Raw genomic sequence first — 118,080 nt, 5'->3', positions numbered from 1 at the left:
AGGCTTATTGAGAGAATATGGTAATATGCTCTCTTTTTTTCCTAATGCTATTTACATCCTTTCACTGTAGGTATTTGCTGTGCTGGTTTGCATCTTAAACCTTCGAATACTCTTTCCAGTTGTTTTGTGTTTCAAAATACTGTCTGCCCTCCACATCCTAAAATGAAGTACGCTGGGGCTGTACAGAAAATCATCCACTGCTTTTATAACTTAAGTGAGCACAGGGGGAGCCTGGGTATAATGTTGTATTAATGAATCAAAGGAATTTGTACTTTTTCCCCCTGTGTTAAGCTGTACTTTTTCTATCTTGTGTTTCTCCTTTTCCTTCTCAACCTTTTGGAGCAGAAGGGAAGATACATGGACAAAGTAATTCATTTTTGTCTGGATCAGGATAATAGCACAATATTTGCTACACTTTCCTTTTGCAAAGTGAAACGTAGTTATTTCTATAAAATATGAAATATATTGTGTCATTATATTTCAACCACTTTTGGGTATGTAAGAAACATAGTATTTTAACTGTGTAAGAAAATTAATGGTAGAATCTGAAGGGCCTCTACAAGGGACTGGAATAGATCTGGCTATTGGTGGAGCAGGCTTGTTTGCAGTCATGATGTTCTGTGCTGGTATATCTCAATCTGTTAAACTCTAAACTTTAAGTTTTAAAAATATAAAATAATCCTGCCCTGTGCATACTGACCACTAGCAGAACTTCCAGCATTTATAATCACTCATTTCTTTCAATGACTCTTAATAGTCTTTTCCTCAATGTATTATTTTCATGTTAGGTGGGAGAAGGAGCTATTCGAATTCACAATGAAGGGCTTCTACGCTTGCAGGTTTTATCTTCCCCCTTCCCTACTCTCCTTCCACTCCTTCCCACCAAAGAGTTTTTATATTAACTGAGTGGTGTTGACTAGGAAACACTTCAGACCTTAAGCTGTGTTTTATTTTTTTAATTATGAAGCTACTGATGAGTGTTTTACTGGTTTTGTTTGTACTCATACATGTTGATATGTCATTTTTTTTTTTAAAAAAAAAGACTAGAGGGTAGTGTTTCTGAAAATTAGATTATCAGGAGATCCTTGTCATGAGCAGCATGCTGAAAGAAGCTAGTGGTTTCAAATCATCCTGATAAGAAATTCACCTTGAAGTGTTTAGAGAAGATGCTGAAGCAATTGTGGTGTCAGTAGTGGCTGTTGTTGAGAAATGGGTGATGAGTAATATTTGCTTTTTTCCTGGTCTTTCAAACATAGTGTCTGTCTTTACAAACAGAGGGAAAGCCAAGGCAGCACCTTAACATCTTAAGCGCAAGAAGATACCTGTAACTAACTAGAAGGACTTTAATAAATAGGTGAGTATCAGCAAAGATGATTTGCATGTTAGATCAATGAACTGCTTTTTCTGACAGTGCAAACATACTGCACTGAATGGAATATGCCCTCTAAAAATGTTTGAGCAATATTCTTCTAAGCAAGCTTGAGAAACACATCAGTAAAATTATTCAAAGATAGTGATTATCAAGCTGGAGGATGTGGCAAATACATGCCAGCTATTTGGAAATACTTAATATTTTTGTAAAGTCAGCATGCTGTTTACATCATCTATTTCACTCCTAGCTGACAGAAACTGAGAGCAAGCTGAACAACTGGATTAAGTTAACCCATCCTGTTTTCCTTCTTGTTTTCCTTCTTGTGTGTGATTCAGATTTACAATGCTAGGGACTGAGCTTTCCCTTTCAAAAAATTTCTTGTGAAGAAGTAGATCAATGTTTAAGAAAAGAGTATCACTTAACTACTTGCAACAGAAAATTGTAATCACAACATTTAGTATACTCTGTAATGTTAGAAAGTTGGACTCTCATTATATTAAATACCCCTTCATACCAAAGATTATTTTCTTTATAGTGGAGTTATAAACCACGTTTGTCTCAGTAGCCATACCAGATTAAGATGTCCCCATTTCTCAGCCTTCTAGTTGTGTCTATCCCTATATCACGGCTCAGCAGCAGAGCTGTACTGATGGAGGGGCGTGAGCAACTGCACTGTACACCCATCAGTGGGGAGGGGGGGGGGTGGCGAAAGCCTGCTTGAAAATAACTTTAAAAGTGCCTCCTTAATTCAGATTTCTTTCAGTGATTTTATTGGTACAGTTGCTGGGCAGCAGATTGCATGAACGTGAAGGAGCAAAAGGCTGGAGGTCGTGAAGGAGAGGAGAGAGAGGAACTTAATCCGATTTATTTGCAAGATTTTGTTATGGTTATTTGAGCCAACAAGAAAAGAATATCTAGGCTCAGTTTCCTACAGCTTTAACCACAAAAGGGCTTTTATTTTAGAACAATAAAGCTACTTGTTAGCCTGACTAGCTAGTAACTCATCATGTTACACTTCACTGGAAGCTGGAGAAGTCTATCAGGGAGGTATCCCTGTATCACTTTTTCTGCTTTTTATATTTATCTGTAGGCATTCACTGTTGACTGCTTTTGGAAAAAAAGGACATTGGGCTAAACAGATTTTGGATCTGGACCTGTATAGCAATTTTTATGGTTCCTTTTTAACAGGTTATTAGCAAGAAGTGTGTTTAGCTAAATCTTGTGAACAGAAGTAACAGGACAGAGTAGGGAAAGGAAATTGCTGATCCAGATGACAAGTTCTATGTCATGGCAATGATTTAGTAAAATGATTATCAAATGGGTTTAAGAACACATTATAAATAATGGCTAAAAGATAAAACTGGATGAGAAGTGTGGGTTCATCAGGACAGTTGTATATTACGGTTTTATCCAATAACAGTGTATCTTGTAATGGAGAAACAACAATTTATTTCAAAGTAAATGTAATACTAGCTTTTTTTGCATAGCTTTATGTCAATTTGTAATGACATGGTTATAGTTCCAGCTTACTTGAATTTAAGTGTGCTGCCAGTGTTTATAAAAAACTGGAGGAGAGACAAAGAGATTGAGGTTAGAAAAACACCTCTGAGGGCATGCTGCTTATTTTTCTTGCAATATTTACTAGGGAAAATGATGTGGCTGATGGAATTTCAAGACTGATTTGAGTAAAAGCTGTGAGAAAGAAGTTGCTGTTAGGCTTAGGGGTCCAGGCCAGATGACATACAGCCTCTGACTTTCACAGAAAGATCAGACTGAATTTCTAGTCTTTCCAAAGCAACATCTTTAAACTTTCACTGTTATTTAATGAAGTCTCTTACCTGTGTATAATACATCTCTCTTGTCATACTTTCAATTCGTTAAAAAAATCAGCATAGTTGCCTAGATAGGAAATAGGTAGAGAATTTGATTTTTACATTATTTGCCTCCAAAATTTTGTCTATGTAGTATTACTGGAGTATTTATTTTTGTAATGTGATCGTCATATTGTTCTTCAGATATTTTTAATTTTATATCTGTAACTGATACTGTGTGTAGTATCTGCCCGTTGCTCAGGTTAAACTTTTGAAATACTTCAAATTCTTGCCTATTTAAGGGATCTCTTTACAACATACTGAACATAATTTCTAACCATTTCAGAAAGATAAAACATAAAGCACCCTGAAGAAATGAATCTTTAATAACAGGATTTCTATTGAACATCAATTTGAAAGGTGTAATGTCTCCTGAGAAGCTCTGCAAGCTTGGAACCTCTCAGCCTGAGCAGGCTGTGTGGCAAGGAACCCCAAACACCCACCAGATGAGCCAGCGAAGAGCATGCTGTTTTTCACAAGGGTTCTCTGGCTGTATTTAATTTAAATACAGTCACCCTAGGAGTCTTCCCTTTGGAAATCTGAGTTTGACAAACTGGCTTTCTCTGATTCCCCTCCCCCTTTCCCCCCCCCCCCCCAAATCAAAAATTACTCAGCTAGCTCTAATCAGTGCTGAAGAGGGCTGAAAGAGCCTACAGTGATATTTATAGTTTGTGTACCTTTCTTACTCTTATTTAGGAGTAAGACAACAGTACATTCCTTTTAACATAAATGCACACTATTGTTATTTTGATGGAAAAGTCAATGAACTAGAAAATGTGCATTAAAAATATTTAACTTGCCTAACATTTCCATTCTTTTAAGCTTTAATTGTCTCTTATTTCTGTTTTGATGCTTATAATGTCAAACATTAACCTTTTAGGTCAAAATTTTCCAATCTAGGTGTCTGCCTCAGGCATATTTTCTGTGCAGTTTCAGTTTAAATAGTACTGTTTTTCCAGGAATAAGAGCAGGGGGAAAACTGTTTATTTGTTTATGCTTAAATAAAACCACACAGCCAGAAAATTCCAGCTATCCCTGCACCATGCTTTGGAGCAGTTTGGCAGGATCAGCTGGTGTTATGTCAGGCATGTTTTCAACTCTCCTGCGAAAGTGAGCTGAAATATGGCTGAGTTACAAGACAGAAAAAAACTCACCTATGTGTTCTTAGCAGATGTTTGGTAGAAGGAGTCAGCTAAAAATCTCAGAAGATCTGTTTTATACTGGATGTCTGTTTTCTTCGATTGGTCAGATTGGTACCTTCATTCTGGAGGTGCAGGAAATACATGTGGCTTTCCCATAACTCCTCCTTCTACCGTACCTGAAAGAAGAGAAGGACTGCCTCCTCCATTACTGCAGACTATTTTGTTGGCAATGGGGCAACATGAAGGAAGAAAAAAAAGTAACAAGGAGTGTCAGGGTGAAGAAGCAGCCGGGGAGGGGGATAGTGATACAAAAACATAAGCAGAAAACACAGTCTGCGAGAGTCAGACCAAGGAGTAGGAAAAGAGGAAATCACACTATAGGAAATGAGGAAGAAATGCCTAATAATTTCTGAACGACATTAAATTCTGCTTAAATCAACCTTTACACAGACTGCTACTTTTTTATTTTTTTGTGTAGTATGCCTTTTGGCATAATATCTATTCCACAGAGGATTGCAGCATCCCTGAGAAGATGTTTTTAATACTCCCAATCATTATCTACCTGACCTCACAGCAAAAGGATGAGGATGGAGAGAACCTGGGCTACGAGCTCGTAGTCTGGGCTTAAGCTTTGATACTGCCACTGTCTGCATCAATCTCTCCTGTGTCAGGTAATGGGAGCTGGAAGACCTGTAGAAGCAAGACATCCCTCCCTGAGATCAAGAGCATATCGGTGATCCCCACAAGTTTGTCCATCAGCACTGTCCTCTGTGACCTTGGAGTTCCTGGCAGAAATGCCCTGAGCTTGACAGCACCCAGGGACATCCTGCGTGTCACAAGAAAGGTGGAGACAATGTAAACCTCAAAGTTAAATCCACCCCCAAAGGGCCAAAGCAACTAAGAAATAGGAACTAGAAGGGCAATCTTAATTTTTGCTTGTTTAAAGTTATAAATGAGTAAATGTCATTTACGAAGTTGTTGCATTTAGTGTTATAATGAGATGGTCTAAACTGGACACTAGGAAGCTAAAGTAGCTAAGCAAAATTGTTAAAAAATGCATGGATGGTACAGAACAAAAAAAACCATCAGTGCCTGCTACAAAATAGCTTAGATTTTCCTCAGAGATCTGGGTTTCACAAAAAAAAAAAAGTTTTTCATCATTGTTATGCATTAATCGAAGTTGGTTTGCAGTCAGCCCTCTTTACCTGCCCTAACACGTTTTATGAAATACTCATCACTGTAAGCATCACTGTGTACCTACAGTCTTATACAGTGCTAACACGAGAGCTGTCCTCAAATTTATGAATTTTATTCTACTTAGAAAAACACTAAAGTGGTCTCATTTACATATTGCTGAGCAGAACAGATGCTGTAGGTTTCCTGAAAAATCGTTAGAATCTGCATTTCTATTCAAAATACTCCCAGTTTTGTTTAAAAATGCTCAGTCACTGGTGTCAGAGGTGATGCGCAATAGACTTCATTGACTGGTAGGCTTGCAGCAAATTAACACCTTTTGTGACTGTTAGTGAAAAGCAGACACAACCTTACAAATGGGGTTTTCTTTCCAAATTTGGAAAATACAATGTAGCAGCTATTATTGCTAATAAAACCTCAGATGTACAAACATACTATAATTTACTTTGCAAAGGCAGAAATCACAGTCATAAGACACTAAATAGTTCTGGTATTACACCTACGGCAGGAAGCTTAACAAGAATGCTTTTTCCCAATCACCAAAGTAAAATTTAGTGACAATAAATCTTTTTTTCTTCATGTTTGTTTTAAAGTAAAAAGCAGAAAATGTAATCTGTTGAATACGTTGTGATTTTTAAACCTATTTTATTAAACCAGAACAAAAAAAAAATTCTGCAGCCCTTCTGTTTCAACTTAGTTTAAAACAAAAAGTTCCCACAAATTAGTGCAATTGGCTTAAAAAAAAATTAAGTAAATGCTTTTTTATTTAAAGAAATCCAAACTGAAAGCTTGGGATATATCTCATTCTGTGAGGGAGTAAATAAAGCTTTCCAAGTCATAGTTTCCTACCTGATGAATTATAGAAAGAATATTGTTGCCTCCTCTAAGTCAGGCTTTGTCAAATGAATTATTGAATTTTCCTACGCTTTTAGCGTTAAGAAGACAGAGGAGGTCAAGAGTGTGGACAGCTCAACGTCGTGCTTCGCTGCATGTGGGAAAAGCCATGTTTCTGTCACACACAGACAGCGTGGCACTGTGTTGGGTGTGACACTGCCCTCCTCTACACCAGAGAAGTATCCTGGCTGTAACAGCAGCCGGCCATTAGCACAGTGACAGGAGCAAGAACTTCAAGCACTGACAGAAAAGACGGTATTACCATAGCACAATTTATAACCTTGTTATGCCCAAACCAGCTCATGTGTTTTTAATACAGCATTAAGTGTATTGGGCTGTTGCTAATAATGATTTGATTTCTGAGAGTAGGCAGAAAAAGAAGAAAATTATAAAATTTACAATTTTAAATACGTTTATATTTGTGAAATTTAATTTACTTCCCCAGCAGGATTATCTGCATTTATTTTCACACTTGTAAGCGCACAGGCTGGCTGAGCTAGAAAGCTTGAACAGAATTTTCAAATAGCAGCAGATCCTAATCTTGGCTTGAAGGAAAGCCTTGGTGTGAGCTGATTTAATGAGATATTTATGTGAGCTGACTGAACCCTAAGTTTCCTATTTCATTATTATTTATGGAATCTCTGTCATTCTTCTAAGTCTATAATCTTTTCTAAATGGATGAGGAATATATGCGTGAATGCATATAACCATTTCTTTCTCTTTGATATCTTTGACTATGATATAACATTTTCTGATTAGTACAGCTATCTATCATACAGGTTCAACGATGGCCATTTGCTTGGATTCAAGACATCGTTTAGATTTACTTATCCTGCAAAAATGGTGTTGCTGGTAAGGGACTGATACCACTGGAGTCCTTGGAAGTCACTTTCCAGGAGCAAGACCAGACTGAACAACAAATTCCTGACGCAGAGCAGCACATGCTTACTGTTCAGAATGGGATACTGACATCCGTATTTAATGCTCAAAATATGTGTACCAACCCCCAGTTGTGGGGGGGAGTGGAGAGAGGGTGGCAGCAGCTCACTAGCTGTTTCGTTTCTCATTGAAACTGATTTCCTAAGAGTAGTAATAGACTTCTGTGAAGAATGGCTGAGAAGACTCCCTTCACAATCCCAACTTCCTAAATGCTTTCATGCTCAATTAAAAACTTTGGATTAAAAACTAAATAAATCTGAAAATGGGCTGTATTTATTGATTAAACTGCAGTTAATATGTTATTAAGAAGACTATTTCAGAAAAGTTCAGGTTTCTCAAAACCTTGGTTTTAATTGGTCGTAGCAGTTAAAAGACAGCATGAAAAGTGAAATACTTGCCTAAAAAACTTTTTTATATTTACAACCTTTGAGGAAAAATGTAATTTTTTTGCTACATCTTATATAAACAGAGACTTTTTTTTTTTGCAAATTTCTTTCACTACACTTGTATGATAAACATTAAATTAGATTAAAGCTCTTCGTAAAAATATTTATCCCAAAGTATTTTTTTAAAAACTTGTAATATAAGCTGTGGCAGAATAATATAAAATAGAGAGCTATGATATACTGGTATAAATTTGTTCCAGACCAAGACTTATTGTTAGTGTAATACTTTTAAAGCCCTAGAAAATAAGATTTAGAAATTAAAACAAAGGAATACCTGTAACTACCTTGTGGGGCCAAATGCCTCTGTAAGCATATGCTCAGAGACTGCTTAACACACAGTATTTCCTACATAGAAATGAGAATTTTATCTGGTTTTTTTATGTTTCCTTTTTAATTTTAGCAAGATGAATCTAAAATCCTTTAGTTTTTGCCAGTTAGGGGGCCACATTCTGTGCTTATTCTCAATGATGTCAAAGACTTCAACTGTTCATTTTGCAGGAAGTTAATTTCTTTTTCCAATTCATATACTGAAAAAGAGACTTTTGCATATTCAAAAAATCAGATTAATTTTGATTCCTGTGGTGCTGGTATGAGTTCAATTCCAGAATAGGGTTTCTAGGCACTATTTTTGCTTTTTTGTGTTTTTTTAATTAATTCTATGTTTGATTAATGACAGCAACAATTCTTTTGTTTATAGCCTGCCCCTGTTCCTTATTCTCATTTGCTGTTTGGTGACCTTTGCTTTTTCCCTACCTTTGTCAGTGTTTAAGAAGCACACAGTAAATTACAGGATAAGGTCCAGAGCATCTGGGTGAGAAAAAACACCGTCTTGGCCAGAACAACCTCCTGCCCCGAGTTACGTCAACAGCTGAAATTTGATGGGTCCGTGCATTGCTACAATGAAGTCGCAAGCTGAGTAAGTAAACTTAAAGTAAATGCTGAGTGTATTGGAGCATAAACTGTACAGCATCTGGCTTCTGTTAGCAGGGTAGTCTCCAGCAGGCAATGCCAAGCCAAGCCCCACAATGCATTAATTTTCCCTCGGTGCACCCCACTGCAAGTCTTCACTCGCCAGAGCCTTCCTGCTTCTGGCAATCAGTTTCCATTGCAAGGAGTCCCTGCCCAGGCAGGAGTTACTTCACTAACTCTATCAAATTGCTGTTTCTGGCAGAGGAAAGGCAGCTGCTAAGTGGACAGATGAAACTTCCAGTGCTAGACTTTCTTTTCTATTCCTCTTAACTGCTATTTCTCAAATCACTTCAATGCACTATCTTGGCTCTCTTACGCAGGTCTGCATGGCAAGAGATCGCAGTTCCACGCAGTGAAGCACAGAATGATATTCGTACATTTTCACCGTCTTCAACACCACACACAGCAGCCAGCTGATCTCTTATGCTCTAGGTAGGTGTACGCTTCAGACTGTTTTAGGGCAAGACTAAGGCTCTTCCCCTGCCTCTTTCTTGTCCTGCTTCCAGAGGGAATGGGGAGTGTGAACTGCAAAGAAGCAGCGGTAGTTCTCCCTGTCCTTTTCCACAATCAGAATGTCTGCTGGATGTTACATGAAGCATTATCTGTCCTGCAGTATATATACAGGTGAAAAGACAGAAAGGGCTGGAAAGCATGTTTGCTGTACAAAGCTTTTAAACCCCTGATACACATGCACATAGAAGAACACAGAAATGGAGACGACGCATAATGCAGACATAATGCAGAAAGATCAGTACATGCTAAAGTTATACTGACTGCTGTCTTGATAGCTCATTGTTACAAGCTATTAGATATACACTACCACCTAGAAGAACAGTGAACTGACTTAAGACAGATACTAACTTAAAAGCTATATAAATATTAGTATTTTTCTCTTGTAAGTAAATGAAAATTTAAATGGCAATATAAGTGAGAAACTTTATTCTGATTCCTTATAAATCAGCCATACCTTGCATGTAGAAAAAGCTGAACAAGGTCAGAGTTGTTCCGTTCCAATATGTGGTAATTTGCATTTACTAATTTTACAATAATATATTTCAAAGTGATAAAGCAAATATGATTTCCCAGGGTGCAAGACAATGGATTAATTTACAAAGGATTAATTTTCACTTAGGTCATTTTTACCTTCATATGTATATACCCACATCTGAACACATAACTGGTTTATTATCTTAAAATCTTATTTCCTATTTGGCATGTAAACTAAAATTGTCAACAATTTTGATAACCATTTTTCCCCACAGCTGTGACATAAACATATTATCTCAATCCAGAGAAACAAGAATACATGTGTGTAATACCTGTGTGTAATTTTTAATATCACTACTCTTTTGCACAGCTAGTATGTGTCTCCTTGTGTCACATTCCAAATGTTGGTCTTTTTTTTCCTGTTACGCTCTTGGTCCTGACTCTTGTATCCCCATTTTAGTGTATCTTTATTTAACGGTATGGGTTTTGGTGGCATTTGCTGAATCATGCTGACTTAGTCTGAATCTAAAGGTAGCAATGTCTTAGTCATAAGACACTATATGTACTCCTGGTATTAAAAGCTATGACAACAATCTCAATCAGCCTAAGAACGAAACCCAATCCTCATCACTGAAATACTGGAAAGCAAAATTCTGCATTCCATTGGAGCATGAGCTGATTTCTCTTGAAGTTTCTTTTCAGATTCAGGGACTAACTCCAGCATATATATAAAGATTTTTAGGTCTTATAATTCAGCTATGATAGCTATATCAGATGTAAGCATTCAGAGTAAAGGAGTCTATACAAATAACAGGTGAAATTCTGGCCCAAATACAGAAAAAAAAGTGCAAAACTTGTACTAAATTCATTAAGCCACCATTTCAGAATTCCAGTCTCCCAAAGCAAATTGAGCTCTTCCAGGATATTATTTTCAACTATTAAATGCATGAGTTTCCCTGTGCATATATAAAAACACAAGAGAAATATATGTGTGGTTTTTTTTTTAAATCTGGCTACTACTAAATGTATGTGTGCATAGATTATAAAACTTTGTTGTTCTGGATAATGATAGATGTGGATGCATTTTTGTTGATTGATTGATGTAGGACCACAAATCTTTCCTAACTTCTTTCTCTTATGCTTTTGTTAATACAAAAAGATAAGCAAACAGCGGATATCTGGATACATTCTGATATCCTCCTTCATATACAAAGTTAGTTCATCAAGCTGTTAGCTAGTCTAGCAGCTTTCCTTCTCTAGGGATCAACGGTCCCATGGCATCTTCTTCCACTATCCAATGCAATCATAGCAGAACAAAGCTCTGCAGCTGAGATGTGCCCTCCACATGCTAGTTCCTTCAACAGAGGCATAGGTTAGCCTACCAAAACCAAAAGGGCAACTCTAAGAAGAGTGCAGCGCCTGTGCTGGTCCAGGCAGTAAGAGCAGACCCTTCTACCAGGGTAGAATCCCTGTGACACAACAGAACCTACAGGTTCCGTGGGCATTTCCACCTGTTAATCCTCCTGCCAGTAGCTTCGGGGATCCCCTTCGAGAAGCAGGACGTGCAGGTGGTTTTTCAGAGCCTACGAAATAAGGTCAGTAGAAATTTTCATGTTCAGTGTCTGCAGTTATTGAGAATATTCAGTTCATACAACCTGAATGCACTGTTCAGTTTAGGTGCGGTAATTAACCTCTGCAATTCAATATTACCATCTTCACTGATGAGAGACGAGCAAGGCAGTCCTCCCCCAAGATAAAGAATGTTTAATTTTGATATGTCTTTTATATATTTATTTATACAATTCTTTTTATTTGCCATTTGGTGATTTTTTGGTACTGGTACTATGACTTTGATCCATGTTGTCAAGATTTTTCTCCACATTCATAGAAATCAGAAATTTTGAAGAAAAATGTTGAGAATTTGTTACAATTAATGATCCCAGAAAATTAACTTTAAAGAAAAATACAAAATCCTAATCCAAGAGAAGCATGACAGTTAACAGAAGAAGTTTTGTATGTGAAGAAAATATATTTGCATATATTAATGTACATAGTATTAGATGCTGATCATACACATTCAAACTTCTTTTTAGTTACACATGGTAAGCGCTAAATACAGCAATAGCTTTCTACTTTTAACCTAACAGTTTCTCTAGTCAAAAAGAACAAAGAACAAGATTAATACTTATGAGTAATATTCTGAATTCTCAAATCTATTGAAAAAAAAGCATCAGTATAGTAAATAGCTCAACTTCAGCAACAGGCAGGGGGTAAAAAAGCTTTTGCATTCTTTCCCTGTGCTGCTGTCACAGGACTAGTTACTAGTTTAGCTGAGGGAGCCACTTCACAAATGTACAACTAACATATTCTGTGTGCACACATACACATTTACACGTAGCTTCTTGTCTCGCAGTGTTTGTTCTATTGACTGACTAATAAAGCATAAAACATTGGAAATAACGCTTATTTTGCTTTGTGATGAAATTACATTGAAAGGGGTTTTAGGAAAAAAAATTCTCCCAAAAAAGTACTGCTAAATAAATCACAATTACATATGCAAATAGGCTGTTTACATTTGGCTGCACAACAGAATAACAAATTACACTGAAAATGGTTTTCTAAGCTTGCAACTACAAGTCTGCCCCCAGGCTGACCCAAGAGTCCTTTCATTTCAGCACAAAGCCATTACTTTGCTATTAAGTGCCATCCATTACAAAACTAATAACATGTGCAATTACAATTACACGCTCATTTAGATGTGCAATTGCTCATTTTTGCACGTGCAATATTGATATTGTCTTTCATAAATGCTTTATGCTTTCCTGAACCATATCTAGTAAAGGAAGCAGGTGTGACAGTGCAGCTTTCTGCAATCTACAGCCTTTAGGAGCACAAGCAGTATGTTTAAAAAAAGGGAATAATCTCTCTGATTAGTTCTTCATGTGGAAAAAGCCAGTTGGTTTTGGGGTGGGTTTTTTCTACATATATGCATTTTGTTCACACAGCAATAAAACCTTTAATATTTATACTTTGCTATATATAATAAATCTCTCTTGGCTGGACCAGTCATTAGCTCTTTAAATTAATTATTGTATATATCAGGTATTTGAGAGAACACTAGATTATCATCATGTAATGTATGAACATAAACAATACCAAATGAAGTAGACATTTCCAGTAGGGTAATTACCAGCACCAGGAAAACTGGGAGACAATTGATAAAGTGGAAAAAACATTAGCTTATGTTTTTATTTCCCACAATCAGAAGCAGGATTCTCTCTAGGCACAGGCAAAGTTGCTTAAGGCAGCAGGTTGCTGGGATCTGCGAAATGGCTGCGGTCCAGCGCTCCCTCTGCCTACGCCAGACTGCTGCAAAGCTGGCCTCACTGCTACTGCTGGTACTGCCAGCTCCTGGGTCGCAGCGTGTGAGGTGATAACTATTCCTGCTGGGATGGTCAGTGCCTCAAAAAACAGCCATTACCAGCCTTAATATTCCCATCTTCGCAGCAGGCCCTGGAGCAACAAGCTTTCAAAATATCTGGCACACTCCATTTCTTTCCTCTTGCCCTGTTTCTGCTCCTGCCCCTTTTCCTTCCCTTACATATCAAAAGCAGCGGCCCAGTCTACTGCCCCTAGGAAATATACAAGTGAGGTTTTTTACTGTTTAATACATAGAATCAGAGAATCATAGAATGGTTTGGGTTGGAAGGGACCTTAAAGATCAGCTAGTTTCAACCACCCTGCCACGGGCAGGGACAACTTTCCACTAGACCAGATTGCTCAAAGCCCCATCCGACCTGGCCTTGAACACTGCCAGGGAGGGGGCAGCCACAACTTCTCTGGGCAACCTGTTGCAGTGTCTCACCACCCTCACAGGAAAGAATTTCTTCCTAATATCTAATCTAAATCTACTCTCAGTTTAAAACCGTTCCTTCTCGTCCTATCACTACATGCCCTTGTAAAAAGGCCCTCTCCCGCTTTCCTGTAGGCCCCCTTCAGGTACTGGAAGGCTGCTAGAAGGTCTCCCCAGAGCCTTCTCTTCTCCAGGCTGAACAGCCCCAACTCTCTCAGCCCATCTTCATAGGAGAGGTGCTCCAGCCCTCTCACCATCTTCGTGGCCCTCCTCTGGACTCGTTCCAACAGCTCCATGTCCTTCTCATGTTGGGGGCCCCAGAGCTGGATGCAGTACTCCAGGTGGGGTTTCACGAGAGCGGAGTAAAGGGGCAGAATCACCTCCCTTGACCTGCTGGCCACGCTGCTTTTGATGCAGCCCAGGATACGGTTGGCCTTCTGGGCTGCAAGCGCACATTGCCGGCTCATGTTCAGCTTCTCATCAACCATCACCTCCAAGTCCTTCTCCTCAGGGCTGCTCTCAATCCATTCTCCGACCAGCCTGTATTTGTGCTTGAGATTGCCCTGACCCACATGCAGGACCTTGCACTTGGCCTTGTTGAACTTCACGTGGTTTGCACAGACCCACCTCTCAAGCCTGTCAAGGTCCCTCTGGATGGCATCCCTTCCATCCAGCATGTCGAACGCACCACACAGCTTGGTGTCATTGGCAAACTTGCTGAGGGCGCACTCAATCCCACTGTCCATGTCACCGACAAAGATGTTGAACAGGACCGGTCCCAGTACAAACCCCTGAGGAACGCCACTGGTCACTGGTGTCCACTTGGACATCAAGCAGTTGACCGTAACTCTTTGAGTGTGACCATCCAGCCAATTCTTTATCCATTGAGTGGTCCATCCATCAAGTCCATGTCTCTCCAATTTAGAGACAAGGATGTCATGCGGGACAGCGTCAAGGAATTCATCCTTAGCATATTTAAATCTGCAAAAATACCAGAAAGATATGTAATTCTACATCACTGTACATGATACCATTTCGATATGTCAACCACAGAAAGGGCTGTGCTGATCTTATGCAAATCTGGTTCACAGCACCTGGCACACTTCTTTCAAAAACCACAACAGCCCCATGAAAAACTGTACCTTTATCTTGGTTGTCCCATTGACTTTCCCGTCAGTAACTGTTCTGGAGTAGCAGCAGACATTTAATATTTGTGTGCACGCACTTATTAATAATTGACAATCAGTTCTGACTTAGCTAAGGGAAATGGTTGAAATGAATAGGGGAGTAACTGTTTTACATGATAATCTTGCAAGAATAGATGACAGGTCAGAAGAAACATGGTATGTCTGAATAAACTTGTGAGAAATTTCTTCAAACCAAACTTTAAGTGGCAGCAAGTGGGCTAGCAAGTATACAAATGTACTGCATCAGTGTCTGCAAATAGAATGTGAGGGTACACCATGCGTGAACAGTTCAGGATGCTAACTGGAAGATGATGTGTTATGAGAGAAGACTACAGGAGCATGACATCTATGTATTAGCCTCTATTTCAGGGAGAGTATACAACTCTGCATACCTGACTTAAGAAAATATTTAGATTGCAGCAAAGATGAACGAAGATGCTTGGTGGAACAAAAAAGTCTTTCTATAAAACAAACCAGGACTGTAAATCTTAACATTGTATATCAATAATTAAATACCTGTTATTTAAATACTTGCTATCTATATGAATAAGTTACATATTTGATGTTACCTACCTATTCTGAACCTCTGGAGTCAGAGTTAGTAGGTGCTATGAAATGCTAAAAAAAAAAAAATAAAATAAAAATAGAACAAAAAATTTAACAAAACTTAAGGACTTTTCATTAACATTTTGTACTGACGTAATGTAAGTAAGGTGACTACCTGGAATCTAGCAAATTAACATCAGGGAATTTTAGCCTGCCTCTTTCGGAGTTAGCAGGGTTAATTACATGTTGTAAGAAACAATATATTTTAATTTCCAAAACATGCAGGATGCTATCACTTACATAGAAGAAAAGCCGGTGGCCATTCTCTGTTCGCTCATACCCGTGTAACTGGTTGGTGCAATAGAGCAGGTTGGCAAGGGCTGTTCTCTGAATCACAAACCACACGTGACAGCTTTCCTGTGGATTTTCCTTTTCTTTCTGGACGAGACTAGTTGTGGAGGCCTCACAGTTGTGTTTGGAGGTCACTTATTTTCTCCTAATTTCCACTGTAAGGCCCTGACCAAACATGACTACACTTTGTAGGGATGAGGAGTAGTTCTAAGGATAAACAGACTTAATTTTTGAAAGAGTGGAGAAACCTCATTAACTACCAACAAAGGTAGGGAGGAAGAGTATGTGGAGAAGTGCTTCCTGTTCAGCCAGTAAATCACCCAGATGCAAGCTGACTCCCAAATTGCACTTTTCATGGACATTGGAGCCGTTGAAATCAGAAATCACCCTCAGGGATGCCTCAGAGTAAGAGCACAGGCTGTACCACCCCTTCCTCATACAGCCCCCGGGCTTCTCCCTCGAAGCAGAGGAAGGGGCTCTGCCCCTGACCCACAGCAGGGTTTCCTGGTGGTTTTATGCTGGTGGTGCACTAGTTACTATAAGGTAACATACATTTTAATTATTAACAAAAAATATTTAAAAAAAAACAGCAAAAAAAAAGCCTTCGCAAAAAAACATAACCACAAAGCACCCGGGACCTTGAAATCACAAAACTTCGAAGGCAAGCGTGAAAGAATCAACTAAAGCTCGCTTTAGAAACGACGTTTGTCAAGCATTGGAACAGGCTGCACAGGGAAGTGGTGGAGTCACCATGCCTGGAGGTATTTAAAAGACGTGTAGACGTGGTGCTCAGGGACATGGTTTAGTGGTGGACTTGGCAGTGTTAGGTTAATGGTTGGACTCCACGATCTTAAAGGTCCTTTCCAACCAAAACTATTCTGTGGTTCTGTGACATCAACTTTATTCCCAGCCTCTCTCAGTCCTGACACAAGAGGGAACTGGCGGCGACACCTCATCTTGCCTTTCCTCCCACCGCGGCAGGGCCGCCAAAACCCGCCGCGCCGCGGACGGCACCCTTCCAGTCCGCACCCCCTCTCCGAAACGCAGCAGGTAGCGGGAAGGAGCCCCAGCAGCCCCCGAGGGCCGCCGCCGCCCGCCCCGGGGCTGTTGGCGCCGCCGCCGCCCCGCCACACCCACCCGCTCGCGGCACGGCCGTTACGCGGCCGGCGGCGCCCGAGCCCGCCTGGCACGCGGCTGTGCCGAGAGGCGCCACGCGAAGGCCGGCCCGCCCGCCGCTGAGGGGAGCGCGGTGCGGGGGTAGAGGCGCGGCCGGCGGCGCCCGAGCCCGCCTGGCACGCGGCTGTGCCGAGAGGGGCCACGCGAAGGCCGGCCCGCCCGCCGCTGAGGGGAGCGCGGTGCGGGGGCAGAGGCGCGGCCGGCGGCGCCCGAGCCCGCCTGGCACGCGGCTGTGCCCAGAGGCGCCACGCGAAGGCCGGCCCGCCCGCCGCTGAGGGGAGCGCGGTGCGGGGGCAGAGGCGCTGCCGGCGGCTGCGGAGAGGCGGTTAGAGGTGGGCTGGGGCAGCCCCGGGGTTCCTCGGCCCAGAGCGGGGCGGGAGGGGCTGGCTAGCGGCGAGGTGACGGGCCGGGAGCGGCGGGTTGCTAGGAACCGGGCAGGGGGGAGGCGGCTTCTGTCAGGCGGGAGGAGAGCTGCTTTGTTGTCTTGTGGGTTGTGGTAGGCGTTGTGGGGCTCTGAAACAGTGCTATGCCTCTGTGGGCAGAGGGAGATGGTCAGTTTCTAGTTGCTCGTGGGCCTGCTGGGCTTGGGGGATTTTTCACAAAAATGGTGTGAATTCTCTTTCAGGTGTTTATGAAAGGGTCTTCCAAAGAACATTTCTGATGGGCCCTCGTAAGCTCTCTGCTGTGAATGTCCAACTTGTTAAGATGCATACAGAAATCCTGATGGGCCTGATTGCTAGTGCAGTGCAGAGGGCCTCATGTCTGGTGGGCGGGTCACCAGTTGGAGTAACTCCTGAGAAGCAATGTGGTCTTTGTAAGGGGGAGGCCGTGGGGTGCAAGAGGTGCCCCTGCATCAGTAGTCTCTCCTGGAAGCAGTTTGTGTCTCATCTATTAAAACTAATTTTTCTCCACCTTGTATTAGATAGAACACTGTATTAATCTGGAAGGTTGGGCTGGGTAACTTGTTGAGATCTTTTCTAGCCTCTTCTTTCAACTTAAGGGAGGAAATAGAGCTGTTACAACACTGTACTTAGTTTCACTCCTGGCAAAGCACCCCTCTTTCTCTCATATTCTCTTCTGTTTTGCTTTCATCGGGAGTATGTGGTTTCTTAAACATCCTCCTCATGGAAATTGGGGGTGGGGAGGGGGGGCAAAATGTGTTGTTTTGCCATCACCACAAGTCATCTTGTTTTCATTGATAGGACAATGCTTTAAAAAATACAGGTGTGCTACACTCTAGAAGCTAGCCAGCCTCTTAAACACTTTTTCCTGTTTTTAAAAAGTGTGCGTGTATCATTTGCAATCAGGGTGTGGAGGAAAACTTGCTTTTTTTTTTTATCTTCCAATGCAGATATCATTACTGCATTGCTTTATGCAGAAATTTAGTATGTATGGTTTAATAATATATAAAATGGTTTCAATATGGTTTATATATATGTGGTTTAAACAAGCATTCCTGATCTGGATAAAATGAAATATGTCATCTATGTCAGTAGTCTCAGTTCATTCACCTGCAGGAATTTTCATTGTTGTTTTTGACTACAGCTTTCAAGTTTTTCTTTTTTAAGTTGAGAAGGTAGGAAAACCAGGGAATCAAACTTTTTTCCTAGCTTTAGCTCAACTGTTCCAATTCAGACAGTAACCTTTTAACAATTGGTTTCTAGATCTGAATAGGTTCAGACTGGCTATGTTGGAAAATTGCTACTTGAATATAGTAGAAGTTCAGTGTTTAAGTTCAAAAGACTGTAACGTAGTAAATTGTCAGATGATTTTTTTTTTCTATAATGCAGACACCAATTAAAGTGGGGAGTGATACTGGATCATATTTTAAATAGCCTAACTTCTCTTTTCCTGTTCCATACTGGAATTAGATAATAATTGCTATAGTTTTAACTCTTGAAATGTGATAGTTTCTTTTGAACCTTTTTTGTTACAACAATTCTTCCCTTGTCGTGTGAAGTCTCTTAGAGAAAACAGAATTTTAGTACCATTATTATTGTGTTGATTGTTGTTTCTGCTATTCTTTTCTCTAAACAAAGCAGAAGTTCCTTCAAATCATGAAATCTCCCAGTTGACAAAGGGGATGAGGGTGGGAAGGAGAAGAATTTAGATATAGATATTATGAATTAAGATATTTGGCTTTGATAATGGCTGGTTTTATAAGACAACCGGCGTGACTGTAATACATGGGAAAGGTTTATGTCGTAGGGGCAAAAGGGTTCTGGGACAGGAATTAGCAGGGCGCATTCGGAGAGCTTTAAACTAGATTCGAAGGGGGATGGGGTTGTAGCTGGGCTTGCACCACTGGGGCAACGCTCTAGTGTTGAGGTAGACCAGGAGGCCCCCCATCCCCCTGGGGTGAAATCGGTGTGCTCAGCTCGCTCCCTGAAATGCCTGTACACCAATGCACGCAGCATGGGGAATAAACAGGAGGAGCTGGAAATCCGTGTTCGGTCGGGGGGCTATGATCTAGTGGCAATTACAGAGAGTTGGTGGGACGCCTCGCATGACTGGAATGTGGTCATGGATGGCTATGTCCTGTTCAGGAAAGACAGGCCAGTAAGGAGAGGTGGTGGAGTTGCTCTTTATGTGAGTGAGCAGCTAGAATGTATTGAGTTCTGTCCAGGGGCAGATCAGGAGCGAGCTGAGAGTTTGAGTATGAATTAAGGGGCAGGCTGGCAGGGGTGATACTGTTGTGGGTGTCTATTACAGGCCACCGGATCAGGATGAGGAGGGTGATGAGGCCTTATACAGGCAGCTGAGAGCAGTCTCGCAATTACAGGGCCTGGTTGTTGTGGGGGATTTCAACTACCCTGATATTTGCTGGGAGGCCTACTCAGCCAGCCATCCTCAGTCCAGGAGGTTCCTCCAGTGCATTGATGATAACTTTCTGATGCAAATGGTGGATGAGCCAACTAGGAGAGGAGCACTGCTGGATCTTGTTCTCACTAACAAGGAGGGTCTGGTTGAAGAGGTGATGGTTGAGGGCAGCCTTGGTTGTAGTGACCATGAGATGGTGGAGTTCAGGATCTCATATGGCAGGAACAGAATATCTAGCAAAATCACAACCGTGGACTTCAGGAGGGCCAACTTTGGCCTTTTCAAGCAATTGCTAGTGGAAATCCCATGGGACAGGGTACTAGAAGGTAAGGGGGCCCAAGATAGTTGGTTAGCATTCAAGGACTGCTTCTTCTGAGCTCAAGATCAGAGCATCCCAGCAGGTAGGAAGTCAAGAAAGGGTAGCAGGAGACCTGCATGGTTGAACAGGGAACTGCTGGGCAAACTCAAGTGGAAGAAGATAGTGTAGAGATCATGGAAGGAGGGTCTGGCCACTTGGGAGGAATATAAGTCTGTTGTCAGAGGATGTAGGGAGGCAACTAGGAAAGCTAAGGCCTCCTTGGAATTAAACCTTGCAAGAGAGGTCAAGGACAACAGAAAGGGCTTCTTCAAATGCATTGCAGGTAAAGCCAACACTAGAGGCAATGTAGGCCCACTGATGAATGAGGTGGGGGTCCTGGAGACAGAGGATAAAAAGAAGGCGGAGTTACTGAATGCCTTCTTTGCCTCTGTCTATACTGCTGGAGACTGCCCTGAGGAGCCCCGGACCCCTGAGGCCCCACAGGAAGTCAGGATAGAGGAGGAATCTGTCTTAGTAGATGAGGGCTGGGTCAGGGACCAATTAAGCAATCTGGACATCCATAAATCCATGGGCCCTGATGGGATGCATCCGCGGGTGCTGAGGGAGCTGGCGGAAGTCGTTGCTAGGCCACTCTCCATCATCTTTGCTAAGTCGTGGGCAATGGGAGAGGTGCCTGAGGACTGGAGGAAAGCGAATGTCACTCCAGTCTTCAAAAAGGGCAAGAAGGAGGACCCGGGTAACTATAGACCAGTTAGCCTCACGTCCATCCCCGGAAAGGTAATGGAACAACTTGTCCTTGGTGCTGTCTCCAGGCACATCGAGGACAGGAGAATAATTAGGGGCACTCAACATGGCTTCACCAAGGGGAAGTCATGCTTAACCAACTTGATAGCCTTTTATGAGGACATAAGCCGGTGGATAGATAATGGTAAAGCTGTGGATGTGGTCTATCTCGATTTCAGTAAGGCGTTTGACACGGTCTCCCACAGCATCCTCGCAGCTAAACTGAGGAAGTGTGGTCTGGATGATCGGGTAGTGAGGTGGATTGTGAACTGGCTGAAGGAAAGAAGCCAGAGAGTGGTGGTCAATGGGACAGAGTCCAGTTGGAGGCCTGTATCTAGTGGAGTCCCTCAAGGGTCGGTTCTGGGACCAGTACTATTCAATATATTCATTAATGACTTGGATGAGGGAATAGAGTGCACTGTCAGCAAGTTCGCTGATGACACCAAACTGGGAGGAGTGGCTGACACACCGGAAGGCTGCGCAGCCATTCAGAGAGACCTGGACAGGCTGGAGAGTTGGGCGGGTAGAAATTTAATGAAATATAACAAGGGCAAGTGTAGAGTCCTGCATCTGGGAAGAACAACCCCATGTATGAGTACAAGTTGGGGACAGACCTGTTGGAGAGCAGCGTAGGGGAAAGGGACCTGGGGGTCCTAGTGGACAGCAGGATGACCATGAGCCAGCAATGTGCCCTTGTGGCCAAGAAGGCCAATGGCATCCTGGGGTGTATTAGAAGAGGTGTGCTTAGTAGGTCAAGAGAGGTTCTCCTCCCCCTCTACTCTGCCCTGGTGAGGCCGCATCTGGAATATTGTGTCCAGTTCTGGGCCCCTCAGTTCAAGAAGGACAGGGAACTGCTGGAGAGAGTCCAGCGCAGAGCCACGAAGATGATTAAGGGAGTGGAACATCTCCCTTCTGAGGAGAGGCTGAGGGAGCTGGGTCTCTTTAGCTTGGAGAAGAGGAGACTGAGGGGGGACCTCATTAATGTTTATAAATATGTAAAGGGCAAGTGTCACGAGGATGGAGCCAGGCTCTTCTCAGTGACATCCCTTGACAGGACAAGGGGCAATGGGTGCAAGCTGGAACACAGGAGGTTCCACTTAAATATGAGGAAAAACTTCTTTACGGTGAGGGTGACCGAACACTGGAACAGGCTGCCCAGAGAGGTTGTGGCGTCTCCTTCTCTGGAGACATTCAAAACCCGCCTGGACGCGTTCCTGTGTGACATGATCTAGGTGATCCTGCTCTGGCAGGGGGATTGGACTAGATGATCTTTCGAGGTCCCTTCCAATCCCTAACATTCTGTGATTCTGTGATATTATGATTGATGATTTACTTATAGTAGGAGATTTGTCAGCCCACCTTAGCAGCTGTTGGTGCTTCTGTAGCAGCTAAACTGAGTGCGAAGATGCAAAACTGTATTAATTTAACTAAAGTAGATATTAAAAAACAATTATGCAAGTTCCTTCATTTCCATCATGTGTTCCCATCTCCTTTCTTCAAGTGTACAGACATACATACAGGAAAAAAAGTCTTTTTTAGAAGAAGCTAGGGTAGCTTGATTGGAACGAGAAATGAGAGAGATGTCTGCTTCTGTCTTTATTTAAATTTTATGAAGCATATACTAACATCTCAGAAAACTTGTGGTTTAGGCCTTTCTCCTTTTTCCTGCCGAGACGCTAAAAAATAGTATATCCTCTTGTCAAATGCAACTAACAAGTCGTAGGTAGACTGCTGTTCTCACTTAACATCTGTATGTGAAACTGAATGGTCTGTATTGATTTTTGCTGCTTTTTTAAAGTGTGATGCTTCAAAATGTCAAGGGAAACTGAAGAGTTTGTTGGTAAATCCCTTCAGCCAGCACGACCTGTGCATAATCTGTCTTCTAAACAAGGTGAGTAGCATGGCTAAGATACAGTTCACTTTGCCAAAGCTTCAGTTGCTTTTAAGGAAATAACAAGGATGTGTAAGGTGACTTGGATTTTTTTTTAATGACTTTGTTCACACTACAGTGATGCATAAATATCATGCTGTGTGGTGATCTTACTGCATCATCTCTGTGATAAAATGTGAATTTAAACTACATTAGGTTATGCAGAACTCTTTTTGGTGGTGTTCTAGCTTGGCATCTGAAATTCCTGCTTCAGAAAGCTGGATCAGGCTTCTCTTAAATTTGAATTTCTTGGGTTAGTTGACTCCTGCTATTGAAAACATAAAATACACATAATTTAACAAATAGATTATTGTTTAGGTTTTATTGCAAGTACGATATACTGCACTGTACCATTCTTATCTAGCCTTTGTACAAGTTTAAAACAAACCAAAAAAAGTCTAAGAAAAAATGATGCAGTATTTGTATCAGGTGTGTATATTTTGTTTTTAAATCTCTGTATGCCTTCTAGATATTGTGGTATTACAGATATTATTATTGTAAAGTTAGAAATTTTTGGTGGCCAGAGAAATAGTGACAGCCGTGATGATGTGGACAGAAGCTAAGTACATGATAAATTTCTATTTTGTTTAAAATTCATGGAAGGAATGGAAAAATGGTTCTATGGTGATTTAGAGCTTTTAAGTTGTGAGTAAATGCCCATATAATCCCTTTGCAGTTGGATTTCAGTAGTGTTCTTGTGGCAAGTACCACAAAATAAAAATGTGGAGTCTATTTAAAATATTTTTTCTTAATGTTTTCTCATATTTTCACCAGCATCAGCCATTGCATTAGACTTTCAGACTGAATTACCTAGCAACACTGAAGTGTGTTTGAAGAGTAAGGATGACTTGGTGAGTATGGAGTAAATAGTAGATGACAAAGTTGATAGAGTGTGTTCTAGAGTGCTATGAATTGAAGGTTAGCTGATCCCTTATGTTACCAAATGAGAAGTAAACTGTATTTTCAGCTAGGAGTCTCCTTGAATCTGTATGTTATAAACCAGCAGTGTTAGAAGTGTTAAAAAGAAGTCTGAGTTTCAGGAATGCCTTTCCCTGATACTTGCATGCACTAGTAGCTGAAAAATACATCATATGAGTTACTTATTTAAGAATCTTACAAAAGTTTGTGGGGGGTTTCTTTAGTCTTGAATTTGACAGCTATTTTAAAGTACACATATTCAGTCTTTGCTTATTATGTGTAAAGAATAACATTAGAAATATTTTTTTTTTTAAGTTTTGTTAAGACATGCACAAATTCATTTGAGGCAGCAAACTTCACAAAACTAGATAATTAAACAGTTCCAGTGCATTCTGTAGTTCTGTTTCATTGACTCTGCTGGACTGGGCAATAAATAGGCCTTAGCATTCAAAACAACTGAACCACTCTAGGGCTTTATTGCCAGAAATACTTGTTTTTAGACATGGTACAATGTGTCTTTTAAACTTGAAATTGTTTGTCGCTGTTTTCTGCAAAATGAAGTTTGTAGTGTTCCAACTGGAATGCTTAATGTTTCATAGTCTGAGTTTGATTTTCTGTTGATACTGATTTGAATGTTCTTCAGAGTGTATTGGAAGTTTTTATTTTTTTTTGTTAGGCCAAGTGTCCCTTCATTTTTTGTTTTAGAAGAGGTCTAATAATCCTGTAGTCCTTAATTTATTGTATGAAGCTTCTGGAAGCTACCTTTGACTTTTAATTTTAAAAGTCAAAATGTTGGCCACCTATCCTTGATCACATATAGGGAAATTAACAGTTACACTTGTCTCTTGAGCAATGTGTATTGAGAAGAACAAACTATTCTCTTTTAGAATAGGCCTGTGGTCAGCAATGTTGTAGTACTCAGTTTCATCACTTTGGCTACATGTAGCTAGATACTGCATTTCTTTGATGTTCGTATAGCTGTATTTATTTTTTTAACTTTTTCTTTGGCATAAGGTATTGAGAAGGCTTTTTAATACTTTTGGCTGTCAGCTGTTTCATGAGTACCTCCAAATACCAGCTAATTAGTACTCTGTGAACTTGTTGGTTTTAGTTGATGGGCAGCATTGGCCTGGAGGCTGGCATAGCAGCTTCACAGAATATTTTTCTAAGCAGGAACATTCAGTAGCTAGTTCTGAAGATACTAAGACCTGAATCTGATGATGCAAAGTTGTGTATTATCACTCTTTAATGAATCTTGCCGAATATTCTCTGTGTATAAAAAAGCATCAGTGATGATCTGAGAAAGCTGTGCATTGTTATCCATTTGCTCTTTGGCTCCTGATAAAGGTGAAATAATGTCCCAATTCCTAGAATAATATATATATTTCACTTCAAGAACCTGTTCTTCAAAATTGCAATTGTATCTCAGTTCTTTAAATCTTACTGCCTTTTTGGCAAGACAGTAATAGTGCTCTGTATGTACAATCATAAAACTTATCCCCTTTTCTTCTTCCTCCAATATATTTCCTTTTATAGAAGATAAATGATCACAACACTAAGCACACTGTAAGGTGAAAAAACAGAACAACTCTTGACATAAAAGTATAGCTAAAGGAAAACCAACTTGTTACAAGTTTTTATAAGTCATGGTCTTATGTAGCGATGGTCTATTAAAGAGAATAAGTATTCAAGTTGATATAGGTTAGGATACAGGAAATGCAGGTTACTTTTTGGAAAGCTTGGTGAATGGTGAAGACTTAAAAGTAAAGCAGATTATATTTGCCACTAACTTTAAAAAATAAAATAGTCTTTAAAAACAAAAAAAAAAGCCAACTCTGCCAAACCAGGTTCTTAAAGCAGTGAAAGAACTGGAGGAGAATCTGGCAACTGAATTCTCCAAACTGCTTCCCTTTAGGATATTTAGTATGCATACTTAAAGCTGCTTAGACTTCTGCCAGGAAAAAATAATCATCATTATGGCACATCAGGAGTGCTGGTCAGTGTTAGATTCAACTCTCAGTAATCTAAAGAACAGTGAACAGTATTAAAACTACTATCTGATGAACTTATAGTCTGAAACTTCTGGTCTTAAGTCTTAGAGGAAGTGGAGAAGAGCTACTGTTAATAGTGAGCACAGTGATAGTGCTTATGTCTAAGATGTTAGCCTTTGTTCTAGGGAATTTCCACCAAACTGGTGTTCAGACTGAAAGTGCCTAAATACTCACTGTGCCCTAACTGGATAATTTACAGCAAAGAATCATTTTTATTCCTTCATGGTATGCAAAGAATTTTCAGAAGATCTGGAGAGTGTTGAGTCTACTACCTCACATCTGTTTAGGTAGAGAGGCTTGAAAAGTCTCCATCAGTCAGTATTTTTTAGTTTACTACTTCTTAACTATCATTTAAAAATAATGTTGAGCTTCAGAAATACATGCCCTGCTTTAGGGATATTCTTTACAGACTGATTCCATTCTTTGTAGATGGATTTCAAATAGGAACATGTATGAGAGTATTGTGAGTGGTGATACTCAAATATTAAGTTTTGGACCAAAACCCAAGCATAATAGAACTCTTGGTATTATAAAGCAGTTGCCAGGATGATGTGATGGGAGATGGTGCAGGAAGAAATGTAAAAATACTGTGGTAACATTGTCTGGCACATTGCTGTAAATTCTACTTTATCATGTATGTCTTTTTCTTGTGGATTTGAGAATGTGTTAAATCCTTGTTTGTACTTGGAAAGAGTCTTGCATAGCTAAGACTTGTGAAGGCTAGTTGAACATCACAAAGCAGTTAGAATTAGCAGTATGGCTCTCTGTTAACTTCATTCTCTGAAATACCTAGACTTTTTTCCCCAAAATTTTTAGACAAATCAGGAAAAGAAAACTAAATTTCAACCACAGAAAATGGACGTGCGAGCAGAGTGGATAATATGCTAGAAATATTTTGCCATTTCCCAGTTTCTAGTCTTAGCGCACCATGAAAGCTGGTGGTGCAGTTGCAGTACAAAGTGTTAACTGCTCTCTATGTCCAGAAAATACAATCTCTTCCACTTTTGACAAATGCTTCCCAAAATTTTCAGTTTTTCTTGCCCCGTCCTCCCACCCACAAATATCTGTCTCAGAATGAGATTAAAATTCCTCAGCCAAACTTGTAGAGCCTTTTGGGAGCCAAGACAAACTGTTGAGGGTAAACTGCTTTCCTGCTTTCCAAAACACTCACTTCAAGGTTTTGGCAACTGGAAGGAACTCAATGTTATACTGTAAATGTTGGGTCTTGGTGCTTATGAAACCCTTTGCTAAGTGAGAGAATCCAACTCTCTCTTTTGGTATTAAGGAAAGTCCTTCCTGCTTTTATTATTCCACAGTGCAGCAGCTTCTGGCTGTGTTCTGGGTGAGATAAGAGAAAAGGAGGAGATAATTTTGTTCTTTTCAAAAACTAGCAGTAGCACTGTAAAATTCTGTCTAAAAGATTGCTGTCTCAAATGTGCTTTTCCTATACTGCTTTGTAGGTCGTTGAACTATTCCTTTATTATATATAATGAAGAGTAACAGACATTCTACAGGTTCAAATTAAACTTCTCAGCCATTTTACACTACCAGTATTCCTATTTACAGTTTTCTGGAGTTACTTTGCACGACCTTCATCTTTCCAGTTAGAGATGCATCAACTGTTATAAATAGCTACAGTTCTGACTACAGTTTAATTTGTGCAAGACTGTTTCTTTTCAGACTGTTCTTGTACTGTAAAGAAGATGGTGATTCAAGTGCAAGGAGTGGAAAAAAAGAACAGAATCCAGTTTTCTTTGTGCAAAGAAAGTATTAATTGTCCAAAATCTTGGTGACTGGTGAAAGCAAAATGGATTATTGAAACTGTGCTACAACTGTTGTTTTTAACTAAGAAACCCAGAAACATACGCCCTTGTTTTAATATGTTTAAAGGAAAAAAGCTTCATAACTTAATTTTGTGAAGTGTGTCAAAAAATGTTTAACTCTTTCCTCCCTATTTCAGCTATCTGAAATGACTGAAGTGAAGATCTTAACTCAAACTACGAAGCCTTGTCAACCAAAACAGTATGAATCTGGAGAAAAAAAAGGTAAAATATTGCATGGACATCTGTGTCAGAATTGTATTTTCTGGATGGAAGACAGTTGAATTTTGAAGAGATATGGGCTGCATGTTATTTTTTCTGATTAGCCAGTGTTTTGAGAGTTTGGCTTCCTTCTGCACCACAATTTGAGAGCACTATGAAACCTTCCTGTTTTTCACATAACACTCTAGAGAAAGTGTAAAATTTGACCATATCTGAGATGGGAAACCTCCACTGGTAGACTTGCTTGCATATAAAATAGTGTACCTGTCCTTTAAAACAAACAGACAAACAAACAAAAACCAAAACAAAACCAAGAAAAAACAAACCCCAAGCATAAAAAAAATTCTTCTCACAAAATCCTGGTTTTTTTATAAATTGCTTCGGTGTGTAGAAGTACAGGTTTGAGTTGCATCCTTTAACCTGTTGCAAGGGTCAGTCATGGCATACAATCTTTAAGACTATTGCATGCAACCCATTTAAGAATTTAGTAGTTTGACTTCCTTTTCCTGCTCTTACTGCAGTGCTTTTGAAATACTAATTTTCTGATGGCTAGAAATCCATTCATTTCTTTTATGATTAGTCCTGGACAGTTTGTTCTTGTGTAAACACTGTCCTTAAGGTTTGTTCCTTATGCTTTTCTTTCTGTACTGCCTGTCGCTCAGTACTCATAAAGCATAATAGTGTTTTTGTCATGGTTTGGTAGTTTAAACAAGCCAAACTTTCACCCTTTTTTTCATTAAGGGATAATATCAGATTCCAAACGTATTCTCGCAGTCCTTCTCTGCACTGCAGGATGCTGTTGGCCTTCTTGGCCACCTGGGCACACTGCTGGCTCATATTCAGCCGCCCATCGATCCACACCCCCAAGGTCCTTTTCCATCAGGCAGCTTTCCAGCTACTCCTCCCCAAGCCTGTAGCATTGCATGGGGTTGTTGTGCCCAAGTGCAGGACCTGACACACTGTCATGTGTTACTGACTTGAAAGTGTCTTCCATGTATCCCCTTTCAGACTCAGGTTAGTTTCTTTTATTCTTGATCTTGGTAAATAGAGTAATGTTCTGTTCTTTGGATCTAGTTTGTTGTCAGGCTTGTCACTTTCTGTCTGGTGATGGCTTTCTGATCTTTTCTCATTGATTCTGCTTGTGGTGTGTAGAGACTACTGTGTTCTACAAGATCTTAAATGGCTTATCATCAGATCCTAGTCTCTTGTATAAGCCATCACTTTGGATCTTTTTTAGTGGTTAATTGCTCTGTGATGCCTTCCTAAATCTACTCCACATTTGTCCATAATGTCAAACTTTTTCCAACAATTGTTTTCAAAGGGATTTTGTTTCTTTGCTGATTGTTGTAATCATTCCCTTCAGAGGATTTAGAGGTCCTGTTGTTCAGCTACTGCCTACAAATAAGTTTCTTTTTTTATTTTCCTTTCTCTCTTCCATTGCACTGTGACATTTCCACTGGAACTCCATTTTTATCTCCAGCTATGCATTAAGTTCTAGATAATAATTTCAATTTGGTGTCTGTTCATTGGTAGTTTGCCTTCAGTTATTTTTCTCTGAAGTTTGTAAGTGCTTTTTACTGCTCAGTCACTTCCTTACTTTCTCTCAAAATCATAGAATGGTTTGGGTTCGAAGAGACCTTTAAAGGTTATCTTGTCCAACCCCCCTACAATGAGCAGGGTCATCTTCAACTAGACCAGGTTGCTCAAAGCCCCGTCCAGCCTGACCTTGAACACTTCCAGAGAGCGTGCATTTACCACCTCTCTGGGCAACCTGTACCACGCTTCACCACCCTCATCATAAAAAATTCTTCCTTATACCTATTCTAAATCTACCCTCTTTTCATTTAAAAGCGTTACCCCTTGTCCCATCGCATCAGGCCCTACTAAAAATTCTGTCCCCCAAATTCCCCTCCCTTTGTCCAACACGCCGCCTCCAATTCCCTCTGGAGAGGTGTTCCACCCCTCTGATCATTTTTGTGGCCCTTCTCTGGACCTGCTCCAACAGGTCCATGTCTTTCCTGTGCTGAAGACTCCAGAGATGAACACAGTACTGCAGGTGGGGTCTCACCAGCGCAGAGCAGAGGGACAGAATCACCTCCCTTGACCTGCTGGCCATGCTTCTTTTGATGCAGCCCAGGATATGGTTGGCCTTCTGGGCTGAAAGTGCACATTGTCAGCTCATGTCCAGCTTTTCATCCACCAGTACCCTCAAGTCCTTCTCCTCAGGGCTGCTCTCAATCCCTTCATCCGCCAGTCTATATTGATACAAGGGGTTCCACCGATCCAAGTGCCAGACCTTGCACTTGTCCTTGTTGAACCTCATGAGGTTTCAGGGGCCCACTTCTTGAGCTTGTCCAGGTCCCTCTCAATGGCATCCTATCCCTGAGGCATATCAGCTGCACCACTCAGCTCGGTGTCATCTGCAAACTTGCTGAGGGTGCACTCAATCCCACTGCCTGTCGTTGATGAAGATATTAAACAGTACTGGTCCCAATACAGACCCCTGAAGGATGCCATTTGTCACCAATCTCCACCCGGATGTTGAGCCATTGACCACTACTGTCTGGATGCTACCATCCAATAAATTGCTCATCCACCGAACAGTCCATGCATCAAATCCATATCTCTCCAATTTAGAGAGAAGGACGTTGTGGGGGGACCTTGTCATCATCTTCATATGTTTTTAAACAAGGGGAAAAAAACAAGCCATAAGTTTTCAAGTATGCTTATGTTCTTTAAACTATCCTTTTTAAAGCTATCCTTATGCCCTCACATAGGTTCAGCAGTTATTACAATCAGTTGTGGTCAAAGGCAGGAAAAAAATCCCATTCATAGTTGACTTTGTGGCTTCTCTTGTCAACATCCTACAGCCTGAGAAACAGAAAGTGTAGTCAATCAAGTGACTGTCTAACAGTCTTACAGTAGGCCCATTATTCCTAAAGGAACAAACTTCTTTGTGATCAAGCACCAGAGAGAAAGTTTGTCCCTTCTTTGCCTAATTCCTTTCCACTTGTTTCTGCTCTTGTTTAAGAATATCAGCTTAAAATACGGACATGGGTAGACATATCTGAGGCGATGCTAGGGTAGAGATAGTGATACAAACTTGAATAATAACATGCATGTTCTAAGCAAAGGCCCTGACTCTTGTTGCTTCAGTCTGAAACGCTCAAAACTATTTCACTGGTATTAATCCATTTGCCAGTTTACTTGCAGCAGATCTCATAATTACTTTTCCCTGTTGAAAGACGACAACTTAATAGCTCCAAGAAAAGACACACTCATTTTTTGTTATCTGTCCCATAGAAACATGTGCCCCTTTGGTGTGAGTTATGAACAGATTTGCTTCTAGGGTTTCAAGACCAGTTTGTGGTGTTTCTGTTAGTTAGAACAAAATGTCTGTAGTGTAAGGTTGGATTCACCTTTTTGTGTTCTTTTATATTAAAACAACAAATCCTTATTAGCTTGGAATAGTCCTCAATATTTACTAAGTCGATTTGATAGAATTAAAGTGAAATACTGTGTAATATACTGTGAATTTTCAGACTTAAGTTACTGCTGGTTTTTATATTGATTTTTATATTCCACATGCAGCATTTCCACCCTTCTATGAGAAACCAAATCAGTTCTCTGAATTCCCAACCTTAATGCCTTAAACAACAATGTTGAACTTAGTAATTTTGTATATTCACAGAAAGGATCATATACAGCAGAGATTTCCTTCTGAAACTTTCAAGGGTTTCTCTGTCTCAGAAGAAGCCAAAGTTTCTTCCTGATCATCCAATTGTACTTGAAAAGCCAGTAAGTACATTTTTCATATTAAGTGAAGTTGTAAGAACAGTCATGGAGGCTTTGATAACCCATTTGATAGGAAACATTTTTCTTCAGACTAGCCTGCCAAATTGATAAAACCTTCAAAAGACAGATTGTGCCATTCAGCTCTTTTACTTTTGTACGTAAATTCCCCAGTCGGTATTTGGCATCTTACCATGGCAAGTACCATACAAAGGAAAAGGGTTTTTTTTCTTTGTTTTCAGGAAAAAGATCAGGTATGTTTCCAAATTTAAAATCATATTAAAGCTTTCTACTATGAAATCACAGTGCAGAGCTTTGGTATTCTATGTGAATTCCACCTCTGTCTTTTCAAAATAAAGAAAACAATCTTGATAAATTTCTGGCTTGGTGAAAGTCTGATTCCGGTGTTTAAGTTGTCCATGCATCAGTGTCCCCTACAAAACTATTAATGAGCTCACTGCAGTTTGTGTTGTCATTATCTCTGTTCTGTGTTGTTGGGGAGAAACGAATAGATACGAATAATGAATATGAAGGGTATCCAGGAGTGCCACCTTAACCTTTGAGATGAAATAATCCTCAAATACTTCGTATGCTAAGAGAAAAAAATCTAATAGTTCACATTCCACATACCAAGTGTAGGAAAGTGTTCTTGGGTGTAAACATTCTAATATCAAATCAGGCTACATTCTAGGCTGCTTTTGAGGCCGTCAGGGTGTAGTTCTTCTCGAAACAGAATTCCTATCCTGGAGAAGTATGTCCAGATGACTACTGTGTTGGCCACAATTTGAGGCAGTTTTAAACTTTTAAAATTTCTATTCTTTGGAAAAACAAAGTTAAACTAATATATGACAGTAATCAGCCTTCCCTGATCTTACTTTTTGCATCTTTCTATTTGTCCTCAAGATGAAAGCTTTGTTTGAAAACCTGCCTGCAGATAGGGATGTTTCAACTCTTGAATTTCCTCACTTTACCTCCCCCCTTCCTGTCACTTGAGTTTCTAAGGGGGGCAAATTTTGACAGTATATACACTTTCACATGGTTATGTTCACAGGTAAAGGAGGACCCCTGCAGAAATGGAATCGGTGGACAAATGAACTTTAAAATTGCTCATGACATGGCTAAATTGCAAATAATTTTGGTAGAGGAAAAGAAGGATAGTAAAAACTGGTGCAAGCCAACATGGGTTGCATGTGTTTTAAGAAATTGTTTTGGGCATGGAGGATCTATGTCTGTAGGCTGATGTCTTAAGTGTATCCAGTTATATATAGTCTTGTCTTTAGAAATTAGAGTATCTCCCTGTGAGGCCTGCTCTTACAGTCTTTCCTCTGCTTTGTGTTAGTCATATGTATGTAAGCCCCTACCTGCGTATGCTAGTTTATCACACAGATAAAAAAACAGTGACTTTTCTGATTCTATTCAGCTGCAGAAGGGGATGGGTAAATGACAAACCGTTATTAGTCAGGATGTTGTGTTAGAATAACATGAAGTATATCACTTAGCTATTATTATTGGTGCCTTAAGCACAAAGTAAGGATGGTTGAGTAGGAAGCTAAAGGAAAAAAATCCTGTTCTCATTAAAAGACAGCAAAATTGGGTGAATTTGCTGTGTGATCTTGGAGACGGTTGAAAAGGGTAGTGCAAGTATACTCATCTCATTAGTGTATAAAGGTGATTTTATTAGCTTGCCAGTCATACTTCAGAAGTTAGTTCCACATTATAAGTATGAAACTTGGTCAGGGATAGTCTGTATTTTTTTTTCTGAATTGACTAGAATAAGTGTTTTGGTGTTAATATAGGATAAAACTACCCACTGTTGTATTCTAGTGTGGAATTTTAGTGTGGAGTTTGAATTTTTAGTGATTTGGGAGTTTGTTTGGAGGCATATTAACATGAATTAAACATACAAGTTCTTTGAATGTGGGCTGTCTGAAGATGTATATTGTATACCAGCTTGATTTTCATTAAGCAGTTTTCTTATTGGCAAGGAAGAGGAAAAAATTACCATTGTTTCCAAGACCATTGTAAGATCTCAGTTAAAGTATATGAACCTTGTTAGAAATCCCATTGCCATACACTGCAATAAAACAGTTATTTGTGGGACACATGTACCCTGCCCAGCTAGTCACTTTCTATGAGAAGATTGAAGCACTTGGAGATGTTATGTTTTTCTGTTTGGGAATCCAATTATAAGAATCTGTGAATAGAATAGAATAGACGCTGAATCTTACCCAGGAATGCCTTAGACTTGACTTGGTCTGTCAAATGATGGATCTTACTTTCACGTCTCATATCTTAGTGTGAAAAGATACATGTTGAATTTCAAGAATGAGTAGTGATAAAACACACTTCAAAATCAGAAAAAAAAAACCCGCTAACTATAAACATTTTAAGGGACAAAAACCTGCATTGTTTCCTCTTCTGAGTTAGCTGCATCTCTTGGAAAACATTACTAGTGAGACTGTCATGAAATAGAGGACTGATTAGTCAATGTGGAAATAGGAGAGGCCTCTGCTCAAAATGTGAGGCTCATTGGTGTATAGCTCCTCTGAAAACAGTGACATTGAATAAGCAATTTTTCTGTCCAGGAGAGGGTTTATCTCAAATGAGTATAGTCTGAGCACAATATCCCATAAAAAGATTGAGCCTGTTACAGATTTTTCTTAACACTTTTTATAATAATATAGATTGGAGGAAAAGCATTTGATAATTCTTGACCATGTAATCTGAGATAGCACCTAGAATCAAATAAAAAGGGAAGATAAGTTCAAAACTAGTTTATTCAGAAAAGGCAGTGATTTCAGGCTCCTTCTGGTGCAGTACGGTGACATCAGTCTGTCATGTTAAATTGCCTGCTTTGTGTGACACCTTGCTTATTGAGACTGATGTCAGAGTTTGAGCATTCCACACTGAAGTAGAGACCAAGTTGATTACTAGTAGAAAGCCTATAGGACAAGTACAAACAGCTTTAGTTTTGACGCAAACAGTGTTTTCTGGATGCTGTTTCTCTGTTTAGTGATGAGACAGAATTATAATCTACAACATTGTTTTGGGTTTGTGGGGGTTTTTTTTGCTTGTTTGGTTTTGGTTTTCTTTCCTAAGCATGTTTTTGTTAGCTTTTAATGAATTTTCCCAGAATCATTTAGTTTAGAAGGGACCTCTTGAGATCACCTAGTCCAACTCCCCTGTTCAAGCAGAGTCAGCTAGAGCAGGTTGCCTAAGATCGTGTCCAGTCAAGTTTTGAATATCTCCAGAGGCAGAGACTTCACAACCTCTCTGTGGAGAGATTGCACAGCCTTTTGCAGTGCTTCACCCTCACAGTGAAAAAACAATTGATATGGGGGGCTGTGAAAGCTGTGTCTCTCAGCGGATCTCAGTGGATGTTCCAATTAGTTAAAAAGAAAAAATAAATCAAAAAATCTTCCTCATAGCCTTTGTGGTTTCTAGAAGGGTGGGAGAGATACAGTCTAATTTTAAGGACATCTGGTAGCAGAGCTGACATTATAGTGAGAACTATCTGAATGTTGCTGTTCCTGAGATCTCTAAGGTAAGTGCTGAGGTGGATTTCTGTGCAGATTTGCTTGTGGCGTCCTGGTAACAAGTCACCTAAAGACGGTGCTCTTTTGGTAGAGCAGTACCAGAAATGATAGTAGAAAGTTTGTATCCTGATAATACCATTATTCGGGACTTGTTTTCAGTGGAGTGTGCAAAACCACTTAATTTACTTACACTGAACAGTAGGTGGTGTTCAGTTGTCCCATTATCCATCCTCTTTCCTCTGCACTTTAGTTTCCTTCATGCCGCAGATTCTGTAGTTACATGGGAAAATTCCAGTGTGTTGACTGATCCCATGTCAGCCATTTTTCTGCACAGAAACCAGAGGGATTGATGAGATGCATGTGAAAATTAAATGAATGATGCTTAAAAGGGGCAGAAGGAGGACTCCAAATAAATTTCTAATGAGGAACAGACAATTCCACAGCATGTCAGTGAGCTTGTATTTAGGAGCAGGTGGTTGTCAACAGTTTACTGCTGAATTGAGTATTCAGGCAGTTCTTGCCCATCTTAAGATTTCCCTAGTTCTGAATTTTTGAAGTCACTGCTGAAATATATGCCCATCTATGAGTGAAAGCCGTACTTTCAGATGGAGAAAGCTTCCTAGAGTGACTTGCACAAGGGAGATGCTGTTGTTACAGTTAGTGGGTTGTGGGTTGCATTTGTCCTGAAAGAAATAGCATTTTTTTGAGATGTGGGGGTCAGGCCTACCTATACATAGCTCAGCATTTGAACTGAACTGATGTTACTGTGTTGACAAAGTCTGCCTGGAAGATTTCAGATTAAGTCTCTATGATTAATGAAAGTACAACTGTTTGCATTAATCAAAAAATACCAAATTGTTAAATGTGCATGGAGTAGAAAGGGTTATAAAGAGACCCATGAAAACTTGGTTTAAATGACCTCTTATAACTGAAGTAATTTGAGAATTTGTGTGTCTTACAGGAAAAGAGCAACCCTTTTATTGACATATGCAAGAACTGACAAGTTGTTTGGAAGATGAGAAATCCATCAATGAAGGAGCTACGTATGATGTAGATCTTTAAAATTTTTGAATGTTCTTTGGTGCCTACAGATGAAAGTAGGACCCTGTGAAACGTATGGAAATGCCTGTTTCTTCCTGTAATTGCCTGAATGCTTTAAAAGTCAAACCTTTAATTTCTAATGCCTGAGATGGTAATACAATTGCAGTGAAAATAAATAATTTTACATTTTTCTGTGACAGAATTTTGTCCTTGAATTGTCTGTGTTATGTAGCCATATAATTTGTCTGACCATAAATTCTAAACCAATACTTGACTGGGGCTTTTTGCTTGCTCCCACCTCCTTTTCTTAGCAGTAATAGTAAAACAGCAAATACTAGCTATCTCAAATCTCAGATGTCTTAGGATATGTAGTCTAGCTTAATTTTTTTTCTTTGCCCCCAAAAACTTCACTTGCTTGCTTTCTTCAGTTGAAATCTCCATCTTGGCACAAGAGATTCCTTAATATTTTGTGCATACATACCTTCTTTCAAGGTACAAAGTCTTGTTACTAACAGTTTCACTAAAATGAGAAGTCTTCTCTCATCATGGATCAGAGCAAGAGAAATGTCTACTCATTGCATTCCTTGAAGCTCTTTGTAAATAATCGTCCAGTGTTTTTGACTTTGAAATGTGGAAGTAATGGGCAAAACTGAGAAACAAGACAGATTTTAATCACATATCTAATATGGGTAAATAGGTATACCAATACGTACTTAATTCTATAACTTTTTTTCTTAAATTAGAATAGTCTTTAATAGTGAAGTGGAAAGCGGTAGTTTGAGTATTTCCTGAAAGTATCCTTCAGCTAACAAGCATCAATAATAATTATTTTGTATGAATATAATCACCTTCAAAACCTGTATTCAGATCTACAATAACGTCATTTGGGCACTGAAGGCAATTTTTTAACCTCTGTCACAAATGTTGATGGAAGGTAAATGAGAATGTGTTGAACGGTAATCGCAATAGTGCAGAAAACTTTCAAGTTAATTTGATAAGACACTAGATTTCTTTCCCTGAACTATGCAAATAAACTTGTTTGAATTCAGTTTTTTTTGTTTAGCAGCAGTTAGTCAATTAAATAAACTTCCAATTGTATTCTATTTGTATGTTGTTTACAAGTAATGTTACAAAGAACTGAAACCTTTTTTGTTTGTTTGTTTTTTAATCACTGAGAGTTTTTTAGAGTGAGTCCTATGGATCTTTTTTCCCAGCATGTGTTGAAGGCAATTTCTGTGTGTAGCTCTCACAACTCTTAAGTGAAACTTCTCAAACTGGTTCTTGTGTATGATTCATCAAAGTGTTTGTTTACTAGTAAATATACAAAGGAGAATAACTGTTAGAAGGACATATGACCTACTAGAATTTTTTCCCCCCTCCAGCACCTAATTGACAGGTTATTTGAAGAATAATTTTAATATAGCTTATCCAGTGAAAAGGAAAAATGTCATAAACCTCAGTGCAGTGTGTCAGTTTTCACTTAAGGATTTATGCTGTAGCAGTGTCACCCGTCTCTCTATTTCCTTTGTCGGTAGATCACTAGTGACAAAAAAAAATATGCCATACACTAGCCTGACATCTTTGCATAGGAAAAAAGCCAGCCATATCTTCAGGAATATGTGTAGTTTTACTTCTACTTTGCTAAAGACAAGAAACCTTTAAACTTTCACTGATGTCATTTGTGAGTGTAATATGGCTATTTGGGTGCCTTCTTAAGAATGAACAGGTCTGTAGTTGGATTATGTCAATATGGGAAAGCTTTGGACTTCAGTATTAAAAGTATTCACTTTTGCTGAGTTACTGTAAGAAGACTTAAAGGTGAAATTTGTCTCTAATGTGGGCACCTAAATTAAGATGTGTAGTCATCACTTTCTTACATCCACATTTGCTTAGAGAACCTAAGCTCCATTGGCTCTATTGGCAGAGCATTTGATTCAGTTGCCTAAAGGTAGGCATCTGCTGTCATCTGAGACACGTAGGATATCTGAAGCAGCTGCTTGGGGCTGGCGTAAATGACACACAACCTATAGGTAACTCATGTCCTTCTCAGCTGGGAGCTGGAGACCAGTTGGGGTACCCTAGAGCATCTCACACATACGAGATGCCTTTGTTCGGGCAACTAATTTTGCCTCAGAACTCCATTGATACAATAGGAGCTAAGATGTCTTGGTCACATGCAGGTACCTAAATGTGACACCTTTCTTAATCTTGAGCTCAGTCCTGGTCATGGAATATGGAACCTTACTGCAATGAAGATTGCTCGGTTTTAGTCTAAATTTCCCACTTTTAATTACGTATGGTAATGTGCTGGTTGAGTTGAAATAAAAATAGAGAAATCTTACAGTGAAGAAGATATTTTATTGAATATGACTTCCAAGTTATTTTTGGGTAATGTTTGTAACCTTGGACTGCTAGATGAGTGGAAAGAGTGGTTATTCAGCATGTAGAGCTTGTCAACCTGTCATGGAGGTGTGAAGTTACAGTAGTCACTTGCCTTTCATTCTTGGGCTGGAGGACACACCTACTACTCAGATGCAGGGGACAACAGCAAGACTTCTTAGGGAAGAAAGTATTCCTATTTCCAGGTTTATGGCTATTCGTGTTCTAAACAGCGTTTTCTCTAATGACTTTTCAGTGAGCTGCCACTGATCTAATGAAAATATTTTCCGAGTGTTCAGGACATAGAGTTCAAAGCAAATTGGTTGTGAAATGTCTGTGGATCCAAAGCGGCTTGGCAGACAGACAGACATGTTTTCTCTTGGGAGGGTATGGGCTAGAGGCTATGAAGAGAAAATGGTACTGCCTTGTCTTCTCGTGGGCAGCAAATTTACTGTAGGAGTGAAGTTCTGCATTGACACAAAAAGTTGTCCCTATGGGTTTTTTTCCTAATGAATTACTTACAGCTTCTCAAAAGTGTAAGACATTTATGAAAAAGTGTGTTCATGTTCATACCTGTTTCTTCTGTAAAAGGAGAGAACAACAGCATTAAATAACAATCTTTTATTAACGTAAGACTAAAACTTTTCACAAATGTTTAGTCATACCAATCAAGATGCACTTTCCTGGGACCGTTTGGACTGAATATGCACAATAAACAGTTTAGCAGAGTTGTCTTATTTCAGCTTTTAGAATGCATTCACTGTACTAGTCACAAGAAGAGAAGGTAGTAAATGTGCAGTTTTCCATATTTTAAAATGGAAAAGATCATATCCTTAATGACAAACAGCATCACATCATAAATTCATAACCCAGCACACCTGTACACTGATATATGAAAGTTACTGTAATGAAAAACAATGCAACATTAACATTACTTGGAACCACAGCTTCTAGTTGTTATTGAGGACCCACCACGATGCTGAAAGAGAGGAAAATTTATTTATTTATTTGTTAATATAAACGGTATTTTTTTTTTACCTCTTGTAAAAAACCTAAATAAAATAGCTATAACGTATATAAAGAAATGTTCATATATATATGCAGCTAATACTACTATTTGAAAGCTGCATGCTTTCAGGGACAAAACCTCTCCAGGCAAGGGAAGAATACTTAAAATACTAGGAGAATTGAGTATAACTGGTAGTCGGGTGGCTTTAGCACAAGAATTTATATCTCTTTTTGATAACATCCAAAGAAGCATTAAAGTGTCATAGGTGCAGTTGCATAGAATTAAGCACCCAGATCCCAGAGAGCAAACCACATAAATCCTCGCTCCTGTTCTGCTGCGTGTGTCAGTATTTTAGCTGAGCACTGTGTCCCCTGGGTGGCTGTCCTGCCTTTAATTACTTTCTTTCCTGGTGACATTATTAAAACCTGGTGCTCTTCTTTTTAAACAACTCTACAAATTAAGAGCATTTTGCCCCAAAAGTAAGAGAATTTATGGACTTGTAAAATGTCATTCCCATAAAAGAAGATCTATAATCACCACTCCATAGACAGGGCTGGAGTGAAACACACTGGTACTTGTTCCCCACAGTTCCTACCGTTTGCCCTTTTGAAGTTGAACATTATGCAGAGAGGAACTACTCTTGTTTATGGAGAGAGATGGGAAGGAAGGAAAGGAATTGTGACTGTATGTGAGATGCCAAGCCCCCTTAGCGGGGGGGTGTCCTAAACTCAGTAGGTTTCGCGCTGCACAGTTTGGGGATTAAATCCATTAACACAACTTGTTTCTGTGAATGCGTCCATAAATCCTCAATTTATGGCATTTTTCTGAAAAATGTTATTCTTGAGGAAGAATGTTGAGAAGATACTTAAGAATCCTACCTGAATTTGGGCTATGAAAGCCTAGTAGTCTGACACATCAGTGGATTAATGAATTTTGGCCAAAAAATGCTAATTTAACAGTTAATTTCATTGATTACAGTGTCATAAGTGTTCAGTGGTTTTCCCCTAGCTTTTGTTTTCTTCACCAAAAGGTTCTCCAGTGTCCTCATGTTCAGATTTTATATAATGATTAGGCATTCACTGAAGATGAACTGAGTGATTCATGCCACCCTGGTAGATTGGCCTGAAGCAAACTGGTAGGTTAACAGGTGTGCAAGTGATTGTAATAGGTTGTGGTTCCTATTAACTGATGGTAAATGAATTTGCTTTAGGATAATATTGGATCTAACAGTCTTGAAATCCCACGTCTTCCTGAATCATTCATAGCCAGGTAAGTGTATCCTTATTAATTTTAATTCATCAGCTGAGTGAAGACTCTTGGGTTGTAATCTTTGAATCAGATTCAGTTTACGATTTAGAATTGTTTCAGTTCTTAGTTAACCAGATGTGTAAAAACTGTAGATGTGTCTGAGCTAGGAAATTTGTTTTTAAAATAGAACCTATCTATGTGCTAGTTGCAGAAGGTTAGTTTTTTTCCTGGTTTTACAGTGGTATCACTTTATGGTGTCTAAAACTCTTTCATAAAGTATACTGGTAGCATTGCAGTCATCGTTTTTTACTTCATGAACATTTTCTGTCTTTCAAATACAAATATGATTTGTATAGCTCAAACATGGGAAGTACTTTCCATGAAACAAAAGTTCGAATGTCTGCACAGATTTCTGAATTATAGATAATCTATAAAATTGTAAAAATAACTGTGAATGAATTACTTCCCATTGCCCCTCCCAGCAAGGAGTGCAGGTTGAGAAATGCTGTTTCTATGGCAACTGTGCTGCAGGCTGAAATCCTTCTTAGCAGACAGAGTCGGTGCTTTAACGAGCATTTTGAATCCAATTTCACATGCTTCTATATTTAGGCATTTATAAATGACGTTTACATTTTATTTTATGTTAATTGTACTTTAACTGTGAGTGAACCCCTCTGAACGCTCCTGGGTCATACCCAGTGTAGCTCTTTGACACAAAGACATTTGGGAAAAGGCCATGTTGTTTCCTACAGACAAGTTTGTCTTAATTCCAGGAATTTCCCCAGTAAGATACAAGATTTGAAGGGATTCTTGGTTCATTAAGTGCAATCTCCTGATACTGGAGGAATCCCTGGCATATAATTGTGTGTTCAGATCAGGCTCATGAGGTCTGAAACTGTCTTGGCTGGTGTCCTTTAAGGAGAAACCCCAGCTATAGGACTATGTAATTTTTTTTTTTTACTAGGTGGGGTTTTATCATTTTAAATGCAGTCTGTACTCAGACATAAGGGAAATTAGGGTTTCGTTGTAGTACATTTGTGTTGCCCAAGATAAAAATTTTCCTGTCCTCCCTATGTGAATGCTGGACTGATACTTGCTTTGCTTCATCCTCCACTGTCTCTTTAACTATCACTTCTCTGAGGAAGATGATGTTGCACGTTTATTGGTTTGTATTAGAAATAGTAATTTGGAATCATTAACACCTTGCTGTTTCAAAAATTAGTTTGTTTTAACATAGTAGGAAGCATGTACAATAAATTGGTTAGTAAATATAAATTATTAGTAATCAAGACTCGTGTCAGTCAGTGTAAATATGATTAAGTTGAAGTCTTCATCAGCAAGCAGTTTTTTTCCTGAAAAATCTTAAACAGGGTCTATTTTACTAATCACAAATAGTACTGTTTATTCTAGATGTTTTCTTAAATAGTATAAGGTAGTGTAACTTTGTACTATATAAAATAAAGCATTGCGGGTCTTATTCTTGCTGATGCATTTCACATTTCTGTGCTTAAAATGAAAACATTTGGAGTCCCTTTCTCCTCCATACTTTACCAAAGAAAATCTCACTAAGGGTGATATTATGCAATGGATAATAAGTGCATATGGAACGGACTAATACAGCAGAACTCTTCACATGGAACAAACAAAATATTGTGAAAATTTGATACTTACCAGGGACTAGCATTGTTGTGATGAGCTCTGGAGTTTTCAAGAAGTCCACGTTACTTCTTTGTAATGTCTTGCTGTAATTCATTTGAAGGTGGCTAAATAATTGTAAAAAAAAAGAGTATAACAAGGTTTTTAAAGGCGCTAAATATAATGCTATAAGACACATTTTGTGCTTCAAAACTTAGACAATGATGATAGTGGGAGAGGAGACTAGATAAGCTGTGAAGTGCTTTTATGTTATATTAAACATACTTTTTTCTGTATGGTTGCCTGTTACTGTGATGTGTATCTCTTGGTTGTAACACAGTACAGCAATTCTTGTTCCAAATGTGTTGACGTGTGTTACCAGCCTTTTTTCGTCTGCCTGAAAGTAAACGTACCTCCTTTGAACTGGGCTTTGTTCAAAAGGAAAGATAGTACGCTTCAGGAGACTTCTCAGTCTTCCTTCAAAACAGTTTCTGTATACAGATTTAGGATTGTAGGGTTTGTTTGGTTGTTTTAAATAGTAGAAGTAGTTAAGAAAAACATTTTTGTCTCAATTTTTTAGCCATTTGCCTGCTGCAGGTTAGAACTCAGTTGGTAGGACTTCTAATCACTGTAACTTCTGTTTTGGGCCCAAAAGAGACATTCTGTGTACCTCTCAGATGGGTGTTTGTGATGTGGATTTAGGAAGCTTTGGGAGAATTCCCCGTGGCTGCTTGCATGCTTAAGTGTGTTGCTGGATGGCGCACCTCCTGTCTCACTCATTGCCTCCTGTTCGTTCTTTCTTTATCATTAAACTGTGGTAATATTGCTGTTGACCTGTTCTTTTGTCTCTGATCAGCTAACATCCATCTGATGCCAAACCCTTCTCCATTCACTTTCAGACTTTCTGTGTTCTGTTTGAAATAGCTGTCTGACATTTTTATTTATAGATTTCAATACATGTTAGTCTTTAGCAGTGAAGTATTGTTCTGAAGTATTAATTGTGATATATTAGCAAGAGATCGATTAGCAGTATTGACAGTAATTTGTATTCAGTCCTTCTACACAATTGCATTCTAACCTTCAAAACTTTCTATATTACAAAAAAACCCTCATCCCCAAACCCCGAAACTTACCTGTTCCAGGCATTGCTGTTCTCCCAGAACTCATAAACAATGAAGCGGGAATCACTTGGAAGCTTCTCTACGGAAACACTAAGAATTGTAGGATAGAACTAATTTAATCAAACATGACAAAGTTATAGGACATACACATCTGATTCCAAATTGCTTATGAGTAGGAATCAAATGCAGTGACTTTTGGGAAAAAAGCAACACAAAATCAAAAAGCAACCCAGAAAATAAATTTAACAAATTATTTTTGGGAAACATACTGCAAATTATCTGAGCTTTTTTTTTTTTAAAACTCTTGGAGTATTTTCATGGCTATTTATTAATATTTTATATTACTACACTTATGATGGACTCTTATTTATGAAACTCATTTTTTATATTGCTCCAACAGTGTCACTTATCTAAAGAAGTGCTTATCAGTAATACAGAAAATTAAACAACTGTGGTTCAGGAAAAATCAGCTAGTATAGCATGTGGCACACAGAGAACAGCTCAAATACATTTATAGAGTAACTTGTGCTGTTTAATTGAAGAATTACACTGTGAGAAGTCATCCTTTTGTATGAGAGGTGCATCAAAGTTGCATAGAGTTTACGTGCTTTGAAAGCAAATATTAATGGAGTCTAAAGACAGATAGACTGACATCTGCTGCAGATAGATAGACTTTTTAAATAATACCTTTGGGTACTCTTTACTTGTTCTTATGCTATTCAGCTAACAATTTATCATGAGTGAGAAATGACTCTATGCTGATCCTCTACACAGAATCCTCTACACATGCTGATCCTCTACACAGAATCATCCCTCTTATTATCCTGAGCATAAAAGCTTTATAGCATGTAGGGTACTTATGCATTTGGGTACTCAAATTGATGTCTAGACGTATAGCACAAAAAGTATACATGGGTATTTCTCCGAGTGCCCAAGTGTGAGATTGCTATGTTACTACGGATGTGCTTGAAAACTGGTCTCAGATTGTATTTCATGCTATAATAAGCAATGTCATATGATTTATTGGGTTTCTCCTGCTGTATGTGAAAGTACATTGTAAAATAGCAAAAATACCAAGAACTTGAAAAAAACAAAGTTGTAAACCGCTACAGTGAGAAACAACCGGTAGGTGGCATTACAGACCGACCAAATGCCTGGAAACTTGGGAAAGTAACTTTTTGCCATCATTTGTTAAATTGCATTCTGAAGTCATGTAAGCTCTCTCCCTGACCCGTTTGTAGTCACTGCAGCGTTCTGCTGGATGTTCGTTTTTGGCAAGGGGCCGGGTGGCTTCTCTTTGTTTTTTCCAGCTCTCAGCCCACAAGACAATTTTATTTTCATCAGTCTGTCTTTACAAGTGGACCACTGCAAAAAGGTCACTCTCATCTTCTTCCAGCTTAACTTACTCTTTCTGGCCTGTGTGAACACTACTTATATGATCGTAAGTATGACTATCTCATAGCAACAAGGCTCATAAATTAGGGGTGTGATAGGCAGCCTTTGAAGCCTTTGAATATAAGGGAAGATCCTGTATTGTGTACACATTATAAAAGTATTTATTTCATAATGGTCTGTAGTGTGTACTGTAGTAGCTTTCTCAAGTATGTTAAATTAAGAAATTCAGTACAGTGGTGAGTACTAAAATTTATTCTTAACCCTGTTCTAATGTTTTATTTAATTCTAAAAGGAGCAAAGCAGAAATACACACTGTTTCATTCAAAATTTGTCTTTTTAATTTTTCTCATTCTTTATTATGAATAAAAATTTTAAAATGATGGCCTAAAGGGAAGATTTTGAAAGCTTCCAAGCAGAGAATGGGCAAACAAGTTGATTAGTTGCTCACTTGCCAGGTGAGCACAAATGAAGGATGAAATTAGACTACACAGAATCACAGAATCAATCAGGTTGGAAGAGACCTCTGGGATCATCGAGTCCAACTGTTGCCCTTACACCACTCTGTCAACTAGACCATGGCACTAAGTGCCATGTCCAGTCTTTTCTTAAACACATCCAGAGATGGTGACTCCACCACCTCCCTGGGCAGCCCATTCCAATGTCTAATAACCCTTTCTGAAAAGAAATTCTTCCTGATGTCCAACCTGAACCTCCCCTGGAGAAGCTTGAGGCTGTGTCCTCTTGTCCTATCGCTAGTTGCCAGGGAGAAGAGGCCGACTCCCACTTCACTGCAACCTCCCTTCAGGTAGTTGTAGACTGCACTAAGGTCACCTCTGAGCCTCCTCTTCTCCAGGCTAAACAGCCCCAGCTCCCTCAGCCGTTCCTCGTAGGTCAGACCCTCCAGACCCTTCACCAGCTTGGTCACCCTCCTCTGGACTCACTCCAACACCTCAACATCTTTCTTGAAGTGCGGGGCCCAGAACTGGACACAGTACTCAAGATGCGGCCTCACCAGCACCGAGTAGAGAGGGACGATCACTTCCCTAGACCGGCTGGCTACACTATTCCTAATAGAGGCCAGGATGCCATTGGCCTTCTTGGCCACCTGGGCACACTGCTGGCTCATGTTTAGCCGGCTGTCGATCAGCACCCCCAGGTCTCTTTCCACCGGGCCGCTTTCTAACCACTCTTCCCCCAGCCTGTAGAGCTGCATGGGGTTGTTGTGGCTGAACTGTAAGACCCGGCACTTGTTCTTGTTGAACCTCATGCCGTTGGTCTCAGCCCATCTATCTAACCTGTCCAGACTACATTCCTTCCTTCAGCCCAAGGAGAATAACATTATACTTACTGCAAGCAGCCACCCTGAGTAGAAGCAGATTTCACATATTGCTTCAGAGCAAGGCGGAATTCCTCAGTTTCTTCTTCTATCACAGACATTTGGCGTTGAACAATCATTATGTGCTGATACAAAAACATGACAACATTATTGCTGTATCACCTTCTGAATTCCTTGTACTTTAAACTCAGAAAAGTCTACCATAAAACAATAAAAAACACAATCATTGAAGAAAACCCACAAAAGTTCCTTCGAAGTTTGCAGTCCCTGTTGTAGCGCTCTGGAGTGGAGAAGTAGAAATGTTTGAGTGTGGCTTTTAGGTCTAGGCAGGCTGAGGCATAGAATGGAAACACACAAAATGAGTGTCCACCTTAGAGAAAGAAAGAGTTGTCTGAAGCCGGGATAAGAGGGTCTTTTTGTAAGAGCACGAAGCAAATTTTGATCTTTAAAATGTTCAGTAATAAAGTCAGCATCTTTCCTTGGATGAATCTTGATGCAAGCAGGTGCGAGGTTTGAGATAAGAGCATATTCCCACAGTCTGCACTGGATGCAGTGTTACATTTGATTGAGGTGCTCTCGTAGTCTTTTACCTTTTAGAGCTCTGACTCATACCTGAATGCGATGCCTAAGGTAGCCCATGTTAAAGGATCAATAGAGAGGGGTTTTTTCCCTCCACCTTTCTGGAAAAAATGAATAATCTTTATAAACAGGTCTATGGAAACACTTGCCAGTACAGAAGACCTGTTTATCCTGAATTATTATGATTATCATTTAGCTAATGTAAGTTGTTTAGATATTGATTCATCCATTGATGCTTTTCAACTTTAGTAATACAATATTTAAAGAAACACCATGTGCTTCTTAATTAATACACCTTAATCTCTTGTACAGGTGTTTGACTCATTTCTACCTTGATTATTGATACTGTTATCTCATGGATTATCCCTCAGTCATAAGCAGCCTGTCTAGAAATATTGTATAATCTAATTTAAAAAAAAGAAAAAAATCTAATCCAGCTCCTGTGATGAAATAAGGAATTTGATAGAACATCTATTTTGGTTATTTTTTCATGTGTATTTGATTTGCATTTTGTTAGGTTCAAAGCCCTGAATTTAGGAATGCTAGTGTATTTGAAAAATTGAGCTCAATTTTGGGACATAAACTTACTTAACAGTAAGTTTATTTCTGGCCATGATTTTAGGTTTGTAAGTTGTAATACGAATTATTGCTTAGCACTGGATGCTCTCCCATCTTTCTTAATAAGGTTTCCTATAGCGGTTTTGGGAAGGAGGGAGGGAGGAAGGCTGTACAACTATGATTTAAGGCATGCGTGCAGCATTAGGTGATCGGGAGCAGAGAAGCTACCACCCCATAAACACTGCTGCCAAATTTGGTAAATCTTATTAATGATACTGTCGTGTTTTCAGCTGGGATAAGGCTGATTTTCTTCTTAGTAACTACAGTAGCATTGTGTTTTGGATTTAGCATGGGATTTTGGTATGAGAAGAACGTTGATAATATACTGGTGTTTTTAGTTGTTGCCAAGAAATCAAGGACTTTTCAGCTTCCCATGCTTTGCTAGTGTGCAGGTGCACAAGAATCACAGAATCACAGAATGTTAGGGATTGGAAGGGACCTCGAAAGGTCATCTAGTCCAATCCCCCTGCCGGAGCAGGATTACCTAGACCATATCACACAGGAATGCGTCCAGGCGGGTTTTGAATGTCTCCAGAGAAGGAGACTCCACAACCTCTCTGGGCAGCCTGTTCCAGTGTTCGGTCGCCCTCACCGTAAAGAAGTTTTTCCTCATATTTATGCGGAACCTCCTGTGTTCCAGCTTGCACCCATTGCCCCTTGTCCTGTCAAGGGATGTTGACAGAACAAGAAGCTGGGAGGGAGCACGGCCAGAACGACAGTTCCAAACTGGCCAATGGAATATTCCATATCATGCAACATCATGCTCAGTACATAGATGAGGGTTGGCCAGGAAGTGGTTTCTCTCTTCTCCGGGATTGCGGTTTCGGGGTTTCTCTCCTCAGGGATCGCTAGCAAGGGACAGGCTGGGCACTGGTCAGTGGGTGGTGAGCAGTTGCACTGTGCGTCATTTGTTCGTATATTCTATTAACATTATTATCACAGAATCACAGAATCAACCAGGTTGGAAGAGACCTCAGGGATCATCGAGTCCAAAAATATTATCAGTAATATTATCATTATTACTATTGTATTTTATTTCAATGATGGATTTTTTTTTATCTCAACCCACGAGTCCCTTTACCATTACTTTTCTGATTCTCTCCCCCATTCCCTGGAGGCCGGGGGAGAGTGAGCGAGCGGCTGCATGGTATTTAGCTGCCTGCCGGGTCAAACCACGACAGACACCTTTTCCTCCTTATGTGAGTTGAGGTTTTGGCTCACTGTATCCTTTGAAAACGATGCAAAAATTAATATAAAAGTTTTGCCCACATATTCTTAAGTTTTAGGTTGTTGCCTCTTGCACAATGTATTCTGCTAACTAAAATGGATTCTTATTACTTGAAAAAGTGAGGATGGTGTTTTTTTTAAAATATTTTATAACAAAAGAGATCAGGTGAGATTGTTGTCTCAATACTTGGCATTCAAAATCAAATGTCAAAATCATTAACTTGAAAAGCACTTACACATCTTGTATTTTCTTCCAAAACTTCCTCTTCAAATGGCTCAAGCTTTAGGTCCTTTGAGGCAATTGAAAAGAAAATAGAAATGTAAGAGGCAATACTACAGCTGTATTCTGCTCTTACCTTTTTAACAACTATTCCAATAGCTAGATTGTGTTTTATCTCCAGAAGTTATAATTAAATCCCTACTTTATTAGCTGTAAGTCAAATACAAGCATTGTTTGCAGAATCTTGTGCGCTTCAGTGGTTAAATCCAACCCAGGCTGTTCTGTAAAGTTTTATTTATAGTGCTGAGCAGGTGATTTTTCATTTGTAACAAATCTGCTTGTTCACAAATGTATGCGGGACTTAACTGAGAAAGGACAGGTATCTTCTCAAATCGTAATGTCGACTATGGCGATGAGTGAGGATGGTAATTTGAAAGGAGCTATCAGCTACTGTTATGCAATCATAAAACTTTACACAGAAGAAACTTCTCTGTGGGTGTTTACGGTTGCAAGGGACTGTTTTCTAGCATTGAAAGAGATGTGCATGTTGTTCAAGTCAGGTTTCTGAACTGCTGCACTTGCTTCTGAGGACAGGCTGGGCAGCAGCAAACATGCATCCGTGAGGCAGCAGTATGCTTGCTTGGCACGTGAACTGGATGCATGCTTCGTGAATCGGTGACTCATGCAAACGCCATCTAGTAATGCACACAAAATTATCCTTTACATGCTAGGCACATGCAGTGCCTTCTAACCCAGTGCCATATGGGTATTCTGAAAAATATCCATATGCCTGAAAAAAAGCAGATCGATTTGCAATAAGCAGCTGGATCAAAATGTACTCTTGGTTAGTGGTGCTTCGCTTCTCATTGCAACCAGTTCTTGTGTAACTAATATTAAAAAATTTCTTCTACTTGCAGCTGGGTGAGGATTGATTACCCTCAGGTAGCAGGCATTTCACCAGCACAGGTATTGCACTCGCTGAAAAGCCAATAAGAGGTGTGCAGGTAGAATTCAAGTGAACAGGGGACCTCCACCAGCAGCAGGTGACAGAGCAAGGTGGGAGTGAAGTAGCAGTCACACAGTAACTGCTGTGTAGCTGTGCCTCTCCTGCGGAATGTGCATGGAAAGGTATGAAATGTGTGTGTGTGTGGGGAAGCCACCCAGCTTTAGTAGCTCATTTGTCAGCGCAGACACTTCAGATAAAAACCCTGAGGGAAAAATGCATATTCCTGTGGTTCTTCTATACTTTCAGTGCAATTTTTTCCTAGGGAAACGTACAGAAAAAGAGAAAAGGAATGACTCAAGTTGTACTGCAAACTTTCTCTTAAGGTAGCAAGAAAGGAATTCTATTTTTTCCAGTATATATAACTTTAGAACTTGAGAAAAAAAAAGACTACTTATGAGACTGATTCATGGTTAAATTCACCTTTGACAGAAGACAGCAGAAGAGTTAGACAACACTAAATCAACCATTCACCTGGTAGTTTTCCAGGAACCACTGATAGATAACTTGCTGGCCCCCTCAAAATAATCTATACAAGTTCTTCAGTAATACTATGTGATTGGACACGGCATGACTACACAGATGAGGTAAGTCTACACAGCTTGCTGTGACCTCGGAGCATGCGAGCACTGGCACATAGCCCTCATCCATGTGGAAAGAGCTCTCAGGCATCGACTGGCTCGACACTGAGCATGAGTGAAGTAGCCCAATGCAGAGATGAGAGCTCCTGCCAGACGGTTATCATGCAGCCTGGAAATGAAAACTGACACAGACCGCAGCTCAGAGGTGAGGCTTTACAATGCCTCCTCAGCCCTGCCTTACCTCAGCTGAGAAGCAGTAGCTTCTGAAATTGCCTCTTAGTGTGATTGTGTGATCCTTCTAATCTGCTTCGGGGCAAAGTAAAAAGGAAGAGATTTAGTAGCTGCTGAAAGACAGCTGAAACGTATCACTTGGTTGGATGTGGTGGGTTAACCTGGAACATCATCTGGGCTAAAAATTATAAAGTTACTGCTGAGAGATGGCATATGTAACGGCCTCATCCCAGGTGGGAAGCGGTGACCAAGCACTTGGTCACCACTTGATGTTTCTGTCTAATTCATTTCAGTCTGAAGTCAGTGGTCATTCAAGTGATTAGCTTTGCTTTTCCTTGACTTTGCCTTTTCTTGACTTTGCTTTGGAACAGAGTAGGTGGGCTGACAGTCTCCTACTGCTAAGGGGCACTGACATCCTTTTTGCAAAACGTGCCTGTCCCAGTCATGACCCAGACACTGCTTTGCTAATACTGTTTAAACATGGATCACAGGGAGCTCCTCCTACTGTAATGAAGTGTATGATCTATTAAAATGAGGACAAGAGGAAATGTCATTAATACAAAAGAATTCTCAGTCTTTTTAATATGCATTAGGATACTTTACAGAACCAGAAGTTTTACGATTTCTAAGTTGCATGCCTAGTAAATTGGGGTTTTTAGTTCACACAGGCCGGAAAGAAGTGCCAAGAGAAGAACAATCAAAGAAGATGGTCCTGGAGAAGCTGCAGGAATGGTGAACTTCTCTCCCATGTAGACCTGGCCGTGAGATACAAAGTCAAGCAGATGCAAAGTTAGGCAAAGGTGGATATAGTCTGTCTATTGGCAAAAGTAAGTTTGTTTAATTGCTATGTTTTATTCATCAAGTTTTATATTGACAAGGAGATAATTATAGAAGATCTATGCCCTGCCACTCTTTCCCTTTAGCACTGAGCTCCTTTTCAAACTGAGGTTCTCTGTCATTTATCTGTAGCAGATTTGATCATTTTATAACATCCTTGTTGTAAGTTTATTTACTACAAAATGGTTGGCTGCTTTCTGTAACGTTTGCATTGCATTATTGCTGTATGCCAGGTTGCTTTTTTCAGTAACATTCTTCTAAATGTTAAGTTGCCTTAGATGGCATCAGTCCATGTCAGGAGGTCACTGTGGCAGGCCAGCAAGCTGCTGCTTCCACAGCAGAGCTGGGAGTAAAGCTGGACCAAAAGCAAGAGTTACATTTCATGACGGACTTTGACATTTCAAAGGCCAATTTATAGCTATTCAGAAAAAATCAAGTTGCTACTAAAATGTCATTAATGTGGCAGCTGCTGTGTAATTGCTTTTCTCCTGCAGACATGACTCTGGGAACAAGCTGTTGTGTGCAGGCAGATGAGTATGCCCTGGCCAGAGGCTTAATGGACTGAGCAGACCATGAGGAGGTGCTGAGCATAGCAAGGAACAGAGTGAGAGGCTGACAGAAGTTACAGGCAGTGCCACAAGGAATGGCCAAATTTTACAGCTGATTAAGAAGAAGTGATGTGAAAAACTGTCAGACCTCAGGGATAACCAAAGGGAGTACTGGGCTCCTTTTCAGGAGCAGAGTCTTGCAAGGCCAGCAGTGCCAGGGGTGACTATCAGTAACGCAGCAAATCAGTAATCAGGCTGAGATAACAGAAATAACAAATTTTGGTCCCAAACTGGGACCAAAGGGACCAAAGGGGAAAAGAAATTAGGGCAGTTTGTTCATTTGGGAGGGAGCAATGGCAGAGAAAGGTCAGCATGCTGGTCTTGCTGAGCCCTGTGCCGAATCACCACTGTATTCTGTCTTCTTGTTAAATCCCTCACTTAACTATTTTCTAGGTATATAATTTGCTACTGAACTCAAGTTGGACTAGTGGGTGAGTAGGAGCAGACTCTTGTCTGCCAGGACCCAAGGACTGAGCTGATGCCGACGTAAGTGGCACGGGTCCAGCCACAAATACTAGATGGACTTGAAGCCCATGATAACATTCATGGCAGAATGTCCATCCTGATCAGGTGGAAAAAAGGAACAGGATCAGGCTGCTGCATGTTCATGTTTCTGTGAGTGCTGCCTGTCTGTTTGTGGGTGCTGGTGAAGGCACCCGTGCCAGTGTGTGTGGCTCAATGTCTTTGGAGTACATGCACAGCCTCTCCGCTGGTGAACACTGTCCTTCAGGGAGGTGCAGCATTATCCACACTGGGACTGGTGCAACTCCTGGGTCTGAGAGCACTTCAGCCAAAAACCTTGCTTCTGGTTAACCAGGACAAAAAATCCCCTGGGTCCCAAAATCTGCTGAATTCAGCCACTCCCTCAGCACCTATCTGAAATTGTCTGCCTGTCCTTCAATAAGGGCACTTTGTGTAGAGAACAACAAAGGAATTTATATCTTACTTTTTCTTCAGCTGTTCTTTCTTCTCCAAAAAAAAAGACGTCACGAGACACAGACATAAACCAACTTTTAAAACCTAGGGTAGCAACAAATCTAATTGAAAACAAAAGAAATAATAGATATTTTCTGTATAGACAGATGTTACTCCAGTTTTTACAAGCCCTGGGAAGGCTTGGTATCGTGGGTCAGATGGGTGATTTGTCAGACTCCTGAGGGCTCTGCTTTGGCGTGGGAACCGCAGGCAGTCTCAGGGCTCTGTGGGTTGGTGCAGTCCTGGAGCTGGGGTGGCTCCCACAGCTCCCAGGCAGGATGGTGGGATTTGCATCAGCTTTTGGTTGAACTGTACTTATCAGGAAAGTGTTTTAATCTTTATAAATTAGTATTCTCTGATGGGAAAGGAGGAAACAAAACTTTGTCAAGCTTTAGTGGGAAAGTTTGGAGAGGAAGAGAAAAAAAAACAGATCCTAAAAAGAGAAGCCTGTCCCGTGTTCCCCAAAACAAGCATAACTAAATAGAGTAATATTGTCCAGTTATAGAATAATGTGACTTTTCTGATCTTTATGAAATTTGGATCTGTGGTGATGGGAAGGGGAAAGGGGAGCTTGGGAAAACCATGTCATGCTCTCATGAAATAGGAAAGAAGAAGGTGAAAAGAATATGCAGGCAGTTAATGAGTGTTAGCTCTCTTAGGTGATGTTGAATTTTCACTCATTATTGATTGGAAGGACTGTGACTGGGACATAGAAAGCATTTGTAGTTTAAGGATTGCTTTCCTGAAAATGAGAGAACAAACAGGAAACACACACCTTCTTTTCCAGCCTGTCAATCAGCTTTTGGAGTCTGTTTATCTGGGTCATCCACTGGCTGTCTTCCTCAGTCCAACCTTTGGAAAATATAAACAATGAACATTCATAAAATGCTACTAAATGCTGGAACATAGTGTATTCATTTATTTTATAAAACAGTTTAGCTTAGCTTGCAATTTATTTTTCTTCTTGAAGATTGTGCTGCAACTAGTTCATTTAGGTGTAACTAAAGGAAACATGATTTTGACTATATGAATTATTTTTTTTCTTTTTAAGATAGAATAGAAATTCAATGCAGAATGAAAACTACATTCTAGATTAATGCCAGTGCTTTTGAAATCATGCTGATACCTGAAGGAAGGAATGCTCTCCTCTGCAGATGGAACCTGCTCATAACCTGAGCACCTTCTGCTCAAAATGCAAAATCAACTTGGGGGTGTGTGTTAAAGCTTTCTCTGTCTTAGTATTATTCTTAGTTTGCGATTTCTTAATCTTCTTTACATGAAAGTTTCTGTAAGAGTACGAGTCAGCTCTTCTACTGCATAGCAAGCCTGTCTCTGGGATTCCTTTCAAATACATCCCATGAAGGGACCATGTGCTGTGCCCTTTCTGCAGTTCCTCTTTCCGCTGACAGCACTGGTGAAGGTGAAAGAAATGCAGTCAAGACTGTCTTAAATATCCTGGCATGGCCAATACAGTTTAGGCGATAGGATCTTTCTTCCTCCTGCAGAGAGATAGCAGGCCCTGACTGCAAGGACATTGCCGTGGTTGGCCTGTTGCTGTTCTTAGGGTCCCGACACGGTGCTTCCAGCAGGATTCTAGGATTATTCAACGGTTAAGAGTATATATGTTTATTCCCAATGAAAAAATACCTTCTTATGAATAGCAGAAAAGAACTAATTGGGTGTACACGTGCAGCTAAATGATCTAGGTTTCTGGCGTGGCATGTTGAGGAAGCCTGATCTTGAGGGATTCCTGAAGGAACCTCCTACCATAATTGTAGAATGTCTTGTATGCATTGGGAATAAGGGGATTTTTCTTCATTCAGAAAAAGTTCATTTAGCTGCAACAGCTGTTTTTATACTTACACTCTGAGGGGTTTTCAGCTTTGTTACAGTCATCTGCAATATGTTGTCTTAGGGGTTTTCATGTGTTCATCCACTAATTATGGATATAATCTTGCAGTGGACTCTATAGCTGATTTAACTGGAGTCCCTTGCAGCTAATGATCCTTCTTTACCTTTCCAACCAAACAGCATTCCTAGGTGCTTGATGAATTGCAGCAATACGATTAATAGGAGTGATCCTTCCTACACTAGATTTTTCTAGAATGAGATTTTGGTTTTGAGATGTGTAATTTATGCCTATGGTGAATGCAAGTTTTGACCAACTCAGGATTGATTATGTTTCGTGATAATCATAGAATAATAGAATCACAGAATGGGTTCGGTTGGAAGGGACCTTAAAGATCATCTAGTTTCAACTCCCCTGCCACAGGCAGGGACACCTTTCCACTAGACCAGGTTGCTCAAAGCCCCATCCAACCTGGCCATAATAACTTTCCTATGTTTATTTTTCTCCCAAGTCATAGACTCAGCAGCAGAGGAAAGTATAAAGACACTGGATGTTAATTGTGTCTTGTCTCTTTATACGGAGAGGACATGACTCTGTCAGGAGACTTCCTAGCTCTCCATCTCTACTGCAGTCATACTTGTGACTGTATAATGACCTGATGTCATATAGCAAAGGTGAAGCCAGAAAATGTTGTTCTACAAAGGCACAAGCATCTCTGAGCCTCTCTGAAGTCTCTGGAAAATTTTGCTTTGCTAAAGTCTCCAGGAAATTGTCTATCAGATGGAAAGGATAATACTCAATGAAACAGATATGTGCATTATGAGAGCAGTTCCTGGCATCACCCGCAGTGTGAATGTGTACATAAGTGATTGCTCTAAGGATAGACAAAGGTTGTTTATCAGAAACTGAAGATTTTTCAACACATGGTCTTGATATGTGCATTCATTAACCTGTTCATTTTCCAGCTAAGAGTTCTTGTGGCACTTTGACTATGTTTTGACCAAAGAAATCCTAATGCTGGGGACATACTGTGGTACGTCGTCTTTAGCCTTTGTACTTGTTCAGATAAAGCCACACTCTGCCTCTTCTACCTATCACACATGTGGGTAGAGGTTGGTAGAGGAGGCAGAGTGTGGCTTTACCTGAACAAGTACAAAGGCTAAAGACATGCTGCCTTGAGTGTTGAGTGCATATACACACCTACAGTGTTACTGTGCAGCAGGCAGTGAGGAGGAGGACCAAGTGCCAAGACAAACACTAATCTTGTCTAGGAAAGTAGACAGTTAGACAGCTCTTAGAATAGCTGTGGAGAAAGATGTTAGCTCTTTAAAGTTACATTAATACAGTAAGTGGATTTGATGCAGCTTGCATATGTTTGGGTTCCTTCTGAACTGTGTGAATTAAGAGTGCAGCGACAAGGTTATGTGACCTTCCTTGTTATGAACACCAGCAACTCGCATCAAGGGACCAAACATCGTCCTGCATCATTGTGCTGAATGAACAGCATCATTTGGTGACTGGTAGAAGGTGAGTCATGAACATGAGTGACAGAAGGGTCTTCAAAAGAGCCTTAAAAAAGAAGAGGTAAGCACATGGCTGCAAGCAGTGAGAGCTGCGTGACTGGTCAAGAAGTGGGCTTGACCCATTACACACTTTGGTGTCTCAGTCATCTTCATGCCTCGATTCTGGGAGGCAACACTAAGCCTGGAGATGGCTTCATGGCAGCCTCATGCTTAATGTCACTGCTTCCAAAGAATCCCATTTACCAAAGTACGCTCCCATGTTTTCCAAAGCAGAAATGCTGTTTCAGAGTTTTTTAATATCATCTTAAATGAAATCTTTATCTTTCTGGTTTTGTATTTTCCCTTTCTGTTTCTTGTTTGTTCCCCTCAACTGGGATGCAAGTCATGACAGAGAACTTGGTTCTGTATAAGTTATAGCCTTCACCTTTTCATTCTTATCTGCAGCCCACAAATATTACCTAAGAAATGTTGAATCGACCCGCAGCCCCAAAATGCTATCACAGTTTGGCCCATAATTATATATTTATTTTTTATTGGTTCAGATCTATGGGTACATGTTTATTTTCCATACAGTTTGAGCTAATACCTTCTATATTAAATTGAAGATTGATTTCGGTCAGTAAAGTATCTTAGTTACCATGACTAAATTAAATTTTTGAGAGGAAGACACATGCATATTTTTCTGTATATGTGTGTGTATGCATGTGTTTTAAATATCTTTAAAATGTAAAATACCGTACCTGTGCTAAAATGAGGGCTATTTGGCAACAGGCTGTTGTTCCTCTGACGCCTTCGAGTCGAGGGTTTTCCTGGCCATTGAATTGAGAGCACTTCTGGTTTTGTTGGATCTTGTCTGCACAGAAACACAGGAGACTTCATAAGGTAAAACATGTGAGAGGTGCCTGAGGACTGGAGGAAAGCAAATGTCACTCCAGTCTTCAAAAAGGGCAAGAAGGAGGACCCGGGGAACTATAGACCGGTCAGCCTCACCTCCATCCCCGGAAAGGTGATGGAGCAACTTGTCCTTGGTGCTGTCTCTAGGCACATCAAGGATAGGGGGATCATTAGGGGCACTCAACATGGCTTCACCAAGGGGAAGTCATGCTTAACCAACTTGATAGCCTTTTATGAGGACATAAGCCGGTGGATAGATGATGGTAAAGCTGTGGATGTGGTCTATCTCGATTTCAGTAAAGCGTTTGACACGGTCTCCCACAGCATCCTCGCAGCTAAACTGAGGAAGTGTGGTCTGGATGATCAGGTAGTGAGGTGGATTGTGAACTGGCTGAAGGAAAGAAGCCAGAGAGTGGTGGTCAATGGGACAGAGTCCAGTTGGAGGCCTGTGTCTAGCGGAGTCCCTCAAGGGTCGGTACTGGGACCAGTTCTATTCAATATATTCATTAATGACTTGGATGAGGGAATAGAGTGCACTGTCAGCAAGTTCGCTGATGACACCAAACTGGGAGGAGTGGCTGACACACCGGAAGGCTGCGCAGCCATTCAGAGAGACCTAGACAGGCTGAAGAGTTGGGCGGGTAGAAATTTAATGAAATATAACAAGGGCAAGTGTAGAGTCCTGCATCTGGGAAGAACAACCCCATGTATGAGTACAAGTTGGGGACAGACCTGTTGGAGAGCAGCGTAGGGGAAAGGGACCTGGGGGTCCTAGTGGACAACAGGATGACCATGAGCCAGCAGTGTGCCCTTGTGGCCAAGAAGGCCAATGGCATCCTGGGGTGGATTAGAAGGGGTGTGGTTAGCAGGTCAAGAGAGGTTCTCCTCCCCCTCTACTCTGCCCTGGTGAGGCCGCATCTGGAATATTGTGTCCAGTTCTGGGCCCCTCAGTTCACGAAGGACAGGGAACTGCTAGAGAGAGTGCAGCGCAGAGCCACGAAGATGATTAAGGGAGTGGAACATCTCCCTTATGAGGAGAGGCTGAGGGAGCTGGGTCTCTTTAGCTTGGAGAAGAGGAGACTGAGGGGTGACCTCATTAATGTTTATAAATATGTAAAGGGCAAGTGTCATGAGGATGGAGCCAGGCTCTTCACAGTGACATCCCTTGACAGGACAGGGGGCAACGGGTGCAAGCTGGAACAGAGGATGTTCCACTTAAATATGAGGAAAAACTTCTTTACGGTGAGGGTGACCGAACACTGGAACAGGCTGCCCAGAGAGGTTGTGGAGTCTCCTTCTCTGGAGACATTCAAAACCCGCCTGGACGCATTCCTGTGTGATATGATCTAGGTAATCCTGCTCTGGCAGGGGGATTGGACTAGATGATCTTTCGAGGTCCCTTCCAATCCCTAACATTCTGTGATTCTGTGATTCTGTGATGTGGGAGAGCTCTCCTCTCTGTTCTCAAAAAATGTGCTTGTATGTTCCCTTTTGAATTAAAAAAGGTGAAATACCTATTGAGACTACTGAATTATTTTCCAGATTTTCACTATTAGGGTTACTTTTCACTAATTACTAATTAGTTGTGTTTAGGTTGCTAGTCATTAGAGAAGTAAAATAAAAAAAAGGAGGTTTAAGCTGCTGTAAACCTATCTTTTAGGGAGATAAAGCTCGAGGTCAGTGTCTGCCCGTGATGTGGTTCTGACCTGACCTAAGTAAACATTCACACCATTTATTCATTCACAGGAGTTATGTAGCATCTCCGCAGTGTAACTGGGGCCAGAAGAACAGCTAAAAGTGAGATACAAACTTTAAACTTTGACCTTTTCAGCTTAAAGATTGAAAAGATAAACAGCACCATGTATCTGTTAATAAGGAAGGAAAACCGATGAGAATTAGCGAATATTGGATAGAGGACAGACACATTTCTGGGACCAGTATTGAAACATAGCGGATCCAGAGATGACAGAGTCATTGAAGCTTGAGAGTTTATGTGAGGACCAAAGGCTGTCTCTACGTGGTTCTTCATCATCCAGATGGAGAGCAATGAAGGACCCGGACTATGGTTAGTTTTGAACAGTTAGTTGGATGGGTGGTTGCAAAGAATATTAGACAGTAGTCTAAACAGTTCAGTAAATAATTCCCAGGTCACTGCTTTGGAAAGCTATCTGGTCTCCTGAAGCATGGAATGAAGGCTCACCAAAAGCTCACACACCACATTAAGGAGATGTTTTAGGGTGGTATTTTCTGCAGCATAAAATCCCTTCACAGTAAGCCAAATTGTGGCAGTTCCCACTGTGAGCACCCTTAAATCAGTTTAGGAGTGTCTTAATCCGACTTTGATTCAGTTTGCCCCTGAGTTAAGTTAAATATAATTGAAGATGATTTTACGTAGGGACTGGGGCATCTGCACTAGGAACTAACTCATTTTCTCCAGAATTGCTGTAGTTAAAGTGCTGAGTTTGCCTGGCTTTTCCATTGTCTCCTCAGAAAATGGGGAAGATGGTATTTGTCTTAACAGTGCCACACCTCTTTCTCATTTTCTTTACCATAAATCAAATTCACCATCCAATGATCCCATTCCTCACCCCCTTCACAGCAGCTGGACAGAAGGTTTGCTCACCTCTCCTGGTGAGTCTGCTCCTCCATGGTTTCCATGGCACACTCCAGGGAGCTCTGGAGGGACTGAAGCTGGTTCAGTGTTTCCTTCAAAAGAAAGCGGGTCACAAACTGCTCCAAATTAGAAGCTTCCTGATAGTCCTAAAAATTACATGGAAAAAAAAAAAGGTAAGGGTTTGCCTACCAGGTTAGAAATACATGAGGGAAGATTCAGACTTAATTCAGAAAGGAAGCAGCTTGGATGTTTTTGTTCTTATACACGCAAACCACATAAGCAACCTTTATGTTTCTGGACAAAAAGACCTCTGAATTTCCAGGTATAGACACTGATCGCACCCAAGCTGACAGAGGTTCAGGTACACAGTGGCACAACATAGTGTCTACTCAAAAAAAAACCCTTTTCAGTACATTTCTCCAGTTGATGGCAGTACCACATTACTTCTTAAGTATGGAAAAGCCAAGCATGGATTGACAACTGCAGAAGTGAATTTAAAGTTTTATTCAGATCCACTCTTGTGAAAAAATGTTTACCTAGCCCACTGGCCTGTCTCTGACAGTGATTATGGGAATAGTCTTTGTGCAGGGCACGTGCTTAGTAATACTGCCCTGGAAAACTCCACCAGCAGTTTGGCTGAAGGACAGCCAGAGAGGTTGCCTTCTGAATTTAACAGCCTTTGACTGATTTTTGTTCCTTCAGTTTGTTTAATTATTTTTGAAGCCATATATATATATATTTCATAATTACATGAAATGCATCTAAATGTTCTTTGAGTTGGAGCTTGGTTATTAGAAAAGTTTGCACCTATATTTAGCAGTCTGTAATTGTTCTTTGCGTTATAACATTTCCAATATATTTTATGTGTTCAAAAGTATTTATGCCTATTTTGTTAGATAATTTCAGAAATAAATTCTTATGCCCGCTCTCTCCTTGGCTCAGTGAATCATATTTCTATGGATAGGGTCAACTTTAACGTTTCTGGCAAGCCCAGATCTGCAAAACTCAGTTCTGCAGGTAATGCTGTGTGAGGGGGGGTCACCTATACAATAATATGAACACACTTTTTGTTGTTTTCTCATTAATAGATGTAATACAGATCATAGAGCAGACCCCTAGAACCTCTGCTTACTGTGTAGAGCTCCCATCAGGAACAGAGAAAGAAAATGGCCTTCCATCTCTTAAACTCTGAATGAGTTTATTGGCTCCTACTCTGATGAAAGTACACTGGTATCCATTTTTCGTATGCCCTAAGTCTGCTTATGTGTGCAGAAAACCCACTCAGCTGATCTTGAAAGCCTTTGGGTACAAGTCCATCTAAAATGATTTCATAAAATATGAGGCGCATTGAATGAAAGATTTCTCTAGTCACCACATCTGAAGATAGATGATGGTCTGTTATCTCCAAGCTTTAAAGAAAACTTGTCATTTGAATGGCATTGCCTCCTTCTTTAGCTGAGAACCCATCTGAGTATTTTTGGCAATGCATATGGGTATTTTTAAGCTCTTCCCTGTTCTTCCCAATGTGAATTATAGCTGAAATGCCTTTTTGACTTCTAGACTTCTCTTAGAATTTTTGCATGAATGTGTTTGCAAGCAGAACACAAATACAGGATTTAAATTCTGAAATTTAAATGTAAAATAAAGATTGTAAGATAATAGCTTTAAAAGCATTTTGCTCTCAAATGAGAGCAATCTATCCACAACATTTGTTATTAAATTAGTTCTTGTTGGAAGATTTCTGCTACAGAAATCTCAGATGTTAAACCGCCCATGAATCATCAGAAGTTATTTACGTAGCCAGGAGCTTCATGGTCTTCTGTATTTACTTCTGTCTTGAGATTAATCAGGAGTGAGCCACTCTCCAACAAATAATTTCTTATTTATACATTTTTAAAATAGGTATTCATGGGAGATTGTCTGCTTTTTGAGTGAATACCTGCGACTCACACCAGTCCTATAAATAACATTTATGGCAACCTTTATGATTACTAAATCTTATTATGCAATAGGAAAGTTAATTTTTTTCTTCTTCTTCTAAATTGTCTCCATTGTAACTGATTTAAAACTTTGGTGCACCCGCCAAAGAACATTTAATTTCAAAAAATGTTGATTCTCTGTGGCATGTTAGAAAAACATGTGCAAATCTGTGTAGCATGGGCAGCTAAATAAAACCCTGCAGTAGAAATCCAGGATATGTTTTAATTTTTCAGCTTTCGCCAGTGCTCTTGGAAATAAGTGAACAAAACATGACAGAACTGACTGTTTCTTGTAAGTTTTTGAATACCAAAGCAATCTCACAAAAGGAGGATAATCAAAGTGTTTTAAAATTCTGGGCATCCAAAAAGTAAATGCTGCAGATACCTCCATATATCTTCCTGCTCATAGTCACGGTAAATCTGATACCAGTAGCTGAATTGCAACTTAAAATGTACATCAATACTGTTTAATTTTGCAAACTGTTGACGTGGGCCCTCGCTGGTGGGGGGATTATATAAACATTAGCTGTGTAATACTTGCTACTGTCTGAGGCTGACTGCTTTTTGACTCCTTCAGAAATGCTTTCCTGCATCTGAAAGTTATTAAGGTTTTTTTTCATCAGAACTACTCCAGGTTTGTGCATTGCACCAGAATTTAGTCTTTTTTCTTCCTGTTCTGTTGTCCCATAAGTTCTGTATTTAAAGGCTTCCCTACGGAAAAGGTCAGGTATACAGAGCTTTTTTGTAAGGATGGGCAAGGCAGGCAGGATGCTAACAACATCTGTGGAAGTCTAGAATTATCAGAGACTCTTTCCTTATGTATATTTTACCCAAATATTGGTGTTTACATCTCTTCTATGCAAAATTACTTAACTCTTTTAATGCACCCAGTTGGGCAAATGGCTACTCAATATTTTTCTTTAAATAATGGCTCTGAGGCCAGCAATTCTGAGCTCACAGCAATGTTGGGCAACTTTGACTCCTGCTCACTGAAAGATAGCTACTCCTACCTGTCCTTCTAAAATTCTTTGAAGATCATGGAAAAAGGTATTCAGCATATATAAATTGTTAGCATTATTATAATTTAAGTCATGGAAGGAAAAACATCGTCCGTTACAATTCAACTTAAACCAGTTCTCAGCCATGCTTTGTTATCGTTTCACCGCTCTACTTCCTACAGAAAAGTGCCTTCATTTGCATTTTACAAAAGGCACACTGGTACAAGATTTCACTAGAAGAAATAAAATGCTAATTCTGAATTAAGAAAAATGTGTATTGATTTATTAAGTGTATATTATGGTAGAATCAGCTTAACTGGCATGCCCAGCATTTGTATTGCCAGTATACTGCACCACCAATTAATAATGGGACCCACTGATGGCGTCTGTGCATAAACTAGACAAATGGCTTGTTTCTTGAATTTAGTTAGCTGTAAATTACTGTTGATTAGCATATACATTATACTGCACAGCAGTTTGGGCAGTCCAGATGAAATAAGTCTGTGTTAACATATCGTTCTGCTTGTTAGTTTTACTGATTGTGAGTGAATGAGGGTAATTTTCCGCATCTTCCTCATCAAGAGACAACTGTGACCTTTGTGAGCAGTTAAGATTTGAGTTTCCATTAATGCAGCTGAAAATACATATAATTTGTGATTTCCCTGTGGAAAAGCTCACCATATTCTTTAAAACTAGCTTACAGCTCTCTTAAAAGGTTCAGAAGTTCTCTTATAAAGGCGGAGGAGGCAGGGCTTAGGTATCTCCTAAGGGAGTCCCCATCTCAGGGCTGGCACAGGTTCAGCAACTCTCTTGATCCTCTTGAGCCCTGGTGCCAGCCCCGATCCTCTCCCCTTGGGTGGCCTGACACCACGCTGATCCACTTATCAGAAGAGCAGCTCCTTGAGATGGGGAAGGAGGGAGACACCCATGTTCCCTTACCTGGGGCAAAGCAAACTAACTTGGTTGGGACAAAAAATAACTCTGAAATCTCTCAGAAGGGGTGGGAGCTTAGGCAAGAGCTCCACAAGCATAGTGGGAAAGGATGTCTGGCAGTCGTCTAGTCCAACCCCCTTTTCAGAGCAGGGTCAACCAAAGTTATTTCAGGTTGCTTGAGGACATGTCAGATGAGTTTGGAATGTCTTCAAGGATGGAGATAACACCATCTCTCTGGTCCACTGTTGCACCACCCACCCTCTCTGTGCAAAGTATTTTCCGTATGCCTAGTCAGCATTTTCCCTTCTGCAAGCTGTAGCTGTTGCCTCTTGTGCTTCTGCTATGCACCCCTGAAAAAGACAATGTTGTTTTGTCTTCTCTATAACCCTTCTTTAGAGAGAATTACATCTTCCCTCAGCCTCTTCTCCAGGCTGAACAAACCTGGTCCCCTTGGCCTCTCCTTTCTGTATTGCTGTTTTGCTATATAGTAGTTTATGTTATATAACACTTTATAACTTAGTTATTTGTACTTTTATTATTTGTAACATTACTTATAATAATTATTTATTACTGTTATATTACTTCACAATTTTCTGTTTCCTATTTTATATGTCATATCAAAATAATTTCATAAAAATTGTTTATGCTTATCTTTACAGAAAATGCCCCCAAGGCAACTGAAAGGTAGTTAACCTTGAGTAAAACTCAGTAAGGAATAATTGATTTAAACTTCCCTTGATCATGGAATGTCTCCTGCCCTGTGCGTTTAGATCCTACATTAGCAGGACAACGCCCTGGGTTACAACTTTAGATTGAGGATATTAAATTAGTCAGACTAACTGTACCAAAATGAAAAAGAATTCAAGCCTTTTTAATTTGAATCACTGAGATCTAATCCTTCAGACTGTAGGACGGAGCCGTAACAGAGTCAGAATAAAACCATAATTTCAACAGAAGCCAGATCCAGAGATGCTCACTGTGTTGACTTCACACAAATGCAACTTTTACAGCATCCTCATTATACGAGTGAGGAAAGGCATAATGTGCCAAACTGTTAAACAGATTCAACTTCAATTTTAGGGTGTGGCGCAAACTTAAGAAGTTTATTGAAGTATTATATTTGGAATAAATTACATGTTTAAATTCTGCCTAGAGAACTGGAACAGTGACAATCTCTACTAACTACTTGCAGTGCTGACATAAGAGCAATGAAATAAAATAGGTAGCCATGGGTGATTATAGGAGAATATTGACACACAACTCTAATAGCATCCATCAGAACCGCACAAGAGTCTATCACTCTCCTTTACTGGGATTATTGAAGAAGTAATATACTCTTATTGCAATAATAGTATGTACAAAATTCATGCATGGATAAAAAGTAACTCCTATTTAACTGCTATTAAGTGCACCATGTAGCTTAGAGACAAGAAACTGTGTTTTGACCGTGTTTTATATCAGGAGGTCGCAGGGATGTGTGTAATGCCATTGGTCCTCAGAGAAGGTTGTAAGAATACAAGGAAAACATCAAAGCTGTTGGTGGTTCTCCCAGGCAACTAGCGAAGTTGGTGTTTCTCCCAGGCAACTAGGTTCTCCCAGGCAACTAGCGATAGGACAAGAGCACATAGCCTCAGGCTTCGCTAGGGGAGGTTCAAGTTGGACATTAGGAAGCATTTCTTCTCAGAAAGGGTCATTAGACATTGGAACGGGCTGCCCAGGGTGGTGGTGGAGTCACCATCTCTGGATGTGTTTAAGAAAAGACTGGACATGGCACTTAGTGCCATGGTCTAGTTGACATGGTGGTGTCAGGGCAATGGTTGGACTTGATGATCCCAGAGGTCTCTTCCAACCTGATTGATTCTGTAATTCTGTTATTCTGTGATTCTGTGGTTTTGATAGGTATCAACAGGAGAACAGCTAGGTTAAATCTTTCTTTTTCTGCTGTGAAGTTATTTCTATGCACTTTTATGTTTAAAGGTATGGAAATTAACTTAATTAAGTTTGGTTTGTTTTTTTTTTAAGTTCTGACTATTTAACACATTTTCTCTGCTACCAGCAAAAATTTGAACACTGTCTCTTTCTGACCCAGTAGGTATAAGACTTCCACAAAAAGAGATCAAAGAAGTTCCCAAGAGTTGTCATTGCTATGATAAGGAGCTCGGAAGAAAGGGGTGAATCTCTGGAATATCCTATGAAATGAAATTCCAAAACCTCATTTAATAATGTTCCTAGATAAAAATAGGTGTTTGTTCATAGGGTCCTCTCTGCCTTATAGCAGGGTGCAACTGGTGATACATGTAGCACTATCACCAGCATTCCTCTCTTCAGCTGAGTTTACAGATGAACAGTTGAGTACATGGATTTATGCAAAAAGGATCCAGACTCCAGTTCTAACAACTGGCAAGTCCATCTCGTCAGAAATTAGGGAATGATAAAAAAACAACCCAAGGAATTTAGGTCAAGTCATCCATGGTCAAAAGAAAAAAAGTTCCGGATGGTTCTTTTTAGGAATTTACAGACTGTGTTTAATCAGTTTCATATCTATTTTAGCTGGAAAAGTTGAATATGAGAAACAACTATGCCTACAAATAGGAACAGTTCTTAAAAGCCTAGTGCAGCTGGAGCCTAGTAACAAGTTCATTTATTGCTCTGATATTTTTGATGTTACTACTTTTTATCCCTTTGTTGAGTTCTGATTACTCAAAAAGGAATGGTTGAAAATTTCCCACCAAAATTTTAACTTGATAAAGCTTTGAAATTTAAGTAACACAAAAATGCATTGAAGGCATCTGCTTTATTCCACTTTTTTCTACTTTTTACTGAAAAACCTTTGACAATTCTTCAGAGTTCAGTCAAGAAAATCCAGTCTTTAGGACTTTCTTCAACAATTGCTTTAGAATCCTCTCTCATTTCATAGATCTAATGTTGAACACTTGTAATTTTGTACAGGGGTGTGGTTGGTTTGATATTAGAGATGAATAAAATACCTGTGAGAAATGGAGGTGGGAGCAGCACCATACTTGTCATTCCTTTGAATGAACAGTATGTATGAAATTTTGAAATGATTGCTTTTTTTTTTCTTAGAATGAAAAATAGAACTATTTTTTGACTAAAAGAATCTTCTTTTGGCCCAACAATTAATGCATTTTTTGCTGCAACATAGCCAACATCTGCTGGAAGGGTAGCATGTTTTTTTTCTCCATTCCATTTTGTAGTTTTGAGGCTGGGCACTGGCAGTGCAGGGCATGTAATCTGTAGGCAGCCACATCTTTTATTGGTTTTCTGGCTCTGTCTTTCCCTTTGTCTCCTTTGTGAAAAGCATGAATTTACACTAAATCTTTCAACCCTCATTCCCCTCCATGGTATTAGCTTATGACATCCATGCAAGTGGTGCCTAGCCACTGAAGGTACCTGAAGATAGCTGATAGGATGTGAAAACACACCGTTAATGCAAGAAAGACAAATCCTGAGTCTGCAGTTTATTTGATTAGCTGGGTGATAAATATTCTGAGAGGATGTTTTCTGATGTGGAATTCAGAAAGTACTCACTCTTCATGAAACTCTCTTCTCATCTATGATCTTTAATCAGTATCTTACATCTTCTAAATAATTATGAGAACCAAATCCCCTGCTCACTCTAACGGAAGGAGAAACAATATATGTCCAATTAAACTAGTGCAATAGAGTTAACTGTCATTAAAAGACAGCCTGAAGCAATCAAACATACAGGAAGAATTAACCATGTACAGTTAAGAAATACATTAGATGATTGTAGTATGTTTGTCAGTTGGCTTACAGTATTAAGTATTAATCATTGCATGCTACAGTATGTACCATTACTGCTCTTTATATCTTGAACTTCATCTGTCTGCCTTCAGTGTTTTATGTAATCTTCATCCTGAAATGATTTCTATTTCTTTATAAGGAATAATAAAATGAATAACTCCTTTTTGTTCTGGCTTTTCATTTCCAATGGAATCTGGATATTTTGTCCGCTTTAAAACATCAAGATGGGAGATGGCAATGGTATTTTAGACTGGTGCTGACTTGAAAAACACTTAATGATGAATGCAAGGAACAAATGAACTGGATTCAAAGCCAATGCATGAAAATTAATAATCAAGATAAACTGAGTAATACCTGTTGTAAGTTATTCTTTGGCAGGAACTATTCTTTACATTCATTCTGCAAAAGGTGCATTTGTAAAAAGTGCAATTTCAAAGAGAATAAGACTAGATTCTGTGGAAACTGTTAATAAATTCCAGTCGTGCAAAAAGTGGTGCCAGCCAATTTAACACAGATTTTGAGAAAACAAAACAAAAAAATTTAAAACTTCATTTTAGCTCAAAGAGAATGTTAGATGTGGAACTTATTGTTGACATATGCTTGTCTAGCTTTTTTTTCAGTTATTTTGTTTTGCGATATAATTTACATAATCACTACTGTTACTATTAATCAAATATGCAATTAAAAAAATCTGGGTATTCTAGTCTATAATGGGTATCAACCGTCCAGAGTGCAGTGATTTACGTAATTACTATAAATGCACCATCAGTAACTAAATTGCATGCCCCTATGTTACTCTTTCAGCTCCTATAATCTTATCTCTTACTTTGACTGGCTCCTATTTTTAGGCTATTCAAGAAGTTTTCCAGTAGTAACAAGGCTGCATTGACTTCACTTATCTTTGGGTTTTTTTGAGCAAAGCAGAAAATTGAATGATTTCACAGGAGCAAAGAATTAGACGTGCCGTGTCAGTCACTGAATCCAGCATCTCGCTCTTGCGCACCACGCACTCTCCTTTCTATGTTTTTGCAATCAACATGTAAAAAGCAGTTAGGTTTTTTTTGCTCCCAAATGCTTGGAAGGCTATTCCAGAACTTGATTGCTCTATTGAATAAGAATTAACTTTCATTTCCGTCCTAAACGTAATATGTTTATGTTTTGCATTTTTAAATGCTAGGTATAAACCAGTCATGGTTACTGCTGCTTAAGTGGTGTTTGCTAGTTCAACGAGTCTGGTCCCCAGCTATCACAGACAGATTATTTGATGTCCTTCATAAAATAGTTGCAAAGCAGGGAAGAAAGACTCTCCAAAGCAAAGAACATGAGACTTTACAGAGTCTGAAAAGGAGAAATTTTGCAGTGTCCCATCCTTCATTTCCTGTGTTTCCCTGGCATTCCTTTCCATGGAAGTCTGCAGTGCTTTTGTCTCCAGAAGAAGAACTCTACCTCTGAATTTACAGGAGGACCGTGCACTCAGAAGTCACCTCTCTCGATTCAATTTTGAAAAAGTGTACATTAACTATTCTAGCCAAAGAACTTTCTGGCTTTCATCTACAGAAGAAAGATCTTGCTGTACTTTTGAGGAAGCAAAGAGAAGTAAGGAAATGGAATGAGAATAATGAAATAAGGATGACGAAAAGACGACACAGAGGAACAGATTAAGGGGGGGATCTTCAATATTTGTTTAAACAATTTCCTACTGTGCTGAGAGTCCTTGGTTATTTTGGTGTTCCCTTTACTTTACATTTGAATTTCTCATTTTACTGTTCATAAATGCTTTCCATTGGCTGTACAAAAGTCCTACCCAAGTCCATCCAGGAGGTTGCTGTTGTGTTATAGTTATTGGATATGTGCTTCCGATACAGTTACATAGGGTCAAGCTCCACCTGACTCACTGGATCAAAGTTTCTTCTTATAAGCACTGTTAACTATAAAAGCCAATTTCAGTTTACTTCTTTTTTAAAAAATATAGAATCTTTTGCATTATTTCCTGTTGAAATTAAGATATATGATCTAACAAATTAATCAATATAACCTAAGAAAAAGCTTAGATATGAAGCTTTTGGTTGCTGGAGGTCAGATCACTTTTACAACAGGTATGGTGGTCTTAAGTCACTTTTAAGACAGCTCACAAGGTGGCCTCCATTTGCAAGGAAAAAGAAACAACTACATGGGCACTTAGGGCCACCCTCCCAAGGAAGCATCTCTGCCGGGCTTGGTTGCTCCCAGCGATTCCTGATTCCCAGTTCCCACCATTTTGCTGATGTGCCAATGCAAAAAGTCTGAACAACTGGAGTTGTTTTAAGAGCTGGTACGCTGTACATCAAGACCATCATCAGCTCTGTGGTAAACTAATGCGTTAGGTGAGGCTCAAGTCAACAGCCACTGAAACCACAGAGCAGGAAGCATGCCCCATCCTGAAATGCCCCCGGCACAGTCACCTGACCACCAGCCAGCTGTGGTTAGACTTTCACCAACACTGCAGTACAAACTGCCCTGGTGAGTAGGGGCGTTAAAATCATCTGAACGGGCCCTGCTTCCACCCAGGCCTCTGCTGCCAGCCTTCACTGTGCAGGTGCCAGTGGTGGTGCCAGTGGGGACACATGGGGATCAGTCCTGGCTGGAAAATGGCCCCGTACTGTTGGCAAAAGGGAAAGAAGGAGGCAGGGGGAGAGGGGAGTGTGCTTCAGCTGGTGAAGAAAAGTGAACTTAAGTAGGTGTTATGACTTTGATAAAAGGCACTGTTGGATCAGGGTAAGCCTTCGCCAGCTTTTCCTCTGTGAGATAGCTCCTTGGGAAAAATCCTTTGGAAACCTCAGAGCTACTGAAGTACCTTCACTGGAGTTTGGTGCCATACAGAGACCCACCTGGTCTCCAGCTGCTGCCCAAGAAGGATGTCACCTTTCCCCCCTGGATCTCCCAGAGGTCCTGTGTGCTATTTGTCAGGCCTGTGCAGACATCTTGGACATCCTTGAATAACTCACATTTTCTAAAATACCACTAGGTGCCCATGATGTTTAAACCCCTGAATACTTCTATGTTGTAAACACCATTTCATAAGAAAAATGACATTTTTGGTGATTAAATGAGCTTTTGCTAGTTTACTGAGCATGGAATACTTCACCACCAGCAGCAGGTTGCATTTGCAATAAGCTATAGCAATACCAGAAATAAAAATGATAGAGCAAAACTTGTTCTTACTGAATAGCTGACAAATAGCAACAATTTTATGGCTTGATAACTTAAGGAAGACATGTTCTTTAGTCTGTAAGTTTCTGATTTTCAGTATTCACAAAACAATAGAACCAAGATGTCAAGCATCTTAAAAAAAATGGTGTATTTTATCTATCTACATCGTTACTTAGTGACAGATTTTATTTTCTGTGCTGTGGGATGCAAAGTTTCTCTTCATTGTATTTATACGTGACTGCAAACTACAGAATGTAATAAGATGCAGTTTGCTGAAAATGTTATGTTTATTTGGGTAATAAAAAAGTTAAGATTAAACATTTTAATCAAATATGCTTCCATGTTTTGTTATAAAAGATGTCAGAAAAAAAAAGCTTAAAGAAACAAGCCTTCTAATGCATTTGTAAAGTTTTGTTGAGTGTTTAATTTTTAATGCTTCCAGTATACAAGATGAAGAAGAAACAAGATAAACAGAACTATCCCAGCTTGTACTTTCATCAGGAAAATATCAACCTGGCAGGTACAAGAAAAATAACCAACACCAATTAGTAATCTGTCCTCACCACTCCTTTAAAAGCAGCTCATGCAGACTCTCCATCTTAAGCAGAGAAATGATCAAATATCAAATGCCACAAGTCCCTCTAAATATCCTCAGTTATGTGTTTCCCTTCCTTGTGTAAGCATAAAACACAAGAGACCAGCACTAAAACAGAAGGGCCGTAGCTTTCCCAGCATCCTTAGGTAAGATGTCTTTTGTATTAAAAGTATGTTGCTTGCAAATGCAGCTGTCTTTTCCCTGCTGAAAGAAGTTTCTTGCTATATCTATTTCTCTGCATTTTTAGCTTAGGACCTTCCCTTCAAGCGATGGAGCATGAACCACTCCTACACCACTAAGGGCTTCCTGTCTTCCCAGGTGCTATTTAGTTTGGATAGGCTGGAGGGATCTGGCCCCAGAACAGTGAAAGGAAGTCTGGTTTAAAAGTTTCATGAACCTGCTAACACACTGGAACGTTTTCTCCCATAGGTGACTTGATATTTTCACTTTCAGATAGTACAGGACTGGAAGACTGGAGAAAAGCTCAGATCAGGAAACCTGTACTGCCAACCCTTTCAAACCACAGAGGGCAATAAAGTACACTGAAATTGTGCTGCAGTTAACTTGCAGGAGTCAGTTATCTGCTAATCAGAGGAAATGACTTCAAGTTGCACCAGGGGAGGTTTAGATTGGATATTAGGAATAATTTCTTCACAGAGGGGGTTGTTAAGTATTGGAACAGGCTGCCCAAGGAAGTGGTTGAGTCACCATCCATGGAGGTGTTTAAAAGACATGTAGATGTGGTGCTTAGGGACATGGTTTAGTGGTGGACTTGGCAGTGTTAGGTTAACGGTTGGACTTGATGATCTTAAAGGTCTTTTCCAACCAAAATGATTCTATGATTCTGTGATCAGTTGGGTTAAAAATATCTACACATGGAAATAATTTGGAGTGATGGGGACAATTTGGTTGATCTTGATTTAAATCCAGGAGTCTGTAGCCAAGCCAAACTCCAGTTGCTCTTGGTGAGAGATCTTTCTGACTAAAGGCTGAACAGGTTGGCAATATTTGTAAACAAAAACCAAGGTATGTGTTCATTAATGCATGAGATTTTCAAAACTGAAACAAGACAACAGGAAGAGTCAAATCTATTTCATGTGCAAAAGCTACTTGGTTCACACTTTTGTACTAGGTTTACAGATAGGAGTCAAATATTGCCACACACTTTGGTGTTATCAAACTTAGAGTAAAGTGCACCAAAAAGTAAATAAAAATACATTAAACTACATTTAGGGTTTTTTAAATTTCTAGTTCTGTTTATATCTGGAATAAGGAGGGTTTATAGATGAGGTATTTAGATTTTTCAGACATTCTGATCCACTGTTCAGCTTTTTGTTGAAGATTGACACATCTTCCTTTTCTGGGGTTGAGGAGAAGCTGAATATTTTTTCTAGGGCTCCAATTCTGCAGCTGCCTCTTGTGCAAAGTACCTACTGAGTACTAGCAACATGAATTGGCAGGAAAGCAGAGATTTTCTATAGGAAGGATGGAGTGGTGATTGTTTATCTGTCTCTAAACTGGATAAATAAAACAAATGAACTACCAAGGTGCTCCTTTTTCCCCTCAAATATTTAAGACTGAATGAGCTGCCTACCTAAACTGGCATGTGCTTGGAAAAGTTTAGCAGAGACTGATAGAGGCGCTGAGCTTTCTCCAATTCACAAAAAGACAGAGGGGATGGAAAGCTCATGGCAGCCCTGAGGACTGGGTCCCTGTATTCAGCCCTGTGCTCTGCAGTGAGGAGTTCAGGTTCAATCTGAGAAGTTTTTACTTTTGTTTTTTAATAGGAGAATTTGGTCCTTGGAAATTTGGTCCTGGTCATTGGAAACTGACTCAGCCGCTGTAGGTACACCATGTCTTTGTAGCTCTCAAAGTGTAGGTTTTCATTTCTGGGCTTTTTTTCTATATATGAAATTTCCATCTACATGATGCCTTAGAAGATCATAATAAATGTTCCCATTACTCAGTTACTATTTAAGGGACTAGGTGGCTGCAACGGCAGAGCAATGACAGTTTTATTTTGGACTAGGAGGGAACATGCAAGCCTTGCTCTGCATACATGCCAATGGCCATTCATAACCAGACCACCCATTTCTGAGTACCTGTTTGAGCTGCGGAGTCAACTTGAGCTAGGAGCTACATCACATCTAGTGTGTGTCACTGGTGATGAACATCATTTATCCACACTATCTCAATATGCTAACTAGCTTTTGCTCCACCTCCAGCTCTGATTTTAGGTGGATATATTCTGGATTTTAGAGTTCAGTAAAAGCTTGGACTATTTAAGATGGAAATTTTATTATTTGCACTCCAATGATTTATCAGGTAGTCAGGTCACATAACCTATCTGTTTCCTGAGAAATGAGTTACTGTTGTGAATAAACCCAAATTTGAATTGAGAATATAATTTCCATACAAAACTGTAGTTGCTGGGCATATCCTTGGCAGAAAGATCTATTTTAGAATATTTGAGGACACATTTTTTGATTGACTGTGTTCACACACTGTATCTACTAATTGGAATTAAAAGTATTTTTTCCAGTGTTAGCCTTGCTCAAGTTCTGCACCTCTAACAAATAGCCAGTTGGGATATTCCTGAAAGAGAGAAAACCCATTAAGCTTGAATCTTCAGTCAGGAAAATAAAATTCAAATAAATTGTGGTGTTTTTTTTTTTAAGGTGGATTCTTCATGTAGACAAATGAAACACTTATTAATATTCCAGATATTCTTATCGATTTTCTAGTCAGGTCAATGTTTACTTCTTAAAACTCTGATTAGTCTACAGGGATTCCTCCTCTGTATTTAACTTCTGAAGTAATTCTTAAGTGCCATGTTCTATTTACTTCCAGTAGTTATCAGATGATATGTCCTGCCTTTTAGGAGTAGTTTATACACATGGTTAATTTTTTTAAGAATTATGCATGGCTATAATAAACTAATCTGTTGCTTTTCAGTGTCCAGCCCAATGAGGTAGTGAGCCAGCACACATTCACTTCATTAGGAGTGGAAGATGCACAGCATGAACAGAGAGACATTCCACTTACTGGCTCAGGCTCTAAATAAATAAGCTACACTTTCAAGTTTTTATTTTGGCAGTTTATGTAAAATGTATGAGTACTGCACTCTTGTAAACACCTGAATGCCAAAGATAACAGCTTTGCTAGAGAAGCACAGCTTTCTCCCCATTGATCTCTCCTTCAAGTTTTTTCTCCCCCATGGGATCTCACTGAATACTTTTGGCTGAAATGTCTGTTGTTGACGGCTTGCCTTCCAGTGAATAGCCTTGTGGTGTGGGTCTGGGGTTGGGTTTGGAGTATCTAGGTTCACTTCTTTCCCTGGTTTGTGATTTCCCTCACCTTTTGAAGTAACACCTTGCACAGAATATTTAACTGTTCAGCCAGGGAAAAGGAGCATATTACCTCAAAATCAAAAGTGTCTTGAGGCACTTTTGATAGACATTGAGCTGGGATGTGGTATGAACGAGCAAGTATGAACATATGAGCAGGTATGACTGTAATGAATTGAGTGCCAAGTGGATCGGCCGCCGAGCATGTCCTGCACCACGGCTACATTCCCCATCAGATGGATGGATGGAGAAACCGAGCTTCTCCGGAGGAACGTCTCCTCCCTCTGGGGTGAATGCCCCCATAATGCGATGGTGGGCAACAGCCCTCTTTGCTGACTCTGTGAGTGCTGTTTTTGTTTAAAATGCCTGAAACGGAAACAAAATCTTGTTCTCGGTTAGGGTGTTTCACTCAACCCAGATTTCTGTGTCTTCTGTTGTTACTACCAGAAATACTTCCAAGTGATTTACATTGGCCAGTTATATTTCAGGACTCAGTAGTTGAGATGCACAGCCGCTACCTACAGGATGGTTTTATAATCATGAAAGTAGTGAGGTTCAGCTTCAGGGAACACGGGGAGAGATATTACAGCCCATTTTAATTTTTTTAAAATATCCTGGAATCTACATTTAACAAATTTAACAATTTAACAGCAACATAAATACGACTCCCCAGTTTGTCTCCAGATGACTCTTCCCTACCTAATTTAATGGTAGTCATTAATATAGTTTAAGTCATTAGCATCTTTTCCTAACATGTTTTATACTTCAAAGATTTGGATTATTTTTTTCAAATTCAGACTATTTTCAAATGTTGATATGCTGATGACACCCACATTTGGCATGGGTTTATGGAACCCTCTCTTGGTACGACAATATGAAGAACATTCTTCAGATCATTCACAAAGACAATTTTGGTTATATCCAAACTGTAATACTTTGAGACAGAGCTTTACAGCTTTGATGCTCAACCATTTTGACAAGCCTTTTCCTACTGAACTTTTGCTACAAACATGTATATGTGGAAGAACTTAAGTATGAATTAGTGATTTTATCTAGGTAAGAAAAATACCGGATACATGTTCAAATAAACAAAACACAAAATGTAAAGAAAATCTCACAATTTTTACTTACTTTCTTTGTTTTGTCCATTGCCTTCAGTATGGTTATGTTTAAGTCTTCCAAGACAGATAGAACATTTTCATACTCTCCTAAGTGCTGGGAAAAGTATTCTAAAAGAAGAAGAAAAACCACATCACCTGTTCATAACCTGAAAAATCAATATTTCATTAATATCAATTTTATCAAGACTGAATTCTTTTATGGTATTATTAACTATCTATATAAAATGAACAGTTACAATGAAAGGGATGATTTTATTTTTAAATTTTGTATTATTGATATTTAAATTGTATTATTTTCCTTAAGTACTCCCTGGAGTACTTAAAATATCAAAATCAGTGTTTAAAAACATTTTCTTTTAATAAATGAGTTGCCAAATTGATAAAAATTTAAAATATCAGTTTGAGAGCTGAAAGAGACCTACTTTTAAAATATCTACATTTTCCTTCTAAACTGGATTTTCAGTTTAATAGTCTACTTCAGTTACTAGCAGGAAATGAAGTTTTCATGTGTATGTACTAAATCTGATTATATTGATACAAAACTAGTAACACTGATAAAGCCCTTAGAGTAGATAAGATCTACTGGGGGCTGTTGTGAGTCATGGTCAGCTGAGACCAGTTGTTTCTCTCTGAGAAGCAAAGAGACTATGAGTTGGCCAGATAAGCTTCTAGTCCCAGGTACTGCGGTCATATTTTCAACAAATATGGTGCATGCAAAATACTTTTAACAAAAGTCATGGAAATAAGGTAAGCTGCAGGATGTAGCTGCTCAAAGCAAAGGACATTTTAACAGAAAGAGCTGATATAAAATCAGGGGGCACAATTCAATCAGAGGGATTGAATGATGAGAAGAGCAGGCAACCCTGGGAAATCATGACCTGAAAAAATTATGTTAAAGATAGAGACTGTGTTAGACAAGGCATTTAGACGTCAGATCACTTGAAAGAGCATGAAAAACAACATCTAAATGGCAGACAGGAAGAACAAGATCAGATAGGAGCTTTTTGAAATAATAAATAGCAATACTTTGAGGCTTTTAAAAAGTCAGCGTGAGCTTCTCAGGGGAGTCATGAAAGCACAAGGTTTCAGGAGCACTGTGACATAACGTGGTATTGCTGAGAGCTTGAATAAAATGATTTAGAATGAAAACGTATTGTGAATTAGTATCCTGGAAGTGAAGCTTCATTTCTGAGGAGAACTGAGATAACTCAGACAGACTTGTATAATCACTAGCTTAAACATGTGTTGGGTAAACTCAGTACCAGATTCAGAGATGAGAAACACCCTAGTAGCAACCTGTGAAAGATTTAAAAGGCAGCTGAAGCAGCCCATGTTTAATCTAAACAGACAGTAAATAGAGCCAGTGCTGGACTGAGATCCTCCTCATCCCTCTAGCCAGCCTAAGGTGGCTGGTGGGGTCAGGTGCTGAGGAAATCTGTAAGCCTCCAGTGCAACACCAACAGCAGTACATCTCTTGTGGAACAAAACCCCCTGTCTTCCTTGGCCAGTTTTATATAATTTTGGCCAGATTCTCAACCAGCAGAAGTCGTCACAGCCCAGTTCACTTCAGCTGAGTCTCTTGTCATATATTCATAAGCCACAGGCTGAGGTGCCTCTCAGTGGGTTCTTGGCCATGGGTAGAGTCATCTTGTGGGTGAGTAAATGAGCTGGCATTCAACTTGACAGGGTTTTCAGCTTTTATAGGTCTTCAACATTGTTGACCATTGGAAAATTTATCAGGCTGACATTTTTTGACATCTTTGGCTCAGAAATAGGCTGTTTTTGACAAGTATAACTGTTTTTTTGACATTTTGTGGGAGGACTTGCAGAAATTTTCTGTGAATTGCTTTCTGCTGCAAGCAGCACTTCTAAATCAAGTGCTGTAAGATCAGCTGGAGAGTAAGCAGGGTTTTGGGGAAATGACTCACAGCCCAGAATGGGGCACAGAAATGTGTAACTGGGCCAAATCCTAGGCCTTTCAGGAGTTTTTTTGTGATGAAGGATGATAGAACTTGTCAAACTGCTGTTCTCACTGGCTTGAGATAGAGGAAAGCAATGAACTTTCCTCCAGGGGGGTACTAATATGACAATCTCTTTCAAAATTGCCAAAACACTCATACCTCTGAAAGTGATGAACTAGCTGGAAAAAATATCTCACATGGAAGGGAAATAAGATAAAAGGTATCTATCTCTCTTTACATCAGAACAAATCTTGAAGTTCAGAGAATGTGAAGTATAGATTAGAAAAAATATTTTCAAAGTAATTTCTTCATGTAATGGATGACAGTCTGAAAGATTATAAGCCATCTGCATTCTTGCAGGAGTTCTTCCAATGGAAATTATTTTCTGTTTGAGCTACAAAGATTAAATGAAAAAAATCAATCACATTGTATGTTCACTTGCACAGGGCTGCCGCAGGCACAGATTATCTCCTTTGTCGAAAAACGGAACTTACTGCAGAGTTCTTCTGTGTCAAGATTGCTGGAAAGATAAGAGGATAGAAGGTTAGTGAGCTTAGTAATGTTTCGTGTTGGACTGGTAAATAGTAGGACTCAATATTAGCCTGACTGGGATATGAAGCCTCCATGCCCAGGATGTAGCAGATGTGAATGCCTGGCCCTTGCTGGCCTGGCTCTGCTGCCTCAGGGAGGCTTGTCCTGAGCTGAAGGCTGTAGCTGGCTGCAGGCGCAGCCTCCCTTCCTGAGAATGTTCCCAGTAGCACCTTCCTACTCCCTGGCAGCCCCTTTTGAGGTTCCTCCCTTAGCCTTTGGGCATCATGGTGCAGAGTCACTGCTCCTCAAGCTTCACACACTTGGTCCTAGAGCTGGTAGAAATCCACCTAAACACCAGAAATTGTTTTTTTTCCCACACCTTTCTGCCTGTACTCCTCTTCTGTGGCTGTCAAGCTGGACAGCATGGCTCAGAGAGCTTGGCCCTCCATGCTAAATGAGGGGAAAATCCAACAGATTTGCAATCTTCACCAGGCAGTAGCGCTCCACAGGAGAGACAGTACAGCAGGAGGGTAAAATCAGACATAGCCCTTCAGCACACATAGTTTCTAAGTCTTTCTGGCCATACAAAACTGTTCCATCAGTACTAACTTCAGCAAAATTAGTGGTGTGAAAAGAATAGTTGTATTGCCATATTCCCATATAAATACATAAGTGCATGCAGGTATTCCATACAATTCAAAACTGTTCATTTCAAACAGATTTCATCTTGATCAACTCTTAAGCAGTATTTTCGCTCTGAGGCTTTCATAGCCAAAAGATAAACCATTTGACCTACAGCTCAATTCTGAAAGTTAGCATATTGACTTTCTTCCAAGGAGAAGAAGAAACTGATTATTAAAGAAACTTAAAAAGCATGAATGTCTTTTTTGAATCTTGCTGAGGGGTGAATATTGAACGGCTGATTGCACTTAGGATTTTTTCACTTACCTTTTTAATAGGCTTTTTTAATTGACCTTTAAATAAAATGATGACACAGTATTATTTTAAAGTCACTGTCACCAATGTTAGCTTCCATACATCTGCCTTTGATTTCATGAGAGAGAGAAACAGACAGAAATTGCATGATCCTGGGTTGTCATAAACTTGCATACTCGGGGCTATAAAAACTTCTGAGCACTTTTAATTGATAATGATGTAAATGAGATTTTCCCACAACTTTTACTAACTAAGGGTGACCTGATCTGCATTTGAATGGGCCAAGTTGGATGGCTGCAAATGGGTCTTGCATCTGATTTTCCAATGACGTTGGTGGCAGTTATAATGAAACTTGTAGTAAGAATGTGTGCTGAAGCTGAGAATCTTAACTCTTAGGTCAACAGACATTCACTTCTCAAATGCAAACTGAAACCCTGAAAGCTGGAAAGTTGCTGAGTCGAAAAGCAATGACAGAATATGATGACGTTAAATAACAGGAGTTTGCTGTTATGATGTATACTCTTTGTTCATTGTCTCTGCATTTTTTGCCCCTTCAGATTACCTGCCCTAATGCCTTCTCTTTGTAAAAGACATTTCTGTATTTCTTAATGTACAGCTTGATAACTGTGTTTAAAACAGCCTTCCACATTGTTAGCCAGTCAAATTCATGCTCTTTTTTCCAATTTCATGGTAAAATTCATTCTACTCCTTGTTCTTCTGCAGCATCCTCAGCAGTGTGACAGCGATATAGCAAGGGAGCGGCTCAGAGGCTTTCAACATTGCTGTCATCAGAACATCACTGTTGGTCCTATTGACAGAAGTGATGCAGCTGCAAATGGACTATGAGTAAAAATGGAAAAGTATTTGGGTGCTGAATTAATTTTCAGTTAGAATTGGGCACCTGAAAAATGAGAAAATTATTGTCCAAAGTGATCTGTGCAGCAGCTTTCAGGAAGCCTGTGACAGAGCATAGAAATGACATAAAGAGCATGGATTTCAGTCTAGCAGACTCATAGTATTTCCTTCTCTATTATAAATACCCTCTGAGGCTCCATTGTTCTTGGCATCCTATTTGAAGGGGATGCTGTTCTAGGCAGGGAAACTACAATTTTGTGTCACTGATTATTTCATTCTGTCAGAAATAATAACATGCTGCTTCAAACAGTCGCGAGCAAACCTAGAAATTCTTTTTTTTTGTATACAAACAATTTTGAGCTCCCTGCAGGATGCTACAGAAGCAATTAAAGAAATTTGGAATATATTTAATAGTACAGGAGTGAGGTGCACACTAGAGGGCTGTTTCGGCAACTCAATACTCAGGTTTATAGAGGGCACCTGTTCATCATTTCAGTGGATATGTATGCCAGGGATGCTTCTGCTTAGACCTATAATCTGGCATTGCTGAACATGTTATTTGCAATATTTGCTGGATGACTCATATCCAGGTGCCAGCACTCCATCCTGATAAGCACCTGAAGCACAGGGTGCAGCCAAATGCATTCACATCATGTCAGTGTGATCATTTTTAAAACTTTTGTTCTCAGTTTGCTTTCTGGCTACTAAATTCAGTCCTTTTACATGTCTGACTTTGTGTCTGAAATGTTCTCTACCTGATACCATGAGCTGTTTTTAAAGGACTATTACAAATATTACACTGAGCAGTCTTGATCACTGCACAGCTGATCATACCTGTTAGTCAGTGACAGAATTATAAGCAAATTCACTTGAATAAACTGTGGCAAAAGTGCCTATTTGTGGTACCTCTGGAAGTTGCCCAAAATGTAGGAGTGCAAAGCAGCTGTGATTGCACTCTTGTTCTGCCCACCACAGTCAACTGTGGACTGGGGCCAGCCGGTAAGGGGGAAGGTTAAACCTATTCCACCCAGCCACTGGTGTGAATCCACCGAACCACAGCCCCATCCACTGAGCTGACACATACCATTCTCTGGGACAAAAGGCACCTCTAGGCAAAGGTACCAGCAGAAGATCTGCATATATTCCCTTGACCACAAGAAGAGGCAATGACATCACTTTAGTAAGGAATTATATATAAAGTATGGACACTGGCATCTAAAGCAGTTATTTTATTGAAGACTCCAATACTATATGAAAGACTTTATGAACTAACTTAATTTAGGAAATTCATTGCTATGACTATCCTAGCTGGAGAAGGGTAACACTTTCTTCTTCAGATCTCTCTTCATTCTCAGATATGAGAAGGATTTATTGCAGAGGCTTGAACGAACTCTTTTTTGGGTCCCATTTGCATGTCTCATTGCTATATTTAGTTTTAGGGAGGAAAGTTTGAGGCTGGTATTTCCTATTGTTAAGTAGAAGCATATAATTTATGACTGAAAAGAATTAAGTGTTACTTACTTACACTGTGCAAGGGTAACTGAATAGTCATCCATGGACAATCTCTGCCAAAAAGCTGTAAGCTCTTTGCAACAAGAAAGCCTGCTTACCATCCCACTTCAAGTCAGTGAAATGAGATAAGTGCTCCAACACTACTGAGGGTGTTGTGCAAAGGAGTCTTATATATGCACTTCCATTTTAAGGATATTCTGCTTTACAGCTCCTTTGCAACAGCAAAGACCTCTTCGCTCAGGTTTGTTCAAAGTTTCTTATCAGTGGAAGAAAAACTGCCTTTTGCCATCAGTAGGATGAAGTGTTGGGACAAGCCCAGGCATTGCCCTCTTACCACAGAAAAGAGAGAGGAGGAAGAAGGGGCAAAAGTGGGACAGAGCTCCTGGGGCTGGCCCCTGGGTAGCCCTGAGGACACTGCTGCTCTTCAGTTCGAGGGCTAGCTAGATTGTGCACCCTCTGGCCTTTCAAACGCAGCAGCCAACTTGGCTTTCTGGGCTCTGACACAGGCAGTGGGGTCACGGCTGGTTTAATGTCCCAAATTGTGCCTCACTATATAATTGCCTAGTTTGCTTATGCCTAGCTCCAGGCCAAGGGATAACTTTAGAATCATCACTTACTGCTCTGCGGGTGGCAGGACTAGAGGAGAGAATACAGCTTTTTCCTAACTAACAACTCACCTGGAAAAAAAAAACCCTAGTCCTTTGCATTAGGCAGTGATTTACAGGGACACAATGACTACAAAGCTGGCTATGTAGACTACATACCTTAATCATCTCAGCTATAACAGTCTCTGTGTTGCTAAAAGAGTCTTAATAATGCTATTAAAAGTTGCAGTGCATGCTAAAATCCAGAGAACTGTACATGGGCTGCAGAGCTATGATTTTTTTAGCAGTCTGAATCACACCAACCTAAATGAGGAGATAAGAGCCACCATGATGTTGCCTCTTCTGCCACAGGGAGCAAATTTCAGAGTTTTCACCCTGTGGAAGACGATAACGTTTCAACTTCTGGTTTTGTCCCAAAATGATTTTTTTTTTTTAAACTGAGATTAAATTATTTATTGTTGCACAAAATAAAATGTTTATTTTGGTTTATTAAACTCCTTGGAAATGCACATGTTGATAGAGATACCAAAACTGCTGTGGTTCTCTGGGAAATCCAGATTATGGAAGGGACTAGGCCCTCAAACTACACCTACCATTAAGCCACGAGCTCACTGCTAGGAAGCCAATGTTCTCTTCTAAAGAACTGAACTGAAATGAAACATTCTAGGTCAGCTCCATTTAGGTCAATGCAATTGAAACTACTCATTACCGTTTAATTTTCCCAGTGTGAGTGATTCTCATTTTTTCTTCAGAAAGCTGAATTTCCCGTTAAAAATATCCATTCATATGGAAAATTTCCAAGCAGCTCTATTTGCAGCTCCTCTGTCTGACCAGAGGGTCAGACACCAGGACTGTGTAAATCATCCTCAGTGAAATTGTTTTTTTTAGTCATGAAATACTAAATTGTATAATCAGCTCATTATGACCAGTATCCTGCCTTTTTCTTTGTACTTGATTTCCAAACTGATTTCTGTAGCTATTGACTTGAAAACTTTGAGAGTTAAAGCCAATAGCTGCAATTACGTCTCTTAAATAGTAGCAAACACACCTTTCTGATGTCAGTGCTGCACCATGTGCCTGAAATTCTCATTTAAACTAAAAGATCTAGTTTTAAAAAATGGTCACAAACCAATGTATTGTTTTCCTCCTGCAATTTTTTGCATTCAATATTTCCTTTTTAGAAAAAAACATTTCACTCGCCTGCAGTTCGCCTAATTAAAAAGCCTGTCTGTGCCTCATGCTGGTTTTAATAAGTCTTTTTTTTTCTCATTGTACATGAAAGTTCATTATTTTTTTTCTGTGTCCTTATATTGAACCGTGATAAATCAGCAATAGCATGAGACTAAAATATGCCTTCCAACTGAAAAAAAAGAAAGCCATCCAAGGCACAGATAATTAATATCCTTATACTACTGTTAAACTACTGAAGATTTGTCATTATTATCTTTACAACCAAAGTCTTGAAAGAAGCACTGTGGTCTCATATAAGATGCATTTCATTTTAGTTTCAGTTCACAGTACTGGGTTGCAGGCTAACGCAGTCAGGTGGGTTCCCACTATTGCAAGGATAATGCTAACCAACCTCTTGCTCTCAAGCATAAAATTGGCATCCTTTTGGAGTTTGCTAGTAGGGCAGGTGATCTCAGCATTTCTCTTTTGACCCAAGGGAGCAACTAGGGCTCTGCTAATGAAGAGCTGGGCAGGTGGGAGGGAGGTAGATTCACTTTGGGGCTCAGAGTCCTAAATGTAGACATCCATATGTGTGCTGGGTGCCTAACCTCCCCTGCCAGGCAAAGGAGGTCCAGTGTATTCAATGGAGTTGGAGGCTTTTAAGTAGACCAGCTAGCAGGAGCTTGAGTAATTGGATGTAACACAGGCATCTAGTGTGGTTTCAGATGCTCTAGCATTTCTCCCACCACCCATGTCCCAACTGCTTCTCCTGTGCCATCCTGTCTACCTTGGGCTGGCGTTTCAGGTGGGAGCATCTTAAAGGCCTTACGCCTGGGTGACAGCACTGAAGCCTGGGTGAGCAGTATTATTTCTTAGGTGCCAGTGACTTCATTGACTATAAGGGAGCCTTAGACACCCTGCTGATACATTCACATGTGAGTGTAGAAGTCTCTCCATAGTGCCAAGTCCCATCCTCACATGTGCTGTACACACAGCGTGACAGACTCTCCCAAATGCCCAGCATAAGCTCGAGGCTGCAGGTGGCCAAGGCTGTCAGGTCCTCACCAAACTCATCTCTGGTTTGTGCATAGTTTATATCTTCTTTAACTTGTGCCACATGCAAAGGCTTAATGGGACCTTCCTGCAGTTGGGAAGTTGCCTGTACCCGCGTTCTGCCTCAATGGTTCTAACATCCCTCCTATCTAGTAACTAAGGTCCTGGCTGAGGACTTCATTTTACCAACGAGAAAAGTGAGAAAAACAAGTCTAATTCCCCCCTGACTCATATAAGTCAGTAATCAGTGAAGCATTTATCGCACTGTCTTTCTGGCAATGCTGCAGACTGAATCCCCTCGAGATCCTCTGCATATCTCTTAGTTTGTAACTTTGCCATATCTTCTCATTATCTTCCGACACCTTTTCCCTGAGGATGCCATTATGCAAAAACAATTTCCATGAAAGTTATGAGTAGGGGGAGGGAAGGGAGAAGGATAAGAGTAAAAGGCACGTTTACATTTGCAATGACTGCTAAAACCTATTCGCTAAACCTTTAACCATGTCAAGGATTCTTGCTCTGCTGAAACATGGGCTCATCACAGCTGACATTAAAATTAGGCAGGGGCAGATTTACCAAGGAAATGAGCTGTAAAAGCATTCACCTCATAAGCCACAAGTTTCAAACTTTCCCTGCATACTTCTTGCCATGTATAAAAAGATCTGTGCTGCTGATACTTTCCTCTACTTTCAGGACAATTATTCAGGCAATAATGCATGTAAACAAAACAGCTATATTTCTGCACAGCTACCTCCGCTGAAGCTGAACTGTGCTACAACACTGTCTTTCATGCAAGCTCTTTAGCATTCAGAAGACCAGGTAATGCAATCTATTCATTGTTTAGAGAATGCTAACCCCACAAATCAGCGTTTTCTGAGTTGGGATAATGTGGAGTTTAAATAGTTTCTTCAGCAGAATTACAACACCCAGGCAGCTGTACTGAACATACACACGTATTTGATTTAGAAACCATATGAGAGCACATAGGAATGTTAAGACACAAACTATGTAGTAGGAATGATGCTCACGTTATTTAAGTACTTAAAATATCAAGTTTGAAATAAAAATACCACTTTTGTTCCTGATAAGATGTAAATATGGAAGGAAGATGTTCAGATTTCAGTTTGGTGTATACATTATGATTTAGTGATTCAAAAGGGCCAAGAAATGAAATAGCAATGGAAATAACACTAAAAAAATCTTCAGTATTTTTCAAGTTGAAAGTTAGCAAAAGACAGTCATATTCAATGATTCTTCTTCCTATATAATCTGTAAAATATTCTTGGGCTCCACTCTGCTCCTAAAAATAGTGCTTAGGAGAACGTGTTAAGAAACACAATGCTTAAAGTTGCAAGACAGCTCCACTCTCCTCTTCTCAGCCTTAAATTTCTCAGTTATTGCCTTTGTAAAAGTCTGCAGTTTTTGAAATTGTGTTTCTTGTAGTTAACATCACCAGCTCACTTCTCTTGTCTTCAGGTGGCTTCAAGTATCCATCCCTGACAGCCTTTGCCTCGAGCTGTGTGTAGTGATTTATGCTTGTGCCATGATAGTACAAACTGCTACCCAACCAAAATGAGTGTTTCATGTTCCCTTGATAGAGGAGTTAATAATCAGGGTGCTCCAAGACAGCAGAGCATGTGGCTCTTCAGCCTCAAAATTACTTCGGCTATGACTTGCAGACCATGTCCTCCATGAGCTGTATGTTGTCACACTCCTTGTCAGCCCCAAGCAAGACTTCTGGTGCCTTTGCAGCACCAGCATTTGCCTCCAACACCCTTCCCATTGCTCCCACCAGCCCTGCAGGACCTTGCTGAGCACTCCGTAGCTTGGAGCTGAGGCTGGGGAGGGGAGAGAGGAGCCAGAAACCACACTGGGCTTCCTTCACCCTCACAAAACTGCTATAAAAAGGTTAACTCAGCTTCACGTAAAGCACACAGAGTTTTTTTGAGGGCTCAGGACAAGCACTGAACAAGCTCCCAGCTGTGAGAATACAGATGTGTAACATAGATGTCATGTCAAATATGTGTCAAATCAAGAGGCAAAGATAAGCTCTTCCTCTTGCTCCTTCTGTGCTCACAGCCACGCCCTCATGTTGGTCTCGCTCGTGCTGTGGTGGCTTGACTTCTACCCAACATGCTGTGGGGATCTACCTTGGCCTCCTGATACCTTCTGCAGTTAACTGTTAACTGCAGCTAACAGTTAAAATACTGGTATTTATTCGATGTTTAAAATGTTATAAAAAGATAATGTAGATTTTATGAAATAGAAAGAAAAACAGACAGCTTACACATAATTACATTCATAAATTGCAGAATATATGTCCAAATGATGTACTGAGGAAAGGTCCTTAGCTAATGTAAGTTTTCAGCAAAAGCAATGATCTGCCCTGGGTGAATAACTTGTACTTTAGGGTCTAGACAAGTTGCAAATATAAATTCATCCTGGCATAATGAACTATTCCACCTATCTTTGGAAAATTCATGTGGTGGTAACTAATTCTTACTCATCTTTTTTCCTGATGGTCATGGTCACTGCAGTACCAACTGACTCTTCTTCTGCTTTGTGAAAAGATAACACCTATCTGCACCAAATAGCAAGGTGCAGAGATCATAGTCAGGCAGACACAACCTTAATTACTGGGAAGTTAAACCCCCTATTATTTGCCCTGCTATCACATTGAAAATGGGAATTGCTCACTTTAGCAGTCTTCAGTAGCCTATCTGCTCTGTAACAGGTATGTTACATTAGCTTGGCTTGGTCTTTTTAAAAGTTGATAATCTTCTAAATCTCTCTTCAACAAGACTGACATTAGGACCTGTGTAACAGAGGTTTCTAATACCTGGTTAATTTAATTCCCTTAAAAGTGTTAAGCCAGTGTAAGTCTTTTATGCTTTGGATATTTTTTGAAAGATTGCTGCAGCAGAGCTGAGAAGAGAATTCATATTTCCTGAGCTTGTGGCCCATGGATATCACCCCAAGGCCACCTCTCCTTTTTTATATTCAGGCTTTGAAGTACAAAGACTCATGCACACAGACAGTGAGGTTTTGAATGCTGGCAGAGCTAAAAGATTTAATGCAGGTGGAAACAACCCAAAGTCTGTTCTTGTGACAAGCTGGGTATGAAATCTTGGGATAATCCACAAAATGATCCAGCAGATCATGACATGCTTCCCCAGCCCTCTCTCCTAGCCATTTATGTATAGTGTAAATCACTGCATAATCTCAATAGTTATGAAATATTTCTGGGATGGGGAACTACAATCTGCATTTTGTAAATAGTGAAGTGAAGCAGAGAGAAGATAAATGATTTGCCCAGAGTTTGACAGTTCAACTGATTTTAACTGGATGAGAGAGAGAAAATAATCTGTGCAAATCTTCTCCTACTAGATACACAACTGAGTAATATTTCTCACTCTCCCCTACTGAAAACCAGCCATAAACTACTTGGGAATTACAGGCACAAACCATGATTTTCATTTCATTCCCTTGGGTGATTTGCCAGTGAAAACATCACAAAATAGGTGGTTTGGGGATTGTTTGATATGTACATGAGTCTCCTAATGCCTGCATTACAAAACTTCCCAAGGTTCAATGAACATTGTGCTGCTTTTCTTAGCCAGCTGGTTAATTTGAGAGATTTTACATAATATGCCCTTTCCAGCAAATGCCAGTGAGTAAAGATTTTTGCCTCCTTATTATATCTGCTTCAAGTGATTTTTGCTGCAAAGCTATACTAACAAGGAATTTATATTATACTGTCCAAGATGTCCCTCTTTGCTATACCCATCAGGTATTTGGCATGCTCCATCTTGCTGCCTGCCTGATGACAGGGTTCACAAAAGCTTTCAAAGGTGCTAAGGGAAAGCCTGTAAAATATATTTGCCTCTGTTAAGAGAAAGATCAAGTGGTGTAGAACGCTTCTCAGCTGCAAAGTCAGGCACTGAGCCTTTTATCAGTTAAAGACTTCACGAAAAGACACTCAAAAAGCTTCTTGTTGCCATTTTAAATCTAAGCTTTAAGCATGTTTTTTATTATCTATTTCTAGGTTCTACTCTATAACAAATGTTAACCAATCAATAGAAACCACCCTTTCTTCCCCTTGGAAAAGGTAATTTGGTAGGTTTTCTTAGTCTTCCACCTGCTCAATTCCCTGAAATACATGAAAATATGATCCTTCACAGTATGCACTCTCTGTGACTTTTGTGCTCTGCTTTTTGCCAGGCTTTTCCTGGACAATGAGAATGATCTCTCTCAGGTGGCTGCAGTGGCAGTTTCATTAGCTGTTCTCAGCTAATGACTGCAGCATTTGACAAAGTTGCAGCTATTCTTCAGGCATGCATGTCTCCCAGGAGGAAAAACGTAATGTTATTCTCACTTTTCTACATATTTTTCAGGTACAGATATTCTCTGCTAAAGAGAAAAAGATTTAGAAATAATAAAAAAATTACAAATAAAAGTATTTTACAAATCCAAAAAAAGCTTTACAAATAAAAAGAAAGGAAAAATAGATGTAGAATATCTATCTTTTTTCTTAGAAATCTTACATAGTCATCGAGGATATTCGCCTTTATCAAGGTGCTCCCTGACAAATGCGAACAAATGGAATCATGGTAACATAAAACCACTGTCATGTAGATATGTGTTACACCCAAGAAAGTCCAAAGCTATATGAATGAGCCTTTGACGTTGAAATGAGTCTTTGACTCGGGGTTAAAAATTTGCATGAAGGCCCTTAATCTGCTAAGCAGATTCCCATGGGGTTCTAAGAAGCATGTGATTCATTTTGCTAGGATTAGGTAGACTGCATGCATTGTATTTGTTCAAGATCGTATTTGTTTCTCAGTCTTTGCCACTGATTTTAAGAAACCTGAGGAAATTAAAATGTTACACTTATTTCTTCAGTACACAGTGCCTATTTATTTAGCAGTATTTCTCCAACCTTCTGCTTTGAATTTATAGCACGTAGTACTTTTGACAAATTAGGGAAATATGGGAAATTAGGGAAATAATGACAGCTTTCTCTTCTTTTCTCATTATAAGAAATAACCTGTTTATATTGCTGCTTCTCCTGTGTTGTCTGTTAAGGAGAATGATACATCTGGGAAACCTGTTTCTTTGTCTTTGTTGCATTCTAGCACCAAAAGTCTTCAACACAGGATGGTTTACTGGATGCTTTAGGATGGCTTTGGGATTAGGCATCCAATTCCATACTTCCATTTTGTGCTGCCTCAAATCTATGTCCATGTCTCTCTTGTACTGAGGAGCCCAGAACTGGACACTACTCCACATGTGGCCTCATCAGTGCTAAGTAGAGGGGAAGGATCACCTCCCTTGACCTGCTAGCAATACTTTGTCTAATTCAGCCCAGAATACCATTTGCCTTCTTTGTGGCAAGGGCACACTGCTGGCTCATGTTCAACTTGACCCCCAGGTCCCTTTCTGCCAAGCTGCTTTCCAGCGGGGTGGTCCAGTATATATATATATTGGTCTATGGGGTTGTTCTTCCCCAGGTGGAGGAATTTGCACTTGTTGAAATTCATGAAGTTCCTGTCAGCTCATTTCCCCAGGTCATTCTGGGTGGCAGCATGACCTTCTGGCATATCAGACACTCCTCCCCATTTTGTGTCATCAGTAAACTGGCTGAGGGTACACTGTGCCCCATCACCCAGATAATTAATGAAGATGTTTAGCAGGACCGGATCCACTATTGACCCCTGGGGTACCACACTAGTTACTGGCCTCCAACTAGACCTCGTAACACTGATCACCACCCTCTGGTCCTGGCCATTCATCCAGTTTTCAATCCACCTTAATCACTGTAGATAAGGAAAAATTAGCTTAAGAGAGCATGCAATAGCACAAGTTTTGCTCTGTTGAAAGCAGCGAGTAAAGTTCTTCACACCCTCAGCCTGTGGCCTTAAGCCAAACTGTAATGGGAATGTCCAAACAGCCTAGGTGACATCACCAACGCCACCATTACCATGCTAGCACCAGACAGCATGGCTTTTTCTGCTCTTTACTATGATTGCTTCATTTATTTTTTCCATGCTTGGCATGTGGTCCAGGTATTCATCTCAGGTAGTGAATCAGTGGAGTCAAGAATTGAGGAACTCATATTTAAGCCTCAAGGAAGCCACAGACCATTTTCCTTACTATCATGGGTGGAAAACACAGAAGGCATCTAGTTTCCTCTCTCTGTTCTCAGTACCCCAATCACATTTATTGGAACATGCAGGCATTTCTACGAAGTTTGGAAACACATCACTTGTACAGTTTAGAGCCATTTGACACAGCCTACCTTCCCTGAAGCAGCTTTCCTCTTAGACTTGTTTTCTAAAATCAACCTGATGTCTTTTTTTTTCCATTCTCAGGTACAGAGAGTAGCACCCTGATTGTAAGAAGGGGGCACTTACTCAGTATTGTGTGTATCAATCATGTGAAAAAGTTCATACAGCTCTTCTCCACTCAGAACTCCGTCAGCAAAGTAAGCTTTGAATTCATCAAAGGACAGTTTTCCATCGTCTGAAACAATGAAGAAACAGAAAGTGCCTTAGTTTCATTTGTGCTTTTGCTTGTTTACTTCATGCAGTGGAAGAGGAGGTTATTAAAAAACCCCAGCTCTTCAGATTAAGTGTAGAAACTTTACATATTTGATCAAGACACATAAAGAACATGATGTTAAATACATCAGCTGTTCTAACAGAGTTCTCAGTTTGCCTGGTAACTCTGTTATTCTTCCTCCTTCTCATCTTTCAAGCAAAAATAGTTGGTTTTGGTAACTCTCTACTGACAAACACATCAATACAATCCTGTCTTTGCCCTGATCCCGTTCATTGTGGCTTCTCCCTGTCATGCCCCACGCTTCTTCTACTTGCTCCCTGCCAGTGTCCCTGCCTCTTCATGGAAGATCAGTGACCTCCTAAGACTGAGCAGAACAGAGAAAATCCAGGGAAAAGCAAAAGCAAACTTTTATTGAAGAAACACATTAGTCCAATTAAAATTTCTTCAGCTATCTAGAGCAATCCATTTATTGCCCTTTCGTTTTCCTCCTCTTTCTTTCCTCTGCTCCCTGACTCCTACACGGGAGACTGAGACTCAAGTGCACAATTCAACAGAAGTAGGGATCTGACCCTGGTACTCTTCTCTACCTAAGGATGCTAATCAATACACTGCACCAATTTGCAGCACTATGATACTCTTTCTTCATAAAATATATTGGTCTCAAAAAGCTCTATGCTTGATGTGGAATTAACAAAGCAAATTAAAAAATTTTGACTTTCATGGAACAGGAAGCCAGCTCTGCATCCTCTTCCACTGGAAAGAATTTCAGCTCATTTTCTTAGTCAGCACAGAAAATAATAAATTTTGATTTTCCAGCATGTAATTTGTCTGGAGATTGCAGAAAAATTTAGGAATGAGAAAACTGTTTTGGACATATATCAGAAGTCAGTCAAAATCCTCAGGTGGAGTTTGAGTTGGCCATGTAATATAGAGTGAAGCCTAATTATGAAGTTGACTTTTTATTTTCTAGGTATCTGGTGTTCTCATTTGTTTGGGACAAAAGCAATCATCACCACTTGGGTCCTGATCATCCTCAATAACATGTTCATGTAGTTAGGAAATATCTACAGGACTAATGGGACTCAGAGGGAGGGGAAGTACCATGTGATAACATTTAGAAGAACAGTAATTGGATGTACATTAACTCAAGAGGAGAAAGTCCTCATTATAATCTCTACTACATTATTTAGTGAAGTCTGTTTCATCTGTTTCTTAATTTAGTATAGCAAACCCTTGACTACATGAGGCAAAATCCTTGAGCTGAGATGTGTTAAACAGAGATTAATTCATCTGGTATTATCACTTCAGATTGAGGCTCTGCCCTCCCTTTGTCAGATCAAACTCTGCACAGCCATGAATGCTTTGGTATTTCATTGAGGAAGGGGTGGTATTCATGTTTTGTCTCATCTATGGATGTCTGAAAATCCCAGAAAAGGGATATACTGCAGATTTTCCATGCCTTTTTTTTGGGGGGGGGAGGGGGGGTGGGTAATGACGTCAGAAATAGATAAAATGAGCTGCAATTTGGACAGCCTGTCGCACCCACAAGGTGGCTGTGACAGCAGTGGCAGACTTAGGCTACTGTCTGTTCTGGAAAGTAGGACGCTGGGATGCAAGGAGAATTAGACACTGTTAACTCTGCCCTCTATTCATATCACAATGACTATATAACAACATATGACAGTCAGCACAACTAATTTGATCCTGAGTATATGATTGAAGGCTGAGTAGAAGGAATCGATTAAAGGAAGAAATGTAAGATAATTCCGGTTGCTGAAATGAACTAGGTCCTGGATGGAGCTTTGAATGACATTGTATAAAAGGTGATGCAAGAAATCAACCAATGCTTGTCGGCAGGATGTTAAGAAAGTGAAAGAAAGAAGTTTGTAAATGGAAAGCTGACCCTACAGAAGTCCATGAGATTTAATCAGGGATCCCCCAGCAGTAGATGACATTTTCTTCTGTCCTAAAGAACAAGTGTCCTCTTTTCTTTGCTGTACAGGCATGACATCAGAAGTGCATGGGTCAGGATGAGGCAAATCCATAACTCCATTAAAACAGTTATGGTAATTCGTTCCTCATTGACTAGCGTGTCTGAGTGAGTTTTAAATGCAAGACTGATAATCAGCAAACAAAAGCCAATGAAAGAAGATCCATCTTTTGCTTTTACTTAGAAGAAGTTGGAATGATTAAACAGTAATTAAGTAATAAATTATTTAAACCGACTGAGCCTTTGCATGAAGCATAGAGAATATTTTCAGAGCCTAACACTTCAAAACTCTGTTTTGGATAGCACTAAATTTAAGTTCACATGGCTCTTTCTCTTCATTCAGTAACATACTGAATCACTCATAGGGCACTAAACAACTGTAGGGGATTAAGACTACGATACCCTAAGCACCAGACAAATCTACGACATATCGTGGCCTAATTTTATAGTGGTGAAAATGTGTTATAAAGGCAGTATCTGAATCCTGTAACTACATGCTGTACTACAGCATACAGATTTGAAGAGTAGAGCTGAGAAGTTTCCTCACTCTTTTACTTGCTCTTATTTAATAATTTCTTTGACCTGAATATATGGCTTCAAATATGTAATCTTCAGGAGTTTTCAAAACTGGACGAATTGAATGTCTGCTTCAACAAAAACATTTTGAAAAGTTTAATATGAAAAGACAGACTGTAGCTGGAGATAATCATAATTATGATCAAAATAAAATGTCAGGATCTACAAGAGCTAAAAACCAAGATGGCACAGTACTGTGTTGAAGGTAGGCAATTTTCTTTTACAGAACTGCTATGACTACCTAATTGAGAATCTAAATACATTTGCCATTTGGCACTGGTTACAGAGAAGGAATGTCAAATATTGAGTGTGTTGAAATGAGCTTCTTTTCACAGCTATGCTTCTTTTGGCTTATACAGATACAGTCGATTGTTTAATCAAACTGCCTCTGCAGCTTTAGCCTTTGCTGGGAAGGGCAATTTGCGTGCAAGTTATACACATACTCAAGTGGGTTTTGACAACTTTTCTGAGATAAACTTATTATGAGTTTACTCACAGAACAGTCTGGGTATGACACAAGACCTGAAACGTCTGTCTGTTTATCTCTGTTCTTCAGGATCATTGGCTTTACATCAGTCCAGAAGATCAACGATCTGCCAACAGCCACATTGGACACTTTCACTATTTTCTTTAAATTTTATCATCCAAGAGCAGACATTGCCTTTTGCTTCATTGCTATTTATTCTCAATAACATTTTGAATGTTATTGACATTGACTGACACATCACTGAGCTTGTTGCTGGCAAAACCCAAGGAGATTTGAACCTATTCCATTACTTACAGACTTCATAGAGTTACGTTTACTGAAAAAAGCTCTGATTCTCCAGGGCATTTCTCTGATTTTGTATGAGTGTAACTGCTTTTCTAGTGCAGCTGGGGACTCAGCTGCCAGTGGCCCAGGCCACCTCTGTGCTTCCTCAGTGCTCAGATGAAGCTCAGACTAAAACCCTAACGAGTGCTCCTTGTGCTGTATAAGTGAAGAAACCTTTGCCTAGCCAGGGTTTTTCTCAAGTGTGAAGAATGGGTTTTATTTTAAAGGCTGCATTATGTATCCACAGCACCACCTCCCTGGGGCACACCTCACTGCCCTTGGAGCGCCCAGATGAATACAGTCTGATTTAAGTGCTTCAGAGCAGCTAAGCAGAAACCTGTATTATAGGTGCTTCAATCCTTGTCACTGGCAAAGCGACAGGGGATGGATGATTCATGAAAGACAAACTTCTCTAAAGCCATGCATCTGTCAGACAGATCAACCTTCAGCAGCGTTTGCCTTGGCAACGGTATCTCAAAGAAGCTGTTTTGCAAGCCTTGCTCGCTCTTGTGTATCTTCTCTGATGCCTTTCAAAAGCAAGGTTTCTTCAAAAATAGGCATGGTTACCCTTCCTCCTTGGAGCCAAAATACTCCTGACTGGCAGACAAAAATATAAACAATAAAATGAATCTCCCCATGTAGCAATTGCAAGTTTAGAAATATATTTACACAGTGTTTTTGAGGAGCCTTCCTTCAGGTTACAATTGCATACTTACATTTATTCCAGTAAAATTCACCTCTCTATTGAATAGATGTTTTTACGTGTGAAATAGGCCCAAGTGATATTGCCCAGCCAGTCCACTCCAGAAACACTAGTAATCTCCAGGACACATTTTGGATAGTTTATGACTTCAATAGACAACAGCATATCTGACGAAGGAAAGGCACACACATACTCTCTTTTTGAGTTGAAAGATGACTTCAGAGAGTGAAAAGATATCAAGCAAATAATGAACAAGGGCACGTATATATTTGGAGTCTACGTGACAAAAGATGATGGCAAATGGTGAGTCTGCAGCCAGTGAAGGAAATTACGGTGATGTAGAGGAGCAGGATGTCTCGCAAAGATGCCAGCAATTGCTGGAGGGCAACAAAACAGCTTCCACTCCCACCTATTTTGGGCTTCTTGTTAGGACTGTGAGCCTTTCCTAGCAGTTAAACATGCCTGTGGGCTCCAGAGAGGACCACCACAGTAGTCTTTCCATAGCAGGAACCACGTCAGATGGAGCTCGCACGGCTGAATGGCAGCCCTAGGGCTTACAGCCACATGGAAGAGCTTATGGCAATTGGAGGGAAAAACCCCACTGGGCTAAAGCTCATCCTGGGGTTCACCTTGGCAGAGTGGGATTTGGAAAGCAGAGCCCATGGCACTGTCCCAGCCCAACCAGATGGTGCCCAGCCTGCCTCTAGGCTGGCAACGTACACACTGCCAGGGTAGTCGGGTTATTTAAGGTCTGGGGCTCCACAAGCACAGTCCTCTGCCCTTGTAGGGCAAAAATTAGCAAAGGGAGAAGAGATAACAACAAGTGAAACCAATAAATAGAAAAATCCCCTGTGGTAGAAAGTATTTATTCCCCAGGAAGGTACAACAGGGACCAGGAAATAACAGTGCCCAAAATGAAGCAGTCAGTTCTGCCATGGGAAAGGCAAGGGGTGAAACCACAGCCCTGTGCAGGCCCTCACAGTTCTCAGTGGGAGCTGACTTCCTAAATCCCTCGTGGGAGTTGTGACAGCCCTTTATGGCTTCTTGAAATCTGGCTGCTTTTGAAGAACTGAACTATCTCGATTTCAGTAAAGCGTTTGACACGGTCTCCCACAGCATCCTCGCAGCTAAACTGAGGAAGTGTGGTCTGGATGATCGGGTAGTGAGGTGGATTGTGAACTGGCTGAAGGAAAGAAGCCAGAGAGTGGTGGTCAATGGGACTGAGTCCAGTTGGAGGCCTGTGTCTAGCGGAGTCCATCAAGGGTCGGTACTGGGACCAGTACTATTCAATATATTCATTAATGACTTGGATGAGGGAATAGAGTGCGCTGTCAGCAAGTTCGCTGATGACACCAAACTGGGAGGAGTGGCTGACACACCGGAAGGCTGTGCAGCCATTCAGAGGGACCTGGACAGGCTGGAGAGTTGGGCGGGGAGAAATTTAATGAAATATAACAAGGGCAAGTGTAGAGTCCTGCATCTGGGCAAGAACAACCCCATGTACCAGTACAAGTTGGGGGCAGAGCTGTTGGAGAGCAGCGTAGGGGAAAGGGACCTGGGGGTCCTAGTGGACAGCAGGATGACCATGAGCCAGCACTGTGCCCTTGTGGCCAAGAAGGCCAATGGCATCCTGGGGTGTATTAGAAGGGGTGTGGTCAGCAGGTCAAGAGAGGTTCTCCTCCCCCTCTACTCTGCCCTGGTGAGGCCACATCTGGAATATTGTGTCCAGTTCTGGGCCCCTCAGTTCAAGAAGGACAGGGAACTGCTAGAGAGAGTCCAGCGCAGAGCCACGAAGATGATTAAGGGAGTGGAACATCTCCCTTATGAGGAGAGGCTGAGGGAGCTGGGTCTCTTTAGCTTAGAGAAGAGGAGACTGAGGGGTGACCTCATTAATGTTTATAAATATGTAAAGGGCAAGTGTCATGAGGATGGAGCCAGGCTCTTCTCAGTGACATCCCTTGACAGGACAAGGGGCAACGGGTGCAAGCTGGAACACAGGAGGTTCCACATAAATATGAGGAAAAACTTCTTTATGGTGAGGGTGACCGAACACTGGAACAGGCTGCCCAGAGAGGTTGTGGAGTCTCCTTCTCTGGAGACATTCAAAACCCGCCTGGACGCATTCCTGTGTGATATGGTCTAGGCAATCCTGCTCCGGCAGGGGGATTGGACTAGATGATCTTTCGAGGTCCCTTCCAATCCCCTAACATTCTGTCATTCTGTGAACTTAAAGCCTTAAAGTGCCTCATTCAGGTCACAGTCCCCCTGCATGGCTGAAGTAAGCACAGTGGGAAGGCAGCATGAATGTGGGTCCTCCTCCCAGCTCACCTGCTCCCAGGGACCTGCTGTGTGACTTGCCTTTTTGGAAGGAACTGATAGTCCACACCTGCTGTAAAAGGCTTGGATCAGAGCACTTGAGTGCTAAGAGGTATTGCCTTATACACAGAGAAAACGAGGCAGTGGGTGGGGAGGACACATGACAACAGACACAGGTGGACTGAACCAGATGCAAAAAGTTGAAAAAAACCTGATTTATTGGTATATAGCACATAAACTGGAATCAGACTAAGGAAAAGCTGCTAAAATAATAAATTTCAGTGCACCAAAGAGTATGCTGATAATATCCAGTAGGTCCCAGGCATAAGGGGTTGCATAAGAAAAAGCACAGACATAGTCTGAAGCTTTAAAGATTCTGGGCAAATGCACTAAGCTTTCATTGACTTTGATCTGTATCGAGTGCTGATATAACCAGAAATAATGATATTGAGTATTATTCCAGCTGTTATGATGGAAAAGCTTAGCACACGTAACCAAGTGGTCGCAATGGGACTAGGCTAACAGGGAGGGGGTTTAGGTTTAAAAGTAGGTATTTTATCTTTATAGAAATAATAACGTTTGGAAGCTGGAGCACAGAATCCAGCCCTAAAGAACCTGAAGGACCCAGAGAGGTGGGATGGGGAATCCCACCGCAGGCAGAGTCTGGGCTCTGAAACAGGAGCCTGTGTGGTGTCTGCAGTGAATCCAGATAGTCAGGAAGCCAACAGCAGCATGGTTGAGAGTCCCTGGAGGCTGTGCTACAAGGGTTTTGCCTTACAAATCCATTTTACCCGTATTGACTGAATAATTTGGAAGCTCAAATCAGCGACACTGCCGTTCAGAGAATTTCTGTGTTCTGGCTCCCATTCGGAATATATGTTCTGTAAAGTCATCCAGTAAATGTATAGCTCAAATGTGGCCACTATGGGCCGCTCAAACCTGGCCCTTCTGGGTATCATGGCACATAGAGCTTCCCTGAGGGACTCCTCCACATAGCTGTTTTTCTCAAGGAAAGGCACACAAGAGCTGTGTCACCCTGTCATGCTGTGACATATCTGGCCAGTCCATGTGTACGGAGGGGAGAGCCCATGCACTGCTGTAGTTGCCACTGAGCAGTGCTGCTGGGGGCAGTCTATGGGCTACCTGGAGACCTCACGAGATGTCAGGATGTTGTGGCACCAGATTAGGACATGCTAGCCTAGGAAAAAATGCTGAAATTGAAGACTTGGCATGCCTTGCTTTGGTGTAACTCTAAAATTTTATTTGAAAAAAAGTTTAATTCCCTAAGTGGCAATCTTCAGAGAGCCTCCACACCAACTCTGACAGTTCACTGTAGAGTGATTCAAGAGATTCCCCTTCCTGAGGTGCTTCCCCTGCCTCTCACAGGCATATACACTCAGTCCTCTGGAATGTCTTAAGTTAGTATTCTGGGTTACAAGCTAGAGCAACTGAGAAGTCACCATCTGAGGACTGCTCTAGCAAGGCAGCTATCATCCTGCCAGAGCTCACCTGGAGACACATAAGCAGGTGCAGAGGGTAGAAGACTCACCTGCAAAGTCAGTGTTTGTCCTATTAATAAACAATGAATATGAAAACAGCTATTCTGATCTCTGCAAAACTGACTCTAGAGCGAGCGTTGCGAGATTTCCTCTTGATCATCGTACAGGTGCAACTTGATGGCTTTTTGGTTATTCTGTGGAAATCCTGTTGGGTGACTCCAATGTGTATGCTCTGTATATGTCCCTTTGGTCACTGACACCAGCAGAAGCTACAGGATGCTACTGCTGCACTCTGTTGCCTTATTTTAAAGACTCCTTTATTTATGACCCGCAGTTTTTTGTCGGGCTAATGTTCGCACGGTTTTAGAGGTGGTCTGAAATCCCCAGGCCACTGCAATCAACAACAATTTTGCTATTGCTGGAGTGCTGTGTGTTTTACAGAGGGCGCTGGGGGACTTTTTGTATATAATTTATTATGCTAAAGGCAGATGAGAAGATACTGTTAGTGTCATCGTGCTGTTTACAGTTTTAGAATTCTGTGTTTAAAAATGGGATTTCCCTGTTCTGTACCCTGGACATCAGGGGTTGCTGAATGAAGACATATGACAGAATGAGAAGATTAGTCTTATTTGACTGTATTTTTCATTTTACAGATTCTAGTTCAATGGCATTATAAAAAATAGATTTTGAGGGGAAAAAAAAAAAAAGCTTTCAGTGAGTGCTTGTTTGAAATGTCAGAGAAAAAATGAGACCAGACATAAATGCACTGGTTCTGGCATTAATAACATTTTATTGCTGGTCTGTGCTGGGTGTTTGATATTCAGGTTTGGCCATCTCTGGAGCTCTAGTATCGCTTTGTTTAGTCAATTTTAAATCTTTCCCTTGTTTGGTTGCAGTCATTCTTGACTGCCCGCAGCATACTGTTTACTGTGCTCCTTATGGTTAAGGCTTTTTTTTTTTGGAAAGTCTCTACTTCTATAACAGATATTAGCTATGGTATTTTCAAATATCTTCCTCTTAGGAGCTTTAAGGATGTTTGAGATATAGCTTATACGCAGTGCTTTTTCATAATAGCTGATCTGTATTTGCAAATCAATGACAGCATCTATATACAAACCATCTTCTCCAAAACTGTCATATTAGAGCTGCTCTTTTGAGTTAACTCTTGCTTGGAGCTGATCCAAGAGTTTGAGGGCAGGAGCTGTAAGTTTGGAACAAGGCCATAATCAAATACCAGTTCTAAACTTGTGGAGGAGAGAGGCAGCTGAGCGGTCCTCCTTCTAGGGGACGTGGCTGGGGGTCACTCCCTCCTCCCTCCAGGTTTGACTGGAAGGCTATTTCCACACTGAAAATTGCTAAGGGGAGCTTTAAATGCCACGTCATGCCATGTTTCCAGAGCAGGAGAGGAGGCTCATGCCTTAAAAGATGGTTATTGTGCTGGCACATATGCTCAGCAGCCCACATCCAGGCAAGCATGCCACTGGGCTCAGAGTCATGCATCTTCACCTTTGTAAGAGAATAGAACTGAAGCAGCCTGGATCCCCTCAGGAAAAAGCTGGAGATGATAAAACAGAAAGGGAAGAGCAGCCCTCTTCTCCCACAGGAGGATGGGAAGAGAAATGATCCCCACCATGATGCAGGCAAAGGCAAGGCATTGCTCTCCATGTTGTTTTGTGGTCCTCCCTCACTCTGGTCAGCGTTGAACCATCAGTGTTGAAGCACCTGCCCTCAGCTGAAAGACGACTGTTACTCTTGCAAGATTGAGAGTTTATTTTCAGTAAATTGTTACCTTTTTTCTTCTCCATGTTGACAGTCAGACTGTTTGTGATTGGATTTCTTCAACATAGTCTATATTTGAATTTCCATTCCTATGGTAACAGGAGGAAACTACAGCATGAGGCTATACTAATAGGGCACACGTCAAGGCCGCATGGTCAGGAGAGGCCCCAGGGTGACCTTTACCAACAACTGATATTCTTTCATTTGATTGCAAATCACTGCAAGGCTCGTAGGGTGCCCCATGTCCCTCTTAGCATATCAGAAGGTAAGAGAAACACCTCTTGCAGCCAAGCAGGAGGATAAGCACATACAGGTGCTGCAGTCACATGTGTGTGTGCAACCACTGTTGCCTGTGAGATGAGGGAGGTAAAAAATTTTCTTGATTAGGAAAGACTGCATTTGGCAGTTTCTGATTCCCATATTTCTTTACTCCCCCTCTGCAGGCCAGGGACAAGATTTTACTTTTTGAGAGGAATTTAATGAGCTTAATTTTGTTTTAAATAGCAAAAGGAATGAATCAAAAGAAGAACTTCCCTTGTAGCTGGAGTTTTTCCAAATTAGTTCTGTGTCGAATCCACTTGCTTTCCTTTAAACCTATGCGGTTTTGTAAACCTGACCAAAACTTCATTTTGACATGCAAACGTGAAAATTCTCCTTTCCAAAAAGGTCAATGTGCAACAACTTACCTTTATGAAATTGCTTTTTTTTTTCCCTCAAGGTTTTCTGTTGCTTTTGTCAATATTATGAAACATATATTTCTTAGAATTGTGATATTCCTTCCCTATGCCTTGCCTCTAAGAAAATCACAGACCTTTTCAGTTACAGGAGGAATGTGGATCTGATCCATACAGAGTGGAGCTGCTCAGCCATGAAATAAAAACTATAGATAGAGTTTATGAAGCTGATCCTCTCATGGAATATGGGCATAGCTGATATTTTCAGAAATGGGGGGGTAACAGAATGATATGTGTACCTGGGCTGGTGAAGAAAGAAGCCACCACCACAAAAGAAACAATATTTGTATGTCTTCTTTTGAATAGGGGAATGACTGTTTGATAAAGGAGTTTCTCAATTAAACCCAGCTGTCATAAATCACTCTGGTATTTTTGAGTAACAGCAATTCAGCAGGATTTCTTGGCTCTTTTGATCTCTTATTTTATAATGTCTTTGCAAGAATAGTTGTTTTTCCTTATTGTGGAAGGCTAACCTGAAGTCCCGTAGTCCCTAAATTCACAGTAAGAACCCTGTCATCTCCTATAATACCCCTATTTATCAGCTTGATCCCCTTTTTTGGATGTATTTTTTTCTTGCTGTCAAGCAAGTATCTAGTAAGTTTTTTGATGATGATTTTTCTGGGGGTATTTTAATCTCACAGAGAATGAATATGGCAGCTCTGAGAGAGTCCTTCCTATTAAACATGCATGGGTTAACAGAAGCATGTCATGGACAGTAACATATTTATTACTGTAAGCCAATACTTGGTTTCCCGTAGCACAGAAAGGTGACTCTGAAAGTGTAAATATCCTAGTCATTAACAAAAGCTAATAATCTGTGTTGACAACAGTGTAAACATGTTAGGTAAGTGTTTACGTATCCAATAACCTTTCTGCGAAGGCACTTCCCAGCGTTAAAACAAATCTGCTCCCTATTAATGTGGCACGAGCCTGTGCAGTGCTATATTAGCAAAGTGGAAGTCCCACGGGCAACCGATGGTTGAGCAAACACAATTAAGTACATAAAAGCTGAAACCATTTCAAGTTCATGGACTTAAATTAATAGAACTAAAGTGACTGAACTTAGCCACTTTTTTCCCAACAATATGTTGTAAAGGATCTGTATATAGGTATGAACTCCAGTGACCAAAGTCTCTACGAACATCATGGCTTCATATTGTTCTGGAACAAGCAAGTTTGTCACTGATCATGTGAGCTGTTTACCCTATTTTAATAGCAAAGTATCAATAATAAACTGTGGGGTAACTCCAATGAGGACTGGAAGTCTACCTGACCACCAAAATGCTGTGGATCCACCAAGGCTGGGACAGAGCATGAGTTCAAAGTCCAGGACAGGGACATGAAGCTGTAGGGGCTCTTTTTGATTCCAGGGGGGTGACAACCGCTGCTCTGCACTATGCATTCTGACTCTCATCAGTCTTCAGGGTAGACACATAAACATCTATTCCAAACACCACGAGGAGGTTTGCGGGTGATGCCAGCAGAGCTTGGCTGTGGTTGGCATGTAGCTAAGCTGGAAAGACACTGCTGAAGGGGAAGGTCCTTCTCTTCCCCATCCCAGCCCTCACCTTGGCATTCAACCTGCACCACCACTGCCCTTGCAAGCCACTGGCAAGCTGATGGAGATAACAAAAACGCTACCAAAAACCTCTCAGTGATGGATTTTGTGGCCCCTGAGCTCTCTGAAGGAGCCTGCCATGGTTTCGTGGGAAGTGCCAGTTGGCACACATGAGCTGGGGCAGGAATAGCAGCCAGAGGTGGGCTGTGGGATGGGACTGCCCTCTCAGCAACAGAAAAGGGTTATTCAACAGGCTCAGTTATACCATCAAACTGTACGGTAGGCCCTTACTGTCCAATAGTTCTTCCTTGAAAGTTATTCTCTCTGATTTTCTCAGTGGTATCCCTTTGCCTTCAGATACCTGAGAGTATACTTTATCAAACCTGCACAGTACTTGCTTTCTGAGAATTGAGTAGGAATTGCTTGTCAGGGTTAAAGCTGTCTGAGCTGCGGGTTTCACACAGTTCAATGTTCTCAGGAAAAGACCAAAGCCTGGCCCATGCTTCTGCAAGAAGTCCCATCTCCCTTCTTCCCATACTTTGGTATTACAGTCCTAAATAACTGCGAGCTTGTGTTTCCTTCTCGTCCTGCAAGACCTAACTCTGGTTATCTGAGTTATGTACAAATACTATTATGGTAACTGCAGAGCTACAGAAGCTCTTCATACCCTCAAACATACCAAACCTCACACTCTGATGCAGGGATGTGGTAGTGGCTTCATGAGGTTCAAGACCCTGACTCCCTTTAACTCGCATATTTATAACACAAAAGTCATGAGTTTTTTATTATGTTCTTAATTGAAATATGCAAGTTGAGTTCAAGGGTTTATTCTGCCTACTGACATGCAGAACAAATATATAACTGCAAAATGTAGGAAACAAGTCTGATCGCTGGATATAGCCTATGGTGTTTTTAAAAGTAATAAGATGGAGCTACTAACAAGTATTCAAACCTTCTTGTGAACACAATGTCACTAAGAAAACACTGACGTGCACCCAAAGTGCTAATCAAACACACATGCCAAATAGTGAAAGCACAAGATCTGCCCTTAAAGAACCCGTAGGGAGGATCAGTGCCCAACAACAACATTACCTGTAGAAAACATAAAATGACATGAGGGATGGCTGGTTTTCCTGTCAGGATGTTTAAAGCATGACTTAAAATGCTGAATCAACAATGGATTTTTTTTTTTCCAAAGGGAGGAAGGGGGAAGACACATGACCGGTCTTACCATTCTTGTCTGCTCTTCTTAGTATCTACACAAAAAGAGAGAGAAAACACAATAACTTTTTTTTTGTATGGGTTAATAGCACACAATGCTGTATTTAGTGGGCATTTATAGCTTGAGCTCTACATCATATTTTGATAAGGCTGCACAAAACTGAAAAGCCCTCAGTGTGTCTCCATCCTTCCCTCAGAGTATTGCTTGCTTTAACTCCTCCTGTGCTGTGTGCACAGAAAACCAAGACCATAATAAGAACCAGCTTTTTTTTCTAGTTTGTGCATGGCTTATAAGAATGATGTTCAGGCACAAAACCTGATACCGTATGGCTACGGTGATACTGGATTCAGGGTTGAGAGAAATGGTTTAAAGAAGCAGAGCAAGGAAGATAGCTGGGAGGATGCACTGAGCATCTGAGATGGTGAGAAAGACTCAGGGTTTGTGTGGGTGGAGGAAGCAAAGGGATAAGTCAGGAGAGGAGCTGGGTGGCATGAAGGGATCAGACTGGGTGTGGGAGGTAGTGAGATCAGATGTGTGGGAGCAAATTTGAGGATTGCTCTGATAGCGAGTAGAAACCAGATACAGAAGAAAGGGGAGAGGGAAAGCATAGAGGTTTATAAGCTGGGAGGGCGAGGGCAGCACAGAGGTGCCTGCTGTAGATCATCTGCTGCAACGCTTCTGCCATGCAACCTGTACGTGACGACCCCAGCTTACCCACACGGTCTGCAGGGCTGCCTTTTCTCCCCACTGCCAATGGCACCTGCTGGAGAAGCCATTTAAATACATAGGCGAGAGTCTGTAACTCCTCGTGCAAAGTCTGAGAAGAGGATCCTGGGGGGTGCATCCTGCGAGGAGAGGTGACAGAGCCTTCCAGGCCCAGCCATGCCATGGGTAGGGGGACACAGCACCAACCCATCCAGGGTTGTATGCAGGTGCACTGGTCCTGTCTTATCACCAGTGACCTGCTGGCATGCCCACCTGTCCCACCACAGGTACCACCACATTAGTCCATGCTTTGCAGAAAGGATCAGGGATAAAGAGTGGAAGCCACAGAGGGGGTCTCCTCCAGTTTCTTTGCTCCCTGCTCTCCAGAAGAGGTGGGTTTTTTTGTGGCATGGGTCACCATGTGACACTTCAGATAAGTGCAATTGCCATTCGTTGTGACCCTGCTACGTTTCCAGACATCGTCCCCACAACTACTTCAGCCTGATCCACAATGGGGAGTCATCTGGGCAATGCTATAAGCAAGTTTAGACAAGGGAAGCAAGCAAACCTTCCATATATAGTTTCTATTGCTGCTATGAATATCAGGAAAGAGTTTCAAAATGGGCACATATATTTTTGAGAGCTGAAGGCAATGGAAATACTCTCCAGTTTGATAAACTGACAGTAGTATTTCAACAGCTTCTCCAGCATGTGCCATAACTGCTTTGCTCCTAGAGGTGAAACCATCATCTTCGTGACTGTATTCTGTTGAGTGAGGTTGTCGGGGAACTAACAAAATTGTGACCCACATCCAGGACATCACTTATGGTCTCTAAGCTGAACTTTGCATTGGACCAAGTTTACAGCACATGAAGTATGAAATAAACTTAGTACGTGACATCTTCCCTCCCTACATATCCAAATAAATCATATTTTGCAACTCAGTTTTCAGTATGAGGATGGGACTGTTTAAGGGGTTTAAATTTTTAGTCTTAATGGAAATTTTCTCCTAATGAGAACTAAATGACTAAATGCAGAGCAAAGGAAAGATCACTAGAAGCATTATTAGAATAAAATAAAAACTCTTTCTACAATCCTTAACAGGTAAAATACAGTCCTAGATTCCTGGCAGGTTTGGCTGGATTTTTGGGGGAACAGCTGTTGCTCCTTTTCCCATCTCATTGGCAAGCAGCCTGGTTTCCTTTTTGTGTCTCCTGAAGGAAAAATCAGCCTGCTTGTCAAGGTACCCACCACCGTGCTGCCTGTAGGACTTGGTGCTGCTCTGGAGTTAGTAACCCTGTGTTAACAGAGATGGCAAAGCCAGCGTGACGAAAGGTTTTGCAGATTCTCAGCTGAAAGTGGAGAGATTTGTGAAATTTGGGGAGGGTGGAGAAACACGATGCTCTGACACCTAATGCCTTTATTCATGGGCATGTGCACAAGCATGTCTAACAGGAAGAGCAAGGTGTGCTTCAGCAAGGTGATAAATGTGCCCAGCATGGACCCAAGCAATATTAACAGATGACCAGTGACTTGTGCCACGAGTAGCAAGAGCCCACACAGAGCCACATGGGTGTGACAGCCACACCAGGTGATGTAGCCCACAACTTGGGCAGGACTTCATTGTGAGCAGCCACACTGGCTGCTCAGTCTTGGCTTACAGGTGTATAGGACTGGAACAGCTGTAGCAGTGGAGTTTCAATCCATTAGAAGTGCTCTGTAAATATGGGTCTACGGTGGCAAAAGTTTCTGCATAAGTAATTTTTCTTTATTTTTAAATTAATTTTAATCAATTTATTATTATTATTTAAATTTTGGCTTAATTAATTTTAATTAATTAAAAAAACCCTTATGGAAATGTTAAAATCCTTTGGACACTTCATAAGGACTTTGACAAAAAAGCAGGGAGGAGGTTGCATTAGAAATCAGGTCTCCCTCTGATTAGGTCTCTCTGCCCAGCTCCCAGTGGGATTGAGAGCTCAGCGCCTGCCCTTTCTGTGCAGCCTTAGAGCCAGTCTATTGCTGCCTGGTCTCATTCACAGTTAAGTTTTTTTACAGGTGGAGGTAATCACAGAGGGGTAATCACAGAGCTGCACACCCCCCAAATATCTCTGACATGACTGTACTCTCACAGGCGGAAGGGCCCCAGGGTCCAGTCCGTGCTTTGAAGCAGGCAGAGACTAGGTTTGAATTTAAGGTTTTCCTCCAGATATAAGAGCAGAAGTAGGGGAGCAGCCCCTCTTCGTCCTCTTCTTCACCTGTTCTACAAATGGCACCTGCTTTTCTATAAATATGAACCTGACACTGGTTTAAGAAATTGCTGAAAATTAAACAAATAATTTTGATTTGAATGACATTTTTCACGGTGGGTGAAATGAAAAGTTTTCAGTTTATCAGAGATTCTGACCATCTGCAGTTTCCTAACCCAGTCAGCTGAGTTAAACTGGGGAGCTGGCTCCTTTTGAATGTCTTTTATCTTTTTCCTGGCAACCTGGGTTTCTCTTCTGTCTTTGCGATGTATGCCTGTAATTTTCCTGTTTCTCTTATAAGAGGTATTTATAAGACTAAAAAGCTACATTTTTCATTATACACATGAATGGAAATAATAAAAGTCAAGAAAGAGTCTGATTTAAATGATTTCTCATGGAGCCAAGAGCAGTCAGGAGATGAGCAGATGTGGCTTTCATCGGGGGCTGCTTGAAAGAATTTGGGGAAAGGCTGGGGAAGTTAATGTGGGCACATTTAGATAAAGGGCCCTTTAATACAGAACATGCCATGTCCAGCTGATATTGTGGACTGACCCCGGTATAAGAGTTGGTTTGAAGTAGATCAGGGTCGATAGTAGAGTTGGTCTGAAGACTTGTAGGTCTCATCAAGGACAGGGGATACTTTGTAGATCTTTGGGTGGGAGTTTGCCTTTTATCCAGGACTTGATTTGGACCAAAGAAATGCTCTGTGCCCAGCAGGTTTAGACAAACAACTTCACAGCTGCATCTTTTGAGATGCTGAGCCCTGCCTGGGTGATGGTCTAGCACAGCACCCCTGAGGGGAAGGATGGCCGGGTACATGAGAGGGCACCTCGCTGGGCTGCCCCTCAAGGGGCTGAGGGTCACATCTCAAATCCATCGGGGTCTAATGGGATGGGAAGGAGCCTGCACAGTTTGGGAAAAAACTTGCAGGGTGAGAAACCCTACAGTGAAAAGCCCGAAAAATAAAATAATAAAAATCCAAGCAACGTATTTTGGAAAGTGACCTAATGAGAGGGAGACCTGATTTCTAATGCAACCTCCTCCCTGCTTTTGTGTCAAAGTCCTTATGAAGTGTCCAAAGGATTTTAACGTTTCCAATAGGGTTTTTTTTTAATTAATTAAAAATAATTAAGCCAAAATTTAAATAATAATAATAACCCAGCGCCTCTCCTACTCACCCCCAGTCGCTAACGTGCGCTCCTCACACCCGCAGCCATCGGAAGCGACCTCATGCCCCTCGCTGACATTTTAGATGTTAAAACATTTAAAAGGAAAGGGGAAGGGGAAAGGAGAAGTACTCACATCACCGAAGATGCGCAGCCCCCCTCTCAGCTCCGCCGCCATCCTCCCGCCGCAACCACCGACACAGCCCGGAGCGGTGCGGGGGCGGCGACCGTCCCCCCGGCCCCGCCGCCGCCCCCCTCGGCCCCGCCACCGCCCCCCCGGCCGCGGGGCTGATTGCTTTGCCTTGAGGATACAGGGAAGAGTTTGTCCCGTTCTGCTCTGCAGCCGCCTTGGTGCATCTTTAAAGCGTGTTCGTGGCCAGGCTTGCTTACATTTCATTAGTATATATTATTATAGGTGATACTACGCTTCCTAACAAACGTTAGAGTGGAGTTTTTACTTTACTTCCTATATGAAAAGCCTCGGTCGCGGCACAGCCTGCTCTGCATGAGTGTTCCTGCTTCTTCCACCTCCCTTTCCATGTTTCAAAAGAAACTCTTGAGAAAGGGGGGAGAGAGAGTTGTCCAAAAGGAAAGACAAGGAATTTCACAGGGTGGGACATTTTTAACTCACTTCCTAAATGTGCCTTGAAAAAGAGATGGGAAAATCATCTCAGGCTATTTTTGCTTTTTAATAATACTGAAAGGCTTTTATTTAATCTGATTGTTATGATGGAAGTATGGGAATGTATTTCTTTCCAGAGAGAGAAAAGAAGATAAAAGTCCAAAGGTTGTCTCAAGAGCCAGGAGGGTGAGTGGAGATAAGGAAAAGCTTCTTTAAACTGTAGAGGGGCTTGTTTTTGTTAAGTGTTATAACAATAACAATAATAATTTACATATTTAACTTTATTAGAATCATAGAATGGTTTCAGTTGGAAGGGACCTTAAAGATCATCTAGTTCCAACCCCCCTGCCATGGGCAGGGACACCTTTCCACTAGATCAGGTTGCTCAAAGCTCCATCCAGCCTGGCCTTGAGCACTGCCAGGGAGGGGGCATCCACAGCTTCTCTGGGCAACCTGGTCCAGTGTCTCACTAACTGAGACTAATTACTCATTGACTAATTACTATCTTGGAATGAAAAGACTTTTGTTGAATAACCAATATCTTTCCCCCCTGCCTAGTCTTAACATTCACTGTGAATATTTTAAGTATAGAGAAATCTTCCTTAGAAACAGTAAGAAAAAAAATGTGTAATCCTGATATTTTTAGGGAAAAAATTAAAACATAAGAAGCAAAAATAACTCATAGGGCTTTTATTATATAAGGAAGCATTATTTCCATCATTAAAAAACTTATTTGCAAATCACCTTTGCATGGCACAGAAATGTGAAAGTACTGTTTAAGCAATCAGTTTTAGAGACTTTAGTTTTCAGGTTCAGATGAGAAAACAAATCTGTGAGTAGAGTATATGCTTAAGTTACTGGTGACACTTTTTTATACCACTTTAAAATTATTTGAAGTAATACCTCAATTTTAACCACACAAGCCAGATGAAAGCTCTGAATTTTACCGATTTCCCTATTCATTCAAAGAGTTCCGTCTGTCTCTGAGCAAGAGGCTGTGAGGCAGAAGAGAGGGGAATGTGGCCACCTGGTTCCCTGTGATGTGGGAATATGGGTATGGTACTTGCTGCCTTAATGGGAGGATGATGCTTTTGTGAAATACCCAAGTGATGTTAGCAGAGGGCAGCACTCAGTGATACATGCACTTGCTTCTGCAGCCATAGACCTGTGCTGCTCATAATCTATTACAAAAAAAGTTATTCCGTGTGCAGATGAGGATAAATCCTAAAACTGCCTGCTCTTCTTCTTGCTGTGTGTGACATCATTAAACTTTTATTTAGAAACCAGCATCTGTACCAACATTTACTGTACCAACATCTTCACTCATGTGAACTGAAGTGGTCAGCTAGTATTTAATGGTTTTGCCCTTTTATCTGGGAAAAGCAAACAAATGAAAACTGTCAGCAACAGCTACCTTACTGTGCAGTGGGCTGTGCAACAAGAGCCATCAGCGCTGAGACAGATGGATAGACACCAAAGCTTCCTTTTTACTGAGGAAGTGCAAGCTGCCCAACTGTTTCATCAAGTTTCTAAATCACTCCATGATTGTTAGCTATGTGTGTTGCCTCTAAATGACAGGAAAAACCTTATATAATGCTTGTGTCAAAATATAACCTTTCCAGCAGAACAGCTTGCACGCTTGGGTACTCCTGGGGCTGTGGTGAAAAGTACTATTTGCCCTTGGCTAAGGAAATGGATCTGCTTTATGGTCCTTTTTTGGCTGCAGGTGTGGATTGGTACCTATCAGAAGAGTTGAGTTAGCATAATAAGGTGTCTCTCTTCAGCTCTCAAAACATGTAGTTTCATCTCAGTTCGAACATCTGGTCCAGTGCTCTGTGGGCCAACCCCAAAACATCCTCCAGTTTGAGTACTCAAGTCCTGCCCCCCGTAATAGGTCCCTCATGACTTTTCATGATCGTAAGCTGTAACAACAGAGAGATTTCAGACTTAGCAAGTGTGTGGCCATGGCTTGTTATATGAGTGGTAACAGAGGATGCTAGAGGCCACCTTTCTTTTCCATCACCTTGTGTCTTGCACATTGACTAATCCAACCCAAGTGAGGATCCAGGATCTTTACAGCTCCATGTTTCCACAAATGGGATTGTGAGGATGGAAAAGTGAGTCCCCTTCTATATAGTATCTGTGCCAATGACAGCAAGGATAGATGTACTAAATCCCAAAAGGAGTGATGATGTACCTGGAAAACTGTTGGGTCAACCACCTATACAGGGAGTGCGTGGCTATGTCTAGTTCATTGAATAAAAACCACCTCAAAGTCCCCAGATCCAGGAGCTCACTTTACCCTCCTCCTGATCCCTCCTGGGGCAAGACCTGACTCTGCCCCCCTGCCCTTCCTCCCCTCCCCCTTTCCCTCTGGTCCCTACCTACTCTTTGGTGGAAAGGAGACCCAGACACAGGTTGGATTGGAGCCACAGTGCACTCCAACAGCAATCCAGCATAGACAACTGGGATGTGGGTTGTACATCAGCAGGTGAACCTGGATGCAGTCTGTGTGTATTGGAGCTCTTTTCTAAATCATCCAGAAAAGAAATGTAAGGTAAAGCCATAACTGCACATGAGGAATTCAGGGAGATGCTGGTGCCTGTGTTGGTAAGAGTTCCTGCAGGAGGAAACCACACAGCTTGCACTAGAAGATGATTTTGTTCTTTTTGTTTATTTGCATGCTCTTCCTATAAATATTTGCGGACAACCACTGAAGACCTAGTCATTCAATCCAGTTTTCATGTAGGTTCCCAAGCCTAATTTTTCTTAATAGTTTAGTGCCTTTGACAAACTCTTCCCAGCTGGTGGGAAATGCCAAGCCTGGGATCTCCTGGCATCTAAGGCAGGCTTTAGACCAGCAGCTATGAACCTCAGTCTCTCTTTACCAGCGCCCTTTCTGTCTGTAGGGGACACATAATACTCCTGGGATAGAAAAGTATGATTGTAAAGATAGTAAAGATGGAACAGTTCTGGGTCAGTAACACACAGTGGTGCCTTAGAAGTGCCTAAGTAAACTATATGCACATCACCGTACATGGAATATTGGTTGTTCCTTGCAAGATGTAACACACATTATTTTACACGCTCTTTCATGTAGATCCAGACAATTTGGTAGATTTTAGGACAACATTTTAAGAACACATGAAATGCATAAGATGTGTGATGGTAATTAACATACCGCATAGGGTCTCCTGTGTACATTCTGTTTATGACCTGCCCTGCGGGAGCGTTTTAGAAGCAAACAGTGTAATAAAAATGGCTGTAATGGGGCATCCAGCAGAGACTATGGCTCATGTTGAGAAAAAGCCTGCTGTGTGGCTGGATGGCTAAGTCTGATACTCACTTATAAAATCTAAGAAAAGGAACAAAGGAAAAGATCAAAACATGACAGAAAGTCAGAAGCATAACAATGCAACAGCACAGTAAAAGAGAAGCACTTTCATTCTTTCTGTTTGCAACGATCCCAGAAAAAAGGTAGAAGGAAACTGCTATTGTTAGTCTGCAGTGAAAAATAACTTCGTATTTAATCCAAACCAAAAGAGGTCCAGTCCACAGTACCTGTCAGACTCAGATATAAGCAATGGTCCTGAGCAGTGCATGCACCCCAGCTCCTTTCCCCTTCAGGAGGGGTGACCATAAGGTTGTTTGTATTGCAGAGGAGGACTGCCACTGAGAAAAATGCCAAAGGTCTTCTGCCTCACAACTGGGCCAGGAGTAAGTGTATATATACATATAACAGACAGTACAGCAATCTGAGAGAGTGCCTGAGAACTGTGACACGCAGTCATGGTTTTGGACTTTATCAAAGCTTCAGTGCTTAAGCTCTGCTTTAGGTGCACAAATATTTTTCTAGGTGCAGCCCATCATCCTTCAAATGAAACAGGGATTTAATTACATGAATCTGATAACAAGATCATGGATCTGAGAGGAGTATCTCAAATTCATTTCAATAGCTGGATTTGAGAAAATTGGAAATATTTTTTAGACAAATCGTATTATTCCAATGGTTTTGTGAAATGAAGAATTTTCTCTCTACGCTTCCCGGGCTGCCGCTGTTCCTGAGGTACACATCTCCCACGAAGGAATACCTGACCTGACGATGCCAGCTCTTTTGTTTTTTTCAGTTTGAAAACCCTTTGCAGTTGTTGAAATTCTGCTCTCAGAAAGAGACACCTGGCTCTAGAGAGCCCCCTGAAGCTGTGCTGCTGCTGTGAGTAGGGGATCTAACAGTATGAGATAAGAAGTTGATTCCTTTCATTTCAGTTAGCATGAGAGATGTAGGAATCAATCACCATTTCTTATTTTCCTTGTCCTTTTTTCCTTTTCCTGTCCCTCTTCCTCCTCTTCCTCTTCCTCTTCCTTTCCCTCTTCCTCTTCCCCTTCCCCTTCCCCTTCCCCTTCCCTTTCCCCTTCCTCTTCCTCTCCCTCTTCCCCTTCCTCTTCCTCTTCCTCTTCCTCTTCCTCTTCCTCTTCCTCTTCCTTCTTTTTCTTTTTCAACAGAGCTCTAAGTGTGCATTCCTTCCCTGGGAAAGATTTTACCCTGAAGACTCAGCCCTCCACATCATTACAGGCTTCCTGGAACTGCATTCTGTGTTTGGAGGATTAAGCCCTGAAGCAGGCACAGTACTGCTGTGGGTGATAACGACACAAGTATGGGAAGAATTAGAGGGGGAAGAACATTATGTATTCAAATCCATCAGGTTGTTTTGAAAACTGTATCCATGATTATTAGTGAATGTCAGTGACTTAAATCTGACGTTCCTTATAAATATTATACCAGGCATAGCAAGAACAGTCACAGGCATTTCCCAGTTAAAATAAAGAAGATTGCCAACCCACATGAAAAACTTGCTAAGTTTCAGATCTCATTTAAAAAAATATACAGGCTTTCGTGAATCTCCTCACTGTCCAAGTCAGAGAACAGTTTGCCTGGATGAAACGTAGCAAATTTGGAAAGGCCAGTTTTTCATTTGGATGCTAATCAGGAATTCTGATTTACTACAACAGGACCTGACTAATAAATTTGTTATTTTCCTCCCCTTTGGATATAGATTCGATGACTAGATATAGATATTTCTGATGGACATATATCAGTATTTAGATGAGTTTATATTTAGATATTGATTATTCTGCCATAATGGGACCTCTCCAAATCCCTGGCATTTGTGACAATTATTGACAAATATGGCAGTACATAAATGGATATAAAGTTAATATTTTTATTGCAGACACTCTAGAAATCTTAATCATGGACTATCACCCTTTTATGCTAGATGCTGAACAGCTGCATGACAAATGGCAAAACTCACTGGTGAATGATACAAATCACATCATTTTTGTTAAAAAAACCCACTACGTAAACATAATGAAATTCCACCTCCCTGCATAGTCCTCAATATATGTCTGCTTCTCTTTACCTCTAATCATCTCCTCAGTAGTCAGGGGATAATAAAAGCAAATATCCTGGAGACAATAAACCTATACTGTCCAGTTCCTTGTGATACACTGCCAGAGTGATGATTGGGTTAAATTTCCATAATATTTTCTGGGTCATTCGGAGCAGTGAATCTGAATCCCATAAATCCATATTACTAACATTATTGTCTCATAGAGTGCATTCATTGTCTTGTGGATTGTATCATAAAAAGACTATTTTCAAAAGGTCATTGGTATCTGACATCTAATTAGGGATTGTTCTCAAACTCTTTTGCTATTCAAAAATTGAAAGTGGTTGCAAATGGAATTGTCTGTAGGACAGAGAGAATTTGTTGGTATTAAAGAATTTTCCAGCTTAAAAAAATAGATCACTAAAAAGCTATTCCATAATCATTGTAACATTCAACTGAAAAGAATCTAAAGTCACAGGATTCTATTACATCTCAGACAAAACTGGTTTCCTTGTTCAAAAGTCCTTTCTGCTTTGAAATGTTATTTTTTTAAAATATATAAGCAGTTGATTATTGAAAATAAAAGATTTCAGCATTGCCTGTTGTTTATAGGCTCAGAGAACACTACCCTTGAATTAGAAATAAGAGCTTTTTCACCAGAATAGGATATTTTTTGCTCCCCCTCCATCTCTAATTGATATTAAATACTATGCTAATTTTTATTGTCAATCTGTTCATGCGGGGCTGCCTCATCCAGTTCTATACAGCTACTACAGCTGTGCCATCTTGTGGTCTGCACAAAGCTTGTGATGTTTTGTAGCTTGGAAATTAATCAGAAGTGTAACAACTTGTCACCAGCCACAGCCAAGGCAGCACGACTCAAATGGCACCCCCTCAGCAACAGCCCAAGCACTCTGTTAAGCAGCGGATGCTTCACAGACCGATACACGCCCAAACCAAAGCTTCAGGTCTGCAAGCTTCTGGCTTGGTGGGCAGGGAGAGCAAGGGCTGTCACTGTGGTGATGTCCAGAGGTCTTTTCACCTGGAGTCTACCTGGAGTACCAATAATTCCTAGCAAAAGTTTATGTAAGCTTTTCTATAAGGTCCTGTGTATTTTCCAAAGCAGAGGATTTTTAACCAACCCTCTGCTGTCACAGTCCAGCTTGGACTGTGGAGCTGAATGTTGGTTGAAGCTCCTTATTGTGGGCTTGTTACTCTTCTTATTGCCATTCTTTTTGCTCCTTGTTTTTAGGAGCAGCAGCAGGTGGGTCTACAGGGCCTAGACAGATTTGATTCCAGTTTCACTTATAACTCCAGAGCAAAGAAATTGCTCGTTCTGGAGTAGGACTGGCCTTTTAATCCCAGCATTAATAACCTGTGCTTAGAGAGCAGTTCCTCCCATTGAGAGAAGAGGTGGTTTTACTTACTGCAATGCAATATGGTGTCCTTTGGGCTTCTGTACGTCCAGCTGCAAAGTAGAAATGCCTTATGGCTTCTTATGGTTTCTTTTTCCTGCTGCAGGATGTCAGTGTTCAAGGTGGCCCTTTCATATGCTGATTAGCTGCCGTCCTAAAATTGCATAAGGTTTTACCTGCCTCTACTGGGAGACAACCATCTCCCCGATAGTTATATTATTTTTCCTATTTTCCAGCACAAACATATTCATGGCCAGTTTATTCCCATGTATTACTGTGTCAGGTTGTGGTGGGCTGACCCTGGCTGGATGCCAGGTACCCACCAAAGCCGCTCTATCACTCCCCTCCTCAGCTGTACAGGGGAGAGAAAATATAATGAAAGGCTCATGGGTCGAGATAAGGACAGGGAGAGATGACTCACCAATTACTGTTGTGGGCAAAATAGACTCGACTTGGGGAAATTAGTTTAATTTGTTACCAATAAAAGCAGAGTAGGGTAATGAAAAATAAAACCAAATCTTAAAACACCTTGCCCCCACCCTTCCCTTCTTCCTGGGCTCAACTTCACTCCCAATTTTCTCTACCTCCTCCCTGCGAGTGGTGCAGGGGGATGGGGAACGGGGGTTGTGGTCAGTTCATCACACGCTGTCTCTGCTGCTCCTTCCTCCTCAGGGGAAGGACTCCTCACACTCTTCCCCTGCTCCAGCATGGGGTCCCTCCCACAGGAGACAGTCCTCCATGAACTTCTCCAATGTGAGTCCTTCCCACGGGCTGCAGTTCTTCATGAAATGCTCCCACATGGACCCCTTCTGTGGGGTACAGTCCCTCAGGAACAGACTGCTCCAGTGTGTATCCCCCACGGGATCGCAAGTCCTGCCAGCAAACCTGCTCCAACGTGGACTCCTCTCTCCACGGGGCCACAGGTCCTGCCAGGACATAGCTCCAGTGCAGGCTTCCCATAGGGTCACAGTCTCCTTCAGGCATCCACCTGCTCTGGCATGGGGTCCTCCATGGGCTGCAGGTGGATATCTGCTCCACCATTAACCTCCATGGGCTGCAGAGGGACAGCCTGCCTCACTGTGGTCTTCACCATGGGCTCCAGGGGCATCTCTGCTCCGGCACCTGGAGCACCTCCTCCCCCTCCTTCTTCACTGACCTTGGTGTCTGCAGAGTTATTTCTCTCACATATTCTCACTCTCTCCAGCTGCAATTGTGCAGGCTTCTTTTCCCCTTCTTAAATATGTTATCACAGAAGCGCTACCACCGTCAGTGATGGGCTCAGCTTGGCCAGCAGCAGGTCCATCTTGGAGCCGGCTGGCATTGGCTCTATCGGATGTAGGGGAAGCTTCTAGCCAGTTCTCACAGAAGCCAGCCCTGTAGCCCCCCCCCACTACCAAAACCTTGCCACGCAAACCCAATACATAGGTAAAAAGTCCTTTTCCTTCCCTGAGGTTTGATCTTGATAGCTTTACAGATAATAATAGCTTTTTCTTTCAGCCTTGATTTTGCTAGACTAACTAAGCTAAATTCTTTAGCGATCCTCTCACCAAAAGAAGCTGTTGGTTCCCTCATCACGTCTGCCTTCTCTGCACTGGTTCATGTTTGCTCATCCTTTTCAAAGCAAAGGACAAGGATTTTCCAGAAAGAGCTCACAAGGAAAATGTCATTACATGTTTCCTTCTCATTTCTAGAAGTAGCTCAGACAATACTTTTTAGGTACCTTTGCTTCTTTGAAAATAAATCCCTTGTCCATCATCTCCCTGAATGACGAACTTTGAGTCTGTAATACAAATGTTATTTCAGGTCCAAAGGGTGTGGGCTTACAACATATTTGATGGAAGCTTATTGCACTGCTGTGACTCCATGCCCTAAGGTCCTCTAGTTCCTCCTGAATGACATTGCAGTCTACTGATTTGTTACGTCTGCAATTTTAATTAAAAATTAAAAAAAAATGTTAGAAATTATAGCACTGTGTTCATTATTTGCTTCCAACCAACGCAGACACCTATTTTCTTTACCAGTTGCAAGATGACCTGGCAGTGCTACCAATTGGACTTGAGTCCAGAAGGTTTTGTGGTGTTTGTGTGGACCTGCAGAGCTCTTCTGAAAGTGTCCATGCTTGAGGGAAGTGGGAAGCATCACCACTCCTGCTCTTGCTGGATACTGAAGCCC

The 118,080-nt window shown here is 40.7% G+C and overlaps 2 protein-coding genes across 2 annotated transcripts; one reads left to right on the top strand and one right to left on the bottom strand.

Annotated features, from left to right (window-relative positions):
* The first annotated feature begins 17,216 nt into the window (after positions 1-17,216).
* C3H8orf88 (chromosome 3 C8orf88 homolog) lies at positions 17,217-36,297 on the top strand. Its single transcript, XM_068397168.1, has 6 exons — positions 17,217-17,259; positions 22,648-22,740; positions 23,554-23,630; positions 27,709-27,793; positions 31,482-31,588; positions 36,080-36,297. Exons 2-6 carry the CDS (start codon positions 22,662-22,664, stop codon positions 36,116-36,118), a joined length of 387 nt encoding a protein of 128 aa, XP_068253269.1. The 5' UTR covers positions 17,217-17,259; positions 22,648-22,661; the 3' UTR covers positions 36,119-36,297.
* Positions 36,298-39,488: 3,191 nt separating this feature from the next.
* NECAB1 (N-terminal EF-hand calcium binding protein 1) lies at positions 39,489-100,873 on the bottom strand. The gene is made up of 12 exons (XM_068397214.1): positions 100,858-100,873; positions 91,026-91,134; positions 78,445-78,470; positions 76,000-76,097; positions 60,051-60,187; positions 57,274-57,386; positions 53,937-54,013; positions 48,943-48,996; positions 46,295-46,407; positions 43,564-43,641; positions 42,467-42,558; positions 39,489-39,517 (listed from the first exon to the last, which is right to left on the bottom strand). Exons 1-12 carry the CDS (start codon positions 100,871-100,873, stop codon positions 39,489-39,491), a joined length of 942 nt encoding a protein of 313 aa, XP_068253315.1.
* Between the last annotated feature and the right edge of the window lie 17,207 nt (positions 100,874-118,080).

This window comes from Nyctibius grandis, chromosome 3, assembly GCF_013368605.1.
Source record: "Nyctibius grandis isolate bNycGra1 chromosome 3, bNycGra1.pri, whole genome shotgun sequence".
In the NCBI taxonomy this organism is placed as follows: Eukaryota; Metazoa; Chordata; class Aves; order Nyctibiiformes; family Nyctibiidae; genus Nyctibius; species Nyctibius grandis.
This window is presented reverse-complemented; position numbering and strand designations above follow the sequence as displayed.

Excerpts from the sequence above, each read along its gene's own strand:
- C3H8orf88 (XM_068397168.1), top strand. The coding sequence starts at position 22,662 with ATGTCAAGGGAAACTGAAGAGTTTGTTGGTAAATCCCTTCAGCCAGCA. Across the intron at positions 22,741-23,553 it reads TAATCTGTCTTCTAAACAAG|CATCAGCCATTGCATTAGAC; the intron begins GTGAGTAGCATG and ends TATTTTCACCAG. Across the intron at positions 27,794-31,481 it reads TGAATCTGGAGAAAAAAAAG|AAAGGATCATATACAGCAGA; the intron begins GTAAAATATTGC and ends GTATATTCACAG.
- NECAB1 (XM_068397214.1), bottom strand. Across the intron at positions 54,014-57,273 it reads TAGCCCTCATTTTAGCACAG|GTTGGACTGAGGAAGACAGC; the intron begins GTACGGTATTTT and ends TATTTTCCAAAG. Across the intron at positions 42,559-43,563 it reads AACAGCAATGCCTGGAACAG|CCACCTTCAAATGAATTACA; the intron begins GTAAGTTTCGGG and ends ACAATTATTTAG.